The sequence below is a fragment of the Panthera uncia genome, chromosome F2, assembly GCF_023721935.1.
Source record: "Panthera uncia isolate 11264 chromosome F2, Puncia_PCG_1.0, whole genome shotgun sequence".
NCBI classification, from domain to species: Eukaryota; Metazoa; Chordata; class Mammalia; order Carnivora; family Felidae; genus Panthera; species Panthera uncia.
This window is the reverse complement of record NC_064812.1, coordinates 28,760,868-28,905,046: the sequence shown is the minus strand read 5'-3', so window position 1 is coordinate 28,905,046 and position 144,179 is coordinate 28,760,868. Positions and strand designations below refer to the sequence as shown.

Here is a 144,179-nt window from a genome sequence, read left to right as displayed (position 1 = left end):
CTTGCTAAGGCAGTTTATTATTTTTTTAATATGAAATTTGTTGTCAAATTTGTTTCCGTACAATACCCAGTGCTCATCCCAACTGGTGTCCTCCTCATGCCCATCACCGACCCGACCCTCCCTCCCACCCCCCATCAACCCTCAGTTTATTCTCGGTTTTTAAGAGTCTCTTATGCTTTGGCTTCCTCCCTCTCTGTAACTTTTTTTTACCCCTTTCTCCTCCCCCATGGTCTTCTGTTAAGTTTCTCAGGATCCACGTAAGAGTGAAAACATATGGTATCTGTCTTGTTCTGTAGACTTATTTCACTTAGCATAACACTCTCCAGTTCCATCCACGTTGCTACAAAAGGCCAGATTTCATTCTTTCTCATTGCCAAGTAGCATTTCATTGTGTATATAAACCACAACTTCTTTATCCATTCATCAGTTGATGGGCAGTTAGGCTCTTTCCATAGTTTGGCTTTGTTGAAAGTGCTGCTATAAACATTGGGGTACAAGTGCCCCTATGCATCAGTACTCCTGTATCCCTGGGGTAATTTCCTAGCAGTGCTATTGCTGGTCATAGGGTAGGTCTATTTTTTTAATTTTTTGAGGAACCTCCACACTGTTTTCCAGAGAGAGGCTGTACCAGTTTGCATTCCCACCAACAGTGCAAGAGGGTTCCCATTTCTCCACATCCTCTCCAGCATCTATAGTCTCCCGATTTGTTCATTTTAGTCACTCTGACTGACATGAGGTGGTATCTCAGTGTGGTTTTGATTTGTATTTCCCTGATGAGGAGTGACGTTGAGCATCTTTTCATGTGCCTGTGGACATCTGGATGTCTTCTTTAGAGAAGTGTCTATTCATGGCTTCTGCTGATTTTTTCACTGGATTATTTGTTTTTCAGGTGTGGAGTTTGGTGATTTCTTTATAGATTTTGGATACTAGCCCTTTGTCTGATATGTCATTTGCAAATATCTTTCCCATTCTGTCAGTTGCCTTTTACTTTTGTTGATTGTTTCCTTTGCAGTGCAGAAGCTTTTTATCTTGATGAGGTCCCAATAGTTAATTTTTGCTTTTAATTCCCTTGCCTTTGAAGATGTGTCAAGTAAGAAATTTCTGCAGCTGAGGTCAGAGAGGTTTTTTCCTGCTTTCTTCTCTAGGGTTTTGATGGTTTCCTGTCTCACATTCAGTTCCTTCATCCATTTTGAGTTTGTTTTTTGAATGGTGTAAGAAAATGGTCTAGTATCATTCTTCTGCATGTTGCTGTCTAGTTCTCCAGCACCATTTGTTAAAGAGACTGTCTTTTTTTCATTGGATGTTCTTTCCTGCTTTGTCAAAGATGAGTTGGCCATACTTTTGTGGGTCTAATTCTGGGATTTCTATTCTATTCCATTGGTCTATGTGTCTGTTTTTGTGCCAATACCATGCTGTCTTGATGACTACAGCTTTGTAGTAGAGGCTAAATTCTGGGATTGTGATGCCTCCTGCTTTGGTCTTCTTCAATACTACTTTGGCTATTTGGGGTCTTTTGTGGTTCCATACAAATTTTAGGATTGCTTGTTCTAACTTTGAGAAGAATGCTGGTGCAATTTTGATTGGGATTACACTGAATGTGTACATTGCTTTGGGAAGTATTGACATTTTAACAATATTTATTCATCTAACCCATGAGCATGGAATGCTTTTCCATTTCTTTGTATCTTCTTCAATTTCCTTCATAAGTTTTCTCTTTTTTTAAAATTGTTTTTTAATGTTTTTATTTATTTTTGAGACAGCGACAGAGCATGAGCAGGGGAGGGGTGGAGAGAGAGGGTGACACAAAATCTGAAGCAGGCTCTGGGCTCCGAGCTGTCAGCACAGAGCCCAACACAGGGCTCGAACTCACGGACGGCAAGATCATGACCTGAGCTGAAGTCGGACACTTAACCAACTGAGCCACCCAGGCACCCCTCCTTCATAAGCTTTCTATACTTTTCACCATACAGATCTTTTACATCTTTGGTTAGATTTATTCCTAGGTATTTTATGATTCTTGGTGCAATTGTGAATGGGATCAGTTTCTTTATTTGTCTTTCTGTTGCTTCATTAGTAGTGTATAAGAATGCAACTGATTTCTGTACATTAATTTTGTATCCTGCGACTTTGCTGAATTCATGTACCAGTTTTAGCAGACTTTTGGTGGAGTCTATAGGGTTTTCCATGTATAATATCATGTCATCTGCAAAAAGTGAAGGCTTGACTTCATCTTTGCCAATTTTGACGCCTTTGATTTCCTTTTGTTGTCTGATTGCTGATGCTAGAACTTCCAACACTATGTTAAGCAACAGCGGTGAGTGGACATCCCTGTCATCTTCCTGATCTCAGGGGAAAGCTCTCAGTTTTTCCCCGTTGAGATTGACATTAGCTGTGGGCTTTTCATAAAGGCTTTTATGATGTTTAAGTATGTTCCTCCTATCCCGACTTTCTCGAGGATTTTTATTAAGAAAGGATGCTGAATTTTGTCAAATGCTTTTTCTGCATCGATTGACAGGATCATATGGTTCTTAGCTTTTCTTTTATTAATGTGATGTATCACGTTGATTGATTTGCGAATGTTGAACCAGCCCTGCATCCCAGGAATGAATCCCACTTGATCATGGTGAATAATTCGTTTTATATGCTGTTGAATTCGATTTGCTAGTATCTTATTGAGAATTTTTGCATCCATATTCATCAGGGATATTGGCCTGTAGTTCTCTTTTTTTACTGGGCCTCTGTCTGGTTTAGGAATCAAAGTAATACTGGCTTCATAGAATGAGTCTGGAAGTTTTCCTTCCCTTTCTATTTCTTGGAATAGCTTGAGAAGGATAGGTATTATCTCTGCTTTAAACGTCTGGTAGAACTCCCCTGGGAAGCCATCTGGTCCTGGACTCTTATTTGTTGGGAGATTTTTGATAACCGATTCAATTTCTTCGCTGGTTATGGGTCTGTTCAAGCTTTCTATTTCCTCCTGATTGAGTTTTGGAAGAGTGTGGGTGTTTAGAAATTTGTCCATTTCTTCCAGGTTGTCCAATTTGCTGGCATATAATTTTTCATAGTATTCCCTGATAATTGTTTGTATCTCTGAGGGATTGGTTGTAATAATTCCATTTTCATTCATGATTTTATCTATTTGGGTCATCTCCCTTTTCTTTTTGAGAAGCCTGGCTAGAGGTTTGTCAATTTTTGTTTATTTTTTCAAAAAACCAACTCTTGGTTTTGTTGATCTGCTCTACAGTTTTTTTAGATTCTATATTGTTTATTTCTGCTCTGATCTTTATTATTTCTCTTCTTCTGCTGGGTTTAGGCTGCCTTTGCTGTTCTGCTTCTATTTCCTTTAGGTGTGCTGTTAGATTTTGTATTGGGGATTTTTCTTGTTTCTGGAGATAGGCCTGGATTGCAATGTATTTTCCTCTCAGGACTGCTTTTGCTGCACCCCAAAGCGTTTGGATTGTTGTATTTTCATTTTCATTTGTTTCCATATATTTTTTAATTTCTTCTCTAATTGCCTGGTTGACCCATTCAATCTTTAGTAGGGTGTTCTTTAACCTCCATGCTTTTGGAGGTTTTCCAGACTTTTTCCTGTGGTTGATTTCAAGCTTCATAGCGTTGTGGTCTGAAAGTGTGCATGGTATGATCTCAGTATTTTTATACTTATGAAGAGCTGTTTTGTGACCCAGTATGTGATCTATCTTGGAGAATGTTCCATGTGCACTCGAGAAGAAAGTATATTCTGTTGCTTTGGGATGCAGAGTTCTAAATATATCTGTCAAGTCCATCTGGTCCAATGTATCATTCATGACCCTTGTTTCTTTATTGACCGTGTGTCTAGATGATCTATCCATTTCTGTAAGTGGAGTGTTAAAGTCCCCTGCAATTACCACATTCTTATCAATAAGGTTGCTTATGTTTGTGATTAATTGTTTTATATATTTGGGGGCTCCCGTATCTGGCACGTAGACATTTATAATTGTTAGCTCTTCCTGATAGATAGACTCTGTAATTATTATATAATGCCCTTCTTCATCTCTTGTTACAGCCTTTAAAGTCTAGTTTGTCTGATATAAGTATGGCTACTCCAGCTTTCTTTTGACTTCCAGTATCATGATAAATAATTCTGCATCCCCTCACTTTCAATCTGAAGGTTTCCTCTGTGTAAAATGAGTCTCTTGTAGACAGCAAATAGATGGATCTTGTTTTTTTTTTTTTTATCCATTTTGATACCCTATGTCTTTTGGTTGGAGCATTTAGTCCATTTACATTCAGTGTTATTATAGAAAGATATGGGTTTAGAGTCGTTGTGATGTCTGTGGTTTCATGCTTGCAGTGATGTCTCTGGTACTTTGTGGTCCTTGCAACATTTCACTCACAGAATCCTCCTTAGGATCTCTTGTAGGGCTGGTTTAGTGGTGATGAATTCCTTCAGTTTTTGTTTGTTTGGGAAGACCTTTATCTCTCCTTCTATTCTAAATGACAGACTTGCTGGATAAAGGATTCTCGGCTGCATATTTTTTTCTGTTCATCACATTGAAGATTTCCTGCCATTCCTTTCTGTCCTGCCAAGTTTCAGTAGATAGGTCTGCCACTAGTCCTATTGGTCTCCTTTTATAAGTTAGAGCCTGTTTATCCCTAGCTGCTTTCCGAATTTTCTCTTTATCCCTGTATTTTGCCAGTTGCACTATGATATGTCATGCAGAAGATCGATTCAAGTTATGTCTGAAGGGACTTCTCTATGCCTCTTGGATTTCAATGGCTTTTCCTTCTCCCAATCAGGGAATTTCTCAACTATAATTTGTTCAAGTATACCTTCAGCCCCTTTCTCTCTCTCTTCTTCTTCTGGAATTCCTAGGATACGGATATTGTTCCATTTGATTGCATCACTTAGTTCTCTAATTCTCCCCTCATACTCCTGGATTTTTTTATCTCTTTTTCTCAGCTTCCTCTTTTTCCATAATTTTATGTTCTAATTCACCTATTCTCTCCTCTGCCTCTTCAATCCGAGCTGTGGTCACCTCCATTTTATTTTGCACCTCATTTATAGCATTTTTTAGCTCCTCATGACTATTTCTTAGTCACTTGATCTCTGTAGCAATAGATTCTCTGCTGTCCTCTATGCTTTTTTTAAGCCCAGCGAATAATTTTATGACCATTATTCTAAATTCTTGTTCTGTTATATTGCTTAAATCATTTTTGATCAATTCGTTAGCTGTCGCTACTTCTTGGAGTTTCTTTTGAGGAGAATTCTTCCATTTCATCATTCATTCAGTCCCTGTGGTAGCTCCAAACTATAGGGCACTTCCCCTGTGCTGTCTGGAGTAACTTGTATTGGTGGGTGGGGCCGCAGTCAGACCAGATGTCTGCCCCTAGCCCACTGCTGGGACCACAGTCAGACTGGTGTGTACCTCTCCCAGGGGCAGGACTCACTGCGGAGTGGTGTGGCTCCTGTCTGGGCTACTTGCACACTTCTAGGTTTGTTGTGCTGCTTTGATGGGATCTGGCCAAGAGCGTATTAGCCGGGATGGATCCACAAGGTGCACAGGGGTGGGAGGGGCAGACTTAGCTAGCTTGGCTGTCTGTGGCCCCCCGTGAGAGGGACCCTGCAGCATCGGGAGGGAGGCAGGCCCTTCAGAGGGACAGATCCACAGAAGCACAGCATTGGGAGTTTGTGTGGTGCAAGCAAGTTCAGTGAGGGAAACTAGTTCCCTTTGGAATTTTGGCTGGGGGATGGGAGAGGGAAATGGTGCTGGCCAGCACCTTTGTTCCCCTGCTGAACTGAGCTCTGTCTTCTTGGGCTCAACAACCCTCACTCCCGGCGTCCTCTCACCCTCCCTACTCTGAGAGCAGAGCTGTTGACTTTTAACAATACAGATGTTAAGTCCCACTGGCTGTCAGAACTCACAGAGTCCGGCCCCTCTGCTTTTGCCAGCCAGATTTTGGGGGCTCTGCCTTGCTGGGTGGGCTGCCCCTCCACTGCCCCAGCTCCCTCCCACCAGTCCATGTAGCCTGAACTGCCTCTCCGCCCTTCCTACCCTCTTCTGTGGGTCTCTTGTCTACGTTTGGCTCCGGAGAGTCTGTTCTGCTAGTCTTCTGGTGGTTTTCTGGGTTATTTAGGCAGATGTGGTTGGAATCTAAGTGATCAGCAGGAAGAAGTGAGCCTAGCATCCTCCTATGCCGCCATCTTCCCAGGTCTCACTAAGGCAGTTTACAGAGCTACTCCCCTCCCTTTCTTGATATCTGATCATCTTGATATCTGATGAAATCCCTCACCCCCAATCCTTGACATCTAATTACTTTGTCTTGCCTTTAGCAAGAATCCTGTTAGGGTTCCCTCCCTCCTCCTGATGTTTCCCTCTTAATTAATTTACATTCACTGATCCCTGCATTGCTCCTTGGGTATAAATCTCCACTGACAAGGCTGTATTTGGAACTGACCCCAATTTTATGCTGAGGTCTCTTTTTCCCTACTCCAGTAATTCCTGAATGGAATCTGTTTTTACTTTTTACCTGCTGTCCAGCTCTGGGTTTCTTTAACAATCTCATCCTAAAGTACAAGTTTAAGCAATCTCAACAAAGCAAAGCAAATACTTAATATGTACCATTACAATGTTATGGGGTCATATCAGTTAGGGACTAAGCAGGAAACAGAGCCACCGGAACTTGTAAAAGATTTAATTTAATGCAGGGAATTGGCTACATGGGCACTGAAGAACTGAGAAGGTAAACAGGGCATACTAAGGCAAGGCAGAGATTCCTAAAGCAAAACAAAAAAACAAAAAAACAAAAAAAAAAACTAGGATTAATACTCATAGGCTAAGGGGAGAGAGAGGAGGAGGAATTACCAAATCCCGGGGGCCAGGGATCACATGGAAGAAGCTAACACCATGGTATATCTAACCATCAGGAAATGGGGCAATTAAGGAGACAGAATGTACCAGATAATATCACCCAAGGCAGAGAAGACAGGGAAAATACCTTGGCTCCTCTCTTAGTATACCTCTGATCCCAAATCAGTGTTCCCCATTGGCTGATTCCCCGCTGGAATCTGGGAACCTAGGGAAATGCAGACTGCAGAACTCCACACACTTGCAACAGAAGAGCAAAGTGTGGGGAAGGCAAGAAATGGAACTGAGGCTGGAAACACTCCAGCCTGGTAGAGTGGTTCATTCAGTATTTAATTTTTGCAACACTCAGTGAGGTATTGTTACCCACCTTACAGCTGTGAAACTGAAGTTCATTAAGAGAGAGACCCAGGGGGAGAAGTCAACATGGCAGAGAAGTAGGGGGACCTGAAGTTCCCTCCTCCCTCAAACACAGCAGTATTGAGGCCAGAAGTCTTGGAATTCCAGGAATCCAGGTTACAGAGTGACCAAAACATATCCAGGGGCCCATGGGGACAACTTGGTGAGCCATAGGTGCATTATTGCGAATTGGGAGAGATAAAACAGGTTGTGTAGGCACAGAGGGAAAGGATACCCTTCTGTGGAGAGACAAAAGGAAGAGGAAAAGAGGCTGTGGAAGTGTAGGACTGTATTTGGACAAGAAAAAGACCTCCCCAGACCATGGGCCAGGGTATGGGAAAAAAGAAAGAACCAATTTCTAACACGGTCCAGAGTTGCAGGACTTTCTCTGGACTAGGGCCTGCCACCCTGTACATGCACCTGGGGAGGGAGGGAGCCAGCCCCAGTCTCGGGAGCAAGCTCAGAGAGCAGTCCTCTTCCTTGAGTGCTCTGGGAAGAAGTTATATAGTGGCTCCAACGACAAAAGACCCTGTAGGTGCCTGTCAGCCAGAGGCCCTTTGTTGGCTGGGCAGAGTAGCAACACCCCTGAACCAGGGCACGTGGAATGGGATCCTTTAAGGCATAAGGGCTTGAAACCCAGACAAGTGCCTAGGGGGTGCGGGAGACTGGGGAGTGGAACAAACCAGCCAGCTTGTGCCCACACAGCACTGTGAGGACTGCCTGAACAGAGTGGTTTGGGACACTAGACCAGGGAGGAGAGACTGGGGTATCACCATTTTTCTCCCCGTCACTAACAGGGTGGGGCTTCTGGGAATGCACAAGGGAACCACAGTGGAGGCAGGACCCACCTACACCAAACCACACTCCTCCATGCCTGGTAACTGCATATCTAACAGAGCAAGATTGACACTGACTGAACCAGACAGCCCCTCCTCCAGACCAGCACAGCCACTGGTTCCAAAGCACCATCAGATTTTTGGTCCAGCAGTTTTGCATTTTCTGATTTGATCCTTCTCTATTCTTATTATTCTGGTTTTTGGTTTGTTTCAGCAGACATTTTAAATCTATCCTTTTACACTTCTTCTGTATCTCCTTAGTTATTTTCCTCTCTCTCTCTCTCTCTGTCTGGTTTAAGAGGTATAGTTTCTCTGACTCTCTGCCTGGTCATTGTTTTTACCTGTTCTTTTTCCCTGCCCCTGTCTTTTCTCTTTGTATGGGATAAGTCTTCTTCCACCCCACCATACCTTTTTAAAGTTTTTTCAGGGTTACTTCAACAAACAAAATAAAGCACACCTGGTGGAAGGTCCCAATCACCACTACAAGTAGGGAGAAAGAGCAACCAAAGTCACAACAGAGAACACACAACATACTCCAAAAGCACCTTCTGAAGGACCAGGCCCTGGAGAGTATTTGACCCCTTTTTAAAATAGTCGTGCTCACAGGTGTAGGACACATAGCAAGCTATTAAAAGATGTAAAAGACAGCCAGCGAAAATGATGAAACAGAAGAATTCGCCTCAGAAGAAATTCCAGGAAGAAATGACAGCTAGAGAATTGCTCAAAACAGATGTAAACAATATATATGATCAAGAATTTAGATTAATAGTCATAAAAAGGCTTGAAAAACATAGAAGACAGCAGAGAATCTATTGTTGTAGTGATCACGACAAATTAAGAAATGTTGTAAATGAAGTACAAAGTAAACTAGATGCAGTGATAGCAAGGATGGAGGAAGCAGAGGGGAGAATAAGGAAAATAGAAGATAAAATTATGGAAAATGATGAAGTCGAGAAAAAGATAAGAAAATACTAGACCATGAAGGGAGAATTAGAGAACTAAGTGATTCAATGAAACATAATAATATCCATAACATAGGTTCCAGAAGAGTTCCAGAAGAAGAAGAAGAGAGAGAAAGGGGCAAGAGGTTTACTTAAACAAATTATAGTTGAGATCTTCCCTAATCTGGGGAAGGAAAAGGACCTCCAAATCCAGGAGGCACAGAGAACTCCCTTCAGATTTAACAGGAGTAGATCTCCATGGCAGATCATAGTGAAACTAGCAAAATACAAAGATAAAGACAGAATTCTGAAAGCAGCTAGGGACAAACAGGCCTTCACCTACAAGGGTAGACACATAAGGGTAGTAGCAGACCTGTCCACTGAAACTTGGCAGGCCAGAAAGGAGTGGCAGGAAATATTCAATGTGCTGATTAGAAAAAATATGCAGCCAAGAATCTTTTATCCAGCAAGGCTGTCATTCAGAATAAAGGAGAGATAAAGGCTTTCCCAGACAAAAACTGAAGGCGTTCGTGACCACTAAACCAGCCCTGCAAGAATCTCTAAGGGGGACTCGGAGTGGAATGCTGAAAAGACTACAAAGGACCAGAGACATCACCACAAGGATGAGAAGTACAGATAAACACAATGATACTAAATCCATATCTTTTAATAATAAATCTGAATGTAATGTGCTAAATGCCACAATCAAAAGACATAGGGTATCAGAATAGGTAAAAAACCAAGATCCATCTACATGCTATCTGCAAGAGACTCCTTTTAGACCTAAGGACAACTTCAGATTGAAAGTGAGGGGATCTATCATCTCTGGAAGATCTATCTGTCATGCTACTGTAAGTCAAAAGAAAGCTGGAGTAGCCATACTTATATCAGACAAACTAGATTTTAAACTAAAGGCTGTAACAAGAGATGAAGAATTACATCATATCATAATTATGGAGTCTATTTATCAAGAAGAGCTAACAAATGTAAATGTTTCTGCCCCCAACTTGAAAGCACAAGTATATAAATCAATTAATCACAAACCTAAGCAATCTTATTGATAAGAATATAGTAATTTCAGGGGATTTTAATACTCCACTTACAACAGCATCTAGGCAGAAAATCAGTAAAGAAATAATGGCCTTGAATGATACACTAGACCAGATGGACTTGACAGATATATTCAGAATTTTTCATCCCAAAGCTGCAGAATATACATTTTTCTTGAGTGCACATGGAATATTCCCTTAGGTAGATCACATACTGAGTCACAAAACACCCCTCAATAAATATAAAAAAGTTGAGATCATACCATGCATATTTGCAAATAACACACTATGAAACTTGAAATCAACAACAAGAAAAAATTTGGAAAGCCTCCAAATGCATGGAGGTTAAATAACATCCTACTAAATAATGAATGGGTCAACCAGGCAATTGAAGAAGAAATTTAAAAATATATGGAAGCAAATGAAAATAAAAACACAAGAGTTCAAATCCTCTGGGATGCAGCAAAAGCAGTCCTAAGAGGAAAATACATTGCAATCCAGACCTATCTCAAGAAATAAGAAAAATCCCAAATACAAAACATAACTTCACACCTAAAGGAACTGGAAACAGAGCAGCAAAGGAAACCCCAAAGCCAGCAGAAATAAACAATATAGAATTAAAAAAACAAACAAACAGTAGAACAGATCAATGAATCTAAGAGCTGGTTTTTTGAAAGAATAAACAAAATTGATAAACTCCTAGCCAGACTTCTCAAAAAGAAAAGAGAGAGAATACAAATAGATAAAATCACGAATGAAAGGCGAGAGGTCACAACCGACACCACAGAAATACAAACAATTAGAGAATGATTTGAAAAATTATATGCCAACAAACTGGACAACCTGGAAGAAATGGACAAATTCCTAGACACACACACTACCAAAACTCAAATGAGAAGAAATAGAAAATTTTAACAGACCCATAACTATTGAAGAAATTGAATCAGTTACCAAAATCTCCCAATAAATAGTAGTCCTGGGCCATATGGCTTCCCAGGGGAATTCTATGAGACATTTAAAGCAGGGTTAATACATACTTTTCTCAAGCTGTTCCAAAAAATAAAAAGGGAAGGAAAGCTTCCAGACTCATTCTATGAAGCCAGCATTACTTTGATTCCCAAACCAGAGACCCCACTAAAAAGGAGAATTATAGGCCAATATCCCTGATGAACATGGATGCAAAAATTCTCAACAAGATATTAGCAAATCAAATCCAACAGTATATTAAAAGAATTATTCACCATGATCAAGTGGGATTCATTCCTGGGATGTAGGGGTTGTTCAATATTCGCAAATCAACCAATGTGATACATCATATTAAATACAAATAAATAAAATACAGTTTTTATTAATAAAAACCCTCAAGAAAATTGGGATAGAAGGAACATACCTTAACATCACAAAAGCCATATATGAAAAGCCCACAGCTACTATCATCCTCAATGGAGAAAAACTGAGCACTTTCCCTTTGAGATCAGGAAGATGACAGGGATGTCCACTCTCACCACTGTTGTTTAACATAGTGTTGGAAGTTCTAGCCTCAGCAATCAGACAACAAAATGAAATACAAATCATCAAAACTGGGAAAGAAGTCAAACTTTCACTTTTTGCAGATGATATGAAACTCTACATGGAAAACCTGAAAGACTCCACCAAAAAGCTGCTAGAACTCATATATGAGTTCAGCAAAGTTGCAAGATATAAAACCAGTGTGCAGAAATAGGTTTCATTTCCATACACCAATAATGAAGCAACAGAAAGAGAAATCAAGAAAGCAATCCCATTTACAATTGCACCAAGAACCATAATTTACCCAGGAATAAACCTAACCAAATATGTAAAAGATATGTATGCTGAAAACTATAGAAAACTTATGCAAGAACTGAAGAAGCCTCAAAGCCTCAAATGGAAAAACATTCCATGCTCATAGATAGGAAAAACAAATATTGTTAAAATGTCAATACTACCCAAAGCAAACTACACATTCAATGCAATCCAAATCAAAATTGCACCAGCATTCTTTTCAGAGCTAGAAAAAACAATCCTAAAATTTATATGGAACCACAGAAGACCCCGAAAGGCAAAGTAATGTTAAAAAAGAAAACCAAATGGGAGGTATCACAATCCTGGACTTTAGCCTCTACTACAAAGCTGTAATCATCAAGACTGTATGGTATTGGCACAAAAACAGACACATAGACCAATGGAATGAAATCAAACATCATCCAATGAAAAAAGACAGTCTCTTTAGCAAACGGTGCTGGGAGAACTGGACAGCAACATGCAGAAGAATGAAACTGGACCATACCTTACACCATACACAAAAATTAAAAAATGGATGAAAGATCTAAATGTGAGGCAGGAAACCATCAAAACCCTAGTGGAGAAAACCGGCAACAACCTCCTTGACCTCAGCCACAGCAACTTCTTATTCAACACCTCTCCAAAGACAAGGGAAATAAACTTCTGCACTGCAAAAGAAACAATCAACAAATATAAAAGGCAACTGACAGAATGGGAGAAGATATTTGTAAATGACATATGGGATAAAGGGTTAGTATCCAAAATCTATAAAGAACTTATCAAACTCAACACCCAAAAAACAATCAAGTGAAGAAATAGGCAAAAGACATGAATAGACACTTTTCCAAAGAAGACACCCAGATGGCCAACAGACACGTGAAAAGATGTTCAACATCACTCATCAGCAGGGAAATAAAAGTGAAAACCACACTGTGATACCACCTCACACCAGTCAGAGTGGCCAAAATGACAACTCAGGAAACAACAGATGTTGGCAAGAATGTGGAGAAATGGGAACGCTTTTGCACTGTTGGTGGGAATGCAAACTGGGCAGCCACCCTGGAAAACAGTGTGGAGTTTTCTCAAAAAAATTAAAAATAGAATTACCCTACAACCCAGCAATAGCACTACTAGGAATTTACCCAAGGGATACAGGAATGCTGATTCATAGGGGGCACATGTACCCCAATGTTTATAGCAGCGCTTTCAACAATAGCCAAAGTATGGAAAGAACCCAATGTCCATCAACTGATGAATGGATAAAGAAGATGTAGTTTATATATACAATGGAATACTACTTAGCAATGAAAAAGAGTGAAATCTTGTCATTTGCAACAACATGGATGGAACTGGAGGGTATTCTGTGTGAAATAAGTCAGTCAAAGACAGATATCATACATGTTCACTTCTATGTGGAATTTGAGAACTTAACAGAAGACCATGGGTAAGGGAAGGGGAAAAAAATAGTGTCAAACAGAGATGGAAGCAAACCATAAGAGACAAATACAGAGAACAAACTGAGGGTGTTGGGGGAGGGGCGGTAGAGAGTGGGAAATGGGTGATGGGCACTGAGGAGAGCTCTTGTTGAAATGAGCATTGGGTGCTCTATGTAAGCAATGAATCATGGGAATCTACTCCTGAAGCCAAGCACACACTATATACATTGTATGTTAGCTAACTTGACAATAAATTATACTTAAAAAAAAATAATAGGGGCATCTGGGTGGCTCAGTTGATTAAGTGGCCAACTTCGGCTTGGGCCATGATCTGGCGGGTTTGAGACCCACATTGGGCTCTGTGGTAATAGTTAGGAGCCTGGAACCTGCTTCGGATCCTGTGTCTCCTTCTCTCTCTGCTGTTCCCCCACTCGCTTTCTATCTCTCTCTGTCTCTCAGGGGTGCATAGACATTTAAAAAAATTGTTTTGAAATAAAAATAATAATTTAAAAAGAAAAGAAAAAAAAGAGAGAGACAGACGCTAAGTCACAAGGCCCATAAAGGGGTAGATCTGGAAGTTTTATAAGATGTCTCTCTCCTGATTCAAAGGCCCTGCAGCTTGGTAGGCAGAGACTTGAACATCACAGCCATGTTTTCTATGCTGTGAATTCTGATTAACAGTTCCACGGAGGGCTGATAGGCTTTTGGGAAACAAAATAGGGAGATCATCTAAGTCATAGAGTAATAATCTTACAATGCAAGGCTACAAGACCTAAGAACCCAGCAGCAGACCCGTGAAGGTTTTTATTGAACAGAACAAAGATTCTGGCTTAACTGCTTACATAAATCATTATTGTTCTGCTTAATGGGGCTGCCATAAACCTAATAACCTGAAGGATTTGAAAGCAATTTAATGAAAAATACACTGGCATTTTAGAGGAAAGTAATTTGGCCCAGGGGGACGGTTTGGATACAAGGTAGATTTATCCTTTGTAGTCAACAATAAGCCCTGTTACCTGGGTGAAGTCACACATTAGCACAGATGAGTTTATCTGATAAGCTGCTGCCAGCAAAGAGCAAAACCCAAAGACATGTAGAAGGGCACAGGAGAAGTGGTTTTTACGGAGTCTGAGAAGAGGTAAGGGGGAAGGAAGGAAGATTAGCTGTCTTGCAGAGAGATAAGGACTCCCTCAAGAATTATGGAATTGCTAGGGAAGCTTATTGGTTTTGTTATTTGTTTTCTTGTTTATTTATTTAGGAGATTTCCTATGTACTTATTAAATGCTTATTACATGATCTTCTGGTTGTCAGTCCATATTAGAATGTGATCTTGTATGGATCTAAAGATTGAGTAATGTGGAAAACTCTTCTTGGATGATTGTACAACCGGCATCCACACATTCTGATCTTTATAGCCCGAAGGGTTAGTAGGCCTCAGACAATCCATGGTTATAGCTATTTCCCCTGGAGCCATATGACAGTGTTTAAAATTCCTGATTTATGGCTCTTTGTACTCTTTGTACTTGGGTGTTTTATTGCTTGCTTGTTTGTATTATGGAGACCAGCTAGGCTCTGAATCCTCCTATGGGCTCTGTTTGGCCTCCTCTAATCTAGTATCAGGCCGAATCCCTACTCCACAACTGAACCTTTAGAGAAACTTGCTCATTTAGCCACAGTGATTAAAAAGAGATGATTGCACACACACACACACACACAAAGATGAGCACACAAATCAAGTCAAGCCCATCTGTGCCATCAGCTGATTTTTTCCAACTTAAGCTAATCACAAAGCTGTTAGGATATAATACTGTAAAGTGTTGACAGTCACATTATAGCAGATGGAGAAATCCAGTGAGCATCAGGAGAGAATGAAGCTGATACACTAGCAATAGAGAATCAATAAAGCATGTGCGTCAGTGGTGTTTAAGTTCTCCTTCAAGCTCCCAGGTCCCAGATTCATGCATCTCAAACCCTTTCAACAAGTGCTTCTGTCACTTACAATCAAATTCCTTGCTTAAAATAGTTTTTAATGTGGGTATAAAGCTGGTGATTCTAATGTGAGTGAAATTTCCTAACCACCCTCCAACTCTGTTCTGAACCCATCACTTATGAAAACCAAAACCATACACAACCCCTCCAAAGACATTAGTCAATTCCTGCAAAGTTTACATTATCTCCACCACTCCTGCAATGGGGACCCAGCATTGATGGGGGCCCAACATCCTGCATATTTCATGTATCACTCCATGAACAAACCCCAGCACATGACAGCCTCTTCTATCAACAACCTCTCTAAAAATCACATTTGTGAGTTTAGAAGACTGCACTACAGGTTTGATGAAGGCTGTGTCCTGAGGCACAGCCATGTTGCATATCTCATTGCCTTTTAACATCATTTCATTCTCTCCCATCTCCTACCCTTTTCTTTCTCCTTTTTCCCTTTCTCATTAGTAATACTAAGAAAATTAAATCCATTTCCCTGTACATGGAGATTTATTAATCACAATCTGTTGCCTTTACATCTCACTTATTCAACTTCACTTTGAATGTCTTTTTTTTTTAAATAAAACATGAACAAAACTTTATAACCCATAACAAGGGGATCTGGTGGTATAGTGTCAACATTCATTCATTTGTACATTTTTATTACTAATTTAATGTATACCAGACAATGGTAAAAAATTTCAGTGGTTCCTGTTGTCTGTTAGATCTGTGGTTTTCAACTGTAATTGATTCACCTAGAAACCTGTATTTGTCTTCCAAGATTTTATTTAAAGTTAGTTAACATGATGTAGTATTGGTTTTTATGGATAGAATTTAGTGATTCTTCACTTACACGTAACACCCAGTGCTCCTCACAAGTGCCCTCCTTAATACCCATCAACCATTCAGCCCATCCCCACCCACCTCCTCCCAGCAATCCTCAGTTTGTTCTCTATAGTTGAGCCTCTTATGGTTTGCCTCCCTTTCTGTTTTTATCTTATTTTTCTTCCCTTCCCCTATGTTCATCTTAGTGAACATATGAGTAACATCATATGTAGTTGTCTTTCTCTGACTTATGTTGCTTAGCATAATATACTCTATTTCTGTCCATGTCATTGCAAATGACAAGATTTCATTCTTTTTGATGACTGAGCGATATTCCATCTTACATACATATCACATCTTATTTATCCATTCATCAGTCAGTGAACATTTGGGTTCTTTCCACAGTTTGGTTATTGTTGATAGTGCAGATAAAGAAGATCAGGGTACATGTGTCCCATCAAAACAGTATTTTTGTAACCTTTGGATAAATACCTAGTAGCGCAATTGCTGGGTGGTGGGGTAGTCCTATTTTTAACTTTTTGAGAAAAACTCCATACTGTTTTCCAGAGGGGCTGCACCAGTTTGCACTCCCACCAACAGTGCAAGAAGATTCCTGTTTCTGCATTCTCACCAACATTTGTTGTTTCCTGAGTTGTTAATTTTAGCCATTCTGACGGGGGTGAGGTGGTATCTCATTGTGGTTTTGATTTGTATTTCCATGATGGTGAGTGATGTTGAGCATTTTTTCATGGTGTCTGTTAGCCATTTGTATGTCTTCTTTGGAGAAATGTCTGTTTATTTCTTCTGCCCATTTCTTAACCAGATTATTTATTTTTGTGGTGTTGAGTTTAATAAGTTATTTATAGATTTTGGACACTAACCCTTATGTAATATGCCATTTGCAAATATCTTCTGTCATTCTGTCAGTTGCCTTTTAGAGCTGTTGATTGTCTCCTTCACTGTGGAGAAGTTTTTTATCTTGATGAAGTCCCAGTCATTCATTTTTGCTTTTGTTTCCCTTGCTTCAGGAGATGTGTCTAGTAAGAAGTTTCTCCAACTGAGGTCAGAGAATTTTTGCCTGCTTTCTCCTCTAGGATTTTCATGGTTTCCTGTCTCACCTTTAGGTCTTTCATCCATTTTCAATTTATTTTTGTGCATGGTGTAAGAAAGTTGTCCAGTTTCATTCTTCTGCATGTTGGTGTACAGTTTTCCCAATATTTGCTGAGGAGACTGTCTTTTTTCCATTGGATATTCTTTTCTGCTTTGTTGAAGATTAGTTGGCCATACATTTGTGGGTCCAATGCTGGGTTCTCTATTCTATTCCATTGATCTATATGCCTGTTTTTATGCCAGTACCATAGTTTGTAATACAGCTTGAAGTCCAGAATTATAAGGACTCCTACTTTGCTTTTGCTTTTCAACATTACTTTGGCAATTTGGGGTCTTTTCTGGTTTCATACAAATTTTAGAATTATTTGTTCTAGCTCCATGAAAACTGCTGGTGTTTCCAAATGTCTTATTAGGATAACTTCCTAATAAAATTCTCTTTCAAAGTCTGATGGTAGCTAGGATTTTAACATATTGTATAACATTTTCTGCTAATTTCTTTTTAAAAAGTAAAGTTTTGGATATTTGAGGTAATAAATCATACCCAATTTCATATTCTACCTTATTCACCTCACTTTAGACCATAAGCATTTTCCCATGTGAATAAAAGTTCTTCATAATAATATTTAATATCTTCATAGTATTTTATTGTATGAATATATGCTAGTGTACTTACAAAATTATTATTTCCATCTGAGTGAAGGTAAAAGCATAATAATGATATCAATATATAATTGTTTTTAAAATATGATTTTCAATATAATTCTTAGAGAAAATTAAGGAGTACAGTTGCCAAAGCCTCTCTTTAAACCACTTATAATGCTTATGGTAATGTTGAATTTTCTTATTTATTAAAAGTTACATTTCCAACTCCACCCTTATATTTGGTTTTTGATGACAATGAACTGACTGCAGTTTCTAATTTCACATCAGTTTAAAAAGTTAGTATGCTTGCCTTCAGACCTAGGATCAATACTGGTTAACATCAAAGTGAGAACACTTGCTAAGGGACAGATGAGTTGTACTGCTTTCTTTAGCTACCTACAATGAGTCAATTCTTAGGAGTCATCATTCCAGAGTCCTACCAGGAATGCTGTAGAAACCACTAGTTAAATTGCTACAAAGAAGTTCACTCCTTTCAAAAATCTGTCACTGCATCCGACTCTGCAGTGGGCAGATTTGACAAATAGGTCAACAGGCTCTCCTGCTTTCTTAATGACTCATGGATGCTGGGTAAATCTGGGGGCTTAGGTGGCTGCTATCTTTGTAAAACATGGTCTTTGGGTAATTAAATAAGTACCTTTAGCCCAGTATTCAACATAGATTGAAATTATTCCTTGAGAACTAAAATACTCAAGGTTAAAATAGGGGGGAGACGGGGAGCCAAAACCTGGAGAAAAGAGAATAAAAAAACTATGCAAGAAGGATTGCTTAATGAAGGTTGTTCAGAAGCAGTTGGATAGTAGTTTTTCTTCTCATCATCCCAAACTTTAATGACCCTGTTAGGCCTCATTAGAATTATCATACAGCTGGGGCTGGCCATTTGTCAGATCCCTGGGGAAACCATTAAAAAGCATGCACCTGGAAGAAATTCAAAAGCAATGGTATGGAAACCACAATTGAAATTATCTAGACCCACTGCAACAAGCATGGGGTGAAATCATGAATTTCTAAAATCGTAAACCAAATTTTCTCATTGATTAAACATTTTTAATTTATTTTTTGACTTAAATATGTTTAATTACTCACTTTCCCAAAGCCTCTGTATCTGAAGATATTGAATACAGATAACCCCAAGAAAAGTTAACCAAGCAATAAAATAAAAGCAATAATTGAGAAATATAATTATGTCCAAAATTCCATCTGTTTAAAATCCTAGAGACTTGGGACATATATGACAAGAAATCACCACCACCACCACCATCATCAAGAAGTATGTGGACAATTCACTACCTGTGCATGTAAAGCAGATTTAAAAAGTGGTTAAGAGCTCCCTAGAGTCCGTACTGCCTTGGTTCAAATCCAGGCTCTGCCACTTACTGCTATATAACTAAGGCAGGTTACTTAAATTCCATGTCCTAGTTTCCTCTTTAGTAGAATAATAGGATTGTTATGAGAAAAGAGTTAATATGTAAAGTACTAGAACAATGGCTGGTACATAGTAGGTGCTATTTACATATTAGCTGTAATATTGTTATTACCTTTAAGAAATAGATTTTTGAAATGCTTGTGGCTCCTATGTACTTTAAGGCAAAGATTCCAACCTGTAATTTAGATGAATGTTTATTTTTTTTTTTAAGATTTTTTTTTAACGTTTATTTATTTTTGAGACAGAGAGAGACACAGCATGAACGGGGGAGGGGCAGAGAGAGAGGGAAACACAGAATCGGAAGCAGGCTCCAGGCTCTGAGCCATCAGCCCAGAGCCCGACGCGGGGCTTGAACTCACGGACCGTGAGATCGTGACCTGAGCTGAAGTCGGCCGCTTAACCGACTGAGCCACCCAGGCGCCCCTAGATGAATGTTTAAATTTAACATAGTGTTGTTAGTCTATCTTCTATTTCAATATCCCAAGGGGTTTATTTGTTGTTTTTGAAAGAATTTTCTGTCCTTAACTTACAGAAAGTTTTCAAAGAAGTTTAAAAGGTTGGACCTCTAGCACAGGATGTCCCAACTTAAAGACGATGTATTCCTTCTACAACTTGCCCCTAATCCTGAGTGTATGAATCTAAGCAGTCTGGTTGCAGTAGCCAGGTGCTGAATCACTATATCATGATCTATTGCTGCTATTACTAACGTGCAAATATCTAGCCAACTTCATTCCATCTCCCCTCATCCCTGAGACTTTCAGAATCAAGGTTGCCCCTGTGAGATAGTCTACCTTACTCCCATATAACTGCACCCACTTTGCAGCTGCTCTCAGATATAGTGCTTCAGTGTCACGTACTGTGTCTGTCCTTGGAGAATCTCTGGCTTCCAATCTCATTGATTCTCTTTACTCCTAACACTAGTGCCTACAGCCATGAAGAGAACCTTTCTCCATGCTTCTTAGGCATCAGGAGCTCAGTTCAGGGTTCTTGTCCCTTTTCCTCACTGGTATCCCACCACTAAATCATCTGTCTACACTGCTCTTTACCCTGTTCCAGTAGCAAAGGACAGGTGGAAAACCCTGATAGCTAAGCAGAAATCTGACTAGAAAACAAATGCAATTATTCTTCTTTGATACCTCCAAGCTTTACAAGGAATTCTCAGCATCTCCTTAGGGAGGAAAACTTGTCAGGAATTCTCTCTCTCTCCCTTCTCCAACTGGGAAATTTCTCTCTCCATCTAAGTTCTCGAAAATTACCTAGAGGTAGTAGGAGTATGAATGCTGGTAGTATAGGTTCTGGGAACACTGGCCTCTCAGCAAGCCTTGGTGCCCTCAACAGCTGGTTCCTCAAGGCTACAAGTAACCTGCTTAACAATCTTTATTCTCTTTCTGTGAGCTTAGAAGCCAATTATAGGGGAAAAAACTTATCTAACATCCAATATCATGCTGTTGCAATTATTTCTTATTTATCAGTTGTGTATTCTTTAAGACACTATAAAGCCTTTTGAGGAAACCAGCATATATGGATAATTAGGCACTCTATATAATCTATAATCCTTACAACTCTGTGGGGAATGTATTATTGTCCCCATTTTACAGAGTAGGTATTGGAGAAAAGCCAACTTCCTAAATCATGTTTATTTTACTAAACAAAACTTGAAGATCTGTGTTCACATTTTGATATCTTTGACACTTAGCAAAGTTACTCAAAAACATAGCATATTTTCAATACATGCTGTAGTATGTATGCCTTTTTGTTGCCCAATGATATCCCACTGTATGGATCTATCACATATTTATCCATCCATCCATTTGTTATACTTTTGGCTATTATGAGTAATGCTACTATGAATATTTATGTACTAGTTTTTATTTCTTTTGGGTTTATACCCAGGCTTGGGATTGGTGGGTCCTATGGTAATTCTATGCTTAACCTTTTAAGGAACTGCCAGGCTGTTTTCCTTTTAGCTTTCCATTTTGTTTGCCATTCTTGATTTCTCAGTTGTTTTTCCTCCTATCTGGTTCCAACTGGGTTCCCGAAGTACCAGTAAAATCTATTATACCAACATTAGAGGATACACTTCATACTTTTATTACCTTGTACTTCCATTAAGATATCCTCATTCTTTTTTCCTTTAGCAAGGTATGTATTTGCAGACAGAGAAAAACACTGAAAATATATGTGCTATTGAGTAAAGGACCAGAGAAGAATAACATTTATTTCAGAGTTGTTCATTTCATAATTTCAGTGACTGAATTAACATTGCATGCCAAACCATATTTTTCCTGGGGGAAATACACATGGCAGGTAAAAGAGCAATATTTGTTTTAATGTCAAGAATATATTCAGTCTTCTTCAATATTCCCCTGGTACCATTTTTCCAGAAATAAATACCTTTAACGGATATTTTAGCAAGCATTGAAATGAATTTCAAATTAAAAAAAATAATTATAGAAAACATTTAAATGGCTTAAAAATACAATATTCTACAGATTTTTCTCCCATTTAGAGTAAATTTGTAGTGTGGGCACATGGAAAAAATGGCAAAGTCAGAAAATATAGTTTCAGAATTGAAGGATCTCATAAATCTTTTATCTTCCCTCCCTGGTACCAAATAAGTTGTTTTCTAAATTTATTTTCATAAATATACATTTTTGAGGAGAGTAGCAGAACTATTTTGACATGGAAAAAAATTTCCCCTTCTCAAAAGCACTTGTAATTTATTTACATACCCATATTTACTGCTGCTGTTGATAAAAACATAATTTAACTATCATCCATAAACTCAGATGTAAAAATCTAGAATAAAATCTCAATGTGAAGAGCATAGTTACATATTAAAAGAATTTCTCATCTTGGAATCAGGCTTCTTTTGACCAAAAGTCTTAGGCAAAAAGATATCTTATGACTCACATTACCCAAACATCCAAGAATAGATCTAGCTTTATACACTACTAGGTACACTAGATGATATAATCAGGGTCTATTTTCTCTCACACAGCCTCTTAGCTCCATCCCTCTGTTGGTCCCATATTTTGAGACATTTTCAACTTACTATAGTGACAAATTTGGTTCTGTTTATATCGCTTCATTCTCCTATCCAGCAGCATGTCTTTGTGCCAGAAGTTACAGTAAATGCTCATCGTGAATCATTGGTTCTGAATGAATCAGGTGTCCTTTTATGAGCCAATCATCATAACCAGTGCATGGCAAAGTACTGATTAGTTTAGCTTTAAGTAATGGTGCCAAGAATGGAGCCAGTGACATACAAGCACATGGTTTCAGAAAGAAATTACGGGATAGCTACCAAAATAAAGGGGCATGGATACTGATGCCCAAAATATAGGAAATGTGTACTAAAATGCTATTGCAATACAAGTTATTAATAAAAGAATAGAGTAAAAAACATGATTATACCAATAGAATGACATTTTGATAAAATTCAAAACCTAATCCTTAAAATTTTAATTTTAAATTAAAATTTAATTTAATTTTATTAAATTAAGAGAGGGAGACACAGAATCGGAAGCAGGCTCCAGGCTCTGAGCTATCAGCCCAGAGCCCAACGTGGGGCTCGAACTCACGGACCGTGAGATCATGACCTGAGCTGAAGTCGGACGCTTAACCAACTGAGCCACCCAGGCGCCCCTAAACTGCACATTTAAAGCATACTCTTGAATAAAGTTTGACTTACATATTCCCTCATAAAATTATCACAATTAAGACAACACATCTACTACCTCAAAATGTTTCCTTATGACCCTTTATAATCTTCCTTTGACCCCTCCCACTTAGCAACCTCTGATCTGTTTCTTATCAATATAAATTTGTTGGCACTTTATAGAATTTTATACAAATTAAGTAATTTAGTATATACTTTGGCTTGTTTCACTCAGCATAATTATTTTCTGATTCATCCATGTTAATTATATCAATAGTTTATTTTTTATTACCATGTCACAGTCTATTGCATAGATATCTCACAGTGAATTTATTCATCTGTGATGGACATTTGGTTTATTCTCAGGTTTGACTATTACAAATGATTTGGCCATGTATAAGTCTTTGCATGGGAATATACTTTCATTTCTCTTGGGTAAGAGAATGGGTAAGTGAAATGGTTCAACCATGAGGTAGATATGTTTAACATTCTAGAAAATTGCCTATTTTCCAAAGTGATTTTCCATTTCACAATTCCAGTCAGCAGTGTATGAGAATTCCAGTTACTCCTTGCCAATGCTAGATATGGTCAGTCTTAAATTTGAGGCATTTCAATAGCTATGTAGTCATATCTTATTACGTTTTCATTTTGCAATTTTCTAACAAGTAATAATGTTGAGCATCTTTTCATTTGCATATTTACTACTCCTATATCTCCTTTGACGTGATGTCTGTTTAATACTTTGGCCCATTTAAAAACATTTATTCATTTGATTATTTTTTTTAAGTTTATTTATTTATTTTTGAGAGAGACAGAGCAAGTGGGGGAGAGGCAGATAGAGAGGGAGAGAATCCCAAGCAGGCTCTGTGTCAGCTGACTTGGGGCTCCAACCCACGAAATCGTGAGACCATGGCCTGAGATAAAACCAAGAGTTGGACACTTAACAGACTGAGCCACCCAGGTGCTCCTCGTTTGATTATTTTCTTACCGATTTTTGATGAGTTTGAGTGAGTTATTTATAACTTTGGATACTAGTCCTTTATTAGATAAGTGATTTACAAAAGTTTCTCCCAGTCTGTGGCTTGTCTTTCATTCTAAATCTTACAAAGAACATAATATCTTAAAGTTCAATTAATCAATTTTCTCGTCAATGGATCTTCCTTTTTGGTGTCCTAAGCAAGAAATCTTTGCCTAGCCTCATGTTACAAAGATTTTCTTTTATTTTCTAGAAGTTACAAAGTTAAAATGTAAATTTTAAATCTATGATCCATTTTAATTTTGGTACAAGGCTGTTTCTTATGACCACTATAATAAATTACCACAAAATTGGTGACTTAAAATTATAGAAACATATACTCTCATAGATCTGAGGTCAGAAATTAAAAATATACATGTCAGGAAGGCCATACTCTCTTTGCATGATCTGGAGGAGAATCCATTATTTGCCTCTTCTAGCTTCTGGTGGCTGTCAGAATACTTACCTTGTGGACATCACTCCAATTTTGGTGTGCATCTTCACATAACCTCTTCTCTGTGTTTATAATCTCCCTCTATCTCTTTCTTATAAAGGCACTGTCATTGAATTTAGGGTCCACCTAGATATCCAGGATAATCTCTCCATGTAAAATCTTTAACATCATCATTTTTTCTTTATATGGTAATATTTATAGGTTTCAGGGATTATTACCTGATATCTTTGGGTAACCATTATTCACTCTAATAAAAAGGTGAAAATAGATATCCAATTGTTCCAACACCAATTTGGGAGATGAAATTATCCTTTCTCCAGTGAATTGCCTTCATATTTTTGTCTAAATTCAATTGATCATGTATGTCCATATATCTACATCTGTACTTGGACTCTCCATTTTATCAATCACTTCATCTGTTTTGATGCCAATACCATGTTGTCCATTGTCTTGATTACTATAGCTTTATAATAAACCTTAAAATCTGGTGGTTTAAGACTTTTTTATTCTTTTTGGTATTCTAGGTCCTTTGTACCATATTTTACCTAAAAAGAAAAAAGCATGTTAGGACTGTTTGATTGATTGAATCAAGTCTATAGATAAACCTGTGGAAACATCTCACCACAACTAACTGTGCTACTGTTTTTACATCAGTTTCTGATTGTTGGTTGGTAGGATATGGAAATAGTTGAGTTTTGTATATTGATATTGTTTCCTGCAACTTTAATAAACTAACAGTTGTAGTAGTTTGTTTTTATTTTGTATTTATTTATAAATTCCAAAGGATTTTCAACACAAATGATCATGTTACATGTGGAGAAAGACAGCTTTACTTCTTTTCAAATCTGGATGTCTTTTATTTTTCTTGCCTGAGTGTACAAATTAGAACCTGGTAGTACAATTTTGAATAGAAGTGGTGAGAGCAGAGATTCTTACCCTGTTTCTGATCTTGGTGGGAAGGATAGGGGAGTGCAGCAGTGGGGAAAGTGCTAAGTCTTTCACCATTAAGTATTATGTTACCTGTATCAGGTTGAAGAATTTCCCTTTCATTTCCAGTTTGCTGTAAGTTTTTCATGAGAATGTTAGATTTTATCCAAAACTTTTTAAATACCTACAGATAAGATCTTATGTTTGTTAGTTTTTTTAGTCCATTGATATGGTAAATTTCATTGAGGTGTATTTAAAATCTAAAACCAAACTTTCATTGCTCAGATAATCTCTACCTGGCCATAATGTATTATCCTTTTTATATCCTTTATTTAATCCTTTAAGTTGCTAAAATTGTGATAAGAATTGTTGCATTCATGTTCATGAAGGATATTAGCATATAGTTTTCCTTTATTGTATTGTCTCTGCTGGGTTTTGGTATCAGGATAATGCTGGATTTTTTAAATAGATGGGGAATATTCCCTCTTTTTCAATTTTCTAAAAGTTTGTGTAGAATTGATATTATTTCTTCAAATACTTGGTAGAATTCACTTGTGGTGCCATCTGGTCTGTGAGTCTTTGTGGGAAGATTCTTAACTATAAGTTTCATTTTAGACATAGATATAAAGCTTCTTGACTCAGCTTTGGTCACTTGTGTCTTTTAAAGAATTTGTCCATGTTTTCTGAATTGTTCCAATTATTGGAATAAAGTTGTTTATAATATTCTCATATTTTAAAATATCTGTAGAATTTGTAGTAATTTCACTTCTCTCATTCCTTTATATTGGTAATTTTTTAATGAAATTTATTGTTAAATTGGTTTCCATACAACACCCAGTGCTCATCCCAACAAGTGCCCTCCTCAGTGCCCATCACCCACTTTCCCCTCCCTCCCACCCCCCATCAACCCTCAGGTTATTCTCAGTTTTTAAGAGTCTCTTATTGTTTGCCTCCTTCCCTCTCTGTAACTTTTTTCCCCCTTACCCTCCCCCATGGTCTTCTGTTAAGTTTCTCAGGATCCACATGAGAGTGAAAACATAGGGTATCTATCTTTCTCTGTATGACTTATTTCACTTAGGACAACACTCTCAAGTTCCACCCAAGTTGCTCAAAAGGCCAGATTTCATTCTTTCTCATTGCCAAGTAGTGTTCCATTGTATATATAAACCACAACTTCCTTATCCATTCATCAGTTGATGGACAGTTAGGCTCTCCCATAATGTGGCTATTGTTGAGAGTGCTGCTATAAACATTGGGGTACAGGTGCCCCTATGCATCAGCACTCCTGTATCCCTGGGGTAAATTCCTAGCAGTGCTATTGCTGGGTCATAGGGTAGGTCTATTTTTAATTTTTTGAGGAACGTCCACACTGTTTTCCAGCGTGGCTGCACCAGTTTACATTCCCAGCAAGAGTGCAAGAGGGTTCCCGTTTCTCCACATCTTCTCCAGCATGTATAGTCTCCTGATTTGTTCATTTTAGCCACTCTGACTGGCATGAGGTGATATCTGAGTGTGGTTTTGATTTGTATTTCCCTGATGAGGAGTGACGCTGAGCATCTTTTCATGTGCCTGTTGGCCATCTGGATGTCTTCTTTAGAGAAGTGTCTATTCACGTCTTCTGCCCATTTCTTCACTGGATTATTTATTTTTCAGGTGTGGAGTTTGGTGAGTTCTTTATAGATTTTGGATACTAGCCCTTGTCTGATATGTCATTTGCAAATATCTTTTCCCATTCTGTTGACTGCCTTTTAATTTTGTTGATTTTTTCCTTTGTAGTGCAGAAGCTTTTTATCTTGATGAGGTCCCAATAGTTCATTTTTGCTTTTAATTCCCTTGCCTTTTAAGATGTGTCAAGTAAGAAATTGCTGTGGTTGAGGTCAGAGAGGTTTTCTCCTGCTTTCTTCTCTAAGGTTTTGATGGTTTCCTGTCTCACATTCAGGTCCTTCATTCGTTTTGAGTTTATTTTTGTGAATGGTATAAAAAAGTGGTCTAGTATCATTCTTCTGCATGTTGCTGTCCAGTTCTCCCAGCACCATTTGCTAAAGAGACTGTCTTTTTTCCATTGGATATTCTTTCTTACTTTGTCAAAGATTAGTTGGCTATACTTTTGTTGGTCCAATTCTGGAGTTGGCAAAAATGGAGTCAAGCTTTCACTTGTTGCAGATGACATATTATACATGGAAAACCCAATAGACTCCACCAAAATCTGCTAGAACAGATACATGAATTCAGCAAAGTCGCAGGATACAAAATTAATGTACAGAAATCAATTCCATTCTTATACACTAATAATGAAGCAACAGAAAGACAAATAAAGAAACTGATCCCATTCACAATTGCACCGAGAAGCACAAAATACCTAGGAATAAACCTAACCAAAGATGTAAAAGATCTGTATGCTGAAAACTATAGAAGGTTTATGAAGGAAACTGAAGAAGATACAAATAAATGGAAAAACATTCCATGCTCATGGATTGGAAGAATAAATATTGTTAAAATGTCAATACTACCCAAAGCAATCTACACATTCAGTGCAATATCAATCAAAATTGCACCAGCATTCTTCTCGAAGCTAGAACAAGCAATCCTAAAATTTGTATGGAACCACAAAAGACCCTGAACAGCCAAAGTAATAATTGAAGAAGACCAAAGTGGGAGGCATCACAATCCCAGACTTTAGCCTTTACAAAGCTGTAATCATCAAAACTTTAGCCTTTACAAAGCTGTAATCATCAAGACAGCATGGTACTGGCACAAAAACAGACACATAGACCAATGGAATAGAATATATTGGTAATTTTTCTCCTCCTTTTTTCTTTTCCTGATGAGCTTAGCTGCAGGTTAATTTTATCAATTCTTACTAAGAACCAAGTTTTGGTTTCATTGATTTTCTTGATTCTTATTTCATTGATTTATAATCTAATAATTACTATTTCTTTTTTGCCACTTACTTTGGGTTGAGCTTCCACTTTTTCTAGTTTTTGAAATTAGAAGCTAAGGTCATTGACTTGAGATCTTTCTTCTTTTCTAACAAAAGCATTCAGTGCTACAAATTGCCTTTAAATACTGCTATAACAACATCACAAATTTTAATAGTTCTCATTTATATTCATTTTGAACACTTTCTGATTACTGTTTGATATTTTTTATTTGAATTATTTACAAGTCTGTATGTAATTTCACAGTATTTGGCGATTTTCTAAAGGGCTTTCTGTTACTGATTTCTAATTTAATTCTATTTTGCTCAGAGGACATGTCTTGATACTTGTTGATTTATTGGGATTTGTTTTATGGTCCAGAACACAGTCTATCTTGATAAATATGATGTTTGCACTTAAGAATGTTTATTAAGATTAAGAATATTACTCGGGGCGCCTGGGTGGCTCCATTGGTTAAGCATCTGACTTCGGCTCAGGTCATGATCTCGTGGTTTGTGGGTTCAAGCCTCGCGTCAGGCTCTGTGCTGACAGCTCAGAGCCTGGAGCCTGTTTCGGATTCTCCCCATCTCTCGGCCCCTCCCCTGCTCATGCTCTGCCTCTCTCTGTCTCTGAATAATAAATAAATGCTAAAAATTTTTTTTAAATAAAAAAAGAATATTCTGTTGTTGGATAGTATGTTTTTATAAATTTCAATCAAGTCAACTTGGTTGATAGCATAACTTGAATTTTCTATATCCTTGTTGATTTTCTGCCTGCTTATTTTTATCAATGACCAAAAGAAGTGTATTCCAATCTGCACTGTAATTATTGATTTTTTGTTTATTCCTATAGTTTATTAGTCTTTGCTTTGTGTATCTTTAAGCTTTGTTATTAGATACATAAACTTTAAACATTTTTTTATGTCCTCTTGCATAACTGACCCTTGTTATGAAACGGTCTTCTTTATCCTTGGTATAATTCTTTGGTCTGAAATTGATTTTGTGTGATATTAATATAGCCACTCCAGATTTATTTTATAGTGATTATTTCACTAAGTATATACGAATACACATGTAATATACATTACATATTATCACATATGTATAATTTATACCAAAATATATTAAAATGGATCCAATTGTACGTTAAATAAGCATAATATTGTGTACAAACCATACTTCAGTAAGGTTTAAAATTTCCAGTATAATTAACATGGTGTTGTGTTAGTTTTAGATGTACCATAGAGTGATTCAACAGTTCTGTGTATTACTCCATGCTCATCATGGTAGGTGTACTGTTAGTTCCCCTCACCTATTTCACCTATCCCCTCACCCACCTCCCCTGCCAACCACCAGTTTTCTGTTTTTAACAGTCTGTTTTTTTGGTCTGTAACTTTTTTTTCTTTGTTCATTTGTTTCTTAAATTCCACATAAGTAAAATCATATATTTGTCTTTTTATGACTGACTGATTTCACTTAGCATTATACTGTCCAGATCCATCCATTTTCCATCCAGATTTCATTCTTTTTTATGGCTGAGTAATATTCCATTATATATAATGGTGTGTGTGTGTGTGTGTGTGTGTGTGTGTGTGGCACACACACCACTTCTTTCTCCATTTATCTATTGATGGACATTTGGGTTGCTTCCATAGTTTGGTATTGTAAATAATGCTACAGTAAACATAGGGGTGCATATATCTTTGAATTAGTGTTTTGGTGTTCTTTGGGTAAATACCCAATAATGGGATTACTAGATCATATGGTAACCTGCTTTTAATTTTTTGAGGAACCTCCATACTATTTTCTACAGTGGCTGCACCAGTTTGCATTCTCACCACCAGGGCACAAAGATTCCTTTTATTCTACACCCTGCCAACATTTGCTTCTTGTGTTTTTGATTCTAGTCATTCTGATAGGTGTGAGGTGATACTTTGTTGTGGTTTTGATTTGCATTTTCCTGATGATTAGTGATGTTGAGCATCTTTTCATGTTGGCCATCTGTGTCATCTTTGGAGAAATATCTGTTCATGTCTTCTTATCATTTTTTATTTTTTATTTTTTAAGTTTATTTATTTTGAGAGAGAAAGTGTGAGTGGGGGAGGGGCAGAGAGAGAAGGAGAGAAAGAGAATCCCAAGCAGGCTCCACACTGTTAGTGCAAAGCCCAATGTGGGGCTTGAACTCACAAACCATGAGATCATGACCTGAGCCAAATTCAGATGCTTAACCAACTGAGCCACCCAGTTGCCCCATCTTCCCATTTTTTAATTGGATTATTGAGAAGTCTTGGGGTTTTTTTTTTTAGTTGAGTTGAGTGTTAGTGGAGTTATACATTTTGGATACTAACCTCTTTTTGAACATGTCGTTTGCAAATATCTTCTATTATTGTTTTGTTGATTGTTTCTTTTGATGCATAGAAACTTTTTCTTTTGATGTAGTCCCAACAGTTTATTTTTGTTTTTGTTTCTCTTGCCTCTGGAGGCATAACTAGAAAAATGTTGCTATGGCTGACGTCATTGAAATTACTACCTGTCTCTCTTCTAGGATTTTTATGGTTTCAGGTAACACATTTAGGTCTTTGATGCATTTTGAGTTTATTTTTGTGTACAGTGTAAGAAAGTGGTCCAGTTTCATTCTTTTGCATATAGCTGTCCAGTTTTCCCAACACCATTTATTAAAGAGATTTCTTTCTTTTGTATATTCTTGCCTCCTTTGTCAAAGATTAATTGACCATATAATTGTGGGTTTCATTCTGGGGTCTTTATTCTGTTCTACTGATCTATGCGTCTACTTTTATGCCAGTACTGTATTGCTTTGATTACTGCAGTTTCGTAGTATATCTTGAAATCAGGGATTATGATACCACGTTTTGTTCTTTTTCAAAATTGCTTTGGTTATTCAGGGTCTTTTGTGGTTCTATACAAGTTTTAGTATTATTTATTCTAGTTCTGTGAAAAATGCTGTTGATATTTTGACAGGAATTGCATTAAATGTGTGGATTCCTTTGGTTAGTGTGGACATTTTAACAATATTTGTTCTTCCAATCCACAGGCATGGAATATCTTTCCATTTGTTTGTGTCATCTTTAATTTCTTTCATTGGTATTTTACAGTTTGCAGAGTACAAGTTTTTCACATCTTTAATTAAGTTTATTCCCAAGTATTTTAATATGTGGTACAATTGTAAAAGGGATTCTTAATTTCTCTTTTGGTTATTTCATTATTAGTGTATATAAATGCCATGAATTCTATATATGGATTTTGTATCCTGCAACATTACTAAATTCGTTTATCAGTTCTAGTAGGTTTTTGATGGAGTCTTTAGGGTTTTCTATATATGTAGTGTCATGTCATCTGCAAATTGTGAAAGTTTTATTTCTACCTTACCCATTTTTATGCCTTTTATTTATTTATTTATTTTTTTTGATTGCTGTGGCTAGGACTTCTAGTACCATGGTAAATAGAAGTGGTGAGAATGGACATCCTTGTCTTATTCCTGATCTTAAGAGGAAATCTCTCATTTTTTCACCATAGAGCAAAGTGCTAGCTGTGGGTTTTTCTTATATGGCCTTTATTATGTTGAAGTAGTTCCCTTTAAACCTAGTTTATTGTGGGTTTTTATCATGAATAGATGTTGTACTTTGTTGAATGTGTTTTCTTTATCATTGAAATGATTATGGTTTTTATCCCTTCTCTTTTGATGTGATGTATAACATTGATTGATTTGCAAATATTGAACCACCCTTGCATCCTAGGAATAAATCCCACTTGAGTATGGTGGATTATTATTTTTTTTAATGTTTGTTGGATTTGGTTTGCTAGCATTTTATTGAGTACTTTTGCATCTGTGTTTATCAGAGTTCTCTGCTTTTTTTTTTTTTTTTTTGTAATATTTTTATCTGGTTTGGGTATCAGGATAATGCTGACCTCACAGAATGAATTTGGAAGCTTTTCTTCCTCTTCTATTTTTTGGGATGGTTTGAGAAGAATAAGTATTAACTCTTATTTAAATGGTTGGTAGAATTCACCTGTGAATCACTCTGGTCCTAGACTACTGTTTGTTGGCAATTTTTTTTTATTACTACATCAGTTTTATCCCTAATAATCTATTCAAATTTTCTGTTTCTTCCTGATTTGGTAGGTTATAGGTTTCTAAAAATTTATCCATTTCTTTTGGTTGTCCAATTTGTTGGCATATAATATTTCATAGTATTTTCTTATAATTCTTTATTTCTATGATGTCAGTTGTTATTTCTCCTCTTGCATTCTGATTTTGTTTATATGAGATTGGTCTCTCTCAGTGTCTCTCACTCTCTCTTTGAGTCTGACTAAAGTTTTGTCAATTTTGGTGATCTTTCCTAAGAACCAGCTCTTTGTTTTATTAATCTGTTCTATTTTGTTATTGTTTCTGCCATTTATTTTGGCTCTAATCTTTAATATTTCCTTCCTTCTATTGGTTTTGGGTTTTGTTTGCTCTTTTCCTAGCTCCTGTAGGTGTCAGGTTAGGTTGTTTATGTGAAATTTTTCTTGCTTCTTGAGGTAGACCTGTATTACTATAAATTTCCCTCTTAGAACAGCTTTTTCTGCATTCCAAAGATTTTGGACCATGTGTTTTCATTTTCATTTGTTTCCATTTATTTTTTATTTCTTCTTTGAGTTTTTGGTTTCCTCAGTCATTGCTTCATGTTATTTAACTTCAGTGTAGTTGTGTTCTTCCCAGATTTTTTCTTGTGGTTGATTTCTAGGTTTATAGGATTGGGTCAGAAAAGATGCATAGTATGACTTTAATCTTTCTTAATCTGTTGAGACTTGTTTTTTGGACCAATGTATAATCCAGTTTGTTCCATGCGCACTTGAAAAGACTGTGTATTCTGCTGTTTTAGGATGGAGTGTTTTGAATGTATCCATTAAATTCATCTGGCCCAATGTGTCATTCAAAGCCCCTATTTTCTTGTTGATTTTGTTTGGATGATCTATTCATGTAGGTGAGGTGTTAAATTCCCCTACTATTATTTTATTACTATCGATTACTTCCTTTATTTTTGTTATTAGCTACTTTATGTACTTGGGTTCTCTCATATTGGTGGCATAAATATTTACACATATATTTGTATATTATATATAATATATATATTTTATATATAGTTATATTTTTTGTTGGATTGTTTCCTTTATGATTATGTAATGTCCTTCCCTGTCTCTTGTTATAATCTTTGTTTTAAAATCTATTTTGTCTGACATAAGTATTGCTACCCCAGCTTTCTTTTCACTTCCATTTGCATGATAAATGCTTTTCCCACCCTCTTCATTTTAGATCTGCTTGAGTCTTTAGGCCTGAAATGAGTCTTTTCATAGGAAGCATATAGATAGATGGGTCTTGCTTTTTTATCCATTCTATCACCCTCTGTCTTTTGATTGGAACATTTAGTTCATTAACATGCAAAGTAATTATTAATAAGTATGTACTTACCACCATTTTGTTCCTTGTTTTATGGTTGTTTTTGTAGTTCTTCCATGTTCTAGTTCTTGCTCTTCTCTCTCATGGTTTGCTGGTTTCCTTCAGTGATCTACTTGGATTCCTTTATCTTTATTTTTTGTGTATCTATTACTGGTTTTTGATTTGTGGTTACCATTATGTTTATATATAACATCTCATACACATAGCAGTCTATATGAATTTGATGGTCACTTAAGTTTGAACCATTCTAAAAGCACTAAACTTTTACTCCTCTTCCCCCAGTATGTAGTGTCATACTCTACATCATTTTATTTTGTGAATCCCTTGATGGATTTTTATAGATATACTTAATTTTCCTGCTTTTGTGCTTTCTAATTTTCTTACTCCTGTTTATGGTCTTTCATTTCCAGAGTCCCCTTTAACATTTCTTGTAAGACTGGTTTAGTGGTGATGAATTACTTCCACTTTTGTTTGTCTGAGAAACCTCTCCTATTCTGAATGATAGCCTTGCTGGATAGAGTATTCTTGGTTGCAGGTTTTTTTCTTTCATAACTTGGAATATATCAGGACAATCCCTTCTGGTCTGCAAATTTTCTGTTGAAATATCAGCTGATATAGCCTTATGGGATTTCCCTTGTATGTAACTTTTTTCTTACTGCTTTTAAAATTCTCTCTTTATCACCATTTTTTGTCATTTTAATTACTATGTGTCTTGGCATGGACCTCCCTGGGTTGATTTTATTGGGGGCTTTCTGTGCCTCTAAGATCGAGATTCCTGTTTCCTTCCCCAGATTGGGAAATTTACAGCTATTATTTCTTAAAATAAATTTTCTGCCCTCTTTTCTCTTTCTTCTTCTGGAATCCCTATAATGGGAAAGTTGCTACGCTTAATGGTGTTGTTGAGATCCCTTAATCTCTTTTCATTTTTTATTCTTTTTTCTCTCTCTTGTTCAGCTGGATAGCTTTCTATTACTCTGCACTCCAGGTTGCTGATCCATTCTTTTTTCTCTAGTACTATTTATTGAGTACTTCATCTCTGATTGGTTCTTTTTTAAGCTTTCTATCTCTTTGTTGAGAGTCTCACTGAAGCCCTCCATTCTTTACTCCAGTCCAGAGAATATCATTGTGACTATTACTTTAAATTCTTTATCAAGTATATTACTTATATCCATTTCATTTAAGTCTCTTGCTGTGCTTTTTTTTTTCCTGTTCCCTCATTGGGGACATACTCCTCTGTCTTCTTATTTTGCCTAACTCTGGGTCTGTTTCTGTGTGTTAAGAAAATCAGCTATGTCTCCTGCTCTTGAAAGTATTGGACTTACAAAGCAGAGGTCTTGGAGTGTCCTGCACTACAATGTTCCCTGTTTACCAGAACCTGGCAGTTCACGGTTGTCATCCTGTGTTTTACATGCACCCTACTCTTGTGGCTGAGTTGCATTTGCCCTTAGTCCAGTCAGCTGCAATGGCTCTCTTTGTCTATTGTGGCAGGGTTTTGTTCCTGTGTTAGTGGGCCAGTATGGGACTGCTTTGGGCTTGAGTAGGGTCAGACCAGGCATTTGCCAGAGCTGCAGCAGCACAGAACTGCAGGGTGCTTCCCTGGTGTTGTCCCTGAGAAGTTGTCATTGTTGGGAGAGGCCTGCAGTCCACTGCTGGGACCACAGGAAGGGTGTGTGGTGGTGGTTATCTTCTCCTCTCCGTGAGCAGGAGTCACTTTGTGGTGGTGCTGACCCATCGGGGCTGCTTGCACACTGCCAAGCTTGTGACACATCTTTGGATGGACTCATACCAAAGGTGTTTTGGAGGGGGCAAGTCCATAGGAGAATGCAGGGCTTAGGGCATGCAGTGTTAGGTTGGTGCTGGTTTGCTGTGGGAGGAATCTGAGATGGGGGCAGATCTGCACAAGTATGCAGGTCCAGGGCATACTGTTACCAAGCTAAGTAGAAAGTGTTCAAGCTATGCTCATTCCCACAGGTGTCCATGTATCTAGGCTGTGGGAGGGGGTGGGGAGTGAGAGGAGAGCCCCCCCCCCCCACCAGCTCCTTTGTTCTTGGAGAACTACCCATCAGCATGGGCCTCAAGATTAGCAAACAAATCTCCCTCCTGTACCCCCAGGAGTCTTTCAATTTGCTGTTTCTGTGCTGTATCTAAGTGGGGCTGTTTGTGGTACTGCCTCTTCAAGGGCAGGGACAGTTTCCTGTCACTCTCTGGCTCTCAGAGCTGACCCCATGATTTGTAAAGTTCCAGGTTTTAAGCCTCACTGTAAGAACTTCAAAAGTTAAGCCCCTCTGGTTTTCAAAGTCAAATGTTAGGGTGTTCATCTTTCCTGTGCAGGTCCCCTGTGCCTGAGGTGCCTGGTGCAGGGCCTGCTCCTTTTGCCTTTTGTGCCCATGGTGTCCCTCCTGTGGACAGTTGCCTGAACACTTTGGCTCTGAACCATGTCTCTGCCCTTCCTACCCTCTTCAATATGGCCTTTTCTTTACATTTAGCTGCGGATGGTCTGTTCTGCCAGTCTTTGGGTCATTTTCTGGGTTATTTACACTGAGGTGGGTTTTATCTAGGTATGTCCATGGAACAAGGTAAGCCTAGGATCCTCCTATGCTACCATCTTCCACAGAAGTCAAAAAAGTTCACTTTAAAAGCTGATGCAGGGGCACCTGGGTGACTCAGTCAGTTAAGCGTCCAACTTCAGCTCAGGTCATGATCTCACAGTTCGTGAGTCTGAGCACCACGTCAGGCTCTTTGCTGACATCTCAGAGCCTCGAGCCTTCTTCATATTCTGTGTCTCACTCTCTCTCTGCCCATCCCCACTTGCGCTCTCTCTCAAAAAATGAATAAACATTAAACAATAAATAAAACAAAAGCTCATGCAATGACATGTATGAACATCTGAAATGGTAATAATTATACATTTTGGATATCAATGACACAGTATAGTTTTCTAAAATAAAAATTTTCAATAATTTTTTTAAAGAAAATTGATTATAGCCCTTAATTATAAATGACATTCAGAGTACGCACATACCTCTTAGACTTTACATCAGTGTGTTGCAAATAGGTTACAGGTCACCTAGATATTTAATCCCTTGGTCCTTAGATAGCCAAGTCACTTCTGGCCAAGAGCACCCCTAGTGTGCTATAAGTATAATTTTCTGTGTGCCATGAAGTGAGGGGAAAAGGCTAGAAATCTACATTGTTTGGACATAGTATGGGGTACATGTAATAGATTTCAAAAATGGTTCCATTTCCTCGCCTTCCTCATATCTAGGTCCTCTGCCATGGAACTTTGCAGGGTACTCCACTCTAACTCTGGGATAAGCTATGTGATCTGCTTTGGCCAGTATGATATGAGAAAATGTGACACAAGCAGAGGCTTGATAAATACTTGTGTAACTGATCTTGCCAGTCACATTCTGACACAGTCATATTGTGTGCCTGGGTTAGTCGGCTGAAGGAAAGGACAGGTGGAACAGAACCTCAAGATGGATGTGGCTGGTAATGGATCCAACACAAGTGACTTCTCTTGGAACATGGCTTGCCTCCTTTTAAACCCAAAACACTTGTTCAAAGAAAAGTCATGGGGTTGGCTGTTTTTATTTCCTTCCCATGGTAGAAACTTAGGAAACAAGGCAACATACAATCTTAACTTTCCTATTTCCTTTGAGGCACTAAGGGATATTTCCCTCTTTAATATATACATTAATGATTCAAAAAATACGTTTTTATGAACAAAGAAAGAGTTCTCACAGGCATTATCTATCCTTTTGGAAAACACACAGATCCTGTTGTAAATTGCCCAGGTGTTAAAATTTAACTGCATCTTTCTCCTATGAGAAAGCGGAAAAGTATTACTTACATACTGGGTGTCAGGGAGTTTTCAGACCCATAAAGAGGGATGTAACTTCAAGCTTTTAATAAACATTGATATATACTATTCTAATGTAAAAATATTACAATTTAGTTACTTCCCTAAAATGGAAATTTAGATCTCTCCAAATTTTTATTAGAAACATCACCACAATGCATATTCTTATATATACCGCGCTGGGCACATGTTGAGTGTCTTCCAGTATTTCTGGGATTATGGAAAATGCACTATTTATTTGAATACGTATTTATAACTGTCCTTTGGTACCCACTGACACTCCCACCAACAGTGTAGGAGAGTTCCCATTTTCCCCCACCTTGGTCAATATGTCATATTCTAAAAATTTACATTTTTTACCAATTTCCCTGATTACTTGGGAGACTGAGCATCTTTTTAAAAGTAAATTGGCTATTAATATCTTTTATCTGCTTCCCTATTTTGCAGTTTTTTTATTATGAAAAAATAGTGTTTTGACATTCTAGATTATTCTAGATTTTAACCCTCCTCTATTATGCGTCGACAAGTATCTTCTCTCAGTCTGTTTTCTTTTACCACTGTTATAGAATCAGGTCATAAAGAAATTTTACATTTTATAATCCATTAGTTTCTCTCATATTTTTGTTTTCTGGGTCTGAGATTATACACATTTAAGTAAATAAAAAAATATGTCTATTTACGGATCCAATGATATACCAACTTGTTTACCACTTCATAATATATCTTGGTACCTGATTGGTTACCTTTTATCTTCATTGTTTTTGCTCATAATTCCTTCATACTAATTTGAGAGGGGCTATTTTTCATTTATTATTCCAACATTCTAATATTAGGCATAATTTTTACCAGCTAAATTACATTTACTTGTTTGGTAAGACACCCTTAGTACTAAGATGTAATTAAAATATTCTTCCAGTAATCAGCAATGACTAGTACAATACTAGTTGTATTATATTATTTGCCATACATAAACTTACCATTTATCTCTTTAATCACATTTATAAAATGTTAGAAATGCCTGTGCAATGGTGATTTAATCTGTATAGTAATTTCCTTTGTATGCAGAAATCTGACAATTGTATATTACTTGAAAGCATCAGTTTTTACCATTCTTAATTTTTGAATTCCCTTATCCTCTTTCTCCCCTTCCTATTGGCAACACTTCTGCCTAATTCTTGTATGGGTTCCGGACTTGGTCAGACTTCTTTCTTAGAGAAGCACTACTCCACTTACCCCCTCCCACTTTTTTTTCCTCCAAAGAGAAACTTTACCTGGAAAACTCTTTAAGGTAGACTCTTTGTCTCTTTATACTTAGCAATGCATTATCCTCAACATTGGAAACATGAGGTTATGGTATATAGTTGATGCTTACTAAATGTTGAAATAATGAATTTTTTTTTAAAGAATATAGGGTTTTTAAGTTTTTTTTAATTTTTGTTTTATTATTTTTTTCAATATATGAAATTTATTGTCAAATTGGTTTCCGTACAACACCCAGTGCTCATCCCAAAAGGTGCCCTCCTCAATACCCATCACCCACCCTCCCCTCCCTCCCACCCCCCATCAACCCTGTTTGTTCTCAGTTTTTAAGAGTCTCTTATACTTTGGCTCTCTCCCACTCTAACCTCTTTTTTTTTTTCCTTCCCCTCCCCCATGGGTTCCTGTTAAGTTTCTCAGGATCCACGTAAGAGTGAAAACATATGGTATCTGTTTTTCTCTGTATGGCTTATTTCACTTAGCATAACACCTCCAGTTCCATCCACGTAGCTACAAAGGGCCATATTTCATTCTTTCTCATTGCCACGTAGTACTCCATTGTGTATATAAACCACAATTTATCCCTTCATCAGTTGATAGACATTTAGGCTTTTTCCATAATTTGGCTATTGTTGAGAGTGCTGCTATAAACATTGGGGTACAAGTGCCCCTATGCATCAGTACTCCTGTATCCCTTGGGTAAATTCCTAGCAGTGCTACTGCTGGGTCATAGGGTAGATCTATTTTTAATTTTTTGAGGAACCTCCACACTGTTTTCCAGAGTGGCTGCACCAATTTGCATTCCCACCAACAGTGCAAGAGGGTTCCCGTTTCTCCACATCCTCTCCAGCATCTATAGTCTCCTGATTTGTTCATTTTGGCCACTCTGACTGGCGTGAGGTGATATCTAAGTGTGGTTTTGATTTGTATGAAATAATGAATATTGTTAAGGGACTCTTAATATGAAAAGCACATAAAGTACTACTTTATTACTATCATAAATTCCTGCTCATAATTTATGATAAAAATCGACAAAATACGAGGTAGTTGTATTATGCCATAGACTTATAGCATATGCCTTATTTTTTTAAATTTTAACATACAATATTGGTTTCAGTAGAATTCAGTGATTCATCACTTGCATACAATAGTGCTCATCACAAGTGCCCTCCTTAGTACCCATCACTCATCTAGCCCATCTCTCACCTACCTCCCCCTTTCAACCCATAGTTCTCTATCATTAAGAGACTCTTGTGGTGAGCCTTATTTGTGTGTTTATTTTTTAAAGTGTAGAAAATTGTTTCAGTTGATTTATAGGCTTATGGGATTCTTAAAACATTTCGAGAAATCAGAGCTTAGAATCACTGCTCTGGATGTATTACTCTCTTAAGATAGGTCAAGATGCAAAAATCAGGACTACTTATCCTGATAGTTTCCAATTCAACATTATGTTAAAAATCACAGGAAGAAAATAAAATTTATTACTACCTGGAACTTTGTGTGTATATGCATACATACACACATAGCCATATGGTTAACTAAGGAGCACATTAATCTGCATTTTTCTTATATTTCCTAAGAGGGTACTTATGATCCTTGGGGAAAATTTTAAAGATTTAAATCTCCTGTCACATAATAAAGTTTTTAATAATTCACTGTCTCAATACTCTTTTGTGTCATTAAGTTTTACAGCACAGAAAAGTTCTGGAAATACAGTTTTGTGTCTTGTTTTTCTGTGTTCTGACCTTATGATGCTCGAAACCCAGGCCACCTCATTCCTAAATACTAAGAGCACTGTTAGGACTCTGGCTTTCATTACCAGTTCTCTGGACTTCCCCAATTTTTTTATGTAGCATCCCAGTACTTCTCTCTAGGAAACTGCATTTTAAGTGTTTAGAACATGCATGTAATCTCCATCTTTTTCCTCCAAAGTAAACACTTTTCCAGGTAAATGCAAACCCCAAAAAATCTAAGGAAATGAAAAACTACAATTCATGACACAATATATTTAATGTATAAACAAGGTTGTTTTTTTTTTAATGTTTGAGAGAGAGAGAGCATGAGCAGGGGAGAGGCAGAGAGAGAGGGAGACACAGAATCTGACGCAGACTCCAGGTTTCAAGCTGTCAGCACAGAGCCCGACGTGGGACTTGACTCAAGAACTGTGAGCTCATGACCTGAGCTCAAGTCGGACACTTGACTGAGCCATCCGGGTGCCCCAGGGTTATTTTTTTTAACTGTAGAAGTTTAAGGAGAACTACCAAGATAAATCATAATTTGTATGACAGACTATCACATTAATGGCGCCAATGAATTATACCTCCTGCTGTGTTCCTGTGCAGTCCCTCTCGGACTCTAGACTTGACCATGTGACTTGCTTTGTTCAATGGAAGAAGAGCAAATGTGATGGAAACACAGGCTTGATAAGCTCTTGTGTGTCAGTCTTGCCCTCTTGCAATGTCTGCTCTATCACAGGAATAAGACAAGTCTAGCCTACTGGAGCCATGCAGAACAGAGACAGCCACATCAGTGAATCATAGATTTTCAAATAGTCTTGTTTTAATGAGTTTTGAGGTGGTTTGTTGTATAACAATGGATAAGAGCCACACTTTATGGAACTTTATCATCTCTCTTTGTCTATCCCTGTTGGAAGAGCAAATGAATAAAAAATAAATGGAAAAAATTTTTGGAAAAAAAACCCCAAATCTTAGTATTTCAGCAAACTTTAACAATACTGGACCTGCTGTACTTCTGTTCTATTTCCCCCCTCTACCTCAGCTATTCAGTCCACTTAAATGAGTATTTACAAGAACCAACAGTTTAACTGTAATCCAAAAGTTCTACAGGTACAGAAGGAAGAAACTATCAATGAACAAAGAGTATGTGATAAATATTTTTATTTTTAAACACTGAATTGTACATCTTTCATATAAAAGATGAAATTCCAGACTTTTTAAAAAAATCATTCTACTAATACTTTACATTTTTTACAGAAGTAAATTTTCTCTAAATTTGCAGCTTCATTCCATAGCTTTTATAGAATCATAATCTCTTGAATATACTTCCAATTTCCTTTAAAAAATAAAAAATTCATATAAGATAATTTATTTAACGTAGTAAAACTTAACAGGTTATAGTATAACTACTAAGCTTTCTGGCTACCACTGAATACTTTTCTCAGTACAGAAAAGCTGACATGTTGGGGTGATCAATTCTCTGTATTTACTTTTATTAAAAACAGGTTTTTGGTAGTGAGAACAAATAATCTCTCATTTGTTGCCTGAAAGCCTAAAATAGGATCATTGGTTTCTAGGCTTGCTACTTGCTGCTTAGCAACCTGCCCTACTTGCCGGCCTTCCTTTCTGTTGTAAAGTACAGTGGACATGGGAGTGGGCTGGCGGTAGATGAACACTCGACGAAGGCACTCACACAGGGCTGCATATGAGTAGTTTGGAGCACAAGCAAAAAATTTTTTGTCTCTCTTTGATGCTTGGACGTAGCCTGTTATGAAACAAATAAAAACCCATATATTAAAAAGAAGGAAAATGTGATTACACATTTAGTATTTCCCAGTTTTTATTATAAACTAAAATGCCTCGATAAAATATACACCATAAATATTCAACAGTGTTTGAATTCTGAACCGTTGATGACTACTTACAATTTCTCCCAATTGGTGCCAAAATAGAGCTTTAATTCTTAAGGAACAAAATAGGTAGGGTTTTATCTCTTTAAGAAAAACACAATATAGTTCCTTATTTCTGTGAATAATTAGGACACTAAAAATCTAAAAATCAAAAGGACTAAACACATGTCAAACTATCTTTAAATGCCAAATAATTAAGCTCATCAATCACAGATGTGGATTACAGAATCTTTTTTATCAAATAAATGGGAAAATATTTATAGGATACCACTATAAAGTTATTTCAGGAGTGTGTTCATAATATAGCCCCCAAGCCTAAAAATGCTAATGTGACAATGCATTCTCATTATTTCTATAATGTTAGTGGTATTTTTATACACCAGTGCCCACAGTGTAACAGGATTTTGTTGTACTTCAGCTCCCAGAAGTAGAACCTTGAGATCACTACAAGTTGGAATGAAAATTTAAGCATCTAATTTTAAAAACTTAATTAGAACATCCCTTGAAAACTAATTAAACTCTGTAAAATCTTATTCTTGTCTTTTAAAAAAATTATCTTTACAGGTTAAAAGGGTATTTATGTTCTGAAGTATAAATTAGGATTTTCAGACTGGGACATGGTTACTGAATGTTATAACATGTGGGATAAAAACAGAACACTAACGTAAAGTGATCTCATCAAATAACGACCAAAGGAACTCTAGGTAGAGCACAGGAAGATCAATATTGGTTTTATCATTAAACAGGGTTTGAAGAGGAAACAGTGAAGAGGATGTAGATACCTGAGTATTTTAGAATTAGCTCTCTGGGCTAACCTTGAGAAAATTAACAATGTATATAATGTCTCGAGACTACATATCAAATGTAATGTTGATTTAACTTAAGCAGAATTCTAAACAGACTTAGGGATACAAATGGAGAATCTAAGCATATAAAAATTATGTGACAGAGATTTCCTTACTGAAAAAAGAAGACTCAGAATTAAAAAAGAGGAATTATATAGAGGCCAGAAATTTTATATTCAAATTTTTCAATAAAACTCTTTATTTCAGGTCATAAAAATCCATTTGGAGTCTGAATTAACCAGCTTAGCAGCCTACATTATTAACTATAAAGGATAATTGACCAATCTCCTCTATAATTAAGGTTGTATTCAGAATATATAATTTTACTTCCTGTTCCCAGTTTAAAATAATCACTCAATAAAGCAGTAACTGTGCCTAATTTATATTAAAAAAACTTCTCCCATACAATACTAATATAGTTTGACATAAAATGAATTATTGCGTAAGTCTACAATTATGTATCTTAACATTTTTCAAGCCCTAGTTTTAAAATGCATTTCCTTTGAGCAATTCTATGATGTTTTTGATGATTACTCTGAAGAAACATGAATACAAGTTCCATGTAGGGTATTGTCAAACCCACTGTTCATATTCTAATACCGCATAGCTTATTTGGAATAAACAAATGACTGATTAGAAGAATCAAGTGGTGAGATAACCACTTTGATTTCTACTCTGTGCTGATCTTCTGTACAAGCATAAAAATAGATTGGTTCTGTTCCAAAAGTACTAACATTCATCAACTATAGTAAAAGCAACCAAATATAGCACAAATCAATCCAAAGGTAATTAAGACAGCTCAAATTAAAAAAGAAAAAGAAAAAGAAAAAAGAAATGAACTTAAAAAAAAAAAAAACGACCCTAACTTCTGACATAATGGAAAATGCTGTCAAAGAGCTTGCTTTATACCTAAAGCATTGAAAGTTGCAATGTGCTCCCACATATCATCTTGTTTGCTGGAGTGTGGTTGCCAGAGTAGGGCATCAACATCATGGCGTAAACAGAAGCAGGGCATTTCTTTAGGATCCACTATGACAGAGAAAAGGTACTGGTTGCTTCCAAGATTCACCTAAAATAGTGACAAAGAATAATTTACTCAACAAATTAATAATGATAATGATGATGCCAATAACTGACACACAGCTCTCTATGTCAGCAAGTTTTCTAAACTGTTTATACAGGCAGTTTGATTACCTCTTCAGAAATGCCCCTGGGAGAAATGTGCTACTGTTATATCCATTTTAAAGTTCAGCAAAGTCACTTGCCCAAGGTCAGCCTGGTAGTAAGTTGTGGAGCTGAGACTGAACCCAGCATCTATGTTCCTAACCACTACACTATACTGCCTCTTAATTCTTAGTATCCTAGTTTAAAACACAATATAAAACACTCATTTATAGGCAGAATACTTTTTAAACCACAGAATTACAAATATGAAGTTTACAAATGGGAACTTGTAACAATTACTAAGTACAATGATAGCTAAGATTTATGAGCATGTGCTATATATACAAGGCATGTTATAAATATTAATTTCAACAATCAACACGCTTGTTATTATCTGCACTTAAGAGATAAAAGAACATGGAGAGTTTGAGAACTTGTTCTAGGATACAAAGAAAAACCACAAAGCTGAGATTCAAACTCAAATCTGTTTACAAATTATTTAAGTTGATGTACTGTTTAATTTCAGTATCAATGTCAAGAATGTTTATTATGCTAATAATATTTATTGCAATACTCATGACTAAAGGAATTCATTTTTAATACAAAACCATCGGATTGAGATTTATATTTGAATTCTACCTATAGGAATACTTCTTTTAATGAAAATAGGTTGAAATGATATTCTGTATAGAAATGTTATCATCAGTTAAAAATGCCTAAATACCACACCAACAAAATAACATCAAATGTAGAAAACATGCATAGTACTTGATAAATATTGAATTGCTTTCATGAGTTTCAGGGAAGACTGGAGAATAAAATGTTGGGTTCCAATGAGAGAGACCTGACCTGTATTCAGTAGGGAAAACTGTGAAGTGGCTCTCCAGGAAGAGGATTTATTGGTACAGCTGAGCAGGCATAGGCTCCTGGTCACAGGAGAATTCTGTGACAGAGCAACCCAATTTCTGTTGCCCCAGCAGTGCCTGGGGATAGAACTTTTGTCTTCCTCAGAAGGGGAAGAGGATGGCAGACAGTGTTCACAGACTATACATGTTTTTTATGTAAATACACCTACAACGATGTTTACTGTAGCTTTGTTTATATAACATTGAAACACTTAAAACTGGTACATTTTTCCTAGGAAAAAAAAAATGGGCCCCCTATTCTGACTTAAATATTTCTTCTCTTCCACTCTCACTTACTTTCTACCTATCTCCATTAGAGTCAAAGTACTACATTTTGTTTATTTTTGGGAGAAAGAGTGAGCACGAGTGGGAGGGAGGGGCAGAGAGAGAGGGAGACAGAGAATCCCGAGCAGGCTCTGCACTGTCAGTGCAGAGTCTGATGTGGGGCTTGAACCCACCAAACTATGAGATTGTGACCTGAGCTGCAATCAAGAGCTGGACCCTCAACCAAAGAAGCCACCCAGGCATCCCAAAATCCCATTAAAATATTTTTCTTTTGTTTATTTTGAGAGTGAGTGAATGGGGGAGAGGGGTGAGGGTCAGTGGGGGGAGAGAGAGAGAACCCCAAGAAGGCTCAACACTGTCAGCATGGAGCCCAACATGGGGCTTGGACCCACGAACCGTGAGATCATGACCTGAGGCGAAACCAATCAAGAATCGGATGCTTAACCAACTGAGCCAGCTAGGCACCCCCACCCCTGCAAAAGCCCATTTTATAGTAATTATTATTATTTATTTTTAATTGAAGCATAGTTGACATATAATACAATATTAATTTTAGGTATATGACATAGTGACCCAACAATCATATACATTACAAAATGCTCACCATGATTAGTTACAAAAGTCACCAAAGTTGTTATAATTTGATTGACTATATTATTCCCTATGCTGTACTTTTGATCCCTGTGTGTACTTCTTAATCCCCTTCACCTATTTTGTCTATCTTCTAACCCCCATTCCCTCTGTCAATCATCAATTCTCTGTATTTAGGAATCTATTGTTGTTTGTTCATTTGTTTTGTTTTTAGAGATTCCATATATAAGTGAGATCATATATTTGTCTGACTTATTTCACTTAGTATAATGCCATCAAAATGCATCTATGTTGTCACAAATGGCAAGATTTCCTTCTTTTTCATGGATAAAAAGTATCCCATTGTATGTATATACATATTTTTAAAATCCATTGATCCATCAATGTACACATATTGTTCTCCTATGTTGGCTCTTGACTATCATAAATAATGCTACCATAAGCATGGGGGTTAGTGCTTTTTTTTTGATTTTGTGTTTTTATTTCCTTTGAATAAATACCCAGAAATGGAATAACTGGATTATGTGGTTATTTCTATTTCTAATTTTTTGAGGAGCCTCCATTCTTGCATTTTGCATAATGGTTTCACCAATGTACATTCCAACAAGGAGTGCACAAGCGTTCCCTTTTCTCCACATCCTCACCAACACTTCTTACTTCTTTTTCATACTGGCCATTCTCACTGGTGTGAGGTGATGATTCCCTGTGGTTTTGATTTGCACAGGGCTCTGCGCTGGCAGCACAGAGCCTGCTTGGGGTTCTCCTCCTCTCTCTGTCCCTCCCCCACTTATGCTGTATCTCAAAATAAATCAATACACTTAAAAAATAAAATAAAATGGGCTTTGGGAGAACATGCTGTGGTGGTGATTAAGAACATGGGTTTGGAAGCACATCTGAACTGAAATCCCAGTTGCCATTTACTAGCTTCCTAACTTAAATCTCTTCACCTCTTAAGTTTGAGCTTCCTCTTCTATAAAATGGGATCGTATTCCTAATTCTTAAGTAGTGAAGCTTAAATAAGGTAGTTGGTAAAATAATAGAAAATATGTAAATATTGTGTTCTGCCTCTGGGTCCTGGCACACAGTTCCTGAAACTCTTATAATTTCCTAAGCGATAAGAACACTAGGAACATCTTTTGTTGTAATATTTGATCTTTGATCCAGGTTCCTGACACATAGCTGCTAACCCCTTGGTATTTGACTCTAAGTTATAGGAGTGTCTTTTGTTCTAACGAGATGACTCTTGGTGGGCTCCAGGATGGCTTCAGGATAGGGGGTGTTTGCCAGAAAGACCACACCATGATTAGGAGCTTGGAACTTTCAGCTCCACCTCCTAACTTTTAGGATAGGATCATGACTGATCATGCCTGTGTGATGAAACCTTCACAAAAGTCCCAAAAGTACAGGCTTCATAGAGCTTCTGAGTTGCTGAACACATGGAAGTACTAGGAAGATGGCATGTCTGGTGAGGAAATGGAGGTTTTGTGCACCTTCCTCTATAGTTTGCATCATGCATCTCTTTCATCTGGATGTTCATTATTATCCTTTATTGTATTTTTTATAATAAACTGGTCAATGTGCATTTTGTTAACTGTCTTGGCAAACTATAGAACCCAAGGAGAGGGTTGTTGAAACCCTGATGTATGGCCAGTCACAGGTATAGATGAACCTGGGATTTGGACTGGCAGCTGAAGTGGGAGTTTGGGAGAGTCTTGTGGGAGTAAGGCCTTAGCCTGTGGGATGTGACACTACCTGCAAGTAGATTGTGTAGGATATCCTACTAGTCTCAGAAAACTACTTGATGTGTGGAAAACCCACACATCTGGTATCAGTAATGTTCTGTGTGGTAGCATTGTGAGAGTAAAGGAGAAACACAGGGAATTGTTTTTCCTTATACAGTTGTAGATGCATATCAACCCAATACTTAATGCATAGTAAGAAAAGTGTAAATTTTAGCAATTCATTCTATGTACAGAATGCTTGAATTTGGAATTCAATAATAGGCTTTGGAATTAAAGTTTCAGGTCATTAACTTTTCAGTCTGGCCTCGTAAAAATACTTTGTTTCTGAACAGACAATCTTTTTCTTGATACTCATTTTTAATTTAATTTGGTAATAGCAGTTATTAGAGGTTCTTTAAATGTCTTTGACATTTAATCTTCAAAAGTCTTTATTTGCTAAGTGTTCTACAAAGAAAAAAAAGTATCAATTGACTACTTGAAATGCATTTCAAAATTTTCTCTAGAGAATATTTTACTAATTGTAGTTTTCACTAGTACTTTAAAGATAAATACGATCTTTTCTTTAATAAACATGAAAATAGAAGGAATGTGGAATTGTATTTTATTGGCCAGTTTATGGGTTTAGGATTTTTTTTTAAGGCAATAAATTTGGCATTAGCAAAGAATGAGTTTTCCAAATTAGTAAATTGTCTAGTATAAATGAGTTCTTCTCATTTAAGTGCTAAGACTATGTTTCAAGCCTTTTTTAAATGAAATCTTGCTAAAATTTATTATTTGCACATCTTATATAGAACATTCTGAACAGAAAGTAACATTTTATTGATGGTTGAATGTCATCAGGGTAAACATTAATGTATATGTCTATGATAATACCCTTAGAGACATCTGAAGTGAGTAGAGCTCTTTAACACTACACTAAGTAATCTCAGCCTTCTCCATTTTAAAAACGTATTTTCTGGTTATGCGTGGTTTGTTTTTGTTCCTTCCTTCCACTCCTAATAAGCTATTGGGGGCTACTTCTTTTGTCAGCATTTGCCCAAAGCAGCCATCCTTTCCTTCTTTCTTATTTGCTGTCCCATTTTGGTCTTGGATACCAAATTGTGACCTTGGGCTTTGTGGTACCTGTTCCTGACTATCCAGGGAAACTTAGAGCATCTTACTCTTGACTCTTACAGGTAATTTGCCCATGCCAGGTAAATGGATGTTTCACTTTCCCCGTTTTGTCTGCTTCAAATATTTTTGTTTTTCTGCATTTTCTTATGCTGATGCTTTTTTTTCTATAGGATCATACAAAAGTGCACTTGATTTTAAGTGTACTTTTTTAGTTATCACACTTCATTTTCATTTACTTAATTCACTTAGCAAAACTAGTTACTTTAGTTTGTAATCTTAATACTGATTTGTTTTGCTTTTGGGTAAAATTATGTAGTGTGGATTTTTAGAGTTTGCAGGGAACAGAGAAAACCTCTGGAATTATCTTGAGGTGGATGTTTAACATGAACATATGTCAAGATCATAGGGAACAGTGGAAACAATCAGATCTCATGAAGAACTGGGTCATTCTACAAACAAATGCACTGGCAAGTCAGGTCTCAAGGAGAAGTAGAATGTTGTTTAGAAAATAGTACCTAGTTTTGATGAACATGTAATCTACTTATCTCTTGAGAACCAAATGTCCCTTGTTCTGTACTTCACTGTGGTGTCATTGTGATCATATCACCATCTTCTTTCCTTCTGCTACTCATACCTGTATCCACCTCAGTCACTTACTTTCTACCTCCTACCATGGTTTCTACTTACTTTATTCTCTCTGGGTATGTCTTTTGCCCTTCTGTTGGCTGAATAATTGTGTTTATTGTTCATTTTGGCATTTAGACTTCCCAAACAAGATTATTTTATTGTTTTGGCCAGCCAGCATCCAGTATGGGAAGCACCTGTTCAAGAAAACACTTTAATCTTGGATAAAAGATGGTTGCCTCTGAGATGCCCACCCTTGATTTTTTTTTTTTTAGCATAGGTCAGAGGAATGGAGTTTTACAGTACACAATTTGCCTACTTGTGTATATGGAACCTCTTGTGAATACTGAACCATCACTAATTTACTGATTATAAGTTTAAGTTCTAGGCTTTTTAGGCATGTTATTGATAGTAAGCAAAGGAATTCCAGATTCTGCCTAGGATGAAGAAAGCTGGAAATAATGTCACTCCAAATGTAACAAGAAAAGGCTGGGTAATTTGTAGAATCATTACTTTTAAAAAATTCATCAGAGAGCTGAGGTTACAAGGAAACCAACTAGCTTGAAATCTGAGGAAAACCAGGTGTCACCAAGGAGATGGGCTAGGAGAACTGTTCCATCTGAGCATAGAAAGAAGAAAGAACTGCATAATTGAGAATTCAACTAACAAATTGCCAAAAGCCTAGTGTGTGACAGCAAGTATAGAATTCTTTGGATTTACAGATTTTCTTATGGTCCTTGACCAGTTCCTAGCAAAAAAGACCAGGAGAAAGGGAGCTGCTCTGAAGGTGCCGAGTTTTAGGAAGGAAGTGTATTCCTCTGTGGAAAAATCAGAATGTCCTTCTTGGATTTTTTTCTGTAAGTGTCAGAAGTCTTAAACCGCTGGGAGAGAGCATTAAATCTTAGCATCCCAAAGGCTCAGAAGACGACCTGTTGCAGATGAGGCGAAAAAAAATTAAAATTTTTAAAAACACCATCTCTGTGCCTGGAGGAGAAATTAAATCATCCTGGGCCTAGACTATTACAAATTTTCTAGAGGAAGGGCAGTAGCACTAAAAAGTCCCAAACCCTGAAACCCAAGAACACATGGCCCAGGACTGAGGCTGAGCCAAGAGTCTGAACCCCTCATCCATGCAACACCCTCCACCCCCCAATCAGGCTGGGAAGCACCAAGTAAGTGACAACAGCAGTCTACCACTAGAGAAGGAGTAAGAGCATAGAGAGACTGTCTCTGAGAGGCAGATGTACAGTGAAAGCCCAAAGCTTAGGGCAGAATAGCAGAGTTGGGGAAAATCTTCCATCAACTCAGCCTCCACCAGAGTGTAACTTAACACTAGGGGAATTTGAAGCGAGGGATGCACTGAGGGTAACCATAACAACAAAACTCAAGGTTAGATCAGCCTTTTTACAACCCTCCTGTCATAACTACCCACACTAATGACCTAGCAGAAGTATGTCCACTCCCAGGCATAAATACTATTTACCTCAGTCTCTACTGTTCTCACATCCAGTATTCAATCAAAAATTGTAAGGCACAAAAAAATGAAGAAAGTAAAAACATCCCACTGTCAAGAAACAAAGCAGACCAGGTAACCAGATTCAGATGATCTATATTTTGGAACTACAAGACAAGGAACTTAAAATAACTATGGGATTTTAAAAAGTTTAATGGAAGAGATGGGTTATGTACATAAATAAATGCAGAATTAGAGCAGAGAGAAACTGCAAAGGGTGGAAAAAAAAATCCTAGAGGAAAAAAACACAGCAAGAGAAAAAGGCTTCAACAAACTCATCAGTATACTCTATGGAAAAAAGAATTAGTGACCTTGAAAATAGGTTATTAAAAATTAGTAGAACCTAAACCAAAGTGGGGGATGGGGCAGGGATTAAAAACAAAAAACTGAGCATCTAAATGCTGTCAGGCAATATTAAACAGTCTAACACACATCTGATTGGAATCCTAGAAGAGATATGGAACATTCACCAAAATAGACCATATTCTGTCCTATAAAAAACACATTTAAAAAAATAAGAATCATAAACACAATGTTCTCTGAGCATAACAGAATTAAATTAGATATTAGTAGGGGCACTTGGGTGGCTCAGTTGCTTAAGCATCTGACTCTTGATTTTCACTCAGGTCACAATCTCTCAGTTCATGAGTTCAAGCCCCACATCAGACTCTGTACTGACAGTGCAGGGCATGCTTGAGATTCTCTTTCCTTCTCTCTCAGCCCTTCCCCACTCACACATGCTCTCTCAAAATAAATACACATTTAAAAAAATTAGACATTAGTAAAAAAGAAAAATTTAGAAAACCCACAATCTGGAAATTAAACAACATGTTTCTGAATAACCCATGAGTCATAGTGGACCTAACAAAGGAGATTAGGAAATTTTGTACTGAATGAAAATGAAGCATAGTACATGTGAGATGCAACTAAAACAATGCTTAGAGGGAATTTTATAGCGTTACAGGTTATATTAGAAAAGAAAAAATGTCTCAATAGTTTAAGCTTCCACCTTAAACTAGGAAAAGAAGAGCAAACAAAATCTAAAGGAGATAGGCAGTACAAAATTTATAAAGGCTAAGAGCAGAAATCAGTGAAATTGAAAATAATTAAGAAAAGCAATGAAACCAAAAGCTGGTCCTTTGAGAAGATCAAGGTAAGTCTCTTGCCAGAATAACCCAAGGAAAAAGAAGACAGAAATTACCAATATCAGGAATAAAAATGTATATAAAGGTCCAAGACACTAAGTTGTAATAATGAAGTAGTATGAGCAACTCTTTCATATATTTGATAATTTAAGTTAAATTCCTTGAAAGACAAGCATTACATTTCACTCAAGGAGAAATAGATAACCTCAGTAGTCCTGTATCTGTTAACAGGATTGAATTTATTGTTAAAAACCTTCCAACAAAGAAATCTCCAGACGTAGAATGCTTCACTGGTGTGTTTTACCAAACAAAGAAACAATATCAAACTGTTCCAGGAAACAAAAGAAAGGAACAACTCTCAACTTATTTTATGAGGCCAGCATTACTCTGAGAGCCAAAGATATGACAAGAAAAGAAAAGAGAAACCATTATTCCTGATGAATGTAATGCAAAAAATCTCAGTAAAATATTAGTAAATCAAATCCAGTAATAAGTAAAAAGGATAATATATCATGACCAAATATAGTGTATCTTGGGAATTCAGGGCTGATTCAGCACTCAAATTATCAATCAGTGAAATTCAGCATTATCAACAGACCGAAGAAAAATACTTTAGCCTCCATTTATGATAAAAATGCTTGGCAAACTAGAAATTAAAGGCAACTGCCTCCCTGAGGAACCTAGAATTAACACTGTACTTTATGGTAAAAGACCAAATGCTCCTCCCCACTAAGACTGCTAACAGGAAAGGGTATTTGCCCTCATTACTCCTAGTCAGTATCATGCTGGAAATCCAAGCTATTGAAGTAAGGCAAGAAAAAGTAGGAAAAAGCATACAATGGAATATTACTCAGCGATCAAAAAGAATTGAAATGTTGCCATCTGCAACAATGTGGATGGAACTGAGTGTATTATGCTAAGTGAAATAAGTCAATCAGAGAAAGACAAATATATGATTTCACTCATATGTGGAATTTAAGAAACAAAACGAACACAGGGGAAGGGAAGAAAAAATAAAAGAGAGGAAGGCAAACCATAAGAGACTCCTAAATACAGAAAACAAATTGAGGTTGCTAGAGGAATACTGAGTAGGGAGGATGGGCTAATGGGTGATGGGCATTAGGGAAGGCACTTGGGATGAGCACTGGGTGTTGTATGTAAGTGATGGATCACTAAATTTTTCTCCTGATACAATTATTACACTATATGTTAACTAAATTAGATTTAAATAAAATATTGAAAAGCATAAATAATTATCAAGAGATTCTAATACTATCATGAGAAAGTGAAACCAGACTTTTTTAGGTGTTATCCTAAATCACTGTTTATACACAATTCCTTTAGCTACTCTTAGTTTGCAACCTTTGAATAGAATTATAAGCCTATTTTCCTATCATGGCCACTGACCAACTGAGGGATCAAACATCTTTTAGTGACATTTTTTTTTTTTTAGTGGCATGATCTACTTACCTATGGGGAATACTAGGCAGGCTGGAATTTATTAAGTGAATATTATACAATCTCTTACTACACAGAGAAGAATTCTAAATTATTTACTTCATCTAAAGGGTATGTTTTGTCTTACAGTACACTATTATTTGCAGTTAGTATCATCAGACTAGTTAATCTTGATTTTAAAACTTCCAGAAACTTGGTTTTGAGTATATTTAAAGCATCCAAAGCTTATTTCAAGAATAACTGGTTCACTTTTTATGGGCAGATCTACAAACTACTAAAATATATGCATTATAGGAAAGTATAAAATTGAAAGTGATGGGCATACAGTTAGAATTATAGATAAAATATAATTTATTTGACAATACAATGACAAACAGAATAATGAATTTTGCATTTCTTATTTTTGAAATGGTGCAAGATTTTAGAAATTTGTCTCTAAATTAAATATGCCAGATTAACACAGAGTCAAGTTTTTTTAATAGCTATTCACAAATTTCTCAGGCATAAAATTTTTTAAATGCTTTATGATTTCCATGAAGATCACTCTAAAGTTGCCGTGTTTTTCCCCATTAATGTTGCTCATTTCATTTGTTTAATTTGGGATGACTATAATATTTAAGGCAGAATGTATAGAAGATGCCTAGAATGGTAATAAAGGATATTTGCATTTACTAAGGTCTTTCTAAGTGCCAACCCCTGTGTAGGTGGCTTGAAATATATTTTACTCATTATAATAATTGTGAAATAAGTACTATTATCATCATCATATTTATAGAATAAGATAGGGGCTAAATATCTTACCCAGAGTCATCTCAAAGAACATAAAAGGAAATGAGGTAAGTTCTACAGGAAAGATGTAAATTATTGATGCATCATTTATTTTTATTAACACTGGAGAAAGTTCTCTTTGAATATGGCATACAGTACAGCATAGCTCGTTTTATTGTGCTTCACAGATGCAGCTTTTTTTGTTTTTACAACGCAAAGTTTGTGGCAACCCTGTGCTGAGCAAGTCTATTGGCGCCATTTTTCAAACAGCATTTGCTCAGTGTCTCTTAGTCACATTTTGGTAATTCTTAACAATATTTCAAACTTTTTTATTATTGCTGTATTTGTTATCGTCATCTGTGATTGGTGATCTTTGATGTTAATTATTGTAATTGTTTTGGGTGCCACAAACCTCACCCATACAAGATGAACTTAATTAATAGGAAGGCATCTTAAAGGCTGAGAAAGGCCAAAAGCTAGGCCTCTTGCCCCAAATGGTTAGCCAAGTTGTGAATGCAAAGGAAAAGTTCTTGAAGGAAATTAAAAGTGGTACTCCAGTGAACATACCAGTGATAAGAAAGCAAAGCAACCTTAACTGATAGAAAATTTTAGTGGTATGGATAGAAGATGAAACCGGCCTCAGCATTCCCTGAAGCCAAAGCCTAGGGAGACTCTTAACTCTGCAATTCTTTGAAGGCTGAGAGAGGTAAAGAAGCTGTAGAAGAAAAGTCTGAAGGTAGCAGAGCTTGGTTCATGAGGTTGTTTCATAGGTACCTTAGTCGTCTGTGTGCTTTCTTTAGAAAAATGTCTGTTCAGGTCCTCTGCCCATTTTTTAAAACATTAGTTTTTTGGTGTTGGGTTCTAGGAGCTCTTTATATATTTTGGATATCAATCCCTTATTGGATATATCATTTACAAATATCTTCTCCAACTCCGTAAGTGACCTTTCATTTCGCTGATGATTTCCTTTGCCATGCAAAAGATTTTTAGTTTGATGTACTCCCAATTGTTTACTTTTGCTATTGTTTCTCTTGCCTGAGGAGACAGATTGAGAAAAATATTGCTAAGGCTGATACATAGCCTTTACTGCCTATGTTTTCTTTTGGGAATTAAATGGCTTCAGATCTTATATTTACATGTTTAATTCATTTTGAGTTTTTTGTGTATGGTGTAAAAAAAAAGGTCTAGTTTCATTCTTTTACAATGTGGTTTTCCCAGCACCATTTATTAATTTTCCCCATTGTATAGAGAATATACATATTCCCTATTTGTCATATAATTTGTCATGTATTAATTGACAAGATCAGCTTGGGTTTATTTCTGGACTCTCTATTCTGTTGTACTAATTTATGTATCTATTTTTGTGCCAGTACCATACTGTTTTGATTACTATGGCTTTGTGTAGTATAGTTTGAAATCTGGGATTGTGACACCTCTAGCTTTGTTCTTTCTCAAGAATACCTTGGCTATTAGTAGTATTTTGTGAATCATACAAGTTTCAGGATTTTTTTGTTCTAGTTCTGTAAGAAAAATGCTATTGGTACTTTGATAAGCATTTCACTGAATATCTAGATTACTTTGAGTATTATGGACATTTTAACAATCTAAATTCTTCCAATCTATAAGCATGGTGTGTATTTCCATTTCTTTGTGTTTTCTTCCATTTCTTTCATCAGTGTTCTATAGTTTTTAGAGTACAGGTCTTTCACCTCTTTACATTTATTCCTAGGTATTTTATTATTTTGGTGACAGTTTTACCTTTTTTTTTTAATTGAAGTACAGTTTAACATCTAATGTTCTATTAGCTTGAGGTGAACAACATAGTGACTCGACAAGTCTTTATGTTATGCTATGTCTACCACAAGTGTGGCTACCACCTGTCACCATACAGTGTTATTACAATACCATGGACTATACTCCTTATACCTGTACCTTCCATCCCCATGATTTATTCTTTTCATAACTAGACCTGTTTCTTCCACTCCCTTTCACCTATTTTGGCCACCCCTCCCCTTTTCACCAGTTTGTTCTCTGTATTTACAGATCTGGTTTTGCTTTTTACTTATTATATATTATATATTCTACATATAAACGAAATCGTATGGTATGTTTTTCTCTGTCTGACTTACTTCACATACCCTCTACGAATGTCCATCCACATTGTCAAAAAATGGCAAAATTTCATCCTTTTTCTAAGATTTTTTAAGTTTATTTAGAGAAAGAGCAAGCATAGGAGTGGTGGCAGAGAGAAGAGGAGAGCGAGAATCCCAAGCAGGCTCCACACTGTCAGTGCAGAGCCTGATGCAGGACTTGAATTCATGAACCATGAAATCATGACCTGAGACAAGGTTGGATGCTCAACTGAGCCACCTAGGCACCTTTTAAAAAATTTTTTTTATTTTAGAGAGAGACCACGAGTGGGGAAAGAGGGGAAAAGGGAGAGGAAGAGAATCTTAAGCAGACTACATGTTCAGCACGAAGTTCAATTTCACAATCTTGGAATCATGACCTGAGCCGAAATCAAGAGGTGGACGCTCAACCAACTGAGCCACTCAGGTACCCCCAAGATTTCAAGATTTCACCCTTTTCTATAGCTGAGAAATATTCCAGTGTGTGTGTGTGTGTGTGTGTGTGTGTGTGTGTATTCACATACCACATCTTCTTTGCCCATTCTTCTATCGATGGACACTTGGGTTGCTTTCGTATGTTGGCTATTGTAAAAAATAATGCAATGAACACAGCGGTGCATTTATCTTTTTGAATTAGTGTTTTTGCTTTCTCTGGGTAAATATCAGTAGCGGAATTACTAACTTTTACTTCTTCCTTATCAATTTGGATGACTTTTTCTTTATTTTTCTTGTCTGACTGCTGCAGCTAGAATTCTCAGTACTATGCTGAATAAAAGTGGCAAGAGTGGGCATCCTTGTCTTATTCCTGATCTTAAAGGAAAATTTTCAGTTTGAGTATGTTAGCTGTGGCCCTGTCATATATGACATTTACTCTGTTATGTTCCTTCTACACCTAACTTCATTGAAATTTTTTATCATGAATGGATGCTAAATTTTGTCAACGGCTTTTTCTGCATCTATTAAGATGATCTTATCATTTTTATTCTTCATTTTGTTGATATGGTTTATCTCATGTTGACAGATTTGTAGATAATAAGCCATTCTTGCATTTCTGGAATAAATCCCACTTGATCATGGTGAATGATCCTTTTAAGGCATTGCTCAATTTGATTTGCTAATATTTTGTTGAGGATTTTTGCATCTATATTCATCAGAGATAATGGTCTAATTTTCTTTAAGTGTCTTTGCCTGGTTTTGGTATCAGGGTAAGGTTAGCCTTATGGAATGAAATTTGTAAACATTCCTTCCTCTTCTATAACTTGGAAGTTTGCGAAGAGTAGGTATTACTTTTTCTTTAAATTTTTGGTAGATTTTACCTTTTGAAGCCATCCATTCCTGGACTTTGGTTTTTTGGGAGTTTTTTGATTGATTAATGATTCAATTTCACTACTAGTTATTAGTCTGTTCAGATTTTTTTCTTTCTGATTCAATCTTGGAAGATTGTATATTTCTAAGAATTTACCCATTTGCTAGGTTATTCAATTTGTTGGCAAATAATTTTTTGCCATCGTCTCAGTCCTTTCTATTTCTGTGGTGTCAGTTTTAACTTCTCTTTAATTTCTGATTATTTATTTGAGTCCTCTTTTTTTTCCTTGATGATTCTGGCTAAGGTTTATCAATTTTATCTTTTCAAAGAACGAGCTTTTGGTTTCATTGGTCTTTTTTTTATTCTCTATTTTAATTGCTTCTGCTGTATTCTTCATTACTTTCCTTCTACTAACTTTGGGCTTTTTCTTTTTCTTGTTCTTTCAGTTGTAAGGTGAGATTGTTTGATATTTTTCTTGTTTCTTGAGATAGGCCTGTGTCACTATAAACATCTCCCTTAGAACGGCTTTTCCTGCATCCCAAAGATTTTAAAACATTGTGTTTCTATTTTCATTTCACACAAAGTACTTATTAATTCAAAGGGGAAGATGATAACTTGGGAGCAGGGAAACCAGGTGAATACCACCCAATTAAATTTTATGCCATAATAGTATGGAAAATTGCCATGAAGTTCTCCTTCATGTTAGACACTAAAAAGCAAATGCCATTTATGTGGTATTCCTGGCAAAAATGTAGCCAGTCAATCTGATTTTGAGGAAATATCGGAGATAGTCCATAAAAGGTACAAAATAAAGTCAACAACATAAAGACCGGGTAACTGGATGTTCCAAATTAAAGGAAACTAAAGAGACATCACAACTAAGTGCAATAGGTTTCCAAATCAGGGGAAAAAAATTGCTATGAACTATGTTAGACAAAAGTATTATATCAAAGTTAAATTTCCTGACTTGTATTGTGCTTATATAAGAAAATGCCTTCATCTTCAGTGCACATGTGAGATATTAGGGATGAAGGGACATGGCATGTGCAACTGTTCCTAAATATTTTAGCAAAACGGAGGTAGAAAAACAAAGAAAAACTAAATGTGACAAAATGTTAATAAGTGCTAAAATTTAAGTGAAGGATATTTTTATGGGTTAAGCTGTATCCCTCCCAAAGTCATATGTTTAAGTCCTAACCCCACAGTACCTCAGAATGTGACGTATTTGGAGACAGAACCTTTAAAAGGGTAGTTAAACTGAGTCATTAGGGTGCGTCTTAATCCAATATGACTGGTGTTATAAGATATTAGGAAACAAACACATGCAGGGGGAGGACCATGTGAAGACTAAGGAAGACAGCTATCTACAAGCCCAGGAGAGAGGCTTCAGAACAATCAAAACACGCTAACACCAAGATCTCTGACTTCTAGCCTCAGAATTGAGAGACTATAAATTTCCATTGTTTAAGTCACCCAGTCTGTGGTACTTTGTTATGGCGGCCATAGTAGCAAAATTGTATAGCTTAAATTTTTTTGCACTATATCAAATTTGACCAAGTATTAGAAATTGATACCCCAGGGAATGTAAGAACGTAAAGGGACCCTGAGACCAAAAAGCTTGAGAACCATAGGCTTAGATACTTTTTATCTAAATAGTATTTCCTTTCTAAATGTATTTCTAAATACATTCTTTCTAAATGTATTTCCTTCTTCTGAACTTCTGATCTCATCCTTAATATCTTTTGGAAAGAATCAGTGTATCAGATACATGCCTTTTGTACTAGCTTTCATAATGACATTAACTTAAAAGAATTATTTCCTCTTTGCAACTCCTCTGCTTCCAGTCTTGATGGCTTTATTTATCTATAAGTTGCAAATACTTTTTTCAGCTATTTAAATTTTCTGTTTTAAGCAGTATATGATGAATACCATCTCAACTGATCTTAGAAACTCACTGTAATTTAATTTTTAAAAATATCCTATCACCTTTTGTTTGCTCAAGCCTGTTTAATTTGATCACTACAGATTACTACAAACCACATATGTAATTTTGAATTTTCTAGTAGTCACATTAAAAATAAAAACAGGAAAAAGGAGTCTTAGTAATATATTTATTTAACCATATAAAAACTATTATCTCATAAAAATTCATATAAAAGTGTTAACGTATTTTATATTTTTTATTCTAAGACTTCAAAATCTGGTTGTGTATTTCACACTCATAGTACATCTCAATTCAGAGAAGCTACAATTTCAAATGCTCAATAACTACTAGGTGGCCAGGGGCTAATATTTTGTATAGTACAGATCTAGAGAGAAGCAAAAATAACTCATCAACTGTATTTGAATTCTGACTTGAGTTTTACTCAAGTGACCACATCTTCTTACTTTCCTTTCTCAAATTTAAAATTTAGTATTTCTCTTTTATTGTGCTGCTGCATATAGTCATTCACTATTTTATTTTCAAAATGCTAAATTCTAACCCTGATTCCCATTTCTTTCAGGGAACTTCTATTTTGAAAAATCTGTCATTTACAATATAGAGTTCTGACCTTTTTCTTACAGTATTGTTTCCTAAAACTATAAGGACATATACTGACCTTTCCATGTACAGCCAAAGTCATGAAAAATGAAATCAAGAGAGAACTTGGAGTAAACACTGCAGAAAGAAGTACAAATTGTTGATAAAGTACTATTTGATTCCCAGAATGGATGTAGCAGTGAACATCTGAAATATTATAGCCTCCTTTGTTTCCTTCTTCCAATGACAAGCCAACTGGTACCCCCCTGGGTATACCAAGAAACTACACATTTGACCAGGTAGACCTTGATTTTGATACAATACACTCACAAGCCAATTCTGCCTTTACAAAGATGTACTTATTAATTCGTTGGAGCTATTCCATTTATACCCATTCCACTTATACACAAACAGCAATGTTTATACATTTTTACTTCAGACAATCTTTGCATATTTATGCAAAATGTCTAATAACAGAAAACTGTAAAAAGAAACTTTGGTCTCTGGTCTCAAAGACCAAACTTTGGTCTCAAATTTAACCCAACTGAGATGAAGACAAGATATTTAGGAGATTCAGTTCAAGATGGCAACATAGAAAGATCCTGAACTCACCTCCTCACATGGACACACTGAATCTATAGCTATGTATGGAACAATCTCCTCTGGGAAAAAACCCATACCAAAGCAGTCAGACATAATCTCACCATAAACTGTACCCCTGTTATGGTCACCTATAATCAGGAGGGAACCTGAAACACTGAGTTACTCCCTGAGGAATGACAGGTTTAACCCCACATCAGGCACCCCACCTTTTGAGACCTGCACTTGAGAGATGAGCCTCCATAACTTCGATGTTTGAAAGCCAAGGGAGCTTGAATTGAGAAACTGTTAGTAAAGGGCCATGGGGCACAGACTCACCAGTCACAGAGGCAGCTGACTGCAAGGTACCCAGATTTTCTGTAAAAGAGACTCATTTTAACACTCATCTAGAGACACATTGTATTATTCTCAAGGGACAGACACCAGCGGGTGTCATTCTCCATCTGCCTCACTCCAGAGCACTGGTACCTCTCAGAAAGGAGTTGTACCCTCTTCTGGTGCCCCAATTTTTGTGGCTCCCATCCAGGGGAGACCTCTAGGGCACCTGGCTCTGGCAGCTAGTGGGGGTTTATACCTGCAGGTCCCATAAGCCCGTACAGGACAAAGAGTTAACTGGCTACCATCCCCAAGGCCAAAGCACAGAGGCAAAAAACTGCAGTATCCAGTCTTTCTGTAAAAAAGGCCCATTAGCTTATCTTCACTGCTGCAGACCAAGGGGGCAGGTTTCTCATTAAACACATCTAAGAGCTGGTTATAACTCTCTGGAGACCTCAGAAGGTGGGTGCTATCTTTGTACTCTCCTTCTGCTGTGCTCCAGGGCACAGCATTTCCAGAAGAAAGCTTGCCCACACATCTCACACCCCAGTTCTTAATCTGGTGGTCTCAGTTTTTATGGCTGCTACCCAGTGGATGTCCCCCCTAATTGCCTATCCAGTGGAGCTTTTATTTCCAGGTCCCACCTGACACGAAAAACTGGAGATACAGTTCTTGGCCAGCTACCACCATAAGGGCATTGCACTAACAGAATGAAACCTAACCCAAGTCTTTCTGTGAAAAAGGCTTATTTGCTTGGCCTGGAACCTCAGCCCCAGGGACGGACTTTTACTTTAATATACAGGGGCTGAGATACTCTTAGAGACGGAGACCAGCGGGCATTATTGCACTATCCCTCTGCATTCTTCCAGAGTGCCAGGATCCCCCGGAAAGATACTTGTACACTTTCTTGGCACCCTGATTTTTATGGCTGCCACCCAGGGGACACCTCTAGTTTACCTGGTTCTGGCAGACAGTGGGACTTCTGGTTAGGACTATATATTTTGCATACCTTAAAAGCTGTTGCCTGAGGCTTCCAATCAGTCTGAATGTAGGTGCTGACTGAGATCCTCCCCTTAGGGACACTGACAGGTCTTGGTACACCCCTAAATGCTAGGAGCCACTAAAAGTAAAATAGGCTGCTTGGAATATCAAAAAAATTTGAGAGAAAACCGAGAGGTAGGGAAGAGCTGAACAATAAGGTTCACTTCCTACAAGAGACCATTCCTTCAAGACCTGGAAAGCTGGCTGTTTTACCTAAGGCAGAGTAACCAATACAGAGTGAGGAAAATGAAGAAACAGGAATATGTTGCAAAGAGGAAAGAACAAGATAAGACCTCAGAAAGAGATCTTAATGAAATGGAGGTAAGTGGTTTGTTTACCCAATGAAGAGATCAAAACAGCAGTCATAAAGATATTCACTAAGCACAGAAGTATGGATAAACAAAGGGAAAACCTGGGGAAGGAAGGGAAGGTTCAGGAAGCCCAGAAGGTTAGGCTCCAGAAAGTTTGAAGTAATATGAGCTCAAAAAGACCTACACCAAGACATGTCATGTTTAAAATGTCAAAAGTTAAAGACAGGGATAGAATCTTGAAAGCAGGAAAAGAAAAACAACTTGTTATGTATAAGGGACCGCCACCACCCCACCACAACTATCAGCAGTTTTTTTCAGCAGAAACTTTGCGGCCAGAAGGCTGTAGCATGATACAATCAAAGTGCTGAAGGAAAAAACACCTCCAACCAAGAATACTCTACCTGGCAAAGATATCATTCAGAATGGCAGGAGAAACAGTTTTCCAGAGAAGCAAAAGGTGAAGGAATTCATCAGTCCTAGACTGGCCCTATAAGAAATGTCAAGGGACTTTTTTAAGCTGAACAAAAAGGATGCCAAATAGTAACAGAAAACCATATGGAAATATAAACCTCACTGGTAAAGGTAAATGCACAATAACTTTCAAAATCTAATGTGAAGATAGCAAGTTAATCACCTAGAAAGGTAGCATAAAAGTTAAATGACAAACGTTGCAAAAACGCAACTACAGTAATTTATTATGGGATACACAAGATAAAAAAATATAAATTGTGACATCAAAAACATAAAATGTTTCAGGGAGTAAAAATGTATAGCTTTAAAACGCATTCAGACTTAAGCTGTTATCAACATAAAACAAATGGTTATAAATCTAAGCTTTTAAATATAAACCTCATTGGGGCACCTGGGTGGCTCAGTTGGTTAGGTGTCTGACTCTTGATTTTGGCTCAGGTCATGATCTCACAGTCATGGGACTGAGCCCCATGTCAGGCTCTGTGCTGAGCATACAGCCTCTCTTGGGATTCTCTCTCTGCCCCTCCCCTGCTCGTGCACATGCTCTCTCCCTCTCAAAATAAATAAACTGAGAAAAAAAAAAATGTAAACCTCATGATAACCATTAAGCAAAAACCTACAGTAGATAGATAAAAGATAAAGGAGTTTAAGCATACCACTATAGAAAATCATCAAATCACAAAGGAAGACAGAGAAGGAATAGAAAAACTACAAAACAGCCAGAAAATTAAGTAGCAAAATGGCAATAAGTACACACCTATCGATAATTAATCTGAATGTAAATAGATTAAATTCTCAATACATAGAGTGACTGAAAGAAAAAAATAAGACCCATCTATATGCTGCCTAGAAGAGACTCCCTTCAGAAGTAGACACACAAAGTTGAAAGTGAAGAGACCGCAAAAGATATTCCATTCAGTGGAAACCAAAAGAAAGCTGGGGTAAGCTATACTTACATCAGACAACAGACTTGAAGACAAAGACTGTAATAAGAGGCAAATCATTAAATAATGATAAAAAGGTCACTCTAACAAGAGAATATAACATTTGTAAATATTTACGACACCAACACAGGAACACCTAAATATATAAAGCAAATATATATATTTGCTTTACTGCAGGTAAACTGCAGGGATGAGGTTTACTGCAGGGATGCAAGGAGGGCTTAATATCTGAAAATTAATGAGATATTCCACATTAACAAAATTAAGAATAAAAATTGTATGATCATGTCAATACATGCAGAAAAAGCATTTGACAAAATTCAACATTTACAAAAACTCTCAAAAAGTGGGTACAGAGGGAATATAACATAATAAAGGCCATATATGACAAGCCCACAGCTAATATCAAACTCAACAGTGAAAAGCTACAAGCTTTTCCTCTAAGATCATCAACAAGAAAAAGATGCCCACTCTTACCACTTTTATTCAACATAGTATTGGAAGTCCTAAGCAGGGCAATTAGGTAGGAAAAAGAAATAAAAAGGCATCCAAATCAGAAAGGAAGAAGTAAAACTGTCACTATTTGCAGATGATGTGACATTATATAGAAAACCCTAAAGACTCTACCAAAAAAATGATTAAAATTAATAAATTCAGTAAAGTTGCAGGATATAAAGGCAATACACAAAATGCTGTTGTGTTTCTATATATCAGTTACATACATACAGTATACATACATACTGCTGGAAAGAGAAATCAACAAAACAATCTCATTAACAATTTCATCAAACAGAATAAAATAGGGATAAATTTAACCAAGAAGGTGAATAACTTCTAAACTGAAAACTGTTAAAACTCCAATGAAAGAAACTGAAGACAAAAATAAATGGGAAGATATTCCACATTTACTTATTGGAAAAAATTGTTAAAATGTCCATATTACCAAAGCAATCTACAGATTCAATAAAACTATCAAAATTCTAAATGGCACTTTTCCAAGAAACAGAACAAAATCCAAAAATTTGTGTGGAACCAGAAAATATCCCAAATAGCCAAAGCAATCTTAAAAAATGTTTCCTAAGTTCAAACTATACTACAAAGCTATAGTAATCAAAACAGTATAGTACTGGTATAAAAATAGACACAGAGTCCTGGGGCACCTGGGTGGCTCAGACAGTTAAGCATATGACTTTTGATTTTGGCTCAGGTCATGATCTCATGGTTTGTGGGATTGAGCCCTGCATAGTACAGAGCCTGCTTCAGATTCTCTCTCTCCCTCTCTCTCTGCCCCTCCCCTGCTCATTCTCTCCCCCCCCCCAAAATAAGTAAATATTTAAAAAAGTAAAAAATAAGAAATAGACACAGAGTCCAAAGGAACAGAGAGCCCAGAAGTAAACCTATCCATACATGGTCAATTTATGATAAAGGAGCCAAGAATATACAATGGGGAAAGGACAGTCTTTTCAACAAATGGTTTTGGGAAAACTGGATAGCCACATGCAAAAAAAGAAAACTGGACCACTATCTTTACATCATACACAAAAACACACTCAAATGGATTAAAAAGTTGAACATAAGGCCTGAAATTCCTAGAACAAAACAGAGCCCGTGAGCTTCTTGACCTCAGTCTTGGCAATGATATTGTGGAGCAAAAGCAACAGAAGCAAAAGTAACAAGTGGGACTATTTCAAACTAAAAATCTTAACAGCAAAGGAAATGGTCAACAAAATGAAAACGCAACCTATTGAATGGGAAAAAAATATTTGTAAATTATATATCTGGATAAGGGCTTAACATCCAAAATTTATAAAGAACTCCTGTAACTAAATAGCAAAAAATAATGCAATTAAAAAAAAATGATTAGAGAAACTAAACAGACCTTTTTCCAAAGAAGACCTAAATATGATCAACTTGTACATATATGAAAAGGTGCTCAACAACAGTAAGCATCAAGAAACGTAAATCAGGGGTTCCTGTGTGGCTCAGCTGGTTAAGTGTACAACTCTTGATTTTGGGTCAGGTCATGATTTCATGGTCATGAGACCGACCCCCATGTTGGGCTCCATGATGGGCACGAAACCTGCTTAAGATTCTCTCTCCCTTCCTCTATATCTCATATCTGATGGTGGCTGGGGGATGGATTAAGGGTGTCAAAGGTATAATCTTCCATTTATTATAAATAAGTATAGGGGACTATAATTTATAGCATGATGACTATTAGTTAATACTGTACTTAATATATGAAATTGTTAACAGAGTAGACCTTAAAAGTTCTCATTATATGAGAAGAATTTATAGGTATGTATGGTGAGAAAATTTAACTAGACTTATTATGGTGGTCATCTTGCAATATATACAAACAGCATATCATTGGTGTCATCTTGCAATATATACAAACAGCAAATCATTGGAGTTAAACCAGCAATTAACACTGAACTGTGACTAAACAGTTTGAGTATGTGCAAAATGCTGGAAATGTTTTATCAAACATTGTCTCTAAAAACTATGGTACAATGAGGGATTATATGTACATTTCTTAACTTTCTGATGACAGAACCTACTTATAAGAGAAATCTATCATGCATGCTCTTTAGGAACACATTTTATGAAGAAGTAAGGTCACACAAGTCAGTCAGAAACACCAAAATAAATAAATGAAAAAATTCTTCACAAAAGAAATAGTCAAAGGTAGTATCATGAAATAGTCAACAGTCAACAGCAAAAAAACCAGACTAAAAATCCTGTATCTTGCACACCAATTAGTAAAGATCAAACATAAAAACGAAAGGACAGGTAAAGATGCAGTGAAATAGGTAATAACTGCAAACATTATTAATGAGAATATACAGTGGAAATTGACTTGTCAGAGTCTTAGTCCAGGACTCATTAATTTGACTTCTGTAACTCTATTCGATAAAACCCCTGAATACAGAAATGGCTTTACATAAAGAAGGGATTCTTAAAAAATAGCATATAAATAATGCAATTGGAAAAAATTTACTGAAGATACATGCTATAATCTCTAGGACAACCACTACATATACATACACACATGAACACCAACAATAACATTGTATAGTATTACCTAGCTGTTAAACCAGGTGAGAACATAAAGAAATATGTCATAATTTCAAATGAAAAAATTAGGTTATAAATTAGTTGTAACCACATATAAAAACCTAAACAGAAAAAAGCTTACCACAAGATATCAAATATGCAACAGTACCAAAATAAGGCAACAGTGTTTCATTAGGGATGGTGATATAAACTGCCACTTCATGAAGTAATGAGTTTTAGATGATAGCCACCCAACCCCAAACACCAAATATTATAAAACAGTCAACAGTAAAAAACAAACCAAAAACAAAAACAGACTAAAAATCCTGTATCTTGCACACCAATTCGTAAAGATCAAACAAAAAGTTCAAGGGTTTTCTTGTCATTTACTTTGCTGTTCAGCTTTGCAGTCAAGCCAGGTTTGCAAATTATATGTGTGGCCAGTTAATTATTATCTCCTATAACTTGTACTTATTCATAAATTTTTAGAAATGTGATGATCAAAAACTTACCACATGAGTAGTTTTTAATGTAATGCCATCGAATCTGCATAAACTGGAGCTCTCTTCAAAGAAAATATCACATTCTTCTAACTCTTGAGCATTACAAGGAGGTTTTTCTTTATCTGGATTTGGATTCTTAGACCAGAAAACAAAATAAACAAACCATCAACAATAAGAGAATGGGTTTCTTCATACTTAAAATATCAAGATTACAACAGTAATTAAAAACTAAATTTCAGACCCATGACTGATAAATCCTAATCAACAAAACCCAGAAATGACAGAATGATGAAATCACCACAAAGACATTAAAACAGTTATTACAAAATCAAGGATGTACAGAAAAATACATATATGTTGAGAGAGGTACGGAAGATATATAAAAAGAACCAAACTGAACTGTAAATATGAGAATATAATATCTGAAGTGGAAAGCAAAAAAAGATGGGATTGACAGCTAATTAGACACGGCAGAAGACCTGTGAGCTTGAAACACAGCAAGAGAGTCTATCTAAAATGAAACACAGAGAGGACAAAAAATAAAAACACAACTGCAATGACCTGTGGAACAAATATCAAATGGTCTAACACATGGGTAACTAGAAGAGGGCACGAAGAATGGAAAAACAAAATTGAAGAAATGGTCATTAAATGATGAAAACTGTAACTCTATAAATTGAAGAAGGTCAAAGAAACATCTAAAAAACCCACTGCAAATCACATTATAATGAAATTGCTGCAAACTACTAATAAAGAGAATATCTTAAAAGTAGTGAGGAGAGGAGAAAACACATTATGAACAGAGGAACAAAGATACAAATGACAGCCAACTTCTCATCAGAAACTATGCAAGCCAGAAAACAATGGAGTATAACAGAAGTTCTGAAAGGGGGAAAAATCCTATCGACATCGACTTATATACTTACCAAAAATATTTAAAAAGGACGACAACCTAAGTATTTTTACAGCAAACAAAAGCTGAGAAAATTTACTCAGTAAACCTACACTACAAGAAATGCTAAAGGACACTGTTCAGCCAGGAAAAAAATGACAACAGATGGAAATATGAATCAACATAAAGAAATGTAGAACAGAGGAAATGTGTAATATGTGGGCCAATGTAAGACCCCCCCCCCATATTTTAATCTCTTTAAAAAAGAACTGACTGATTAAAGTTGAAATAATAATGTTATTGAGTTTACAACATGTAAAAATAAAATGTCTGATGAGAATAATAGAAAGGATGAAGAAATGGAAATCTATTGTGAAGCTCTTTAGTTACAGTGAAATGATGTAATAATTTTTGAAGAAAGACGGTGATGAGTTAAAGATGTATGGTGTAAACTCTAGAACAACCACTAAATACACACTAATACAAAAACAAAGGTGTAGCTAATAATAAGCCAAAAGTAGAGATAAACGTAAGGAACTTTTAATATGTTCCATTGCTTAAATGCAAGAAGCACTCTCTGGCCTTATATCCCTCACAGAGTCCAAGGATCACAATGCTGAAGTGATAAATTGCACATATACATGCATTATGAAATTATGTATACACATGTATGTAACAGAACCATAATTCTACAACTGACCAAATGTCCACACACCTCGTTTGCCAAAATGCAGTCATGTTATTGAAAACTTGATGAAATGACCTGAGAAAATCTCTGAAACTAAATCTCTGGAGTTATAGAAGTGATAGAAGATGAACCTTGTCCATGTCCACCTGGGATTTGGAGCCACCTAGTTTAGTCAGCCTAAATATCAATGGAAACAAGTCTGGTTGCTATGATTGGCTGGGAAGGCAATATCAGCAATTAGCTGGGGCCATTTTTTCAGCGATTCAAAAATATATATATGTCCAGTAGCATAGAGAAAGCACCCTCTGCACTCCTCCCTCCTTTCCCTTTTCCATTAACTATATGTTAAAGATAAGAGGACAAAAATGAAAAGTTCAGGACTATCAGGGCGCCTGGATGGTTCAGTTAAGTATCCGACTTCGGCTCAGGTCATGATCTCACGGTTTCTGGGTTCAAGCCCTGTATTAGGCTCTGTGCTGACAGCTCAGAGCCTGGAGCCTGCTTCAGATTCTGTCTCTGTCTCTCTCTCCCCCACCCCTGCTGTCTCTCAAAAATAAATAAAATGTTCAAAAAAAAAAAAAAAGTTCAGTACTATCAAGGCAGCCAGAATTTAACAGGACAAGTTTACAGAGAAAGGGGAACAGCAGAGAAGAGAACCCAAGATTCTGCTACTTGTCTTTAGGCATTTACTGATTTTCAAGCTGTGCTGGAAAAGACAAGTGGAAAGAAGCAGGCAAGGGGCTCAAAAGCTGAGTGCTGATATTAATAAAGTACTTGGGAGACAAAATTTAGAGATCAGAGCCCACACCGGATAAGCCCTGGTAAACATCCTAGACTTTCAGTTGAGATTCATGAAAAGTTCTGCCTTGGAAGAAAGAACAAGCAAGGAATAAATATCAGCCACATAAAATACTGAAATACAGCACCAAATCAAATCATCCTTAATGGGATTAAGAAGACAGGCTGAAATTTTGGAGGAGGTAGGTCAAGTAGTGTTTGGAATAAAGTATATAGCATTAAATGCTTTCAACAGAAAAGTAGGTTAAAAAAAATCAATCATCTAAACTTTCACTTTTAAAAATAGAGCAAAATAAATCCAAAGTAAGCAAAAAGGAGAAAATAATCAATGTAATAACAAATGAAACTGGAAACTGAAAAAAAGCCAAAGGAAATAGATGCCCAGTATAATCCTGTATTTATTAAAGAAATTAAATTCATGGTTAAAAACTTCCAAAAAAGAAAACTCCAGTCCAGACAGTTTCACTGGAAAATTCTATAAAGAAATAATGCCAACTCTACACAATCTCTTCCAGAAACAGAACAAGCAGGAAACACTTCCCTTTTCATTTGACATCAGCATTACCCAGATACCAAAACTGAATAACGACAGTAAAAAGAAAAAACAAAGACTACAGGCCAATATTCCTCACAAATATAGATGCAAAACTCCTCAATAACATATTAGCAAACCCAAACTGGTAATACCTAAAAGGGATTATACATCATGACCAAGTAAGGTTTACACCACAAATGAAGTGTATTTGACAAAATTCTATATGGCCTTTCATGATAAAAACTCAGTATAATAGAAGAAAATGTCCTCAACACGACAAAAATAATCCATACTTAACAGTGAAATATTCATTTTTCCAAGCTTACAAATAAGGCAAGAATGTCTGCTTTCACTATTCACCATTTCTATTTTACAATGGATTAAAGGTTCTAACCAATGCAGAAAGATAACAAAAAGTATGAAGATTTGAAACATGCAAGACAGCCTTCAGCTGCAGATAACAAGATTCTATGTTTTTCCCAAATACACTGGTGTTCAGACATAAATAACTTACTCATATATACCAATATTCACTTGAAATAATCAAGTTTAAAAGGCAGTTAGCAGCAATAATCTACAATATCATAACAAACCCCACTACTGTAACTATATGATTATATCCCAGAGCCCTATCACAAAAAATACTTGCTGAATGAATGAACATAGGGCAATGCAGTCTGCATGGGCTTGTTTTAACACCAGGGCTAGATCAAAGTTTCACAGTCTTACAAATGCTTTCCAGTGATCCTGAAATTTTTTTTTTCAACATTTTTTACTTTTGAGAGAGTACAAATGGCTGGGGGGGGGGGGGGGGGGGGCTAAGGATCTGAAGCAGGCTCTGTGGTGACAGCAGTGAGCCTGATGTGGGGCTTGAACTCAAGAACCGTAAGATCATGACCTGAGCCGAAGTAGAGCACTCAACTGACTGAGCCACCCAGGTGCCCCCTGAAATTTTTAACTATTGCTGGCAGACATGAAACTTGGTTTTTCCATTTTGGCCATGTTTTCTTTTGACAGAGACATTTACTTTCAATATTCTAATTTCCTTTCTACTTTACGATATAATTAACCCTATAGTATAAACTACCTCCTAACAGTTTTTTCCTCATCACTCTAACTCCAAATGGCAATAAGTCAGACATTGTACATGTGCTGATATAATTTTTGGTGAATAAACATATAACTGAAATTCTGGTATAATGTTTTATTCAATTAAAAAAAAAAATTTAATGTTTATTTTTGAGACAGAGAAAGAGCACGAGCAGGGGAGAGGAGGAGAGAGGAAGACACAGAATCTGAAGCAGGCTCCAGGCTCTGAGCTGTCAGCACAAAGCCCACACGGGGCTTGAACCCACGAACCATGAGATCATGACCTGAGCTGAAGTTGGACACTTAACCAACTGAGCCACCCAGGCACCCCTGCTTTATTCAAAATTTTAACATTATCTTAAAAGTTATCAGATTGGAACATTTTCAACAAAATGTCACAGTTGAATGAGTAGTGTATTATCACTGTAATCATTACAATGAATTATTTTGTCAATCATAATTAATTGTAGTATATATATACCCCTGTGATATCCTAAGATAACCTAGAAAATTTTACGATGACAAGAAGATTATTGGCATAGGTATACAGTAAAATCCTAATTTTGTCCCTGCCAATATCGGTCTGATTCTTCTAAAGGAGAATATATATGTATCTATGTGTGTGTATACATATATATAAATATACACATGCACATCCACCTTATACAGCAATCCCACACACACAGATATGTATTCACATAGTGTAAGGAATGAATATTAGAATTTTAACCTACATTCAAACACCAGTCTGTGCCTCATCTGTGTCTCTAACATTAGTAAATGTAAAATAATGTTTGAAAAACATGGCACAACCCTCACATAACATACTTCCGGGCCTTTGGAAAGTCACCCTACTATTACAATTGCTTACCAGTTCTTCAGAGGTCAAATGCATCAAACGTTCAGCTATTGCAGCACACTGGGCTGAGTCTCTTATAAACTTTCCTTGTTTATCACCAACCACTAGCTCTGGCCATGTTAGTCCTTCATTCTTTTTAATCAAGAAAATCTCCAAGCTAGAAATTAAAAGAAGTTACTTGTAACATGCTTAATGTTACATTAACCAACTATACAAATTATATAACCAACACCAACCAGAAGAATCTTCCATTGAATCTACCCACCCTGGTGTCCAGAAGATACCAAAACTTGTGTTCATTTTGGTATTGCATATGATGGAAAATCTATAATCCAAGGGTAATCATTTATACTTACTAAACAATCAAGAAAGTACCACTGGAAATGGTATGCCACATGACTTGATGAGAAGAGTGATTGGCAAGAGTAAGACCACCTAGAAAATACTGTTGTAGTCCAGGTATGCAGTGTATTACTGAACTTAAGAGACAGAAATGCAGGCACCAAGATTCTGAGATATTTTACTAGGGAATGGTGGTAACGAGGATGGTGGTTGGGGAGGGCACGTGAAATTAATTGACTATAACTAAAGGTACTTCTTTATGCATGAAGCCAATAATTAGCTTCATTTTCCTAAACTAGTAGCCATAATATATATTAATGTAAACATCAGGCAGGTTAGATCAGCACAAATATCAATTCTTAAAATACAGATTTTAATGAATTGAAAAGAAAGTAGAAATTATAAAATAATTAAATTTGGTAACATAAGAAAAAAGTTGTTAATGTGGTCTGTATCAAGTGAAAATCTAATTCTGTACATTTAAGCCACTGAACAAATTCCAAATACACTAAAAGGGGCCTATCACGGAATACTGAGATTAAGGTTTCATGTGGCAGGAAAGAGAATGAGAGCTGAGCCGGGGCAGACCATGGACATAGGAGCACAGGGAGTTGCCCCATGTGCCTCTTGAATAGGAAGAGAAATTCAAGTAATAAGCTGCTTTAGGCGCAGCCGTTGCTAGAATACAGAGAAAAGTGGGGTGGTGGTAGCTGTCCCATAGGAAAGCAACCCTTCCCATGTGCCACCTTTGGTACACGTGTGCCATACTAACCCATGCCCTGGAACACAACTGCAAGGAAATAATTGCAAGGACACAATAATAACTATAATCATAATTATCAAATAGAACATGCAAACTTATCAATTATTTTTCAAGGCTGTTATTATCTTCACCTCATGAATTAATTACAGCACTTTTAACTTTTTCTGAAACTACTTATTTTGAGACGACGCAAAACATCTTTTCTATGTAATGAGTTCCTATCATTAGCATTAAAAATTACCATCATAATCTATTCTCTAAAAGAGAGCTAATCTTGAAAAGGATGATGATGATGAAGATAATAATCGCGACAGCAACTCATACTTATCTAATGCTTCCCATATGCCAGGTGCTGTCTTAAGCACTTTACATGTTTTAACTCACTGATTGCTCACCACAACCAAATAGAGTAAGTACTATTTTCATCTTCATTTTACAAAGTAAGAAAAGAAAAGCACTTAGAGGTTAAGTAACTTGCCAAGGTCATGAGTTAGTAAAGCAGTGTGGCTCCAAGTCAATGCTCTTCACTACTGCACTATTCTGCCTCTCTGAATAAATACATGTAAATATTAAGGAAATTTTACCATGACCAGAATGTATAAATACTGTTTTAGTCAGCTGCTACCTAAAGAAGTTAAAAACAGTTCACACAATGTCAGTTATAGAGAATTTCTGAACCATCATAAGTTTGCACGCCTAATCAATGCAATCCTTTAAGCACAACTGCATTTCTACATTTTAAAATTAAGATCATGTCCTACCATCCAGCCAAAAAGAACATATAACCCCATACATTAATAACCTACAGACTAGTTAACAAATCCTTCCAAAGTGAGAAGGAACATTAACCATTTGAAAATGAGAAATATGAATAATTTAATCAAGCACAGAAAATCATGTTTTTACCAATGACCCCACCTACACATCACTGTAATTATCCTTTGTAATGTAAAATAGTAATCAAGTACCTCAAATTTAATGGGAAAACAACACAGGTTTATGCTCATGTATTAAATGCTGAAACTATTTGTGTGAGGTCCAGCTATTCTAAACCTTTGCTAAGTTACTGTTTGATGACCTACTTTAACAGTATGTTATAGCTGCTTTGCCAATTTAGAAATGCTACCCTCAATCTCTCTCATGCACATAAAATATGTTTAAGTAGAATATAAAATGTTTCTTAAAGAACCATTCACATAACTAAGCTTTTAAAGTATATTAAAAAGTGTAAAGGGAATTAAGGGTACACTTATCATGATGAGCACTGAGTAAAGTATAAAGTTGTTGAATTATTATACTGAACACCTGGAACCGATATAACAGCGTATGTTAATTATACTTCAATAAAAAATAAAAATAGGGATGTCTGGGTAGTTCAGTTGAGCGTCTGACTCAAATTCAGCTCAGGTCATGGGATTAAGCCCCATATCAGGCTTTGCACTGAGCGTGGAGCCTGTGCGGGATTCTCCCCTTCTCTCAAAATAAAAAAAAAAAAAAAAGTTTTTAAATAAAGAGTAATTTTATCAGATTCTGTTACGAACTCAGTGTGTTAGTATGCCAAAGTTCATGAAGAATGAACCAAAAACCATGTGTTTTACTGTGGTAACCTAGCTATAGTCAGACGGTGATTAGTGGACACATTAGATTCCAGGGTACTTCTCATCTGGGTGTCCTTTTCCACATCTTCTTTATCCAGGTAAATGGATAAACTGTTAACAAAATCAGGTATTTATTCAATTGGTATAACTGAGTATTGGTCAGGACTCTAGAAACCACTTTTATCACCTTGAAAGGTGAGATTGTCAAAAACTATCATGTCCATGAGATTAGACTTTAATCTAGCTCAGATCTTTCACTCTCCCTCTGAAACAGTAATACTTTCCTGAGAATTACAATAAAAATATTTTTGTAAACATTTGCAGGAGTGATTATGAAAAATGTGGAAGGACTGCAGTGATTATTTAAATATACCATGATTAAAACTGGTTAGCAAGAATTATTAGAACAGTTAAAAAAAAATCCATCCAAAAAGAGAGAAAGACAAAGCATCAGATTCATGGAAATCATTATTCTTTTTTTGTTGAATTCACTGAATATTGGATTCTTAGTTCAATAATTCTCAAAAAATTATAAACAACATCATTTACTCATGAATGTATTTATCTTACCACATTAAAAAAGAAAAGTTGCCAAATTTCCCCATCAATAAAACGAATTCAGGATATAAAAGCATATAGCTTCAAATTTTTTGAACTAGATACCTATTTCTCAGACTTCCAATATTTAGACTCAAATCAAAGACTCATATGGGTCCTATATTACAAATTGAAAATTATATTTAAAGTAAAAATAACTAATTTTAACCCACTTCTGACCAAATCTGACCATTTCTTTTTTTTTAATTTTTTTTTTAAACGTTTATTTATTTTTGAGACAGAGATGGAGCATGAATGGGGGAGGTTCAGAGAGAGAGGGAGACACAGAATCTGAAACAGGCTCCAGGCTCTGAGCCATCAGCACAGAGCCTGACGGGGGGCTTGAACTCACGAACCGTGAGATCATGACCTGAGCCAAAGTCGGACGCTTAACCGACTGAGCCACCCAGGCGCCCCCAAATCTGACCATTTCTTAAATTAAGTGCCCAAAACCATCTATTAACCCATCACAGAATGTAATAATTACTAACAATCTATAATGAAAGATTTACAAAGGGGCAAAAAAGTAGGAGCAAAGGGTTATAGTTTTATAAGAAACTTAATCTTTACCTATTTTTCTGCATATTCCTTTCACTGAGGTTTTTACAGACTAAATTCAGATTTGAAGTATAGAATTCATGGAATTTCACAAATGCATATACCCTTATAACCCAAGGAAGCTATTCAATCATCCAGAAAGTTCCCTTGTGTCCCTTTTCTAGTCAGTCCCCCTACACCCTAGAGGTAACCACTGTCTTGATTTGTATCACCAGAGATGGTTTTGCCAGTTTGCCAACTCCATATGTTTGGACTCACACTGTATGCACATTTTTTGTCTCTGGCTTCTTTCACTCTGCATGTTTCTGAGATTCATTCATACTGCTGTGTTTATCACACCATTCTCTTGTATCGCAGAGTAGCATTCTATTGTGTACTACTGAGTACTAATATCTAGTAGAATTTCTGGGTTACTAAGTGGGTATATACATGCTTAGCCTAAGAAACTGCTAAACAGTTTGCCAAAGTGACTATCATTTTTCCCTCCCACCAGCAATGTACAAGAGGCTGGTGATCCACATTCTTGTCAACATTTGATACCATAAGCTGTCTAGTTTTAGCCATGCACTGGTGTCTCATCTAGCTTTAATGTGCCTTTCCCTCTATTTTTTCATATGCTTAACTAGCTATTCAAATATCATCTATCATGATACGTCAATTCAAATCATTCGACCATATTTAAAATTGGGTTATCTTTTAATTATAAATTTCTAACAAGGTTTCTTATATAGAGAGAATGCAATTCCTTTGTTTTATATGCATAATGAAAATATTTTTTTCCCAGTCCATGGCCTGGTTCTGTTTTCTTAATGGTTTTTTTAGAAGAGAAGAAATTCTCAGTTTTGCTGTACTGAAAAGTTCTGTTTGGATAAGTTGACCATATCATCTATTTCTCTTGTGTCCTGCACACACAATTACAAAAAAATGTACACGGCTAACTTACATTAAAAAAATATTCTCTATAATTTTCAAAGAAATATTGACTCCACTTGTAGGAGTCCTCCATATATATTCCTGCACACATGAAATTCTTTTATATACACATGAAAGCTATTCACTGTAGCAAAACACTGCAGTCAAAATATCGAATAAAGGACCATTGTGGGTGACAAAGTAAAATATCATAAATAGCCATAAAGGAGAATAAAATAAATCATTATATATACATTATAGAAACTTCTTCAAGATTTGCTATTGAAAGTCAACAAAAGCAAGCTGTAAAACTATGTATAGTTATGTTTTAAAACCTTTTTTGTTCAAAAAACAGACATATATCTGCTTGAATATGCATAAAATACCTGTAGAAGGAAAACTATGAACAGTGGTTATGGGCATGAGGGGAAGGATGGCTGGAGGGTCTGGGCTGGAGGGAGCCTTCACACTGTGTACCCTTTCATGTATATTAAAATTTAAAGAATGGGAATGTATTATCTAGTTGGCAAATTGAAGTCAATAAAAAGAGATTTTTTTCTTAAAAAATTTTAGAGTATTAATCAAAACAAATAATCATTTTTATCCATTATTACTGTTACTACTGTCATTATTTTTCCAGAGCTGATAATAAAAACTCTACCATAGAATACAAACTATAACTTTACTAGCATTTTTAATCTTAATGATAATCATGTATTTTGATACAGTAATTCCATTTTTAATCTGTCTTAAGAAAGAATCAGCAATACAGACAGACCTATTGTAGTAGTAGTCAACTTTGGTGTAACCACTGTAGAACGGATAAGAAAAAAAGAAAAAAAAAAATTTAAATATAAATACAACTCTATCTGTATACCTATTATCTTTAATCATCCATGTACTGCTGTCTTGATCAATAGATGAATAGAGATTTCCTTCCAAAAACCTCTGACCCTTCAGCACAATGTTGATGTGATCAGGCAAAAACTGTACTTGAATGTCCTCCTTAGAACTGCCTTCTGGAAGTTGTATTGTTACAGTCAAATCATCTTCAGTCTGTTGCCAGTAATACAGAGGTTCTATTGGGAAAAGAAAAATACATCATGTAATAAAAAAGTGGAGACCAGAACACACAAAATGAGACACTGGAGCACAAAAAAGAACACCTATCTAAAGGAATCTTAGCATAATTTCTAGTGATCTTCTTACAAAACAAAGTAACTATAAACAAACACACACAGATCTTTTGGGGGAATTTTCAGAGTTATAACAACTGCACTTGACATTTCCTCTTCCAGGCTTACCTAATGCTGCAAGACATAAGCACTCATAAAATACTAATGACAGCAATCCTTTATCCCCATTCATTCTCCCCCTGCCTCCCAGTTTCCCCTTTTCTTCCTCCTTTCTCTTCCCTTTACACACACAGCAGATTCCTACTTCAAAGGAGTAACAAATATGTCATAAACCACTGTCTGAAACTTTCACCATTGCTTTGATTTGCCCTAACAATGTAACTCTGTGATACAGAAGACAACTATTATTTGGTGAGATACATACCCACATAAAAATAAAAGATATATTTATAAATTCTACTCTGCAACGTTGTGCATGAAAGCAATTTCACAGGGAATTCAACGGCTGCCAGTGTATTTTGTCCAAGTTCCCAATAAAAGTATCCTCCCTTCACCTCCTTCTTGATCTCCTTGGCTTCTCTTAGAAAAAGCTTTAAACTCATCATGCTACAGGTTGAAATACCCATAGGATGAAATAAGAAAATAGGGCTTAAATGCAAAAAGAATAAATATTTGCTAAGAAATAAATAATTATTTGCTTAATGATATCCATAAACATTAATCTGTCCACACACTCATCAGAAAGGAATATAACATAGTGGTTAGTAACTAGTACTCCAGAGTTGACTAGTCCTAGGTCTTGAATCTTGGCTCAACCACTTATTAATCTTGGTATGCAACTTTATCTACTACCCTCTTTTTCCTAATCTGTAAAATAACAAAATATGACATTATCTCACAGAACTGTTAAAATTTAAATGAGTTAATGCATATAAAATATTTAATATCAATCCTGTTATTACATATATTATAAACTCTCAGTAAATTCAGGTTATTATTCTTTTCTGAGGGGGGTATCATTCTTTTTATTTTTGTGCTGTTTTGTGTAAAAACTTTGTAAGTACTAGCTATGCTCAAAGATATAATAGTAAGTGTGATGTATCTTCTTAAAGGGTCACTTCTATTTGATGTTAAATAAAATTTAACAAGCATGATACTATAGGAATAAGCATAAAAAATGCATAAATTTTCAGGATAAAATTGTTACTTTGGATTAATTTCTAACTTGCATCATATTCCTTTAAGCAGGCTCTTAGATCTTCTCTGTTATCTCTTTAAAAGTACTTTTAGTATAAATTCACTGAGAAAGTTTGAACTACAGCTTAAAAGATTGATAACTATAAGCTCCTTAAGGCAAGTTACCTGTTTTACTCAATTTTCTGTCCACCACAAAAGTTAACGAGGCAGTTTATATGTAACAATGATTCAGTGGGCAACTTCTGCCAGATATGGAAAGGGGAGGAGTCTGCAAAATCACATGAGCTTCTAGTAAAACTTAAAGTCCATGGAAATAGACTAAATGGAAAGCCAGAATTTTTTAAGCTTCTCTCCACTAAAAGTTATACGAACAACTAAATAATTTTTTCAATTGTTGGTTGCTAAGTGCCTATGCTTTGGAAATTGTTTTAAGTCTTTCTAAGAAAATGCTCTTACTTATATCATTATGACAACACCAAATTGGCAACAGACAATATCAGTCTTCTTGAGGTTTATAGAAAATGAAACCCATATATATTCTCAGATGATTACTTAAAAGAAAGCATGCTATAATTGACAAACTATCCATAATTTTTTAAAAATTACATTTCTCCTTTATAGGTAAAGTGTGTTTATTACAAGGTACACAGAAAAATACAGGGGATTTGAGGTTCACACTAAAAGGGAAGGAAAGACGTTAATGGATTCAGAAGGAAATCAAAATATAATGTGAGATGTCAACAAGAAAAACAACACCTGAACTGATAGTTATGATTTAAACAGATGTTGTATCCCTCCTACGCTACAATCTGTCTTGGAACCACATAGTTTCAGGTACTAGGCAGAATGTTTCCAGAGATTAGGGCATTCTTTCATTTCCTTTGCAATTGCTCACCAAGAGTTCTAAGGGGCATGTGGTCTAGAGATATGAATAGCTGTTTTGGCTAAGCTCTAGAAAAGTTTAACAGTATAATTAAGACAGGGTAGAACTTATTCAGAGAGGGATCTTAGAGATAATCTAACATTAAAATACATCACATGGGAAACCAAGTTGTTAAAAGGCTAAATAAAAGGCCATCAAAGCACAACTCTCTTATTCAAAGGTGCATATCATTTATGAACCTGTGGAAAATATTTTTAAAATATTTATTACATTAATGTTTTCAAATACTTTTCTTCTTTTTTTGTCTGTTTATTTATTTTTGAGAGAGAGACAGGCATGAGTGGGGGAGGGCAGAAAGAGAGGGAGACACAGTATCTGAAGCAGGCTCCAGGCTCTGAGCTGTCAGCACAGAGCCTGACATGGGGCTCGAACTCACGCGCCCTGACATCATGACCTGAGCCAAAGTCAGATGCCCAACCAACTGAGCCACCCAGGCATCCCTGTTTTCAAATACTTTTCAAAGAATTTTTTTCTTTAGAAAGTTCTAAATAAATATAGTGAAACTAATTTTTATTTTATATAATTAACAAAAAAGGGACATTCAAAGATTAATTATGTATAATTGAAAATATTGCGAAAATCTCAAGTAAAATATACTATTCTCTGGTTGTAAACATCAGAATTATGAATAGAAATGATTACAGGGGGATATTCTCTTGAATGTAAGAGTATTCTTCCTATGTAAATATAAATTTTAAAGACTTTGTTACTGTCTTCATTCTAAAACATTAACTTCATCCATTTATTCATTTAACATTGGAAAAACTTAACAATTAGGCCCTCAAGAACTTTTTTTTAAAGCTTAGTACTAAAAATTCAGAACACGTACACTAGTATATACCTATAATCAACACAGTTTAGCTTATTTTAAAAGATTAATATATTCAATACTAATATGCTAGCTTCACAAACACCAATAACAAACAGACATTATTTATTCATTTAATAAGTATTTACTAAACATCTCATAAAGGCATAATTTTTTAAAAACATTTTTGGTAATTATGAAATTACTGATTAAAACAATTCACACTATTTAGGTAGCACATTTTACAAAAGACAATTCTGGGAAATACAAAAGAAAATTAAGCCTCTATCTAGTCCTGGTAGAACCCATAACCTAACCAGTAAGACAAACCAGACATAAATGTACATAAACACACATGAGCTCTATGAAGATGAACACTAAAATTACCTTTGATTTTCTCAGACAAGTTCTCATTCTTATTTTCTTCAAGATCTTGACCAACATGTACAAATGTGAAGGACTTGTAGGAGACAATCATCAGACCTTTCCCATCAGGCTCAATAGCGGCATAATGCGGCACTGACTTTCCACGGAGAGTATCACGCTTAATGATTTCATATTTTTTATTGTCTGTAAAAAAAGAAAGTATTTTAGAACAAAAAATTATAAATAAAACACTATATTATAAAATATCCTGAAAATATTTGTATATTAATTTTAATTAAAATTAAGTATTTTTTTTAACATTTATTTATTTTTGAGAGAGAAAGAGAGCACGAGCACGGGAGGGGCAGAGGGCAAAGGAGACAGAATCCCAAGCAGGCTCCAGGCTCTAAGATGTCAGCACAGAACCCAGTGCAGGTGGGGCTTGAATTCAGGGACAGGAAGATCATGACCTGAGCCGAAGCTGGACGTTTAACCGAGCGACCCAGGCGCCCCTAAAATTAAGTATTTTAAATGTACTATTAAAAGGCATGCTATCAAGAGTCTTTTCATAGGGCTAAAAAAGTTTATAACCTAATTTTCTATAAATTCACTCCTACTTTAAAATACCAGCTCTGGTGAAATTTGCTCTAGATTGTGCTTTCCAATGTGGTAGCTACTGGCCATGGTGGCTATTTAACGAAAATTAAGTAAAATTTAAAATTCAATTCCTCAGTCACATTAGTCACATTTCAAATGTTCTACAGCCACACATGGGTAGCTGCTACTGTATTAAATGGCACACACATAAAACATGTCCATTTTGCAGAAATTTCCATTGGATACCAGTGCTGTAGACTTTAAAGTGACTGACTTACCTAAATATCAGCTTCTGAATGATCTACCTTTTCCTTTACTACAGCCTTTCTACTTCCCCAGCAGGTACATGATAGGCATCTGCTCAAAAGAGCCACAAACGAAGGATAAAGTAAAGGTATGGTGTGGACTATTTTTCTGCTCATTCTAGCTACTTAAGGGGGTTTCCTTAAAATGAAACGTTTATGGTAGAAATGATTCAGACCTGTATGCCTAATGAATCAAGCATAAATGATACTTAATTTTTTTTAATTTTTTTAAATATTTATTTATTATTGAGAGACAGAGCATGAGCATGGGAGGGGCAGAGAGAGGGGGAGACACAGAATCTGAAGCAGGCTCCAGGCTCTGAGCTGTTAGCACAGAGCACGACACGGGGCTCAAACTCACAAACCACGAGATCATGACCTGAGCCAAAGTCGGACGCTTAACCAACTGAGCCACCCCGGTGCCCCAACACTTAATTTTTTAAAAAATGTTTATTTACTTAGAGAGAGAGCATGCATGTATACTCATGGGGGAGGGGCAGAGAGAGAGAGGGAGAAAGAATCTCAAGCAGGCTCCCCGCTGACAGCACAGAGACCAATGCAGGGCTCAAACTCATTAACTATCATTATGATAGTGATATCGTGACCTGAGCTGAAATCAAGAGTAGGACAGTTAACCAACTGAGCCACCCAGGTGCCCCAATACTTGATTTTAAGATATAAAATTTAAGATATGAGATATAAAGAAAAGATATAAAATTAACTGTATCATGAAAATTACTGGTAAAATAACTGAATTTATTCTTGAAAACAGGTTTGGTTTTGTGTGTGCCCTTACCTTTACTTACACTGTTACTCTATTAGAGTGAGCTGTACTACTTTAACAAGCTTCACAATAAGTAGTCAAAAACTGTAACCCAATGTCACGTGTTATACATAATGATACAATCTGTTTTAAATGTATGTCCTTGTTTTCCTCTAAATCTTCACCTACATTCACCTTCATTTCACACATATTTAAGAAAAGACTTGTAAATTTACGAATGAACTAAAAACTCCTATGCTTCCTGCACAGGTACGTGTAAGGGAAAGAGTCCTACCGGACTCCAAACACCCAGACTTAGATACTACACGGTTTACAGGGTGGCTTTTCCCAACATGTGTGCAACAGAAAATAACATGTGGATTTCAAGTGAACTCCATGGTTAAATGAGCTGGGAAATGCTTGCTTTAATTGTCTTTTTTTTTTTTTTTTTTACTCAACATTTTTAGAATCTTCAACATGTTTAATGTGAAATAGGACTATTATATGCCCATATTTTCAATTTAACTACAAAACATTGTTTATCAAATGTTCCACTCAACACAGTTTAGAAAAGCACTGCTGTTATATTCATTGAAAAAGAAAAAGGAAAAGAATAACAATTATATAAATAATACTTAAGGGGGTGAAAAGAATGAAACCTTAAGAAATGACATGAGAGATGCTGGGTGGCTCAACTGGTTAAGCGTCTGCCTTTGGTTCAGGTCATGATCTCATGGTTCAGTTTGAGCCCACATCAGGCTCTCTGCTGTCAGCACCCAACCTGCTTTGATCCTTTGTCTCCCTCTCTCTCTCCCCCTCAAAGTTTCTCTCACTCTCTCAAAAACAAACATTAAAAAACAAACAAACAAACAAACAAACAAAAAAAACCACACAGATCCCCCATGCAGCCAAAAATCTGCATATAACTTTTGACTCCCCAAAAACTTAACTACTAATAGCCTACTGTTGATTGGAAGATCTACTGATAACAAAAACAGTCAGTTAACATATACTTTGTATATATATTATATACTGTATTTTTAAAAATAAAGTAAGCTAGAATAAAGAAAGGATTATTCAAGAACTCATACGGAAGAGAAAATACATTTACAGTAATGTCCTGTATCAAAAAATATCCATGTATACATGGACCTGAACTCTACAGTTTAAACTACACAATTTAAACCTATTGTTCAAGGGTCAACTGTAATTTAAGGCCCGTAAGTTATGTAAGTTAATAAAAACTTAGAAAAAGGGCAGAGAGTCATGGAAACAAGCTCCCTTAGTTTTCAACAATAGTAAGAACTAAGCACTGGTGAAGAACAAGGCCACACCATTAAAGGAATCTTAATTAATACAGTGAAAAATAATTTCTAATGTCCAAGTTAGAAGTCTGATAGTTTCAAACAGCCCAAGAGTCAAGACTTTTCTACAATTTATAATTTACATTTAATTATATATATAATCCTTGTATGTGATACATATACACATTAGAATATATGTGTACAGTCTTGCATATACTGAAATTATACACTTTAAGTTCTTTCAAAATTATGTAAGAATGTCTCCTTTTATACAAAAAGGCATAACTGACTGTGGAAGTTATTGTTTCTTTTCTTTTTTTTTTTTTAACATTTATTCATTTCTGAAAGGCAGAGAGACAGAGCGCGAATGGGGGAAGGGGCAGAGAGAGAGGGAGACACAGAATCGGAAGCAGGCTCCAGGCTCCGAGCTGTCAGCACAGAGCCCGACGCGGGGCTCGAACTCACGGACCGCGAGATCACGACCTGAGCCGAAGTCGGCCGCTTAACCGACTGAGCCACCCAGGCGCCCCGCAAGTTATTGTTTCTATAACAATATATACCTGAGGAGAAATTATCTATAGGAATTCATCCCACTAGATGTGGGGTATTAGAATCACAGCAACAACAGCATTTACAGGAACAGCTTTGCATTTCAAAATCTACTAAATGGCACCAACCCCTGTGGATTCACATTGTAGTTACATTTTACCTTTATTTTTCTTACTGATAGTGACCCACTCCAAAGAAACGTAGAATCCACTTCCTTTCATATCCAATTCTTCTTTCTCTATTCGAAGAAGTAAGGTAGTTATTGAATGTTCTTCAGCGTTCATCAATGAGATACTGTGAATTATGATAAAAGGATTCCCAAGCTCTTCATTAAACATAATCTAAAATAAAAAAAAGATTACACACACACACACACATAAATGTACATATTACAAACACAGCACAGCGGAAATGCACAAAATTCTGACAATATAACAACTAATTGGATGCTATTTATTACAAGGAGTAGAAAAATGCGAAAAGCCTTTAAATAAAGGTTGCAAGTTCAACTAATATTCTTTGAAAAAGAACTTCTGAAAGACACCTATTTATTTCACAGAGAAAACTGGCCAGTACTCTTGGCTTAAAAACAAGGTAAACGATAAGGCATCCAAACAGCATCAAAAGGAGAAAGAGAACTAGAAGTGACCTCCTAGAAAAGAATTACCAAGTTACACTGCTCTACAGAAGAGAAGCAGGTCTCCCTCGTCTCTTCTCCTATCTCATATATGATTTATTTTTCCTTTGTTCCTCTTACTTTCTGAATATTGTGCATACTGGTGCACAGGTGTGCGCATGTGCGTGTGTATGTTTTTTTCCTATTGTTTTTGTTTTGGTTTGTTCCTGTTTGTTCCTGGAAGTCTGCAAAGGTCAGAGGCAAAGGAATTGGAGAACATATCACTAAAACTCTTATTTCTCTAAAACAAAAGAGCCCATTTACATTTAAAAGTTATAATAAAAAACTTATAATTCAACAAACTCTATTTAAATATATTAAAGTTTCTTTTTAAAGAGCAAGTTTAGGCATCATAGAGACATAAAATCTTAACAAATTCTTTTTTATATCACAAACACATAATCTAAAAGACTACTGTATTTTATTTAAGAGTAAATAACAAATCAAAGATATTTTAAGACTGTCGGCTAAGCAAGATTTTCAAATAAATGAGTTGAAGGAAAACATCCAAATGACAAAAATTAGTTTAAAAAAAAAAACTTTTTCTGGGGGGGGAAATCCTTTTATCTAGAATCTCTTACTATCTGCTCCTAGTTGATAGCCTTATAAAGAAAAGTGTGCTTTAATGTCAATTTCCCTAAATGTTTGAGCACCTCTTTTCAAATTATTCAAATAGTAGACCTTTGGAATCCATTCTACAGTCTTCCATAAACAGAAAACAGCAGTAACAACCAAAAATACCTCACATACTCAAAACTGAGATGATAAAGATAGGTTTCAGTTGGTTGACATTGGGAGACAAAAAGGAGGAAGGAAAAATGGTTGAGTTTTGTCAGGTACAAATAGCTAGTTTATTGCTTCCTCCTCTTCTCTATCTCTCATGTGAGTGAAAGGGGTGGAATGAGACCGCGGAGTTGATGTCTAAACTTTTATAAATGGTTAGGCTGAAGGCTCCTGTCTCCTTAACAAGCCTAGCAACTCAAACGTGGTACTGCTGATACACAGCAACCCATCATACTAGAGGTAACACATCTGTAAAGCAGGCAGTCTTCCTATCTCCCTTTGTTTCTCTTCCTACACTTCAGTCATCACTGCCCTTCCTTGGCCCCCGTATGCTCTACTGTGCCCCCTAACCACTCGCACCTTTAGCCTCCTCTGTCACACTAATTTCCCCAAAGTCTCAAAACTCTCCTAAGTTGCTTCTCTCAAAGTGACCAGTACTCCACAGTATCCCTCCCACCTCAGTGAAAGCCCAAGTCCAAACCCTATCCCATTCCCCCTCTTCCCAGACCCCAGTTAAAACTATTACTCACTGCAAACATCTCAGAGTGTGCTTATTTCATTACACCAGTGTATACTAAAGAGGGCATGAAGTAGATTTAAATTTATGATTTAAAAAATATTACTAAAAACTAATATGCACCATGGGGATGTACACAGCAGAAACCAAATAAATTATAAACCCATATGAATTTCCTTCTGGCAGAGTATGTGGTGCTATTTTTAAGCTGAAGGTGAGTTCGGTCAGTGTGTCTCTTCCTGATCAAAACCAACTGAATCCACAGCTTGGTAATAATAAGTTCTCATTCATATCTCTCCTGCCCATCACTTTCCTTCCAAGTGTTTCAGGTAGCTATGCTATATACCACACTGCCTCAGTAGAAAGAAAGAAAAAAAGAAAGAAAGAAAAAGAAAGAAAGAAAGAAAGAAAGAAAGAAAGAAAGAAAGAAAGAAAAGAAGGAAAAAGGAAGGAAGGAAGGAAGGGGAAAAAAAGAAAAAAAAAATTATCACTGGAGGCCAAAGCAGAAAATGTCACAATGTCCAATTAATATCTGAATCTGCCACTACAAAGGCCTGCAAAGGTCCCCTCTAAACAGGGTATCGTTGTTCTGGTTATTTATCATGTTTTTTGTTTAGTTTTTTGAATTACTACAATTTGGTAGTATACCATTTAATATAACTTAGGAAGGTAAGCCATTTGGTTCTAAGGCCTTCTTGGTTTTTCTCAAATAATTAAAGCCTGATCTTTGTAGGTATCTGATCTGATAAAAATCTTTTATAAGATATAAATATATTTATTAAGTTCATGTTTGTTTACCTGGAACTAAAGGCCACCTGCTGAGATTTAGAAAGAAGTATCACAATATACTTATTAGTATAACTCTGTGTCATTCTTTCCCACCTTCAAAAACTGTGGCTCTGGAGAAATTAATTCCTTACTTACTAAAATCCTAATTTGCCCCTTAGATTTAAAAATGTTACATTGTTGGGGCGCCTGGGTGGCTCGGTCGGTTAAGTGTCCAGCTTCGACTCAGGTCATTATTTCACGGTTCGTGAGTTCGAGCCCTATGTTGGGCTCTGTGCTGACAGCTCAGAGCCTGAAGCCTGCTTCAGACTCATGCTCTGTCTCACTACCTCTCAAAAAAATAATTTTTTAAAATATTACATTGCTTTAAGAAAACTGAAATAGGGGCACCTAGGTGGCTCAGTAGGCTGAGCGTCTTGACTTCAGCTCAAGTCATGATCTCATAGTTCGTGAGTCTGAGCCCTGCCTGCTTCAGATCCTCTGTCCCCCCGCCCCCTCTCTGCCCCTACCCCACTGGTGCGGGCACGCAAGTGCAGACTCTCTCTCAAAAATAAACAAACAAAAGAAAAAAAAAAAGGAAAACAAATAAAAATAGTATCTTAGAGACTGGCACATTACTATATGCGTATCACAGTGTATTTTTCTAAATGGGGAATACTCTGGTCAACTCACTGACCAATGGCAACTTACCAGACAGCAAGCAGAGTGGTTATGCAGAAGTGTGCTGGGCTTATAAAGATATCAGCAAATATAACATGAGTAAAGGAGAAAAGATATTCCAATGTAATTTTTGGCTATCTCTTCTTCAAGAAGGAGGCAATACCAATGCTTAGGGTACTGCTTTACACACATATAAAGCACTCAACATGCGATGAAAATATGAATGCAATTCTTGACAACTTGCAACAACCCCTGATCAAACCAGAAATGGTTAACGTATCAGTTGTGTAAAAGGTACATACTATATAATTAAAAATTTCCAAAACATGATATATTATAAAAACAAAGAGATCACATATAAGCTATGCCCAGAAAGTGTTATTTCAAAATCACTAAGGTCTATATTATATATACTTTCCAGACTTTGCATAAGTCTTAAAAATATATAACAAAAACCGCACCTCCCATTTCTCAGAAGCACTATTTCCACGTTCACCTGTACCAATGAGATACAATCGTCCAGTTCCATCTGACAAGGTAACCCAGGTAGAAGATGTGAAATGGATAGATGCACAAAGGCGATTGTCGTATGTTGTCAAATCTGTGGGAAGTCGAAACACCTCTCGTGGTTTTCCTAAAGCAGTATCCTAAAAAGAAGCCCAACATTATTAATGAATCCTTCCTCCCCTTCATCCCTATACACAGAATAAATATCTGCAGTGTAGTGGTTAGTCTCTTAAGAGAAGGTGCCTAGAGGATGAGCTGTACTAGCGACTCTCTTCTAATAAAATATGACTGAAGTGACGGTATGTGACTTCTCAAACTTGGTCATAGTTTCTATCACATCTTCTATCTTGCTCTCTTGGACCCACATGGAGAGGGCATAAAGGCTCCTGACAATAACCAGCGCACAGTGAGCTGTTTTGGGAGTATATCCTTCAGCCCTAGTTGAGCCTTGAGATCACGGCTCTCCAGGCTGACATCTTGGCTTACAACGTCATAAGAAACCTTCACAGGAACCACCCAGCTACGCCACTCTGATTTCTGACCTACAGAAACTGAGTGAGATGACAAATGTTTTTTATTTCAAGTCACTACATGTTGAAGTAAGATACTACACAGCAACAGACAACTAATACATTGTAGTAATCCGGTCTTCATTCTTCTCTTTTTTTTAATTAAGTTTATTTATTTATTTTTGAGAGAGAGAGTTAAGTGCAGGGTGGAAAGAGAGGGAGACAGAGAATCCCAAGCAGGCTCCACACTATCAGTGCAGAGCTCCACGTGGGGTTCAAACTCAGGAACCATGATTATGACCTGAGCTGAAATCAAGAATCAGACTGAGCACCCAGGTGTCCCTCTTCATTCTTAAGTTTGGAGTTAACGATCAGTATTTTTAACTAACTGGAAATACTACATCATGTTCTAAATGCCTCCCTAGACATCAGCCTAGACATTTAGACTATTAACAACTTAGGTTATTGTTAACATATTTTTACTGTTATCTATATCCTTACCATTTAAAGCTGTAAGATGGCTCCATCATTAAAATGTTTTACAAGAAAATATATAAAAAGGTCTACATTTCTGGGGCACCTAAGTGGCTCAGCTGGTTAAGCATCCAACTCTTGACTTTGGTTCTGGTCGTGATATCTCAGTTTGAGTTCAGGCCTTGCATGGGGCTCTGCACTGACAGCGCAGAGCCTCCCTGGGATTCTCTCTCTCCCTCTCTCTCTGCCCCTCCCTTGCTGGCGCTCTCTCCCTCTCTCTAAAAATAAGTAAATAAACTTAAAAAAAAAACCAAAAGGTCTACACTTCAGGAAACAGACTTCACCTTATACATCAAAATGTACTCAGCTCAATAATTTGTTGTTGGTGGTGGTGGTATAGCTTTAGTTTTCAGTTAACAGATTTTCCTACAGGCCCAAAATAATTCTTGATTCATGTATTTCATTTTCTGTTCCTATAATTACTTAGATCTGTGTATATATTAACAAAATTTAAGTAAACCATACAAAATGTTGTTACTAGCCACAAGTTTTGTAGTGACCCACTGTCTTTTTCTAAAGCATCCAGTTTAGTTTTCTTTGAAATGGCACCTTCCCTTCTTTTTGTATTCATATTTTACTGATTTACACAATACTGATTAAATAATGAAAATACAATGACAAGCACAGCCGGCAGAAGGATTTTAGAATGACCAAATCTGAGTATTAGTGATGTAAAACTTCACTAGCAGAAACAGAATTGTTATTAGCATAGAAGTACTGAGTGGCCTACTAGCAGTAAACATTAAGCTTACTTTGGGCTTCAATCAGTATATTAAATAGAAGAAATAGAGAATACCAGTTACTCCAGTCACTCAGTTAAATGGAGTCAATAAAGAGATATTTTACTGCAGGTTGATGCCTACGTAGGCATTTAGAACATCATGCGGTATTTCCATTTAGTGAGAAAAAAATGGATTGGTCAACAAATACTAGAGATTTTCTGGAAAAAAATTACTCTCCCCGACAGCGTGCACAAATTCCACATTCCAGATAAATTAAAAATATAAATGTTTTAAAGAAAAAGTAAAGTAACTTTGTTAGAAGATTAATCATATTTTAATCTCAGGGTGGAGAAAGTCTTCCTGTGAAAAATAACAGACATGTAGGAGACAGGGAGAAAAATATTTGCCACAAAAATAACACAGGACTAGTATCGATAGCATATAAACAGCTTTAACAACTCAACCAGAAATACATTATCACTCAAAATGTTTAACTGGAAAAAGAATATGAGTAGGAAAACTAAGGTTAAAAAAAATTAAGCAGAAAAAAAATCACCTAATACAAGCCCAATCCTATAATCCTTTCTAACATCCTCTTACTGAAACACTATGTGGTTCTCCATGGTGTGGATTCTCTTCTATTGTAAAACGTCATAAATACGTGTTCAACTACAGATGAGTACCTGGCATCTCTGTCTGGAGAGCATTGGTGAAGGAATGGAAGGAATGGTTAATTGTAAAATTCCATCCTTTGGAATACCAAACAACTGTTAAATACACTGAAGTGGATTTAAAAAGATCTCCAAAATAGTAACTGGAAAAAAAGGATGCAGAATATATACAGTAAGAATCCATTTATGTTTAAGGAACTAAATGTTGTGGTATGACAGCACAGAATAAGGTGTATACAGACACACGCTAGTCTGTTAGAAAGGAAAAAAAGATCTTTACACAGAGCTTAAGCCTGTTAAATCACTATTCTTCACTTCATACAGAATCATGAAGGTTGTTTTAAACCACTTTTATTTTTTTTTAATGCTTATTTATTTTTGAAAAAGAGAGAGAAAATGAGGGGGGAAGGGGTAGAGAGAGAGGAGAAAAGAGGATCCAAAGCAGGCTCCCGGCTGACAGGACAGAGCCCAATGCAGGGCTTGAACTCATGAAAAGCAAGATCGTGACCAGAGCAGAAGTCAGACGCTTAACCAACTGAACCCCCCTAAACCAATTTCTTTTAAATGTAAGGTTACAGATAACTGAGATTGCTGGAAGTCTAATCATCAGATAAACGATTTCATATCCAATATAATGACTAAGACATTCAAATATATAAATATAAAGCTAAAATAAATTAAAATACAAAAGAAAACACAGTATCTCTCTTACATTAGTTAAATGATAGTTTAAGTGAAAGCAATCTGAATGTTCCTAATTTTTGAAATCTAAGTCTCAAAGGGTACATCTAATTTTAAATGGACTGTATGCAATAAAAATATTTTCTTCTGTAAATCTTAGAGTATTAAATTATTTCTGAATAACTTCCATTGACAGTTTTACAAAGTGTCCTCATAATAATGCTTTATGATACTGGCATCTATAATGTTTTAGTCCCACCCAATCATTTTCTTCTTCCAGACCACAAAAAAAAAAAAAGAAAAAAGGTTTATTTAACTATATTCAAACCTATTGAAAATAATTCTGCAGTAACATTTCACAGCTGAATTGCAGAAGAATTAAAATTTCATTGATGAATGGAACATTTACTAAATGACTACATGTACAAGTGTTATATTAAATAAGTGCTTTGACTTTTTGCCATCTCATTCAACTATTACAAAATCTTATGAAATTGAAATCATTATGCACACTTTAAGAGAAAAAGAGCTCTGTTCAAAAATATTAAATAATTTGCCTAGAATTCCACTGGTAAGAAAATGGCAGGGCTAAGATTCAAATCCTGGTTGACCCCAGTCCAAAAATTGTCTCTCCTGTATTCCACACTTTCTTGAGAAGAAACCACTAAACAAATGATACCTCAGATCTCACTGCAATTTCTGGAATACTCCCCCCCACACACACACACAAGAACAAAGCAAAACAAAACAAAAAACAAACAAAACATTATGAATGCAACTACCATATTCAGTTTTTCTTCAGGCTAACACATTATATAAAATTTTTAATTAAATTCCTGGGTAAATAAAACGTAATACAAAAATTATAAGGTCAATATAGTGTATATAAATGACACAGTAAATCATATATGAACTGTATTTAAGAAATGGATGTATTTAAGAAAAACATCTCTAAACAGGACTTTGAGGGCCTCTTAGTTAACAGCTAAGAAGATGAGGTTTGAATTGACGAGGCATTTTTCTAACACACATACGTTTACAGAAAGCACTACCCAAGTTCAAGGCAAAATGATCAAGCAAAATTAAGCAAGGAAGCCATTTACTAGTATTATTACACACGGACATTTAAAATTTTGCCCTTTTATAAGGAAGTGATCTTTTCTGGAGAAAGGCTTTCATCACTAATAACTGTTAAGCTTATTTGAAAGAAAAACAAAACATCCTTTTTCCTTTTCCCTTTCTCTTTTTTATGCTAAAGCTTAAAAAAATGATGTTTCATTAAGTGGAATTTGAATGAATAATGTCTCTATATAACACAAAACTTTTAATAATTCATGAAGAACATATAGTTCAACCTTACTCTTCCCTTTTTATTTTTGTCTTTAACCGGGTAAATAAGTGGCTCCCTATTAATAAATGCAGTTGTAGAAAATAAGGTAAAATGCAGGTTTAGAGATGCTAATCTGGAGACACTGGCAGGCATCTCAGCTAGACTAACAAGCAGTGAAGGCAGGCATGTCATTAAGTCCATGACAAAGAAAGCCTCACAAATGCTGGTTTCATATGGAATCCACTAACTCTCCTCCCATTCTAAGTGCAATTTAAAGACGCACTATGAGATTACACACTTCTTTAAGATAAACAAAGTAGTTTTTCAGAAAAATGGAAACATACAAGACTGAATGAATTCTCTAAATATTAAGAAACAAAACACATTATTTAAAAAGAGGTCCTAATACCTAACAAAATGACAACATAAGAATTAAATTTTAAGAACTTTTTTTTTTTTTGCTTTCTTAAAGGCATTTTCGACTTCTTAAAAGCACTCTTCCACCCAACTGGCATTTCTATAAAATTGAGGACTGTAAACACACAAATCACACTGACTTGGAAGTAGAACGCCTCTATAAACCTGTGTGTTGGGAACTGCTGCCATCTGCTGACTCCTGACGACATCTCAAGGTCAGACACGTGGATTTCCTTTTAGCGCAGATTTAACAAAGGGGAGGTGGGAGTTATTTATAAACCAGCCACAGCAAAAGAACCTCTCAGGGTTTTGTGCATGTGTGCCTTTGACTCAAAAAAACAAAACAAAACAAAACAAAAAACAACGACAGAAACAAAAACACAAAAATCAGACAGAAAAATGGGTATCAGAACAACTTTTCTGCTTAAAAATAAAATTAAAAAAAAAAAAGCAAATGTGTAGCCAGTGGCTAACACTCTCCACCTTTCTCCAACACATAACTTCAAACAGCAAGTCAATTTCTTGCTACTGATCTGAAAAATAAGCACGGTATTCTTCTACACCACAGTTGCAGAGTTTTTCAAAACTTGGTCACTGATGGGACTCCTGGGTGGCTCAGTTGGTTAACCATCTGACTTCAGCCTAGGTCATGATCTCTCCATTCCCGAGTTCGAGTCCCGTGTCGGGGTCTGTGCTGACAGCTCAGAGCCTGGAGCCTGTTTCGGATTCTGTGTATCCCTCTTTCTCTGCCCCTCCACTACTCACGCTCTGTCTCTGTCTCTCTCTCAAAAGTAAATAAACATTTAAAAAAAAATGTGGTCACTGGACCACAGTCATTTAACATACCTGATAAAATGCAGATTCTCAGACCATGACCAACCTAACATACTGAATCAGAATCTTGAAGAACCATAAACTTAAATTAGCCTTTCTTTTTATCAATTACTCCAAGTGATTCTGATGTGCATTACATACACTTTGAAAACCAAAGACAAAAGCTGAACTAAGCAAAAAAAACTAAAACAATCCCAGACATGGGTCTTTAAAAATAAAATAATAAAAATATCCTTCTAAAGTTTGATTAAGGAAAAAGAAAGAACAGAGAAAGGAAAAACAGAAGATAATCTTAAGAGCATGAACATGCAAATTTATAGCAACAAATCTGAAAACTTAAAAAGAAATGAATGATCTTCTCTAACAAAAAAATATATTACAAAATTACCCGGAAAACAGAGTTTGACTAAACCAATTACCATAGAATAAATTGGATAGGTAATTGGAAGACTAACACTGAAAAGGACAAAGGGATAGAAGACAGGTCCAAAAAGGATCTTTATTTAACATATAAGGAATAGATCATTCCAATCTTAAATTGTTCTAGCTCCAGAAAGCTCTCCTTTAGGCCAGCAAAACTTTAATGAAATTCTGACATATTCACCAAAAAAAAAAAATTAAAGAAACCACTATAATTTGTGAAAGTACAAATATTTGAAAAATAAAATATCAGAAAATAGAAGCCAATATTGTATGAAAAGAATATATTCTTACCAAAAAAGGTTTATCCCAGGAAATTAAGCAATTTAATAAATGTATCAATTTAATTCACTACATTGATAATTAACGAAAAGCATATAATCATTAACAGTAAGTGGGTGCTGAAAAGCATTTGATAAAATACAGCGGAACAGAAACCGAAGGAAGCAACTTTAAAAAAATGAAGGGGCACGTGGGTGGTTCAACCGGTTAAGTGTCTGACTTTGGCTCAGGTCATGATCTCATGGTTTGTGGATTCAAGCCCCACATAGGGCTCTGTGCTGACAGCTCAGAGCCTGGAGCTGCTTCAGATTCTATGTCTCCCTCTCTCTCTGTCCCACCCCCACTCATGCTCTGTTTCTCTCTGTCTCTCAAAAATAAATAAGTGTTAAATAAACAAACATTTAAAAAAATAAAATAAAATAATAAAGGCTATTTATCAAAACCAACAGTATTTTCTTAAGTGAATTTAAAAGCCATTATAATTAAAATCAAGAGCTAAACAAGGATACCTGCAACCCCCATTAATATTCAACATTGTTCAGAGGTTCTATCTTGTAACAGCAATAAGACAAAAATGGAATAGCAGGGGAATGCTATTTCCATGTTCAAAAACATTAGAAAAGGAGAGATAAAACTGTTTCTTGTTGCTGACGATATAATTGTACCTTTTGAAAACCTAAATGGGAGTAAGTAAAAATTACTAAATTATCAAATAAGGTGGCTGTTATTTCAATGTTTATACAATAAGCATCTAAAAAATAGCAAAACTTTATTAACAATGGGCTGAAACCTCAAAATTCTTAAGAATAAATTTAATAAAATGAGCATAAAGTCAAAGGAAAACTATAAAACTCTTAAGGACATAAAAGCATACCTAAATAAATTGAAAGACATACCATGTTCTGGGGTGGAAAAAAAAATCATAAAAATACCATTTCTCTCCAAAACAATATAAATTCCCCACTGCAGGAAAAAACTGGAGATTTCTCTAATTTTAACTAGACTGACTCTGGCCACCAGGCCCAGCTAAACATAGGGGTAAAGAACTCTACTGAAAGAAAAGAGGGGAATGAGTTAGATCCCCACATATTAAAAGATGGTACCACAAACTTTTTCCTTTTGCTTGCATCTCAGAAAACAGGATCATGCCTTATACCCCTCAGACAAGAACCTAGAGGACTCCTCTCTGGGGACAACTCTCCAGCCCAGGAGATAAACCTGCAAAAACTAAAATTTGGAGCCAGGGATCCTCAAACATAGTGTCACCTCACCAGCTGAAAAAAAAAAAGCATATGGTAGGTCTTTTCCATACAAGATCTAATACATTACAAGATCTAATAAATTAATATTAGAGTGTGTATTATACACCTTTTCTTTCTTTTTTTTTTTTAAATGTTTATTTATTTTTGAGAGAGAGAGAGAGAGAGAGAGACAGAGTGTGAGCAGAGGAGGGGCAGAGAGAGAGGGAGACCGAATCTGGAGCAGGCTCCAGGCTCTGAGCTGTCAGCACAGAGACTAATGCGGGGCTCAAACTCACAAACTGTGAGATCATGACCCGAGCCGAAGTCAGACACTTGACCGACTGAGCCACCAGGCGCCCCTATTATACTGAATAATTCAAGGACCTTAGCTAAACAGAGAATGCATATGAAGTGCTCAAAGAGTTCAAGGATGAGATGATAAATGAGAACTATGAAAGAAAGCAACTTGAGGAAACTTTCAAGCCCTGTGTTCTAAATTATGATACCTTATTGCTTGTCAATAAAAATTAAAAACAAAAACTTCCTAATTTTATCAGGAAGCTAAACAAACTTAAATATACATTATACATATGGAAAGGTGTATACTTTTTTGAACAAAAGAGATTGTTATTTCAATGTCAAGTTCAAACTGGGGAAGCAAGAGAAAGAAATTCAGTTGACCCTTGGACAATGAAGGTTTGAGCTGCAACAGTTCACTTATAAGTGAATGTTTTACAATTCAGTACTGTAAACCTATTTTTTCTCTTATGATTTTCTCAGTAACATTTTCTTTTCTCTAGCTTACTTTATTGTAGGAATACAGTATACAATACATACAACATATAAAATATGTGTTAATCAAGATTTCTGGTCAACAGTATGCTATTAGTTAAGTTTTGGGGAGTCAAAACTAGTACTTTTCTATTGCACAGTGGAGGAGGGTTTAATGCTCAGATTCCCAGTGTTGTTCAGGGTCAACTGTAGTTCATATTCTGCTGTGAATTAATAAACTGGAAGAGACTATTTTGTATGATGCAGAATTCCCAGTGCCTATGACAATGTGTAACATATAGCCGGTATTCAATAAATATGTTGAAGATTCAGTGAATAGTACAAATCAGACTATGTGACTGAGTTAGGCTCTGGAAGTCAATATTCTTAGGGAATTTACAGATATTATTAGATTTGTCTTCCTAAAAAAACAAAACACAACAGAATCTAAAAAATATAAAAGCCCTTAAAGTTAAAAGACACAATAAAATACAAGTTATGCATATGTAGAGTATGGGCATGTATAATCATGTATAGGTAATAATACACTGCACATGTATGTCAGGCATTTGGCTCATATGTACAGACTATCCTAGTACATAGTGTATATAGAGTGTGTATGTATACAGTGTTTTTATTTTTAATGAGCCTATAAGTAGAGAAACTAAACTAAATAAGGAATTGTAACTAGTTATTCTAATATGTCCACAAAAGCTAGCAAATAGGTCAGGAAAAGGGATCAAAGACATATTAGTCTTTGTCCAGATTCCATGTCAAATAAGCACTCTTATTAAAATTACAGTATTTGAGGGGTTCCTGGTGGCTCAGTTGGTTGAGTATCCAACTTCTGCTCAGGTCATGATCTCACAGTTCCTGGGTTTGAGTCCCACATTGGGCTCTGTGCTGACAGCTCAGAGCCTGAAGCCTACTTTGGATTCTCTCTCTCTTTCTCTTTCTCTCTCTCTCTCTCACTCACTCTCACTCTCTCTCTGCCCCTCCCCCACTTGTGCACATGTGCACTTTCTCTCAAAAGTAAATAAACACCAAAAAATTTTTTTTAATAAAATTTTTTAATAAAATTTTTTTAATTTACAGTATTTGATTTCCTTTGAAAACTTTCCAATGGGAGAAGAAAACTATATTGACCAGTCCACACTGCTTATAGTATTTCAAATGCTACCATTAAACTTTCTTTCCACATTTCCAATCAATCTTGTGATTTAAATTGGAAATTAGTATCCCAAATCACAATTATCAACAAGTAAACTGATAAAACCAAGCTTCTGGCCCAAAACTGTGACCCTACCATATCCTCTCCCAGCCAAGCATAGTACAAAAATGAATCAAAGAATCAATTATCTTTTTAATATTTCTCTTGGCTTAACACATGACTGTTCCTCCCTCCCTTCACACCCTGGCTTCTGCTCACCTTGCCATCCTCATCTCCAACCAAAGCCTGCATACATACTATTTTGGTCCTTCCATACATACACTGTTGTAGCAAACCAATCTAGAGTGCCTGTAGTGCACACATGTGCCTGTGGAAGTTTGCTGAATGTGCCTTTTAAGTCATGTGCAGACACAGCTGCCTCAATCTGCATGGCAAATTAACTGATCCTTCAAAATTCTGTTAAAGTGACAACTCCTCTGAAACTTCTTGGAACACTTCATCTCTCAACATTTATCATTTCCTCCTCTGTACCAGGTCTGCATCTTATCCCTACTTCCACTGTTACATGTTATCAATTTATTTGTGTATGTGGCTACTAAGCATAATAGCATTCAATAAATGTTTGCTGAGGAATATATATAAAGTATATATTTGTAACATATAATAGATATTTATACCTATAATAAAAATATATAACTAAGTATATATAATATAGAAGTAAATATTTATTATTCAGTAAAGTTATTTATCTCAATAAACCAAAGACTCATACCTGAACCCAGAGAAGAAATAAGAAGAGGAAGATCCTATCAAGAATGAAATGACAACTACAAAGGATAAGAACAAGCTTTAAACAGTTGTTGTTATTTCAACAAACATACTGACCAAATCTTCTGCTTGATGGCAGGATTATAGAAAAATAAGAAAAACCCAGGGCCTAGACCAAGGGTTGGCAAACTATAGTCAATGAGCTTGGAATGCAGTCACATTCATTCATTTACATATCATCTAACGCTGTTCTCACACTACCACACCAAAACCGAGCAGTTGTGACATAAGACTGTCTAACCTACAAACTGTACAATATTTATTATTTGGCCCTATGCAGAAAAAGTCTTGCAAACCTCTGGCCTAGAAGGAATTAAAAGTCCACATAGATCTGAGAGCCAATGGTTTGAATATTCCCAGAGGAGCAAAGTGAGGATGTCAGGGAAAGCTTAATAGAAGAGATGGTTTGCTAGGTCTTAAGTAAAGACCGGGAAGCAACCTGGCAAGAACTAAGAAAAAATGTTCCAGGTAGAGTTAATCACATGAAAAATGAGCAGAGGACAACAGGATACAGGGCATGTCTCAGTAACTGCAAGAGTTGGTATTGCTAGAGACTAGTGTACAAAATGGCAAAACACAAGGTTGGAGAGAAGAGCACAATAAACTGTATATACCAATGAGGAGTTTGTATTTTAAAAATAGATCACTTTGTGTTTACACTTGCTAAAAAAATAAAAAACAGACATACAGAAAAAACAAACTACCTCTGGAAGGACACACCGGACTCTAATAAAAAGAATTTACAAGAAAACACAAATAAATGGAAAGATATTCCATTCTCATGGATTGGAAGAATCAATATTGTTAAAATGTCTATACTACCCAAAGCAATCTACAGATTCAATGCAATCCCAATTAAAACTCCAATGGTATTTTTCACAGAAATACAACAATCCTCAAATTTGTATGGAACTACAAAAGACCTCAAAAAACTAAAGCAATCTTGAGAAAGAAGGAACAAAGCTGGAGGCATCATGCTTCCTGATTTCAAAATACTTTACAAAGCTACAATCATCAAAACAGTATGGAAGTGGAGGTCAATGAGACAGAACAGAGTCCAGCAATAAAATCACACATATATGATCAATTAATTTACAATGAAAGAGCCAAGAGTATACATTAGGGAAAAGACAGCCTTTTCAATAAATGGTCTTCAAAAAACCGGACAGCCACATGCAAAAGAATGAAACTGGACCCCTATATCATACACAAAAATAAACTGGATTAAAGACTTGAATGTAACCTGAAGCCATAAAACTCCCAAAAGAGAACATAAGTGGTAAACTCCTTGACATTGGTCTTAGCAACGATTTTTTGAATCTGACACCAAAAGCAAAGGCAACAAAAACAAAAATAAATGAGTGGAACTACATCAAACTAAACAGCTTCTGCAAAGCAAAGGAAATGATCAACAAAATGAAAAGGTAACCTAGGGAATGAGAGAAAATATTTGCAAATCATAGGGTATCAAAATATATAAAGAACTTATACAATAGCAACCCACCCTCCCCCCCCAAAAAAACCCACAAAAAATCTGATTAAAAAATGGGAGTGGTGCCTGGGTGGCTCAGTCGGTTAAGCGTCCAACTCTGGATTTCAGCTCAGGTCATGATCTCCCAGTTTGTGAGTTTGAACCCCGCATCAGGCTCTGCGTTGACAGCACAGAGTCTGCTTTGGATTCTCTCTCTGCCCCTCTCCTGCTCTGCTCTCTCTCAAAATAAATAAATAAACATGCTTAAAAAATGGGCAGAGCATCTGAGCATTTTTCCAAAGAAGACCTAGAGACAGCCAACAACTATATGAAAACTTGCTCGATATCACTCATCATCAGAGAAATGCAGATCAAAACCACAATGAGATTACCACTGCATACCTACCAGAATGGTTATTATCAAAAAGACAAGAAGTAACAAGTGTTGGAAAAGATGTGGAGAAAAGGAAATTCTCATGTACTGCTGGTGGGAATGTAAACTGGTGCAGCCACTATGGAAAACAGTATGAAGGTTTCTCAAAAAGTAAAAATAGAACTACCCTATGACCCAGTGATTCCACTTCTGGATATTTATCCCAAGAAAATAAAAACACTAACTTGAAAAGATACATGTATCCTTATGTTCACTGCAGCATTATTTACAATAGTCAAAAAACAAACAAACAAAAAACCTAAGTGTCCATCAATAGATGAATGGGTAAAGGAAATGTGTCATTATATAAAAAGTGGAATATTTTATTTAGCCATAAAAAGGAATGAAACTTGCCCTTGGCGACAATATGGACGGTCCTTAAGGGCATCTTGCTAAGTGACATAAGTCAGAAAAGACAAATAACCTATTAATCTTACATGTGGAATAAAAAAAAATTCAATCCATGATTCTGTAGATGCAATGTAGAGGTGTGCTAGAAAGAGCAGAGAGCAGTTAGGAAGCTATTATCATTCTACTGACCGTTTAAAGCAAATACATTAACAATCTATTGTGGAATTTACAACATATGAAGTAAAATATAGGACAAAAATAGCTTGAAGGGTAAAAGGGAAATAGAAGGAATTACTACCATAAAGTTTTAGTGTTAGAGGCAGACTATTACCATTTAAGGATGAATACTACAATCTCTACATTAACCATTAAAAAAAAAATAATAGTACAAACAGGTTTAGATAAAAAGCCAAGAGAAAATTAAATGGAATTTTAAGAAAATTTGACTAATTCTAAAACAGGTAGGAACAAAGGGATAAAGAACAAAGAACAGATGGGACAAACTGAAAAGACAGGAAAATGGTAACATAAACCCAACCATATCAGTAATTACATTAAATATAAATGTCCTAAGCCCTTCATTTAAAGGACAGATTGTCATGCTAGATACAAAACAAGACCCAACTATATGTTGTTTATAAGAGACACATTTTAAAAATAACAACACTGTCATGTTAGGATGGTTGAGTGGTCTAAGGCATCAGACTAAAAACAACAACACTGATAAAGTGAAAGAAAAAAGACAGAAAAAGATGAATGCTACTAATAAAAAAAGCTATCACACTATATTAATATTGGAAGATTTCAAGACAAACAAAAATCATTCCCAGAGTCTAGAGATAAAAAGGGCATTTCATAATGCTAAAAGAACAAATCCATAGCAGACAAAATGTTTGTGCCTCAATTAGCATGATTAAAAATACATAAAGCAAGAATTAAAAGAAAAAATAAACAAATTCACTGTCATAGTCAGAGTTAATACTTCACATTAGAAAAAGCAGACATGAACAGTTACATTAATATTGATTTATAAAATGCATTAGAATTGTTGCTCATTGGTGGGTGTGGAGGGGAATAATAAGTGATAAGAACAAAGGGAAAAATTAAAATTGAATTAAACAGAACAGAGCTTTATATAGATTAACAATAGGATTCCATAGATTAAAGATATGTGTACCTCAATTCTCTGGATATCAGATTTTTTTTTTTTTTATATTTGTTTATTTTTGAGAGACAGAGAGAGACAGTGCTAGCAAGGGAGGGGCAAGGGAGGGGCAAAAGAGAGAGAGAGAGAGAGAGAGAGAGAGAGAGAGAGACAGAATCAGAAGCAGGCTCCAGGCTCTGAGCTGACCTGAGCCAAAGTCGGACGCTTAACCAACTGAGCCACCCAGGTGCCCCTGGACATCAGATTAAAAATGAAAATTAAGAATCAGATTTATTGGAAAATCCTCTTATTACAGGTATTTTTCTTACCAGCATCACTGTTAAATTCATAACTCTTCCAAGGTTATCAATGTAGTAGACGCTGTCTTGATACCATGAATCACTGTGTAGGTAATTATACATTCCAAAAGCATGCATGTGTTCCAGTGTATATTGATCATCTCGAAGTTTTACTTCTGCCACAGCTGAAATACAAGAAGAATAAACATAAATACAGGTTTCACTTTTGATTATTTCTTTCTGCAGAATGCTCACAAGGTGAAGAAATCACAGAATGCTAATCACAAAGGCTTTAAGAACAAATTCACTATATTATTTATTCTAAAACAATTTTTAGACACCCACTAGGCACTGTGTGTAGAGGATAAACAGTGAATCAAACTGGCATGATCCCTGACAGTGGCCATAAGAGATAGGGTTTTTCATGCCATAACATCTTTTCTTTTAGGCACCTCTTCCTTATAATTATGAATAAAAAGAATGGGGAAATTCTAAAATTGGAGGATTTCCTGTCTCTGGGGCAAATATTAAGTCCATTTTATGTAGAGTTTTTATAGTTTTTAAAATGCTTTCACCTCTATATCTCTATATCTCATTTCTTTCATCTCTATATCTCATTAATTTTTTTTTACCACACATTAAGAAATAGAGAATGTTTTCATTATTTTGTTTCATAATTATGGAAATAAATGTAAGAACAAATGGTGATTTCTCCAATGTTTTATCAAATTTTTCCCAAGAGTACAGAACAGAATATTCTACCTGGACTAGAAACGAGGCTTCCTGAAGAACAGTGTTTTGCACTGGGCATTAAGCGATTTCCATAACTTTATTTTACTTTTCTCCACCTTTATTGTGATATAATTGGCATATTACACTGTGTAAGTTTAAAGTGTATAACATAATATACTTTATATACGAACATATTGTGAAATGATTAGCATAGTAAGTTTACTTAACACATCATCCGTCACCTAGTTATTTTTTTCTTGTGATGAGAACTTTTAAGATCCACTCTCTTTACTATTTCCATAATTTTATTCGGCTAAATGTAATCTCACTCTACCTTCCTTCACATGCAGATAGGAACCCTTACCACTCAGGGCTGCCCATGACGTAGAATTAATTTCTGCTCTGACAGAAAATATAAAAGTAAACTATGCTGGGCCAATACCTTACCTTAATATAAAACTCAACTTACTGTATTCTAATTTCAAGTGTTTTCTTTTTTTTTCCATAATGTTCATCTGTTCCTACTTCTATTACCTGCTTTGAGGCCTGGCCGACTTATATTTATTCTCTGATTCATTCAGCAATAATTCAATAGGCACCAATGACACAATGATGAGCAAAGAGCACAGAATCTACCTCTTCAGCACTCATGATTCAGTAAGGAAATGGACATTAGTCAAATAATTCATAAGTAAATATATAATGAAACTGCAATAAATGTTTGGAAGAAAAAGTTACTGGGTACCATAACACTGGGCACTGATCTGTGGAGGAGGCGAATTAATGAAAGCTTTCAGAAATATGACCCACGCTAGAAAGGATATAAGGTAAAGTTAACTTATGAAGAAATATATCTACACACACACACACACACACACACACACACACACACACACCCCTACTTATCATAGGCAGAAGGAAAAGCAGACAAAAGCAGGAGGAAAAATTTGTGTTCAAAGAAACAAAAGATGGCTAACTACAAAGCACCATGGAGAACTGTACAAGAAAAGGCTACAGATAAACAGCTAGGGAACTAGGAAGGAATTGGATCATGAAAGACCTTGTCTTTATCGGTAAACTTAATGTAATTCATTTAAGAGTTTTTAAGCAGAAGAGTAAAGTTTAGATTCAAATTTATAAAAGATTACTTATAAGTACAATATGTAACACAGACGAAAGCAAAGCAAGGTAAAATCCACTGTGAATATTAATAAAGGGAAATCTCACTAGAAGTACAGAAAGAAGGGAGGCCAGAAGGGGGAACCCCCACCACTCAACATCAGTTACAGGAAGAACTGGCAATTGCAGACCACAACAGAAGAATATTCAATAGAAGAATCTTCAATTACAGGCCCCAACAGGGAAAAGATATACACTGCATCTCCTACAAGAAGCGGGACTACTCCTGTAACATAGCTAATGAGAAATCAACATTACCCTGTAGTTTTGCTGTTCTCCAATGACTTTCTTTTATTCAAAACAATTCTTCCCAACTTCCTCCTCCTTCTCCATAAAATAACATTCTTCTCCTTTGTTTGCTGGACTTGCCGATGGTTTTGCCAAAGTTTGCATGTCCCGAATTACAATTCTCTAATAATCCCAAATAAACCCATTCTGCTGATAAAATAACTTGGGTTTTTTTCTTCAATTTTTTTTAAAGTTTATTTATTTTTGAGACAGAGACAGAGCATGAGTGGGGGAAGGGAAGAGAGAGAGAGGGAGACACAGAATCTGAAGCAGGTTCCAGGCTCTGAGCTGTCAGCTTAGAGCTCAACACGGGGCTCGAACTTAAAAACTGAGAGTTCATGACCTGAGAGGAAGTCGGATGCTTAACTGACCAAACCACCAGGTGCCCCGGGTGTTTTATTTTCAAGGTTTATGCCATAAAATCATTATAAATTTAGTTATGGATTTGATGAAGGTTGAGGAAATTGCTATTATATGATTCAAGGAAGTATTTATTTTATAAGGAAGAGTTAGAAGTACATATTCCACTGATTAGGAGGGAAACAATCACCAATTCTTGGTTTTCTAGCACCACTGTGTGGATGAAACTCAATACTGCAAGAAATGTACATGGTAAAATAATGGCCCAAAGCAATAATACTAGACAATGACACGACAAATACATTTACTTCATATTTGTGCCAAAGCCCCCGGGCAATCCCAAACAAGAGGCTTCTTAGCCCTCTGCCTTATTACAACCTCTCATCTGTGAACATAAGGATCTGGAAAACTATTATTAGATGACTATGATATAGTCTAAGTCTTTTGTTGTTGCATTCTGACAAGATAATTTATGTAAGTTATTTGGACACAGAAATGAGGATTGGGCATATTACATACTTAATAGTTTGTAAAAGCTGTTAGTATATAGAAAAAAGCTGCATCTCTGGCCTCAAATGAGAAAGGTGAAGTTATCATTGCATTTTTCATGTCAACCACCTTGAGTTTATAAAAGGAGAGGCAGAGTAATTGAAAGGCAAAAGCAGTGGAAAGCCTCCCAAGAAAGGAGGGGGAAAGCAAGGAGTATTAAATCTCTGCTGGGTTCATGGAAATAGTGGAAGAAGGGGAACCTCTTTAACAGAAGGCTAAGAGGCCAGAGTAGTAAAAATTTTATTATTTATTATCTTGCATTAGAAATAAAAGAGCTTTGCTAAAAATTCCTTCTCTTTCAGTCTTTTAAAAAGAACTTAGGGCCTGACAAGAAGAAAATTTCCCTTAATCTTTACCTAAATTTCTTTTTTTTAATGTTTTTATTTTATTTTTGAGACACACAGTGAGAGCGGGGGAGGGGCAGAGAGAGAGGGACAGAGTCTGAGGCAGGCTCCAGGATCTGAGCTGTCAGCATAGAGCCCAACGTGGGGCTTGAACTCACAGACTGCGAGATCATGACCTGAGCCGAAGTCAGGCACCCAATCAACTGAGCCACCCAGGGGCCCCATCTTTACCTAAATTTCTTACAAAACCTGTATGAAACCTCAAAAACCTGTATTTCTCATTCATAAATTATGTATTGAATATCTACTATGTGTACTGTGCTTGGCAGTGGATATAACACTAGTAAGTATAAAACAGACATGATCCATGTAATGGCGTTAACAATGGTTACAATTACTGCTTCTTGTCCTTTCAAAATACACTACTACATTGAACCACATGAAATTGCCAATATTCAACTCTTTTGACCCAATTAAATATGATTCATTCTAATACCGATAGAAGCAAAGTACAGTACTTTTAAAAAAGCAGGGGTAAAGGCAAAGAACATTAAATGTTAACTTACGGAGGTCACTTCTTAGATTATTTATCTTTTAATCATACCCAATGAATTAAGTCTTCTGGCCAAGTTACTTACTGAGTTTGCTATTTGTGTATAAAAAAAGATAAAAATGCAAAAAAAAAAAAAAGAGTACCGTAGCCCCCCAGCCCACTCCCCTTATCTGCAAGGCATATGTCCTAAGATCCCCAGTGGATGCTTAAAATCAGATACTGATCCCTATATATATTGTTTTTTCCTATACATACATACGAATAATAAAGTTTAATTTGTAAATTAGGCCTAGTCAGAAATTAATAACTAATAATAAAATAAAGCAATTGTAACAATATACTATCATAAAAGCTACATGAATGTGGTCTCTCTCTCAAAATATCTTATTGTACTGTACTCACCCTTCTTCTTGTGATGACTTGAGATGATAACATGCCTGTATGATCAGATGAAGTGATGTGAATGACACAGGCACTGTGATATAGTGTTAGGCTACTGCTGATCTTCTGACAGTATGTCAGAAGGAGGATCGTCTCTGCTTCTACACTGCAGTTGACATGGGTAACTGAAACTGTAGAGAGCAAAACTAAAACTGTAACTACTGTGCAAGTCTGTATCATGAATTCTGAAGCAAGATTTATGGAACACAGCAGAAATAGAATTCAGAGCATTGTTCCCACTAACCTATTTTATACAATGTTTCTGCAAAAATTAACACAGTCATCTACCACTCTTCCCCATATTTTCCACCCTAAGAGCAGATATCAATTTTACAGTAAACTCTACATAAATCCAACGGTGACATAGCTCTTTTCTTCCTTTAGTCCAACTATAGCCTAAATCTTCACCGGCTTCTATTCTCCCTCCCCTGAAGAAATAGCCCATAGATCATTAGAAAAGGCATGAGCTTTGGAGTCTGATTTGCCAGTGTCAAGTGGCTTTATTAAGTTACTAGCCTTTCCACCCCATCTCCTCATCTGTAATGAAAATCAATAATACTTGTCCTATGAAATTAGTAACAAGCTTAACTTTAAACATGTAAATGGTATTCTAAACAAATACCATACTTTTTATATGGTACATATGAAGAAAGAAAAGTGTGATTTTCCTATTTCTCTTCTGCTGTCCAAGGTTAATTCTCACATGGTTGCTTATTATTCCATTCTCTTCTACCTCTTCTAGAATTAGAGAGAAGTTTTGGGCACTCACACAAGGCTCAGAACTGTGACTGTTACCAACAGGTAGAATGGAGAAAACACCTAATTCACGGGATAATGGGTAGAATACACAGAAAAGTACTGTCTCAGTAGTGGGGAATAATTAGCCCTTGACTGAGCATTGCTCCAGACCAGTGTAACAAATCATTAAAAAGACTAAATGAGGGGCACCTGGGTGGCTCAGTCGGTTAAGCCTCCGACTTCAGCTCAGGTCACGATCTCGCGGTCCATGAGTTCGAGCCCCGCGTTGGGCTCTGGGCTGATGGCTCAGAGCCTGGAGCCTGCTTCCGATTCTGTGTCTCCCTCTCTCTCTGCCCCTCCCCCATTCATGCTCTGTCTCTCTCTGTCTCAAAAATAAATAAAACCTTAAAAAAAAAAATTAAAAAAAAAAGACTAAATGAAATTAATGTTTCCAGTAACTCAACTGTAACCCAGAATCAAGTTCAAGAAGATTTAGAAGAATATAAATCTATTCTTCAGCCAACAAGGTAAAATTCACAATTTCTAGTGTCCAAATGTTACTCGGCAAAGAGGAAAAAAAAAAAAAACAAACCACAATGAAGAGAATAATCAATCAACAGAAGCTCAACATAACTGATACATAAGTTATAATTAGCAGAATAGAACACTGAGTTATTATATTAAAGTACATTCCATTGTCCAAAACAACAAAGACAAAAAAGATGTAAAATGTACATTCCATACATTAAAAACAGACGTGAAAAATGTAAAAGATGAAAACTACAACATCTATGATGAAAAATACACATGATGGGAATAACAACAAATCAGACACTGCAAAACAACAGTGAAGCTAAAGGCATGAAAATATAAATTATCCAAAATAAAGTAGAGGAAAAAAAAGAATGCAAAAAACACACAAAAATCAAGAGCACTGATAACCTGGGGTCAATTTCCAGCAATCTAAAAATGGGCAACTGGGGGTGTGTGGGTGGCTTAGTCGGTTAAATGTCTGACTCTCAATCTCAGCTCAGTCAGGATGTCACAGTCCATGGGATCAAGCCCTGTGTCAGGCTCTGTGCTGTTAGCCCAGAGCTTGCTTGAGATTCTCTCTCCCCCCTCTATGCCCCTTCTCTGTGTTCTCTCTCTCTCTCTAAAATAAATTTCAAAAAAATAAAAATAAAAGATACAAATGGGCAACTGGATTCCTTAAAATAAAGAAGAGGAAGAAAAAAAAAACGAAAAAAAAAATAATGGCTGGACATTTTACAAACTTGAAAACTATAAACCCACAGATCTAGACAGACCAACAAACTCAAAAGCACAACATTCATGAAGAAAAAAAACCACAGCAAGGTAACGTAATCAAACTGCTCAAAAGCAATGCAAAAGAGAAAAAACACATGTCATGTATAAAAGAATAAAGATGGGAAAACACCGGCTTTCTCATCAGAACCAATAAAAGCTAGAAGAGAGTGGGGCAACATCTTTAAAGTACATTTGACTTTTGAATGACACGGGTAAGGGACACTGACCCTAGCACCTTGAAAATCCACATATAACTTTTTGACTCCCTGTAAACTTAACTACTAATAGCCTTCTGTTGACCAGAAATCTTACCAATAGCACAGTTAACACATATTCTGTATATGCAGTATATACTGTGGTCTTAAAATAAACTAGAAAAAACAAAATACTATTAAGAAAATCATAAGGAAAACACAGTTACAGTCCTCCACTATATTTACTGAAAAAAGTCCACATATAAATGGGCCTGCATATTTCAAACCTACATTATTCAAGGGTCAAATGTACTGAAAGAAGAAAAGGTATAAACCTAGAATCCTACATATGGCAAAAATGTCTTTTGAAAATACAAATTCAATAGCATAAAGGCCAGGAGGAAAGAAACAGAAGTATACTATTTTAGGGTCTTATATTATGAGCAAAGTGCAACATCATTTGAACATACCATGCAGTAAATTAAAGATGTATTATATTGGGGCACCTGGATGGCTTAGTCAGTTAAGCATCTGACTCTTGGTTTCCACTCAGGTGCTGATCTCATGACTCATGAGTTTGAGCCCCACATTGGGCTCTGCACTGGCAGCACAGAGCCTGCTTGAGACTCTCTGTCTCTCCTTCTCTTTGCTCCTCCCTGACTTGCATTCTATCTCTCAAAAATAAATAAACATTAAAAAAAATCTTTAAAGATGTATACCATTAACTCTAAAGCAACTAGTAAAATACAAAGAGCGATAGCTAGTAAACCAAGAAATGTGATAACAATGAATTCTTAAGAAAATACTCAACCCAGGGGCGCCTGGGTGGCTCAGTCAGTTAAGTGTCTGACTTGGGCTCAGCTCATGATCTCACAGCTGGTGAGTTCAAGCCCTGCATCCAGCTCTGTGCTGACAGCTCAGAACCTGGAGCCTGCTTCTGATTCTGTGTGTGTGTCTCTCTCTCTGCACCTCTCCTGCTTGTGTTCTGTCTCTCTCTCTCAAAAAGAAATAAACATTTAAAAAATTTTAGAAAAGAAAAAAAAAAGAAAATACTCAACCCAAAAGAAGGAAGAAAAATGGAAATGGACAAAATGAAAAAAAAAAAGGAAAATTCCATTTTCCCAGAGTAGATAATACAAACAGAACACCACTAGCAAGATGAAAGATCAAACTAAAAAAAAATCAATAATCACATCAAATATAAACAGCATAATGAAAAGGTAGAGATTGTCAGGCTGAATAAAGAAACAAGACTCAACTATTTCTGCCAGTAAGAAATACATGTTAGATACTAAAACACAAAAGGTTAAAAGTTAAAAGGTGGAAACAAATACACACATTATGGTAATATTTAGCAAAAGAGCTGGAGTGAGGACATAATAATCAATAGTGTTTATGCAACATAACAGAGCTTCAAAATATATGAAGTAAAAATGAACAGAACTGCAAGAAAAAAGAAAAATCTACAATCGTCAGAGATTTCAATATCCTTCTCTTACGCAGGCACGAGGTAAAAGTAATTATGCTGAGTAAAAGAAACAAGACAAAAAAGAATACATACTGTGTAATTCCATGTATATAAAACTCTAGAAAATGCACACTAATTTATAGCAACAGAGAACTAGCAGCAGTTGCTTAGGGACTGAAGGGGTATGTGGAGGAACAGAGTGCTAGTAACAGAAGGGCACAGGAAGTGCCCATTTTAAGTAGAGGAAGATCTGTATAAAATAGATGCCTAGAGGGGTGTCTGGGTGGTCAGTCGGTTAAGCATCCGACTCTTGGTTTCAGGTCAGGTCATGATCTCACCGTTTCATGAGTTCAAGTCCCAAGTTGCGCTCTGTGCTGGCATCGCAGAGCTTGCTTGGGATTCTCTCTCTCCCTCCCCCCACTCATGCTCTCTGTCAAATAAATAAATAAACTTTATAAAACTTTTTGCTTGTTCTTTAGCATAGAAAAACACAAACTGGAACGCCTGGGTGGCTCAGTCACTTAAGTGCCTGACTCTTGATCTCAGCTCAGGCCATGATCTCATGGGTTCATCTCATCAAGCCTGCGTTTGGCTCTGTGCTGACAGCATGGAGCCTGCTTGCGATTCTCTCTCTCCCTCTCTTTCTCTCTCTCTCTCTCTCTCTCTCTCTCTCTCTGCCCCTCCCCTGCTCATGCTCTCTCTCTCTTTCAAAATAAATAAAATTTGGGGAGAAAAAGAAAAACACAAACTGACAGTTGTACTGTTTATATAGCAAAGGGAACTTTAGAACAATTTGCTAGTATTATTTAAAATAAGAGAATAAAAATAAGCCAGTACTAAAACTCCTCAAGATGAGAGCACATCTTCAACCTCAGATTCTAAATGCAAAGCTTCACACACCATCCACTAATGTTTTTGCTGAAATAATGTAAACTCCTTGGGTAGTATAAAAGAAATCAAGTTGCCAAGAGGAGCTCCTCAATCATACCTCACCATCTCCAGAAATGACAATTTTTAAACAAACTAATCTCGGGGCACCTGGGTGGCTCAGTTGGTTAAGCGTCCGACTCATCATTTTGGCTCAGGTTCGACGCTCAAGGTTTCATGGGTTTGAGCCCCACGCAGGCTCTGTGCTGACAGTGCAGAGCCTGCTTGGGATTCTCTGCCCCTCTCTCTCTCTCTCTCTCTCTCTCTCTCTCGTTCTCTCTCTCTCTGTGCCCCTCCCCAACTCACGCTATCTCTGTCCCTCTCAAAATAAATAAACTTAAAAAAATAAAAGAATTAACCTCTTCATCATCATTCTCAGGTAGTAATTTTTTATTTTTAAATATTTATTCATTTTTTTTTTCAGAGAGAGACAGATACAGAGCATAAGTGGGGCAGGAGCAGAGAAACAGGGAGACACAGATTCTGAAGCAGGCTCCAGGCTCTGAGCTGTCAGCACAGAGCCCGATGTGGGGCTCGAATCCACAAACCATGAGATCATGACCTGAGCAGAAGTTGGATGTTTAACACACTGAGCCATGCAGGTACCCCACCAGGTAGTAATTCTTAATGCAAGCCCCTCACATAAACTATGGCAAAAGCCTCCAAACTGGTCTCCCTGTCTCTATTCCTCCAATCTCCCAAATTCGGCTGCCACAGATCCTCTTTTTTTTTTTAAACATTTTATTATATTTTTTGAGAAACAGAGAGAGACACAGCACAAGCAGGAAAGGAGCAGACAGAGAGGGAGACACAGAATCAGAAGCAGGCTCCAGGCTCTGAGCTGTCAGCAGAGCCCGACACGAGGCGAGAACCCACGAACCACGCAATCATGACCTGAGCCAAAGTCAGATGCTTAACTGACTGAGCAACCCAGGAGCCCCCAGCCTCCACAGATGCTAAGAGTAAACCACTCAATCTCTAAATCTATCTGCTTTCTACTCTTAAAACCCTAAATGGCAGCTCATCACCACCTCCAATTGTGCATCCTAAACACAGATTCCAATACCAAAAATGGTGAAAAAAGGAAAAAACAATGACAACTTAGGAACTCGTTAATAAAGTTAATGTATTCAATTTAGAGGACTATTGTGAGAGTTTGCTTCCTGTTTTTTTGATGTTCAAATATCCTTTTACTTATGAAAGAATGGGTGAGGACATCACCGTGTTTAAGAAACATCTCCACTTAGGATGTATTATGCTAAGCTAAACAAGTCAGTCAGAGGAAGACAAATACCACACCATTTCACTCATATGTGGAATTTAAGAAACAAAACAGATAACATGGGAAGAGGGGGAAAAAGAGGGGGGCAAACCATAAGAGATTTTTAACTATAGAGAACAAACTAAGGGTTGATTGGGGTGGGGGGGGTGGATGGGAAGGATGGGCTAGATGGATGATGGGTATTGAGGAGGGCACTTGTGATGAACACTGGGTGACATGTAAGTGATGAATCACTAAATTCTACTCCTGAAACCAATATTACACTAGAATTTAAATAAACACTTGAAACAAACAAAAGAAACATCTCCACTTAACAAGTTAAAAAGTTGGCAAATCTTTGACAGCTGAACTTTATTTGTATCTATTTTTTTTTTAATCTTCATTTTTGGGAGAGAGAGAGAGAGACAGAGTGTGAGCAGGGGAGGAGCAGAAAGAGAGGGAGACACAGAATCCGAAGCAGGCTCCAGGCCCTGAGCTGTCAGCACAGAGCCTGACGTGGGGCCCAAACTCAGGTACCGTGAGATCATGACCTGAGCTGAAGTTGGACACTCAACCGACTGAGCCACCCAGACGCCCCCTGAACTTTATTTTTAATTGTAAAAGCCCATGAAAAGAAATACTGACTTAGACACACCAGAGGTGTAAAGTCCACAAAACAAACAGTGCCCTCATCTATCTTTCTAACTCATCTCTCATTCCCCAGATTTTTTCCTCCAGCAATACAGGACTGCAGCAGTGTCCTACACAAAACCCAATTACTCTTTCCCTTTTTTACTCACGCTTTCTCAGGAATGGAGTCACCTCAATAACAACTTCTTTTCCTCACTCATTCAATTTATTGAGTACCTATAATCTTAAGCGTTAGGGATACAGTAGTGAAGAAAAGAGAAACATTACCTTCATGGAGTCACAATCTAATGGAGGAAAAAGATATCAAATAAATATAGCATGAAAAACTATGATAATACTGCTTTACAGAGAATGGAATGAAGGAGAATTAAATGGCAGGAAAGCTAGTCAATAAGCTACTATAGTTAAGGTAAAAAAATAACTGATTTGGACAAGGGTGGAGGCAAGAAGTCAAATCTTGAGCTGACTGTACTTGCTGACAGACTGAATAAGGGGATAAAAGAAATACTTCATGACTCCAATATAAGCAATTATGTAGACTTGCACTAATAGTTCCAATTTTTTATGCCTCTCTGTCTTTACTATGAGTTTGCTATACTGACTTTAAGGTTGATGATATGACTTGCTTTGACCAATGGGACAAGAGCAAACTTTTTCCTGGCAGCAGCTTATAAAAGTGCCTGTGCACTGCTGGTTTTCTCTTGGAGTAAAAAGCCTGCTAAAGAACGAGACCACATGGAGAAAACCTAACTAAGTAGAAGCCATCTGAAATAATCCTATACCAATCTATAGCCAGAGAACCCCCAAACATATGAGGAAGCCCAGCCAAGAGCAGAGCGACAAAGCAGATGCATAACTGAACAAAAATGCAGGAATAAGCCCAAGCCACGACTAGAAGAACCACCTACCTAACTTACAGACCTGTGAGCAACAATAACTGCTTACTCTTTTGAGCACTGAGTTTTGGGTGGCCTTTTCATGCATAAATTAAACATGATGGTACCATTTACTGACACAGGGTGGGAGAAGGAAAGGAAGGGAATGAAAAGAAAAACCAAGCTCATTTTATCTTACCTGAGTCAACTCTTACCTATTCTTACAAACTCAACTTAGATATCAACTTCTCCAGGAAGCTTTCCCAGATCTCGAGGCTGGTTTGGAAAGATACTTAAGTACTAACATTGTGTTCTGTACATAGCCAGATCACTGCCTTATCAGACTGCTCTAAACTTATCTGTTTATATTTTTCTTCCCAAGTACCCAACTGCACTTTTATGTTACAGACTGTACCTCATTTATCTTGATAATATCAGCAGGTAACATAAAACAAGGTCTTGATAGAGGTTTCTGAATTTTATAAATCAATTAATAAACACTTATCTGCTAAAATTTATTAAGTCTAGATCAGTATTTCTCAAAGTGTGATGCACTCAACACGCATCAGAATCAGTAGAGGTGTGTTAAAAATGCAAATCTCTGGGCCCTTTATCTTGAACGAAAATACCATTCATTACCTTCTAAGAACAAGGATGAATATTTTGGTCAGCCTCAAATACACACAAATAGAAGTGCAGGTACTAAATCAACGTTTCCTCAAAATTTCCTAGAGATATTCTCTAAGATAGTGCCCTTGGACTGACAGCACCTATGCAACTGAAAATGCTCTGAATTGCAATGGCGTTTCTTTCTAAGAAATGAATCTCCGCCATCTGGGAGGTCCTCCAAAGTGTGGCTTCTCAACGCACACGGTTACCGAGGATGCTAGAGAGCGAAAGCGGGGCCCAGGCCAGGGCAGACAAGCGCCCAGAGGCCAGGCAGCAGGTGCGTCACGGACCCTGGAACTCGGGCCGAGCCAGGCGAAGGAGACTACCACTGGGTTCCGGGATGGGCTTCCCTCTCCAGAGGCGGCCATCCCCGGTCCACGCTAGCCCGACGGGATATACGGAAGGTCCCGGTCGCCTTGCTTGCCCAAGACAGAAAGGAAGAAAATGAGGAAAGGGTCCGGCCGCCAGCAGCCGAAAGTGGGGAGAGTGCCGGGGGTCGCCGCCGCTTCCCACCTGCGTCAAGCTCCAGCTGGTAACAGGGCAGCGGCTCGAGGGAGAGCTTGTAACCCTCGAAGCGGGGATCCAACAGAGGTCTCTTCACGCGCAGAGAGCAATTAGCAGCCACCTCCATAGCCTTCCTAGGTCGCAGCGTGAGAATTAATAAAGCTCTTGTTGAAAGGTCCGCGCTTCGCTCGTAGCACCGAGGCTCGCAGGCGGCGTGGTTCCCATCCCAGAAAACACTGCGGTGTGGGGCGCCGTCTGGGAAATGTAGTGTCCATGAGAAAGTTGACTCTGTTGCATGCCGGGCTATGTAGTCTTTCGGAGACTTAACGCCCGCGCAACTGCAGGGTATGGACTTTCTTACCCAGAGGGCTGAGCTACCAGGAGGCGGCCCGCGCTGGTTAAATTCTCACATTTATAGGCAGGGTGGCGAGACCCCGCCCCGGAAATGCGTGTTTTAGCTTTCTGTGTGCTTAGGTGCCCGAGCTACTGAGGGTCTAAGTCCGGGCAGCCGAAGAGTGTGGTAGGTAACGGTCGTCAGCGCAAGGGTCATTTCGTCGCTGGGAAGGGACGGCCCTCGCCCGCGGTGATGGTGGTGAGCTATGCCCGTGGTCCTCAGGGCCGGGACCCGGGCCCAGCCCAGGCTCCTTTCGATGTGCTGTCTTTCGTTAGCTTCCCCGACCCGCGCTCGCGGGCCTGTAGGGCTCTCCGACAGGGCGTGCAACCGGAGTTGGCCTGAAGCCAGTCCACGCTTTGTTTTCTGGCTCCTCCCCTCCCGCCTCTCCCGCTGTCTCCGCCCTATTCTATTTTCCCAAAGAATGTCTGAACTGGGAGGGATTCCCCTAGCGCCCTTGTTTTACCAGTGAGAAAACTGAGGCCTTTAAGAATTGACTTGTCCAAGGTCACTATCCGTATTTTAGGGGCCAAGGCGAGATCAAGTTCAATATTCTAGGAATGGTACCGACTAGACCTTAGAGTTATTTTGAAAATGTTAGCCTCCAACGACATAAGCAAACATTACTAAGTCCTTTCTCAACCCCTCCTTTTTCCTGTTCCACTCAAAAAAAATTTTTTTTCCCAACTCAAAACTCATTGCCAGCCTGAGTTTTCACATAGGCGAAGATGGGAGACAACAAAAGTAGTCCCGAGTTAGTGACAGATTAAGTGCAGTAATGTTACTGTATTCCAAGTTTTTACATTCTAACCTTCTTCTACCTTTTTTTTTTTTTTTAACTGAAAATTGAGAATTTTCTGTGTTGGGAATTAGTTCGAGATTTGTTTTCAGTTCTGATGAAGAGCATACACAAACACATACTTGGAGCTACTTTGAGAGTTGTGTTTCTGGGTGCATCCTAGTGAAAAGTAAAGCACTTAGAACCTAATCTGGAAATTTTATTTTTCACCAACAGTACTTGATCTTTTATTGGTATTTAGGTTATATGGCTTCCCAGAAATTTTGAATGCAGTTAAAGTGCAGAAATTATTAGCAGTCAGTTATGATGTGCTGTTAAAGTGTTTGGGGGCTTCTCGGGTCAGAGTACCTGAGTTCAAATCCTGCCTTCACCACTTTCTATCTTTGTGCCTCAGTTTTCTCAATTGTAAAATACAAATTATGTTAATAATTCATACATAAAAAAATAAGTTTTGGGAATTAAATGAGGTTAAAAAAAAAGCCCCAATGTGTTAACCCAGTACTGGGCACATAAGTGTTTCATAAATGTGACAATAATTATTATTATCTAAGGACTCATTAATAAAGGGTATCTGGGGGAAGAAAATTGTGAGTTAATCAGTATGACTTATTGGGATGCAGTAAACGATATTAAGAGTAATGACATTGTTAACACAATGTTGAAATCTATCACTCCTTCAGTTGATAGAATGTTAAATGTTAAATGGGATGCTTACCTAGAGGATTTAGAAGAAAATACTTTGTGGGTGTTCTGTATCTGAAAATACATGTTGATGTTCAGGTTAGCAAGATGAACAAAGATGCGCAGATGAGAGCAGCGATTAACCAAAAGTTGATAGAAACTGGAGAAAGAGAACGGTAAGCAATGGATTGTGTTAATAAATTACATTTAACATCTTTAAGTTACAGTTATTTTAATGTAAGAATCTAATATCAAGGAGCAAACTGATGTCAATGGAAGGAATTACAGAAAATTGAGATTATCAAAAGTTTCAATTCCTAACATCCATAAAAAATAGGTCTGTTCAGTATTGCATGACTTAAACGAAAATGAGTTCTCTAAAAAGATGAACAAGAAATGACTGTCAAAGAATGTATCATCTAACAGAGAAGAAAATATACCCAGGTTACTGCAGTTTTTAATAGGGAGATAATATGATAGAACCAGTTTCAGTTACCAAACTATTAATCTCAGAGCAGCTGTGCTGTTCTTACTCTCTGAGACATTCTTCTTCCCTGATCTTTAATTCTAGCTCATCTTTCAGGTCTTAATTTAAATATCATCTCTTACAGGAATCCCTTAAGTCCAAGATGCCTTGTTCTATCCTAGCATTTAATCACATTGTATTATAACCACCTGCTTTGCTTATTTGTGTCCTGCAGTATACTCTCAGTTCCTTGACAGTAGAACTACCATTGTATCCCCAGCATTATGCCTAGCACATAACTGACCAGGTAAATATTTGAAGAATGAACAGGTGTAGAAGTACTAAGCAGAGGCTCAGGAATCAAGAAAGGCTTCCAGAAGTAGGGTGAAAGATTGCGTAAGAGAAATATATTTAAGGAAGAGGAGAGATCTTTCAACTGTACTTGGGGGTTAAAGTAATCAGTTAGAGTAGTATAAGAGGTATTTCAGTTCTGGGAGAAAGATTAGCAGTTCTTCCAGCCAGTAAAGCAGAGAAGACATTCAAGGAACATGGAACAGAATGTGCAAAGTCACAGAGATTTGTTACAACATAATAATGTTCTGAGGAACTGTAAAATTAAAGCTGGCAGGTAAAGTATGAAAGTGATGTTGCTGGAACAGTAGACAGGAGGAGTAGATTTGGTATAAGTCAGAATTCTTTCATTTGTAAATGGTAGAAACTGAACTCAAAAACTTGCTTAATCAGTGGAAATATATAAGCTCATCTAACTAAAAAGTCAAGAGCTTGAAATTACTTCAGACTCCACTGGGTCCAAGCACTCAAAAATTGTTACCAAGAATATGTTTTTCTTTTTCTTTCTCAGCTCTCTTTTCCTCTGTGTTGGCTTTATTCTTAAGCAGACTACCCACAAGGTGGCAGAGATCAGCAGTTCAGGATTCACATCCCTCTGGCTCAGACTACCTTTCTCCTAGTAGTTCCAGCAAAGTACCTGGCTTGATTACCATCTTACTTAGGTACATAGGCCAGTTATGATCAGCCTTGCCTGGGTCTCATTTCCATTGCTGGAACCCTGCACAGATTTATTACACTGAGAGTGGTGTCAAAGAAAAGGCAGGAAAATGGGTGATGGGTTTGCAAAAACATCTGACTTTATCCTTGGGTGGGGGGAGAAGTTAAAAGATTCTAAGAAAGGGGATGACTACATCACATTTGCTCTTTAGGAATACTATTCTGGCAATGTGAGGATAGCCTTAAAGGGCTAGAGATACATTATAGAAGAATGTGTTAGCAGGTTATATCAGGTTAAAAATGAAAAACAGCAAAAATGGAAACAAGAACTTAAAAATTTTTAAAGTAAAATCAGCAGTCCTCAATATGAGAAATGAGGAAGAAGACATCCAGAATGGTGCCTTGGGGAACTGAGATGATAGTATTGGCAGTAATGTGTAAAGGGGATTATTTATTATTATTTGTCTCTTCATTTGTGCAGCTTAAAGTTACTGAGTTTCTAGCATATGCTATGTCCTGTTAAGGTGCTGGTGATACAGTAGTGAACAAAATAAAGTCTGTCCTTTCATGGAGCTTACATTCTAATGGGAGGAAACAGACACTACATCTGTTTTATGTAGATGGTGGTAAGTTCTAGAGGAAAAATAAAGCAGAGAATAATGGGTTGTGTATTTGAGACAAAAAAATAAAGAAGGCTTCACTGGTAAGAAATCAGAAGGATATGAGTGAATGGGGAAGACTTTCGAGAGCCAAGGATCTAAGACAGGAGCTTGCCTGGTTTTTTGAGGAGCACATAGAATTTCATCAGCCTGAGTAAATGGAGTGAGAGGAAGAAGAGAGACCTGGGGAGGGGGAAGATCATGGACGGTTATTTAGGCTAGTTAGGTTAGTAAGCCTAACAAAAACTTGGAATTTTAGTCTAAGTAAATTGGGAAGCACTGGGCCATTTTGAGCAGAAGAAGGAGAGCGAAGTATATGAGCAAAGGAGTAGGGGGACAAGTTTAGGGGCATTGGTAGTGGTCCAGTCCAAGAGAAGAAGATGGCTTGGACTAGGGGAGTAATGGCAAAGATGGTAAAGAAAACATCTGGATTGTAGGTGTATATTTAAAACTGGAACCAGTAGGAATTGCTCCTGTGGATTATACGTATAGTGTTAACAGAGTTGAGTGAAAGATGCTCCTAGGTTTTCTAGCCTGAGGAACTTCAGGGTAAGCGTCCAACTTCAGCTCAGGTTAAGCCTGAGGAACTCCCGTTAAGCGTCCAACTTCAGCTCAGGTCATGATCTCACGGCTTGGCTCGGCGGTGTGAGCCCTGCTTTGGGCTCTGTGCTGACAGCTCAAGCCTGGAGCCTGCTTCTGAGTGTGTGTCTCTGCCCCTCCACCGCTCAAGTGTGCATGCTCTCGCTCTCTCTCAAGTATAAATAAACAAAAAAAAAAAAAAAAAAAAAAAGGAAGACCTAATTAAATACCAAGATGGAACTGTCACATAGGGGATGTCTAGGAATATTGAAAGAGAAATGGTTTAGTTTGGGACATGACGTGTTGAAGCTGAGATATGATTTAGGTTAAAGACTGAAGACTTGTAAGAGTGGGTATGGCAAAAGGATAGGAAATATTTTATTATACCCATGATGCAGTTAGTTGTAATACACACCATTATTTTTTTTAACCTGTAGGGAAAAAGAAAATTCTGCCAATTAAATTATGACAGGCATGGGGCACCTGGGTGGCTCAGTCGGTTAAGCGTCCGACTTCGGCTCAGGTCATGATCTCACGGTCCCTGAGTTCAAGCCCCGCGTCGGGCTCTGTGCTGACAGCTCAGAGCCTGGAGCCTGTTTCGGATTCTGTGTCTCCCTTTCTCTCTGACCCTCCCTCGTTCATGCTCTGTCTCTCTCTGTCTCAAAAATAAATAAACATTAAAAAAAATTTTTTTAATTATGACAGGCATACCAATTACTGAATTATTAGAATGTGGGGGAAAAACAGGCTTAGAATCAATGAAATACCATACTTAGTATATAATTTGGAAGCTTGTTGGAAAAAAATGAGGGGAAAGTTTTTGAGGTTAGAAATATGGGGAAGCAAGAGAGCTAAAGGAGAAGAGTTTGTAGTCAAAGAATAGATTTTGAAGATTTTGAGGTGCACCTGCTTCGAGTTCAACTAAAACCATCTAGAAATTGTACAAGACTCACAGTATTCCTGTTGGTGGAGAGGAATAGAAAGTGTATGAGAAGGCCAGAGAGTAGAGTTTCTTGAGAAGTACTTCTCCCTCATCCACTTCATTTAACTTTATAATGATGAAAATGAGGTCCAGAGTCTAAATTATTTGCATAAGATCAAAAAATTAGTAATAGAACCAAGATTAGGCCACAATTAAAGTTTTTGTGTTTAGAAGGCAGGGAATTTTTAATTGAACGTTTGAACTTTTGCTTCAAACATCCTATCTAAAATATTGTGCATTGTTGTAGTTTAATATGAAAATATTTCTTTTTCAACAGCCTCAAAGAGTTGCTGAGAGCTAAATTAATTGAATGTGGCTGGAAGGACCAGTTGAAGGCACACTGTAAAGGTAATCAGTTTCATTTACAAGATAAACTAATTCCATTGTTCTTGTTGGTTTGGAGTTCACTAGAAAAATTATAGGCAGTATTTTAAGATCTGTTGAGTGCCGAGCATAATTTGAAACATACGGAAAATTGAATCTTGTAGTAATGATTTCCTCCTTTTGTCTCCTTTTGGTAGATGTATTTCCTGAATCTTTAGAAATTTTCTTTGTATTTTTTGTAACCAAGTGAGGCAAGATTTTCTCTCTCATCAGAGTATGGAATCCAGCCTTTTTCAGTGTCCCTACTCAAAGTGAAACATTAATTATTCCTATGTTTTAACTTTATAACAAATTGAACACTATCATTGGCAGACTTTATAGGAATTACATCTCTGGCTTTAACAATATTATTTTTTGAAGAATTTACCTACAAAAATCCTAGATAATTACACTAATTTTTTAAAATGTGGGGTGGAAGCTTGTTAAGTTACTGGGTGTTGATAAGGATACCACTAGATAAATTATACATGTCAAGAAGATGAGCCTCCTTTTCTGGCTCAGCTTTGGTATAATGCAATTCTGGATATTTTCAATGAGCTCCCATTATATTGCAATTGTTTCTACAATTAATGGTAATAGAAACTATTTATATCATTAATCCTAAGAAGGCAATGTGGTGAGTTAGTAAAGGCATAGACTTTGAGGTCATACAGACCTTCACTGGAAGAGAATACAGCTGGACTTCAGCTCATGTTTGGATGAGTATTTAATCTTTAAGCCTCAGTAGGCTCACTTGTGAAGTGGAAAAATGTCTGGCCCATTAGATTGTTGTGAATATTAAATGCTGCAAAACACCCAGCACATAGCGTTCCAATAATGTTAACTCCTTTCCCTCTTCTTCTTTTGGCCTAGCCTAGAGAAGAGAAATGAACAAAAGAGTTGTTCTATAGTTTAATTTAGGGATATGAAATTACAAGTTAGACTCAAATAATAGCTTTTACCTCCCTCCATACGTTCAGGAACTGCTATTATAGTGAAATAAGATCTGTACAGTTCTAAGTTTCCAGCTTTTTACACATTTTAGATTTGACTTTACAGTTCGAATTCATTCTGTTATATTTGTTAAGTTACAAGTGATTTAGCTGAGAGATGAATAGGTTTTTAAGATTTTGATCTGGTGAATACTTAATGTGTTTAAGGTTGAACTAAATCTTCAGTAGAAAAGAAAAAAAGAAGTGTCCTCTTTTTTTTTAAAGACCAGTCTGCACTCTAAAAACATGATCTTAACCCTTCCTCTATGAAAATCTTTCTTACAGATAATGATTTTAAATGATATGATTTGTTTTTTGCTTTTGCATAAGAGGTAATTAAAGAAAAAGGACTAGAACACGTTACTGTTGATGACTTGGTGGCTGAAATCACACCAAAAGGCAGAGGTAAGGAATACAAATTTTGTGGACGGAAACGTGTGAAGACATTTTTTTTCTCTCTTGCTGGTTCAGTTTTTCTTTCTTTTTACAGGGAAAAATACCCTTTCTAAAATTATTTGGGTACTTGAACTTTCCTCAATGGGAAAGATAATTGGTACCTGCCTCTCTAGCATAGTCTTGAGTAATAAATATGATGAGAAGTATAAAATGTTTTTGCACTCTAAAATAGTATAGAAACATAAGTTCATAATGGTTGTTAAGACAGATAGTTTTTAAAATATGGGATTTTGTAGGGTCAAGTATTACCTGAAGCTAGGATTCATAAGTTTTATTAGATATGGCCCGATTTCAGTAATCCAAAGTTTTACTCTAGCCCCACAGTCAATGCTCTGCTGTTGTTTTTCTTTTTAAAAATAAGTAAAGTTCTGGGGCACCTGGGTGACTCAGTGAGTTGAGCATCCAACTCTTAATTTCAGTTCAGGTCATGATCTCACTGTTGTGGGCTCCGTGCTGAGCATGGAGCCTGCTTTGGATTCTCTCTCTCCCTCTCTCTGCCCTCCCTCACTTAACACTGTCTCTCTCTCAAAAAAAAAAAAAATAAACATTTAAAAAAGAAAAGTTCTGTCTTATTAACTGTCTAATTAAGAATTGGGCAGCTTCAAAACTTCATATTCAGGGTAACCTGTATTTAAAATTCACACTACAAACATCTTTATTTCCTTTCAGAAGGCAAAGGAAGGAGAGGAAATATATTAACATTGGTGATATGTAATAAATACTGAGTTAGGAGTTACATTGTTACCTCAGATGCAGCTATGTTATTTTCATTTATTTTGAGAAAGGGGTTTTTCTGGTCATTTTAAGTGTAAGCAGATAAATTAGATGATTCATTATCTGTTTTCTCACATAGAAATAGTGAAAAGAATTTAAGTGTGAAAAGTAAATGAGTTTGAAAATTATTGCTAGAGAATACTAATTCTCTGAACTATCTGCTGGGAAAGAGCTACAGAATCCCATCGTCCTTTCCAGCCATCTGTAGGCCTGTTCACAGCTAAAAAAACATGACTTTTTCATCAAGCATGTCTCAGGGAAAAGAAAAACAAAACAAGAAACAGTATGTATTGTTCTCCCCACGAATTTACATTTTAAAATCATTTTCTCCAATTTCTTTTTCTATTTTCTGTCTGTAATTTATGTTTAATCTATTAACATTTAGGAGCTGGTTATACAGGATGGAAATTTCCTTTGCTTCTCTTTCAACACTTGTATCCTGGACATTTCAATCCCGTATAACTCCACTGCTGGAAAATGAACAAATACAGAACAGAGAAGTCAAAATAAATCCTTTCTTTTATGTTCTTAGTCTTCTTTTATAACAGAAATATTTATTTTCTTTTTTTAAGATACAGTAGAATTGACTTTTTCTTAGTGTGCAGTGCTATGAATTTTATACACATGTGTAGATTCACGTAACTACCACCCCCTATCCCTCAAGCTATCCTTTTATGGTCACACCTTATCCCTAACTCCAAGGCAACTAGACTGATCTAGTCTCCATCACCATAATTTTTATTAAAGTATGTTTAATGTACCTACTGATCCCATTTCTAGTGATCTTAATTATGTAGCCTTTATTTCTCAGAGGCTTAAATTAAACAATTTGTCAAGGGGAATAGGTGTCTTATTTAACTTGCATACTTATTTATGGAATTCACTATACAAATGTTGAACTGTACCTGAAATTTTTAGTTTCCTTTAGATACAAGCAAGTAGCATTAGAAGTTCTGGTTCATTCCCGATTGTCCTTATTTATTAGTAGCCACAAAAGGAAAACTGATAGTGTAGATTCGTGTATTGACATTTAATAGTAATGAAAATTTCAAAGAGCAGGGCTTTTTTGTTTTTCATTTTTAGTTTGATATTCTGAATAGATAATAGTCACATGGTTCAACATTGAAAAAGTAAAAATACCATAAATGTAACCCCTGTCACAGTTTTTGCATCTTTGCTGAGTCAGAGAGTATGTGCACTTACTTCTACAGTATTGCCAAATTAGCTGCCCAAAAATGCGGTACCAATTTATATTCCCCACCAGCTAATACAAGAGCACCAGTTTTCCCTCAATCTTGCCAGCACAGGATACTACCGACCTTTGGTTTTTAGCCAATATGATTGGTAAAACATGGTATCTGAATGTGGTTTTAATTTACATTTCAACTATGAGGCTAAACCCCTTCTGTGTTCAAGAACTGTGTTCCTCCTTTTCTTTATCTCTTTTGCTTGTTTTTCTTTTAGTCTGATCTTTTTCTTATCAATTTGGAGAAATTATATAGTAGAGAGGTCAGCCCAATTCTGTAAGTGTTTTCCCACTTTTGTCTTTTGCCTTTGTTTATGGTGATTTTGACCAACTTCTTGAATTGTCACTGTTGCATTTAAACCAAATTTATTAACCTGCTGTACCTCTGTATTTAAAAAAAGCCTTTTCCACTCCTAGTTTAAAGAATTTTCTTATGTTTTCTCATCGGTGTGCAGTGTAGTTAGGTATTGGACAGTTCAGTCAAATAATGAATTGCAAATATACTTTTTCAGGTATCTTTACCTATTTCTTTATTGAAGCATGTGGGTTATTCATGAAATTATTAGTTCAGAATAAGATATCAAATATCAAATTGACATATATTAATTGGAATCTTCTTACTCTTATATTTTATTTTTATATTTCAGCCCTGGTACCTGACAGTGTAAAGAAGGAGCTCCTACAAAGAATAAGAACATTCCTTGCTCAGCATGCCAGCCTTTAAGATTGAATTAGATTGTGTCGTTTTGTGGTTTTATTTCTGAAAGTAAAACTTGCCATAAATTAGGAATCAATTTCCCAAAATAAAATCCTTTTTTGTATGATGGTATACAGTTTTCAGTAATGATGTATACATTGTATTGATTTTTTTCCCTAAATGTGTTATTTTAATAAATATCTCATGAATGAGTTTGAAGTTTCCTTGGATTTGCGAATAAAAGGGACTTTATTAATAATTTGCCAGATTTGTTGAAAAAGTCAGCAATTAATACAGTTTAAATGTTAAGTATGTGCATATATCTGTGCTAACAACCGAAGAGAAGTAAGCAGGCTCTTCTATTGTCTGGATGTGGTGTATTCCTCTTTTGAATCTCTATGATATTTTATAATACATGTCCCATCTTGTACTACAGATGTCTAATTTCTGATTTGTTATAAATGCTGAGGGTTGGGACTGGGTCTTAATCATCTTTATGTGCCTTCCTTATTCCTCAAAGAATTTACCATCCTATTGGAAGAGAGAACATTTGCAAACTGGCTTCATACCACGCTCCTCTCACATACTCTACTCATCTGAACTTTGAGAGCAGAGGCTCTAAATTGCATCCCCACATACTAAGGTCAAGAAAGAACTTGCTGGGAAATAATCTCCACCTGTAGCTTTACTCTGACATCAAGATTGCCAAATCCAATGGACTCTTACCTATTCTTAATGTGACCTCTGCTGGAATGAGAATGTTGACCATCCTGCCACTTGGAACTTTCTTCCCACTCCTCACATTGTGTTTTCCTACACTGGAAGTTCCTTCTGTTTCTTGTGGATACCTTTTGCTGTATGGGACTTTAAATAATGGTGTGTTTTAGTGCTCCCTCCTGGGCCCTCTGCTTGACTAATGATACACTTTTCCTGGGCAAATCCCAGGACGCTTGGGTTGGACTGTGGCTTCAAATATAAACTTGGTGATAAATGGTAAATTGTATCTCCAAACCAGACTTCAACCCAGCCTCCAGACCCGAATACCCAACTGCTGTGGATCAGCTTTCTTGGATGTTCCATAAACACCTTAACCTGACCACATCTAAGACAGTGACTTCTTTTCCTCCAATAACTGCCCTTACTGTGTTCCTTATCTCTGTGAGTGGTACCTCCCAGATCTACAGATTAAAATACTAATTCAGAAGGTAAGAGGTATGGCACAAGATTTCTCTATTTCAGACAGGTTCTCAGTCAAGGTTTGTGCTGCTGAGGGAGGACACTGTGTAGCAAGGTTGTAAATTGTCCACTTCCTGCCCTCTTGACTGCCTTAGGTCAGACTGATAATTGCAGTAGGCTCCAATTTTAGTTGTCCATGCCTCCTCCAATGACTCTTCCACAGGATTACCTAAGTGATCTTACTAAAAGTCAAGCCTCATCATTTTTTTCTGCTTGAAATTTCTCAGCGGCTCTTAGTTTACAGAGTAAAATTCAAGCTTGACCATAGAACGTAGGTCTGACATTTACTTATTTCTAGTCGCTCTAAAGAGTCCCCAAAAGAATAAAATTACTTCATCCCTCAATAATTTTGAAAATCCATCAACTTAGCCGTTTTACTTTCATTCCTACCTGACCTTCAAAATTCAGCTTGAGTTGTTGCTAAAACATTCTAACGTTCCTTTGCTTTCAATTCCCCACCCCTTTTTTTCTATAAGAAGCACCTGTGCATAATTTCTCTTCACCACAGTGGTTCCTGAAATTTACATATATCTCCTGGAGGAAAGGAAACATTTTTTGACTTTGAGTGATATTTGTGGATAGATGGACAAGGAAATGAACATTTATAGGAGCACAAAAAAAGATAATACAATTGGGTATAGTTGAGAAAAGACTTCATGTTAATTTTTGGTTCACTGTCCCAGAGGTATAATTTTAACTTTCCAATGAACTTGTATTTTAGGTGTAGTCTGAACCAGCTGGACCTAATTATGTAAAGTGACCTCTCTCTCTCTCCCTCACACACAATCAAAACCTACGCAAGAGAGTTTTTGTTTCATCTCTTACAAAGCAATGATCTAAAGTAATGATAGTTATGTTCATTTTTCTGTTGCCCCTTATCAAAAAGGAAACATGGTACATCAAAAGTGTTAAAAACAATTCTTATTTCATAGTACTGTGTATGAAAACAAACCAAAAATTGCTCATGAAGATATTTAGTAGCTCAAAAGGAAAATGAAAACAAAATACTTTGAAATGGAACAACAAAAAGCTGAATTGAAAATACTTTATAGCAATCAAAAGTACCAAAGAGCATAGTTTTAAATCGTAGTGCCCAAAACTTCCCACCTCTACCCCACCACCTCTAGGTTTCTTTGACATCTCAGAAATGTCTTGTTTGCATCCAGCATCATTGATACCTTTGAAACTAACTTCTTGACTCACATCATTGGTTTATGTAAACTAGGAATACATCGTTTAAAGATCTTGCACCCTTCCATTCCCAATGTCAGGAATTCGATAGGAGATTACTGTTACGGGGCTGAACTGGGTGAGTGAAATACTAATTAAGATTACTATAAGCTTCTCCTGGATAGGATTAAAGAAGACCAGACTAAATTATTTATGTAATCACTTTGCTTTGGCATTAAGAGTGTATCATTTGGTTGAGCAGAGCCAAGCTCAAGATGATGCTGGAGATTGGTAATTAGATATGGGACTTTTCATAACTTGATAAAAGGCTCCATCTAACTCAAGAGAATTGTGACAGCTGCTCAGTAGCTGATGTTGGAAATGATCCAGTTGTGTGTGTGTGTGTGTGTCGTGTGAACCCTTCTTGTAAATGGCTATCTCATGTTACTCAGTGACTTCATAAAACCCTTCATATTATCATTAGAAACCACACAAAAGTCATTGGATGAATCCACCAAGAAAACCAACAGGTGCAGTCAGGCAATTCAAGTTCTAGTTTCATCTCTGACACTGAATTATCAGGTAAGACTGACTCTTCTGCCTCAGTTTTCTCATCTGCATAATAGGTCTGATATTATCCAGCAAGAATTAAAATAATTACAAAGTTGTTAGTACTATGAATAAAATAGTCATAAAAGCAATATGGATTTGAGTTACTCCTAGGAAAAACTCTAGAAATCTGTAATTATTTACCATGTGTTTTCTGGATTTATACAGATATATGAATTACAATGTATGTGGAAAATAGCTGCCTTTATTTTTTCAGGAATTTCTATATACTATTAATTACCATGATAATACCTATAAAAATGAAGATAACAAACATGCCTTTGGTTGTAATAGATTAAATTGCACTCTAATAGTACTTAGGGAGGGTTGAAATTATCTGTAGTCAGTTTTACCCTCATTCTACTATTAACCCCTGTATGACACAGACTGTATACCATTTGTCTTTTGATCCTAAGTGCCTAACAGAATAAATTCTTGATAAGTTCTTTTAAAGATATGAATAATAAACGCAACAGAGAATGAAATTTGGCATGTGCCTATTTATTCCAGACTTCAAATTGTGCTGTTCTGTCTGTCAGCCACCAGAGGGCACTTGAAGCCCGTAGTTTGGTTCCATCCGGGGCTCTCCCTAACTCCAGTGTGTTCTCTTGACAGGCCTAATTTCAATTCGGGCCAGCCAGATTTTTCAAGATGAAAGTGCTATTGAATTAAAACTTAATGTGAGGACCTCAGAATGTGGTTCTGGTATAAATTAAAATGAAGCTACAGTGAGATGCGTTGCTTTACTGGTATCATTTTCTGAAGTCAATCCAGTGTTTCAGACAGCAAGTTGGATTTAAATAGCATATGCCATGACTGAAATAGTTCTGTTTCAGCTATTTTATCAAAAAAAGAAGGACAGTAAATTCTTAATAAAAAGTGAAAGAAAATCTCCAGTGTCTTATTTCCCTGTCATTGTGGTCCTCTCTCATAGAGTCCTTTTAGACGGGAATAATACTCGTATCTTCCTTTTTCATACTATGTTAGTGTTTAAAAAAGGAAAGTATAAATAGAACATTATATAGTGCCAAAACCCTGTAGACACTCAATGAATGTTGGCTTATGATGATGATGGTAAAGAATGCCAGTTAATGAAGGCAGATAGATTCTGTACTTGGGGTTCAATGTCGCTCATAAAATAATGTTGAGTACAGGAACTGGTGCCAGTACTTAGGGCATTCATAAATGCTCTGGCATAAATGCTCATAAATGTTCTGATCACCAGAACTGAGTGATAATAAATGGCTTTCAGTTACTGCAAACCTTCCGAATCCAAAATTATCTGTTGAGGGCACATCTTTAAGAATTTATCCTTTCTAGGTGGCTATTTATATCCAAATTGGGTTTTGACAAAATAAGAGGCATAATGTCAAGTAATGAAAATAGAGACGTCCATCAAGCCCCAGCCCTTCCGATGTGCAGGCGATTTGGGTAGCGATATATATTGTGTCATTTGAGGAGCGTTCAGTTTGGCTAATATAGCATGTGAGTGGTACTCTGGTTCTCTTCTCCGAAGTATCATTGATGTGCTTGGTGATTTCATTAGTCACTTACAAAGTTCTACATGACGGTTGCCTATCATCCACATGATTCCTTTCTGCTAGGGATGCTGAAAATATAAAAAAGCAGGAGAATCACAGAGCTCCTCTTAGCAGGTATAACATAAAGTCAAAGTTATAGGAAAGGACTTTACAAGTCCTTATGTATAATACATGCTGTACTTCTAGCAATGGGGCTCATGAAACAGTTTTGTGTATGGGATCTATCTCCCAGATTTTGTCTCATGCATAAACATTTTTGGCAGACCTAGGTACTGAAAAACACAGATGTATTCACTGATCAGCTGCTTTTCCTATGTTCCTGACCCAGTTCTTTCACAATATGGAAACTTTGTAGAAACCTCCAGTTAACCAACTATCCTTTTATTATTATCCTCACTCCCTTCATGGTCTCGTTCCCTCCTTTTACCCATTGATGGTAAAAGTTGGTTTATCATTAGAACTCCTTTACAATTAACTTTAACTTCTCTCACCCTTTTTCCCCCCAATCACACACAGTCCTGCTTAAATGTAACTACCCTGAGAGCTTACTCCCTCCACGCATCTTATCCCCTGAACTTTGTGTTGAAGAAAATTACACAACATTCTGGTAAGTCCTATTCTAAAATAACAACTACAACATTCTGAAGTTGGCCTAGGCTGGTCAAAAATGTTAATGTCATGAAAGAATGAAAGGCTATAAAAATTGAAAAGGGAAAAAAGCAGGGTGCCTGGGTGGCTCAGTCAGTTAAGCATCTGGTCATGATCTCACGGTTAGTGGGTTCAAGCCCCACTTTGGGCTCTGCTGACAGCTTGGAGCCTGGAGCCTGCTTCCAATTCTGTGTCTCCCGCTCTCTGTTCTTCCCCCAGCTGAGCTCAGTCTTGGTCTCTCAAAAATAAATAAAATGTTAAAAAAAAAAAGGGGGGGGGAGCGGAGAAGGAAAGAAATGAAGATCAAGAATTGTTTTATGTTTTAAAAAAAGAATAGATATTTGCATTTAAAAAAATTTTTTAAACAAAGTTTATTTTTATTCATTTTGAGAGAGAGAGAGGGAAAGAAAGAGAATCCCAAGCAGGCTCTGCACTGTCAGCACAGAGTCCAATCGATGCAGGGCTCAAACGAACGGTCAAACCATGAGATCATGACCTGAACTGAAACCAAAGGTCGGATACTTAACCAACTGATCCACCCAGGTGCCCCCTAGAGAGATATTTGTCTTTAAAGCGATGTGACAGTCTTATTAAACAAAATTATAAAGAATATTATTAGGACACTTGGTAATGTTTAAACATGGGCTATAATATCAGTATTTTAAATTTCCTGAATGTTACATTTGTATTAGGAGGAATGACTTTGTCCCATGTTGTAGTATTTAGGGATGAAGTGTTACATCATAACAAACTTTCAAAGCGTTCAACAACAAAAACAAAAGTATATATACTTAATATGGAGAGAATGATAGACACTGTTAATCTAAGAGAAGGATATACTTATCACAAACAGCCTTGAAATTTTTCAAAATAATATTTTTAAAAGAAATAATGGTCACAATTCTCAAATGAACACTTTTCGCTGCCCCCAAAATTCTACTATGCTTCCCTAGCCTACACTTCCCCCTCCCCCAAATGCCCGTTTCACACTCCTCTCCCACAGTAACAACACTACTTCCTGCTTTACCAACAGACAGCGGCAATCAGACAAAAACCCAGCATCATCATATCACCAAATCTGTCAGCCTTCCTGAATCTGAATCCACTTTCCCCCCTTTCCTCCACTTGTGCTCTGGATCCCAGCACTCTCTCTTTCTTGATAGTTTATTTCCTGAGGTTACTCCTCTCCAAAATTTTCCAACAGAAGCTTCTCCCTCTATTTCATCAACCCTTACAGCAGAAATTTGGCCTGGTAACTTGCATCTTTTACAAAAAACCATGTCTTGGTCACAAATCTCCCTCAAGGAACAGCCTCATTTCTTTGCTCACCTTCAAAGCAAGGAAGACTTCTTAAAGAGATTTTTTTGTTGTTTAATATTGAGAGAGAGAGAAAAAGAGAGAATGTGAGAGGGGAAGGGACACAGAGAGAATCCCGAGCAGGCTCCGTGCAGGGCTCGAACCCACAAACTGTAAGATCATTACCTGAGCTGAAATTAGGAGCTGAATGTTTAACCAGCTGAACTACCCAGGCACTACTGTCGGAAGGCTTCTCAATTGAGTTGTCTATACCTCCACTTACTTCCCACTCACTCACTCAATTTGGGGTTATGGAAATTGTCATTTCACTGAAGCTATTCATGTCAAGGTCAAGAGAAACATCTACCTTAATAACCTCTTAGCAATAATGGTAACAGATGACCACTCTCCTTGTTAGACACATTCCTCTCTTCTTTCCCATGTTGCAAAACTCTCCTACTTTTCTCTTAACTCATGGCTGCTGTCTCTCAGTCTTTGCTAACTTCTCAAACCCCAATTATATGGCCTAAGTTCTTCTCTGTCTCAGGGTTCTTGACTGCTTTGTGTTATTTTGGCACTCAAGTGAAGCCTATCAATTCTTTCTCATAATAATATATTAAAATGCACAAAATAAAATTCTTAGAGTTACACAGGAAACTATATTAAAGTATAATTATACATATCTTTCAAAATAAATGCATAATATTCATCTTTATTAACACAAAAATAATGCCTTATTCAAATATAATTCAAATTACAATTCAAATATAATTCAAAATTAATGCATTTTAAATATAGGTAGGCTTAAAATCACATCTTATTTTTAAAATACCAATTTAAAGGCTATTTATTTCTTAACTTTTATAAGAACATTAAGTTATTAAGTTCTTATGTTTATAAGAACATTATAAGTTATAAGAACATTAAGTTATATATGCTTGGTGTTTAACCAAGCATATATATTACATATGATATTTATATGATATATTGGACATTCCATCAATTTCAAATTTTTGTTTTAATGGTTATAAGTACTGAAAATATTGATTACTTAAGAGACATTTTTTCCTTTTTTTTTTTGCAAATGGAATGAAAGCTTCTTCAGCTCACTTTCCAAAGCCAGGAAATCTTGTCTCAAAGAACACCAGGATTCTTTTTGAGTTACATTTCAACTATAATAAGATTTGGTCCTAAGATCAAAGATCACAGGCTAGGACAATATCTTCAATAGAGTTTATTGAAAAGAAAAGGATTATGGATCTCTGGTTCAGCTTTAGTATTATCAAGATAAAAGTAACTTCTGAAAGAATCAATAGTTTCCCATTGTCCCTAGATTTCTCTTTTTGAAGAAACTGACAGCCATCTGAGGACGAAGCACCTTCTCTAACATTTCAAGGTTTGGAGGGTGTCAGCCTTGCTTCTGGTTGCCTTGCTTCCTGATCAGTTGCTAATCCTAGTCACCTTATGATTTTTTTTTAAGTAGAAGGCACAATAGTCTTGAAATGAAAGTTTTATCTCATTCATATGGTTAAAAATAACTGCCAGGGGAGCCAACTCATGGATAAATCATTTTTTTTCAAAGTGTTCCAAATGTGGAGTGTTTTGGCTTTTAGAGAAATTAAAGCCAATGGTCTTTAATTCAGATAAGCATTTAAGTCTTGTTCTCTGGGAATGCCAATGAACTATTTGGTAAAGGTGTCCTTCTTAGTCTGATCCTCTCTCTTGACCAATTTTTTTTTTTTATTTTTTGTTAACGTTTTATTTATTTTTGAGACAGGGAGAGACAGAGCATGAACAGGGGAGGGTCAGAGAGAGGGAGACACAGAATCTGAAACAGGCTCCAGGCTCTGAGCTGTCAGTACAGAGCCCGACGCGGGGCTCGAACTCATGGACCGCGAGATCATGACCTGAGCCGAAGTCAGCCACTTAACTGACTGAGCCACCCAGGTGCCCCATCTCTTGACCAATTCTTAAATGCAGTTAATTATTCAGAGTAATTATCAGAGGATAGTGTTGATAACTTTTACAGTTGTTGGCAAAGGATTTTAGGAATAGTCTTAATTCTTAGTGCATGTCTATGTTAAAAAACAAAAAGTGATGACATCACGAGGTTCTTCCTTTCCCATTAAGGTAAGAATATTGGATATATTACCAAGTATCGCTGCAATCAGGAAGGAAAATAATGCTTTTTTTTTTTCCAATTGAAGTTTTGTTTGGAGAAATAATGTTTACAAAAAACAGAGCGATAAAACTTTTCACAACTTCAAACCTGTCAACAACCTTGCCCATTTCCAAAAGAGACTCACAGAATAAGAATTCTTCCAGCCACATACTCAAGGGGAACAGGGAGGCTGTCAATTTCTCCATTTCTTGTTTCAAAATGTTAAGATATTTTTATAATTCTACCCTGAATGAGAACATTTGACATGAGAACCTCTCCTAGATTTCTGCTGGTTTGGGAGCTTCTGGGTAAAACCTGAAACTAGCCCCTGTACATGGAGGGCACTTAGAGACAGAAGAAAGAAGCAGGCCACTTCAGACAGAAGTTTTAATAAGCGGGGAACTTACATATGAGGCTTGCCTTGGGCAGCAGAAAAACAAGCTGATTTCTGCACTACCTGCCATAATCTTAAAAGTTCACATAGAGATCTTAACTTGGTTCAGTGATATATTACACAGTCCAGATGGTCTCAACAGCAACTCACTCTCTCAAGGCTGCGTTCCTGAAAATAGTTCCCACTGTTGGAAATGGTGGGCAGAGTGTGCATTCCAAGCCTCTGATTGCCTGGGTTTAAATTGTGGGTCAACTGGTGGTCACATCCCCTCTACCCACCTACTCCAACAATTTCCTCTGTTCCAGTCCAAAAACCAACTTGAACATTTTCAGTGAATATGGCTGAACTAGAGTCTCTCCAATTTTATAGGATGTTAGAAACAAGAATTTTGTTAAATGGAAATTCCAAATTTCAGAAGTATCCTAGCTTTCATCTTGAGATTTTCTTGCATGAAAAAGTGCCCCTCTTAAGAATTTTTACAAATAAAAACTCTGGTGGCATGATCCATGAAAGAACTAATCAATAAACATGACTTCATTCAAAATTTAAATTTCTGCTCTCCAAAAGGCACTGTCAAAAATTGAAAAGACAAACTACAGACTGGGAAAAAATATTTGCCAAAGGTTTATCTGATTAAGGACTGTTATCCAAAATATAACAAAGAATTTCTTAAACTCAACAAGAAAACAAAAAAACAAAACATGGGCCAGAGACCCCACCAAAGAAGATCTACAAATAGCAACTAAGCATGTGACAAGATGATCCACATCATATATCAGGGACATGCAAATTAAAACAATAAAGAGATGCCATTATACACTTATTAGAGTGGCCAAAACCCAGAACGCATTGAATGCTGAGGAAGATGTACAACAGGAACTCTCCTCATTCTATTCCTGGTAGGAATGCAAAATGGTACAGCCACTTTGGAAGACAGTTTGATGTTTTTTTACAAAACTTACTGTACTCTAAACCATGCAATCCAGCAATCACACTCTTTGGTATTCACCCAAACGAGATGAAAATATCTACATAAAATCTACATAAAAACCTGCACATGGATATTTATAGCAACTTTATTCATAACTGCCCAAACTTGGAAGCAACCAAGTTGTCCTTCAGTAGGTGGGATGGATAAATAACCTGTGGTACATCTAGACAATGGAATATTATTCAGCACTAAAAAGAAATGAGCTATTTAGTTCATTAAAACTTAAAGGCATACTACTAAGTGAAACTTAAATGCATACTACTAAGTGAAAGAAACCAATCTGAAACCCAAAGAATACAAGGTCAAGAGTGAACCCTAAATTACAGACTTTGGGTGATAATGTATCAGTGTAGGTATATCACTTGTAACAAACGTACCACTCTGGTGGGGGATGTTGACAATGGGGGAGTCTCTGCATATGTGATGGCAGGAGGTATATGGGAAGTCTTCATACCTTTTGCTCTACTTTGTGAAACTAAAGGGCTCTAAAAAATAGTCTGTTAAAAAACAACTACACTGTAGCCTTTGTGTCCCTTACATGAGGTAATAAATACACAACTAATACACTAGCATCTGAGATGGGAAGAGTATACTTATGTTGTTATGGGTCCAATAATTCCTTTAAGTAGTGATGAGCATAAATGATGTTTCAAGATACCTCCAACAATTGTAATATTATAGAAGAATATCTATGATTTCCAGTGATATCACAGACACCAACGACACTACTGTGGTTTGCTGTCTACGTTAATAATTGAAGGGAATGCAAAATAAAGCTGTAATATTTTTCCCCATCAAAGTTCACAGCTATCTGCCCTCTGAGATCTTAGCCACTCTTGTGGCTTCCAATTCCATCTATGTGCTGCTGAATAAGTCCCAGGTTTTATTTGTTTACTTAACTAGGCATTTACACTTGGTCTATAAGAATAGTTACCATTGTTGAGGGCTTCCTATATGTTAAGCACTATTATAAGCATTTTACATTTACTAAGTCATTTACTTCCCAAAGTAATACTATCAGTAAGTTCTATTCTCATTTTACATAACAAGAGACTTGAGGACAAAGATGTTAAGTAGTTTGTCCTGGCTACTGAGTAGCAGAGTCAAGCATAGAGCCCTGGAGGGCTGCCTTCAAAGCCTGTGCTCCCAGCCTGTAAGCCAACCCTTCTCCTAATCAGTACTTCAAACTCAAGTTGGAGAAAACAGGGGTGTGGCTCACTGACCTCAGAATGCAACTCCTCCAGCCTTTCGATACCAAAGTAAATGATCCACCATCCACCTAGGCATTAATGCCCCAAACTTAAGACATCATAGGTTTCCCTTGCTCCACCAATGCATTCCAAAATATAATTCCAAACGTAAATAACAATGCTATCTTTAACCTATACCCAGGCATCTGTCCATTTCTTAACAATTCCAATACTTCCTTTCTTTTTAAAAAAAAATGTTTAATGTTTATTTATTTTGAGAGAGAGAGAGAGAGAGAGAGAGAGAGCAAGCAAGCAGGTGAGGGGTAGAGAGAGGGAGACAGAGAATCCCAAGCAGGCTGCACACCGTCAACACAGAGCCCGATGCAGGGCTCAAACTCACGAACTTTGAGATCATGACCTGAGCCAAAATCAAAAGTCAGACACTTAATCGACTGAGCCACATCCAGGAGCCCCTCCAATACTTTTTTTCTAAATTCATCCTCATTATCTCTAGTGAAGAACACTACAATAACATACTAACCAGTCTTATGTCCATTCTTGTCCCCAATTTAATCCCTTACTGCAAAGCAGGTATAGTGCATTTTCTGAAACATAAATCAAGGTTTAAAACTTGAACAACTGCTTCCTTAGGTTTAAAAGCCTACTTTATCTTGCCCTCATATCGCTTTCCAAACTTACCTCATGCTTCCTTCCCCCTCATTTGCTATCTCCAGTTGCACTGGCTTTTTGTTCCTTCCCAGTTATTTATTTAATTGTTTGTTTATTTGTTTTTAGTTTATCCTTATTTGCCATTATTTTGAAAGGGAGAGAAGAGGGAAATAGAAATAAAATCCAAGCCATCACTTAAAAATGTGGCCATAGGCACTGTTATTTATGTGTCCTTGCATCATGGCATTTGATAAAAATGTTTCCTGATTTTCTTGAGATATGATGAACATATAACATTGTGTTAGTTTAAGGTGTACAACATGATAATTTGATATATGTATATATCACAAATTGATTACCACAATAAGATTAGTTAACACGGTCATCTCTTCATATTATTATAATTTCCACAAAAATCAGGAACAAGACAAGGATCCCACTCTCACCATTCCTATTCAACATAGTACTAGGCGGCACCAGGATGGCTCAGTTGGTTAAGGATCCAACTCTTGGTTTCAGCTCAGGTCATGATCTCACCATTAGAGAGACTGAGCCCCATGTCGGGCTCTGCGCTGAGAGCATAGAGCCTGTTTGGGATTTTCTCTTACTCCCTTTCTCTCTGCCCTTCCCCCACTCATATGCATACATGTGCACGCTCTCTCTCTCTCTCTCTCTCTCTCAAAATAAATGAATAAACTCAAAACAACAACAACAACATAGTACTAGAAGTCCTAGCCAGAGCAATTGAGCAAGAAAAAGAAGAAAAAAAGGCATCAAAATCAGAAAGGAAGAAATAAAGCTGTCACTATTTGCAGATGACAAGATGTTATATATAGAAAACCCTAAATATTCCACCAAAAAAAAAAAAAAAAAGCCTATTAGAACTAATAAGCAGATTCAGTAAAGTTTAGGAAAAAAATCAACATATAAAAATCAGTTACATTTCTGTAAACAAATAATGAAATATCTTAAAGAGTAATAAAGAAAATAATCCCATTTACAATGGCTTCAAAGACAATAAAATACCTAAGAATAAATTTAGCCAAGGAGGTGAAAGATCTGTACACTGAAAATTATAAGACATTGATTAAAGAAACTGAAGACACAAATAAATGGAATTTTGTTTTGGTCTCATAAACTGCAAGAATTAATATTGTTAAAATGTACATACTACCTAAAGTCATCTTTAGGATGACATCTTTAGGGATTCAAAGCAATCCCTATCAAAATCCCAAAAGCATTTTTCACAGAACTAGAAAAAGCAATCTTACAATTTGTATAAACTACAGAAGACCCCAAATAGCCAAAAGCAATCTTGAGAATTAACAGAGTTGGAAACATCACACTTTCTGATTTCAAACTATATTACAAAGTTATAGTAATCAAAAAACAGTATGGTAATGGCATGAAAACAGACACATAGATCAATGGAACAGAGACCCCTGAAATAAACCACTGAATATACAGTCAACTAATATTGGAAGAGGGAATCAAGACTACTCAATGGGGAAAGAATGATTTCTTCAATAAATGGTGTTGGGAAAACTGGATAACCACATGCAAAAGAATGAAATTGGACCTCTTACATCTTTCCAGTTCTTACTCATTCTATGTTTGTTCCTTATTTAAGATAATTGCTCTAGATGTTACCTCAGTTGAAACTTTCTTACTTGACTGTAAGCTCCATGAGGGCAAGGACTTTGTATGTCTTCCTCATTGACACATTTCTATTACCTAGAACTATTTTTGATGATCAAGCATCCTTAATAAATATTTGTTGAATAAATGCATGAATATATATATATATGAATATATATATATATGAATATATATATATGAATATATATATATGAATATATATATATATGCTTCTTAGTGAAAATATAAATTAAAACAATATTTTATTTGAGTTTATTGGAGTTTAATACACCTAACAGAATGCTGGGCAAATAGTAAGTGCACAATAAATACTTTTTTGATGAACTGAATATGACCATTATATTGTTAACCTACTTTCAAAGTAATACAAATTGCTAATTATCAGCAATACTTGGCCAGGAAATACTGTGGAGTGTTTCAAAATATAAAGTCAAGATTGAAAGCTTTTTGTTTACTTCAAAACAAATAACAAATGGTTATTACCATTTGCCAAGGGCATATAAGATGTTGATTTGTTCTCAGTTCTGTCTAGGAAATGTCTTCTCAACTAGGATTATCCTAGCATGTAGATAGCTATTTGGGGAAGGGAGGCTTAATAACGTTGTGTCTAAAAAAAATTGGGGTCAATACAGTTTCCATATTTAAATCTCCTATATAAGGTTTTGGGAAAATAAGAATTGCCAAATGACTCAGCCCTCTGAGAACACTGTCCCACTGGTCCTTCACCTTCACCTTATTAAATATTATACCCAGTGAGGCATTTTTCAAATTGGCCTGTATCATTTTCCAGGGCTTTGCCCTTGACACAAAAGTATGATTTACTAATAAAAATGTTTTCTTAATTAGAATTTGGAGGGGGGGGGTTTGCAAACAAAAGTAACTAACTGGAAAACTTAAGCAAAAGGAAATTTATATAAAGAATAATGGAAGCTCCATATTCTCACAGGAAACGTGGCAAATCAAAACATGGAAACAGGTAGGAACCAAGCCACTTTCTTTCTTTTTTTTTTCAATGTTCATTAAATTATTAATGTTTATTCACTTTTGAGAGAGACAGAGTGTGAGCAGGAGAGGAGTGGAGAGAGAGGGAGACACAGAATCCGAAGCAGCTCCAGGCTCTGAGCTGTCAGCACAGAGCCCAATGTGAGGCCCAAACCCACGAATCAGGAGATCATGACCTGAGCCAAAGTCAGACTCCCAAGGGACTGAGCCACCCAGGCGCCCCTGTACCAAGCCACTTTCTAAGCCTTGGAGGAAGGAACCTCAGAACAGTCCTGTGTGAACAGACCAGTCAGGGCACCTCTGAGGCAATGAATGAATTCCAGCATTTACTCTCTCAAGGTTCCTTTGCCCAAGGTTCAAGCTCCAAGGAGAATCTGATACTCTGGGTTCCCCCCACCACACATATACACACCTTGGGTCACCAGACTACATTTAATTGGGAAAGAGATTATTCCACAAAGGAGAAATTGGGATGATGTTTAAAAGGGAGAAAAGATAGTGCTCCCCACATAAGAACTGTCTACTTCAAACAACAGAAACAAAATTCTCAAGGCATTAAAAAACAAAATAAAACCCACATGCTTGCCTGAGAACAAAGGTTTGTTCTATCAGTAGGTTTTAGTCTCTTTACCCCTTTACATTTTTCTAGTTTCCTGACTTTTTATTAGAGAATGCTGCCAACAGTGTCACCTAGTGCCGGCAAGTGCCTTAAAGATAAGTGAGTAAAACTACTAGCTTTCCCAAATTGCCTACTCTCATGCCTGCACATGCACACCTCCAAGTAACTGGAGAAAAGACACCATTCTTGCTGATTTCACTTTAATTCAAGACTGCTATGACCACTAGTCTGATTGGCTGCCTGCAGGGAGTATTTTCCGCTGACCTTTTGACTCTCCAACTCTTCTATCTTGTGGTGGATAGAGTCTAAGATGGTCCCAAGTAGCCCTATTTTTTCAGGAATCTGCTCCAATCAGGATTTCACTCCTGCCATTTTACTATAACTGTTCTTAGAGTTTCCAATAAGCTCCACATTGTTAAATCCCAGGGTAATTGATAGCCATTACTTCTTCCTCCTTGAATACTTCTCTACGTGGCTTCCCAGGCAATACTCTTGCCTGATGTCTCTGCCATTTTTTGGACCACCCTTTCTCAGTCAGTTTTGCTTGTTTTTCCTCATCTTTCCTACTACTCAATATTGGAGTTTCCCAAGGCTCTGTCTTTAGATCTTTTCACCTATATTCCATTCACTAGATGATCACATTCGGCCTCATTATTTTTAAAATATATGCTCATGTTTATCAGATTAATATTTCCAACCTGAAGTTTTCCCTGAGCTTCAGATTCAAAAACCAAACTGCCTATTTTACATCTCACTTGGAAATCTAATAGATCTTAAACTCGATATTTACAAAGGTGAGCTCTTGATACACTCTTCAAATATACTCTTCCCACATTCTTCACCACCTCTTAATGACCTCCATACTTCTAGATGTTGTGGACCAAATCTTGAAGTCATGTTTGCCCCTCCTTTTTTCTCTTACCCTACATATTCCTTGTCAGCAAATCCTATCGACTCGGTTCTCAAATATACCCACAACCTGACCACTTTTCACTACCAACACTGTTACCATCCCTTTCCAAGATACCATTATTCTTGCCTGGATTATTTGCATTCATCTCTGAATTGATGTCCCATCTCTGAATTGATGCATCTGCTCTTGCCCTAGTGCAACTAAATAGTATCTGAGTGTTTCTTTGAAAACATAAGTTTAAATCATGTCATATTTTAGCTCAGTATTCTACAGGGGGTTCCCATCTAACTCAGAGTCAAATACATGATCCTGCATGATCTGCCCCACCTCCCATTACTTCTCGGTCTTCATATCTTATATACTTTGACTTCCCTGTTCCTTACACATCAAAACACACTCCCTCCTCATGGCATTGGCATTTGTTCTAAAATGACTGGAATGCTCTTCTCCCAGATGTCCACATGGCTAAGCAAATTCCCTTTAGACCTTCAGATCTTTACTCGAAATTCACCTTCTCTGTGACAATTTCCTGGTCCTTCTATTTAAAACTTCATCTACTCAATCCACCCCCCTCCCCGCAATACACATGTGATATACTTCCCTCCTTATTTTTCTCTCTCCAGCATGTATCACTTTCTAACATACTATATATTTTACTCACTTATCTTGTCTATTGGCTGTCTCCATTAAGAATGCAAGTTATGTGAAGACAGAGCTTAAAAACAAAACAAAACTAGTGCCCTATTCCTACTGCCTACAATACTGAATATTTGTTGAAAGCATACTAAGAGAACCACCCTATTTTTGTAGGTACCTCATTTTGTTCATCTCTCATAATTAGTTCTATATTCAAAATCAGGCTCTCACACACAGCTCATTTTCCAAGTAAGGTGAATTCATAGTGAACCCTTTATTCCTTGTAGCTCTGCAAGAGTTCTTACTAACTCCCTATACTTTCTCATTGCTTTCAAATTGAAGGATAAACAAGTTTATAATCTGTCTCTTTTTCACCATCAAGGCAGGTAGGACCAGGCAAAATGAAAATGAGGATTCCCTCATTCCAAAATTATTTAGGACTTCACAATGGTGACAGCATGGATTAAATGCATGGGACCTATGAGACTGCACGAGTCATATGCCCATGATGCTGGCCCTATTAGTGGGGCTTTCTTAGAGCTGGAATTTTTTTTAACTTAAAAAAGAAGCATGGGATTTAGTGATCAGAAGCACCTTCCCCTGTCAATGGTCCATGATGAATCTGTATTACAAAGGTTTAAATATTCTAAAGATAAATACAATTTAAATCATTAGTTATGGAAACTACATAGTCATTTTTTCTGGTTCTAAGTTGACTTTTCATTACATAAATTTTCATCTAGTTATAATTATTTATTGTCACATTATCCTATCCACTTATATTAATATTTTAAGATAAAAGTATCACTGGTGAGG

General features: G+C 36.5%; 2 protein-coding genes across 4 annotated transcripts; one reads left to right on the top strand and one right to left on the bottom strand.

The window, feature by feature from the left end:
• Positions 1 to 41,741: 41,741 nt before the first annotated feature.
• NUDCD1 (NudC domain containing 1) lies at positions 41,742 to 116,865 on the bottom strand. Of its 2 annotated transcripts, none has more exons than XM_049633004.1 (10): positions 116,546 to 116,865; positions 103,526 to 103,680; positions 89,341 to 89,526; positions 85,618 to 85,798; positions 81,961 to 82,143; positions 78,367 to 78,568; positions 72,732 to 72,876; positions 67,868 to 67,993; positions 44,262 to 44,421; positions 41,742 to 42,362 (listed from the first exon to the last, which is right to left on the bottom strand). In XM_049633004.1, the coding sequence occupies exons 1-10, from the start codon at positions 116,661 to 116,663 to the stop codon at positions 42,070 to 42,072; spliced, it is 1,749 nt and encodes a 582-aa protein (XP_049488961.1). In that variant the 5' UTR covers positions 116,664 to 116,865; the 3' UTR covers positions 41,742 to 42,069. The 2 variants fall into 2 exon arrangements, with proteins under 2 accessions (XP_049488961.1, XP_049488962.1); XM_049633005.1 differs by lacking the exon at positions 116,546 to 116,865 and adding an exon at positions 107,903 to 108,147.
• A 142-nt stretch (positions 116,866 to 117,007) lies between these two features.
• On the top strand, positions 117,008 to 126,804 carry ENY2 (ENY2 transcription and export complex 2 subunit). Of its 2 annotated transcripts, none has more exons than XM_049633008.1 (5): positions 117,008 to 117,128; positions 118,507 to 118,583; positions 122,379 to 122,449; positions 123,787 to 123,861; positions 126,580 to 126,804. In XM_049633008.1, the coding sequence occupies exons 1-5, from the start codon at positions 117,123 to 117,125 to the stop codon at positions 126,654 to 126,656; spliced, it is 306 nt and encodes a 101-aa protein (XP_049488965.1). In that variant the 5' UTR covers positions 117,008 to 117,122; the 3' UTR covers positions 126,657 to 126,804. The 2 variants fall into 2 exon arrangements, with proteins under 2 accessions (XP_049488965.1, XP_049488966.1); XM_049633009.1 differs by having other exon boundaries at positions 117,038 to 117,056.
• The last annotated feature ends 17,375 nt before the right edge of the window (positions 126,805 to 144,179 follow it).

Bases quoted from the DNA above. Each gene is read 5' to 3' on its own strand.
- NUDCD1 (XM_049633004.1), bottom strand. From the start codon at position 116,663: ATGGAGGTGGCTGCTAATTGCTCTCTGCGCGTGAAGAGACCTCTGTTG. The intron at 78,569-81,960 runs GTAATTTTAGTG...TTTTCCCAATAG, and splicing joins CTTGTCTGAGAAAATCAAAG to AACCTCTGTATTACTGGCAA. The intron at 42,363-44,261 runs GTATAAAGCAAG...GTTTCATAACAG, and splicing joins TGCAACTTTCAATGCTTTAG to GCTACGTCCAAGCATCAAAG.
- ENY2 (XM_049633008.1), top strand. The intron at 118,584-122,378 runs GTAAGCAATGGA...CTTTTTCAACAG, and splicing joins GAAACTGGAGAAAGAGAACG to CCTCAAAGAGTTGCTGAGAG. The intron at 122,450-123,786 runs GTAATCAGTTTC...CTTTTGCATAAG, and splicing joins GTTGAAGGCACACTGTAAAG to AGGTAATTAAAGAAAAAGGA.